This window comes from Amphibalanus amphitrite, unplaced genomic scaffold, assembly GCF_019059575.1.
Source record: "Amphibalanus amphitrite isolate SeventyFive unplaced genomic scaffold, NRLGWU_Aamphi_draft 001319F_arrow, whole genome shotgun sequence".
NCBI classification, from domain to species: Eukaryota; Metazoa; Arthropoda; class Thecostraca; order Balanomorpha; family Balanidae; genus Amphibalanus; species Amphibalanus amphitrite.
This window is the reverse complement of record NW_024882812.1, coordinates 60,001-188,121: the sequence shown is the minus strand read 5'-3', so window position 1 is coordinate 188,121 and position 128,121 is coordinate 60,001. Positions and strand designations below refer to the sequence as shown.

At 52.4% G+C, this 128,121-nt stretch overlaps 7 protein-coding genes and 1 long non-coding RNA gene across 9 annotated transcripts; 2 read left to right on the top strand and 6 right to left on the bottom strand.

Annotated features, from left to right (window-relative positions):
* Positions 1-15,296: 15,296 nt before the first annotated feature.
* Positions 15,297-30,459, bottom strand: LOC122372127 (methyltransferase-like protein 24). Its single transcript, XM_043349008.1, has 2 exons — positions 28,814-30,459; positions 15,297-17,208 (listed from the first exon to the last, which is right to left on the bottom strand). Exons 1-2 carry the CDS (start codon positions 28,888-28,890, stop codon positions 16,419-16,421), a joined length of 867 nt encoding a protein of 288 aa, XP_043204943.1. The 5' UTR covers positions 28,891-30,459; the 3' UTR covers positions 15,297-16,418.
* A 787-nt stretch (positions 30,460-31,246) lies between these two features.
* LOC122372120 lies at positions 31,247-42,912 on the bottom strand. 2 transcript variants are annotated; one of them, XR_006254825.1, is made up of 10 exons: positions 42,761-42,912; positions 40,020-40,077; positions 39,436-39,539; positions 37,844-38,905; positions 37,434-37,569; positions 36,583-36,661; positions 36,208-36,304; positions 35,529-35,759; positions 33,130-33,291; positions 31,247-32,767 (listed from the first exon to the last, which is right to left on the bottom strand). XR_006254825.1 is itself a non-coding variant. In XM_043348999.1 (7 exons), exons 2-5 carry the CDS (start codon positions 37,540-37,542, stop codon positions 35,571-35,573), a joined length of 474 nt encoding a protein of 157 aa, XP_043204934.1. In that variant the 5' UTR covers positions 37,543-37,569; positions 37,844-38,321; the 3' UTR covers positions 31,247-32,767; positions 33,130-33,291; positions 35,529-35,570. The 2 variants fall into 2 exon arrangements, 1 of the variants encoding a protein (XP_043204934.1); XM_043348999.1 differs by lacking the exons at positions 39,436-39,539; positions 40,020-40,077; positions 42,761-42,912 and having other exon boundaries at positions 37,844-38,321.
* A 779-nt stretch (positions 42,913-43,691) lies between these two features.
* Positions 43,692-44,495, bottom strand: LOC122372124 (START domain-containing protein 10-like). Its single transcript, XM_043349004.1, has one exon. The coding sequence runs from the start codon at positions 44,493-44,495 to the stop codon at positions 43,692-43,694; it is 804 nt and encodes a 267-aa protein (XP_043204939.1).
* A 2,654-nt stretch (positions 44,496-47,149) lies between these two features.
* LOC122372119 lies at positions 47,150-50,281 on the top strand. Its single transcript, XM_043348998.1, has 3 exons — positions 47,150-47,477; positions 47,966-48,170; positions 49,272-50,281. The coding sequence occupies exons 1-3, from the start codon at positions 47,411-47,413 to the stop codon at positions 49,963-49,965; spliced, it is 966 nt and encodes a 321-aa protein (XP_043204933.1). The 5' UTR covers positions 47,150-47,410; the 3' UTR covers positions 49,966-50,281.
* Positions 50,282-51,643: 1,362 nt separating this feature from the next.
* LOC122372123 lies at positions 51,644-68,507 on the bottom strand. Its single transcript, XM_043349003.1, has 4 exons — positions 68,503-68,507; positions 59,013-59,155; positions 52,770-52,980; positions 51,644-52,622 (listed from the first exon to the last, which is right to left on the bottom strand). Exons 1-4 carry the CDS (start codon positions 68,505-68,507, stop codon positions 51,920-51,922), a joined length of 1,062 nt encoding a protein of 353 aa, XP_043204938.1. The 3' UTR covers positions 51,644-51,919.
* A 1,927-nt stretch (positions 68,508-70,434) lies between these two features.
* LOC122372116 lies at positions 70,435-75,123 on the bottom strand. The gene is made up of 2 exons (XR_006254824.1): positions 74,662-75,123; positions 70,435-72,395 (listed from the first exon to the last, which is right to left on the bottom strand). It is a non-coding gene; the product is annotated as an uncharacterized LOC122372116 (long non-coding RNA).
* Positions 75,124-98,172: 23,049 nt separating this feature from the next.
* Positions 98,173-101,344, top strand: LOC122372118 (uncharacterized protein K02A2.6-like). Its single transcript, XM_043348997.1, has 2 exons — positions 98,173-101,137; positions 101,325-101,344. The coding sequence occupies exons 1-2, from the start codon at positions 98,173-98,175 to the stop codon at positions 101,342-101,344; spliced, it is 2,985 nt and encodes a 994-aa protein (XP_043204932.1).
* Positions 101,345-104,602: 3,258 nt separating this feature from the next.
* On the bottom strand, positions 104,603-114,157 carry LOC122372126 (serine proteinase stubble-like). The gene is made up of 3 exons (XM_043349007.1): positions 114,093-114,157; positions 106,920-107,330; positions 104,603-105,318 (listed from the first exon to the last, which is right to left on the bottom strand). Exons 1-3 carry the CDS (start codon positions 114,105-114,107, stop codon positions 105,103-105,105), a joined length of 642 nt encoding a protein of 213 aa, XP_043204942.1. The 5' UTR covers positions 114,108-114,157; the 3' UTR covers positions 104,603-105,102.
* Positions 114,158-128,121: the final 13,964 nt, after the last annotated feature.

The following is a 128,121-nucleotide window of genomic DNA, read 5'->3' as shown; positions in this document are numbered from 1 at the left end:
TCACTAAGCGCGTGACATGTCAGCGTTCCCGGGCTTGGCAGCTGGCTGAGGCGGTCGCCGGGCAGCGGCTGTTGGCACCAGGGCGTTCGTATCCGCTCAAACGGCGGCTGTCAACCGCTGCGCCGCCACCCACCCGGTTATTCCTTCACCCTGGGACTCGAGCTGTCCCTTTGTCGTTAATTTTATCCACGGAACGTGCATATTGAATCTTATAAAAAGGGTATGATCCAATGAAAAGTGGTCAAAATTAGGCTGAATTTACGTAAGGTAGGATTAAGTCAGGACATTTTATGTTATTTTTGAACCGTGTCCTTTTCATTCTGATTTCCAATATATATTCGCTTACGGAACATATATGACATCACGATTCCGTGTGCTTGATCATTTACGTTAAAGCATCAGTTCACATTCTGGGTTCTGGCCGCCACACCGAACTTATTTCTAGTTTATGCATTCAATGCTTCTGCAATTAACGTACATAGGTACCTACAGGGTGAGCCATAAAGAATTACCCATCGATAAATTCTCTTTATTCCCAAACGGGTTGGCGTAGGTATGCCATCTTTTGCATATATGTCGCAAATTTGTATCCAATCCTGACAGTGTAGCTCATTTTGTATGTGCTCGTCCACTGTCTCTGTTACGCTCCTGAAATGCGAGGTCGTCTTAACGCACATCCGCCGCTTCTGAAATTCAGGAATCACCACTGGGTGTTGGCTGCTAAACACTCTTTGGTCTAAAGAATCACTCAGAAAACACTTTGAGAACATTTTTGAATAAGGGCTCATATGAGTGCCAAAACAGGGCTCAAATCTGTATGATTTTAAAATCGGGATCAGTTAGGCGCCCTTTTCGGGCTCAAAGTACATTAGCCCCGAAAGCGGCATCAGTTCGTCTTCCTTTTCGGGCTCAATTCGAGCTGCGTTTTAGGGCTCCATACGACATTCCGCCATTCCGTCTTTTGCTGTTTTCAGTGCCGTGTGTTGGTGTACCTACCGCCGTGATTTCAAAATGAATGGTAAGTTATTAGTTATCAGTTATCGCTATCTTTTAGAAAAAATCAAGATGTTGATGCTCATGCCATTTTAATCCCTTATCAATTAAAATTGTGGTGGCATTTGTTCAGAAAAGGTCTGATCTACAATTGTGGCGCCGTTGATACGAATACGCACGGGTTTGATTATTCGTTTTTCTTGTATTTGCGCCACATGAAAGCATCATATCTGGATTCAGGATGTCAAATAGTGTAAGAATGTGCAAAAATTTTGTCTAGTTCTTCGTGATGATGTGATTGAAGCAATGCTTTCAAGGGTAGGTAAGGATTTTGTTACTTGTTCGTAATGGTTATCTTGATGCTCAACTAAAATTAATCCTAACCTTGCCTACTAACCTATTAAGTTAAACTTAGTACCAATACCTACCAACCTACAACCTATTTGGATCTTTCATATACTTATAACATGCTGCTGCTTCTGCTAACATGCTGCGGAATGCTGGTTGACATGATGGAATGCTGGTATGACAGTGTTCCATGTTTCAGAATTTTAGGTGAATAACCACACATGATGGGGAAAATGTTTTCATCCTAAAAATATGACAAGTGGCTTTATTTCATCTTTGCTAAAAAAAATATGTCAAAAGTTTGATTCAACAGCCAGCTGCCAGGTTACGCATGACTTGACAGTTGATGCATCTACTCTACATCATTTCATTTCAGATCCTGTGAAGGTTCTGACAAAATCTGAGGTAAAAATGGCATTATGCAGTTTTGAGGAAAGACTAAATCTATCTCTTTTTGTCTTCAGATTTTTTTTTTATTGGGACACCCAATTGAAATCCAATTTTAGAACACTGTGACACCATGCCTGTGTGCCAAGTAAGAGGAAGGGTCTACAAGTATACATCAAGATAACCAATTATGGACAAGTTGAGACTTGAGTCATGAGCTCTTATTTGTGGTTACAATACCTTCAACTGCATGATTTTGCACAACTTCCATACAGGCATCCAGACTGGAAAAGGTTCAAGTCCATACTTATTCTGGTGCTTGAATATGGCAGTTCAAAGATGGAAGGCATATGATGCTACAAAATGAAAAAAATAATTCAACTTACAAAAAATAGGTATTCATATCTATCCTAAACTAAACTAACCTAAACTTACCTAACCTAATCCAACCCATCCCAACCACCCTGTAGGGATCATCTATGCGATTTGTCATCTATGCGATTTGTCATCTATGCGATTTGTCATTTCATGTTGTCATTTTTATTTATATTGTCACCGCCTTATTAATCAATCTGTTACCTGTTGTCAATTGCGCGTCAAGTTTGTTTGTTATTTGTAAACCGGCCTGCCGCTGGCCTCAGCCTTCCTAGTAACCGCTGTGCCATACGCTATAGAACGTGTCGTGCAAAGGTCACGGCGGCACCCCTGAGGCGGCCGCTGCCCGTACGTTTAGGAGCCCATTGTCGTGACGTCATGACTGTGGACAAAGGTCGCGGTAGGGGCTCTCCCGGCAGCCGGACGGTGACTCATACGTTGAGCTTGTCTCTCGCCGCGCCTGCGGGCATATTGGTAGTACTAGGGACGGCCAGCATGTGACCGCGGCTTTCGGCGACATTGTCAATTCGTTTCTCGACTCTGCTGTTCGCTACAAGACAAATACACATAGAAAACGGCTCGGGCATTTGGAGAAGAGCGGCTACTCTGAGGCGAGGGAAGAACACGGAGATTCACACAAACGACCTGACTAGGTTGCACCGGCCACAGTCGACCGAGGTGGGCTTCTGCGCCCTTAAAGACGCCTCTGACTGGCCATTGCGCTGACACCCTGGTCGGACCACGGTCATTGATCGGACCCTGCCACTGGTTCGTGCTCAGGCTGCCTTAGCGGGTAGACCTGCTCGACCAGACGCCCCACTGGTGGGCGAGTGCTCGGTTCCGACTTTCACCGCCGGTCCAACAGCGTTCTGCTGGTTCCCGCCGATCCGGTTACGACACCGCAAGTGCCGTACCGACTCGGGCGTCCCAGGTGGGCGTAACGGTTACCACACCAGTTCGCGACCCCAGGCTCTGTCAGCCGTCGTACGGCTCTCGGACGGACACTCTAATAGATCAGCCACAGATCAATAGATTGTCACAGACCGTCCGTCCAGCCACGCGCTACCCACAGCGCAGTACGACAATTGGTGACCCCGACGTGATTTCCGTTGTTCGACCTTAGCCTCTCGTCATGCCCGCGGACAGCGCACAGTCCGGCGCCGCAGCTCAAGACCCAGCCAGCGCTCCAGCTTCAGCCTCCGAGTCAACTCATCGGCCCATGGCTAGCTTCCGGCTACCACCATACTCTCCGGAAGAGCCCGACCTGTGGCTACTGCAGGTGCAGTGCGCTTTCGACGTCAGCGGGGTCGACTCCGACGAGCTGAGGTTTAAGCTCCTCGTCGCAAACCTCCCCGCCAACATCGCCGTCCAGGTCAAGGACGTCATCCGGTCATCTCGGTCTTTTGACGTGCTGTGTGCGGCGCTCCAAGCCCGCCTGGCACAGTCACGCGCCGACCGGCTACAAGCCCTGCTCGGCCGCCAGCAGCTCGGCGATCAGAAGCCGACGGCGCTGTTGCGTTCAATGCGCAACGAGCTAGCCGCAGCCGGGGACGCCCCGGTTGATACGGAGCTCTTCCGTACCCTATTTCAACAACGGCTACCGCAGCCCGTCCGTGCTGCCCTCGCCCTCCTGCCAGCCGACAGCACGCTTGACGCACTGGCAGAAGCGGCCGACCGGTACCTGGAAGCTAGCGGACCCGACCCACGGCTATCAGCGATCGCGGCACAGCCGTACACACAGCCGGCACCGCCCATCGCTGCTGCAGTGACAGCCCCAGCGCCAGCTGCAACCCCTGCGCTGGACACCGTCATCGCCTCCCTGGTCGCTAAGATGGAGCGCCTGGAGGCCAGCAACCGACGACTCGAGGACGCCGTGCGACGCGACCGCAGCCGTTCCCGGCCGCGCCAGGCATCTCGCCAGTCACGCCGCCCGTCACCGGCTCGTCCTTCAACGCCGCCGCACGACGACACGCTGTGTTGGTACCACCAGCGATTCGGCGCCCAAGCGCGCCGATGCAAGTTGCCGTGCTCCTGGATCGCCTCGGAAAACTGAGGCGCCCCGTGCTAATGGCGCAAAGCACGGGCGCCCCTCCTGCCGCGCCACTACTCTTCGTGAGGGACACGGAGACGGACCGGCAATTTCTAGTCGACACCGGGGCGCAGGTCAGCGTGCTGCCTCGCCGCTGCCTGCCCAACGGGTCTACGCTGACCCCTGCTCCTGTCGGCCAGCAGCTCGTCGCGGCAAACGGCTCACCGATCGCGGTGCACGGCACCTGCCTGCTGGACGTCACCTTGAGTCAGCAGCACCGCCTGAAACATCGATTCTTCGTCACTGACGTCACCACATCCATCTTGGGCACCGACTTCCTGGCCGCACATCACCTCGTCGTGGACGTTGCCAACCAGCGTCTCCTGCGGGACGGCACCGTCTGCGCCAGCGCCGAGCGGTCAAGGCTGTGCTCCATCGGAGTGCGTCTCGTTCGGGAGCAGGCTGCTGCTCGCTTCGCAGCTGTCCTCGCCCGGTACCCGGATGTGACCTCACCAAAACCTGGACCAACACCGGTGAAGCACAACGTGACGCACCACATCGTCACCAAGGGTCCACCGGTGTACCAGCGGCCACGACGCCTCCCGCCGGAGCGCCTTCAAATCGCACGTGCTGAGTTCAACAAGATGCTCCAGCAAGGCATCATTCGACCGTCGAGCAGCAGCTGGACAACTCCACTCCACATGGTGCCAAAGAAGAGACCCGGCGAGTGGCGTCCTTGCGGCGACTACAGAGCGCTGAACGCCCGCACCGTACCAGACCGCTACCCGCTGCCGTACCTGCGGGACTTTTCAGCCGACCTGCATGGGTGCACCGTCTTCAGCACCATTGACTTGGTGAAGGCTTACCACCAGATCCCGGTGGAACCTGCCGACGTCCCCAAGACAGCCATCACGACACCGTTCGGCCTCTACGAATGCGTTCGGATGCCGTTCGGCCTCAGAAACGCTGGACAGACCTTCCAGCGTTTCATGGATGAGGTCCTCCGCGGCATACCGGGCTGCTTCGTCTACCTGGACGACATTCTGCTGGCCAGCCCGACCGCCGAACACCACCTACAGCTCCTGGACCAAGTGCTTCAGCGCCTCAACACCTACGGCGTCGTCGTCAACAGGCACAAGTGCGTCCTGGGACAGGAGCAGGTGGTGTTCCTCGGCCACTCGGTAGACGCCGACGGCGTCCGCCCGCTGCCTGGACGAGTCGAGGCCATCAAAGACTTCCCGGAACCGACCACTCAGTCCCAGCTACGGAGGTTCCTGGGGATGGTAGCCTACTACCACCGCTTCATCCCCCAGGCAGCCGAGCTCCTGCAGCCTCTGCACGCCTTAATCACCCACAAGGCAAAACGCTCGAGAGCGCCTGTCACGTGGACAGACTCGGCGCGGCAGCGTTTCAAGAACGTCAAGGACGCCCTGGCCACGGCGACACATCTCGCACACCAAGTCCCGGACGCGCCGCTCGCCCTCTTCGTCGACGCCTCGGACTGCGGAGTGGGCGCCGTCCTCCAGCAGCACGTCGCCGGCGAGTGGCAGCCCCTCGCTTTCTTCTCGAAAACGCTCCAACCCGCGGAGAAGAAATACAGCACGTTCGGGCGCGAGCTGCTCGCTATCTACCTGGCCGTCCGGCACTTCAAGCACGCCATCGAAGGACGGTCAGCAATCATTTTCACAGACCACCGACCACTGGTAACGGCCATCGGCTCCTCGTCCGACCGCTACTCGCCACGAGAGGTCCGCCACCTGGACTATATCGGCCAGTTCGTGTCTGACATCCGCCATGTGCCTGGCAAGGACAACGTGGTCGCCGACACGCTGTCACGCACGGTCTCGATGGTGGCCCAGCCGCGACCCCCGCTCGCCGACTTCACTGCCATCGCCAAGGCTCAGTTCGAAGACGGCTCGCTGGAAGACCTCGAGGCCTCAGACACCTCACTGCGCCTGCGCCACATCCCGGTCGGCGATGGGCTCCGTCTGCTCTGCGACGAGTCCACCGGATCGCCTCGGCCGGTCCTCCCAGTGGCTCTGCGCCGGCCCTTCGCCAAGGCTCTGCACGACCTGTCGCACCCTGGCGTCGAGGCCACCGTCAAGCTCATCTCTAAGCGGTTCGTCTGGCCCGGTATGGATCGCGACGTGCGCCGCTGGACCCGAACCTGCCTCGCCTGTCAGCGCTGCAAAATCGGCCGGCACACCAAGTCTGACGTCGGCACCTTCCAGCCACCTCAGCAACGCTTCGACCACGTCCACGTGGACCTCGTCGGCCCGATGCCTCCGTCAAGAGGGCACTCGTACCTCCTGACGTGCGTCGACCGGTTCACTCGGTGGCCAGAAGTCATCCCTCTGCCGGACATCCGCACCACCACGGTCGCCCGCGCCTTCCTCGAGCACTGGATCGCCCGATTCGGCGTTCCGTCCATCATCACGACGGACCGAGGCGCCCAGTTCGAGTCGGCCCTCTGGTCGGAGCTACAGCGATTCCTGGGCTGCCAGCGAACTCGGACGACGTCCTACCACCCGGCCTGCAACGGTATGGTGGAACGCCTGCATCGCCAGCTGAAGGCCAGCCTCCGTGCACACCAGGCTACGTCATGGACGGACGTGCTGCCGCTGGTGCTCCTGGGCATCCGCTCCACCATCAAGGCGGACCTGCAGGCGACGTCAGCCGAGCTGGTGTACGGCTCCTCACTGCGGCTTCCTGGTGAGTTCTTCATCAGCAGCCAAGCCTCAGCAGCATCACCGGCCGGTTTCGTACAAGACCTGAAGCGCGCCATGTCTCAGGTGCGGCCGACACTCCCACGTCCGGTCCAGCGCGCCACGTACGTCCCGACGGCACTCCAGACGGCGACACACGTCTTCGTGCGCAGGGACTGTCACCGCTACCCGCTGGACGCTCCATACGACGGACCGTTCCCGGTTGCCGAAAGGACCACCAAAACCATCACCATCGACCGTCGACAGAAAAAGGAGGTCATCAGCATCGACCGGTGTAAGGCCGCCTTCCTGGAGACGCCAGACGAATCCGGTCATCGACAGTCTGACCTGCCAACTGTGCAGCCGCACGGTACTCAGTCCAGCGGCCCGCCGGCCGCGCCACCGCTCAGCAATGAGCCCAGCGGCCCGGAGCTTCTGATCTACGGTGACGCACCAACTCGCCCTACAGCCGTCGCTCGGGCTGACGCTGCACCATTGCAGCCTCGGCCGATACTACGGACGACCCGCTCCGGCCGCGTCATACGACCTCCGGTAAGATATCGCCATGTCACTTTTGTCCGCGACATGTCTGGCGAGGGGGTACTGTAGGGATCATCTATGCGATTTGTCATCTATGCGATTTGTCATCTATGCGATTTGTCATTTCATGTTGTCATTTTTATTTATATTGTCACCGCCTTATTAATCAATCTGTTACCTGTTGTCAATTGCGCGTCAAGTTTGTTTGTTATTTGTAAACCGGCCTGCCGCTGGCCTCAGCCTTCCTAGTAACCGCTGTGCCATACGCTATAGAACGTGTCGTGCAAAGGTCACGGCGGCACCCCTGAGGCGGCCGCTGCCCGTACGTTTAGGAGCCCATTGTCGTGACGTCATGACTGTGGACAAAGGTCGCGGTAGGGGCTCTCCCGGCAGCCGGACGGTGACTCATACGTTGAGCTTGTCTCTCGCCGCGCCTGCGGGCATATTGGTAGTACTAGGGACGGCCAGCATGTGACCGCGGCTTTCGGCGACATTGTCAATTCGTTTCTCGACTCTGCTGTTCGCTACAAGACAAATACACATAGAAAACGGCTCGGGCATTTGGAGAAGAGCGGCTACTCTGAGGCGAGGGAAGAACACGGAGATTCACACAAACGACCTGACTAGGTTGCACCGGCCACAGTCGACCGAGGTGGGCTTCTGCGCCCTTAAAGACGCCTCTGACTGGCCATTGCGCTGACACCCTGGTCGGACCACGGTCATTGATCGGACCCTGCCACTGGTTCGTGCTCAGGCTGCCTTAGCGGGTAGACCTGCTCGACCAGACGCCCCACTGGTGGGCGAGTGCTCGGTTCCGACTTTCACCGCCGGTCCAACAGCGTTCTGCTGGTTCCCGCCGATCCGGTTACGACACCGCAAGTGCCGTACCGACTCGGGCGTCCCAGGTGGGCGTAACGGTTACCACACCAGTTCGCGACCCCAGGCTCTGTCAGCCGTCGTACGGCTCTCGGACGGACACTCTAATAGATCAGCCACAGATCAATAGATTGTCACAGACCGTCCGTCCAGCCACGCGCTACCCACAGCGCAGTACGACAACCCCAACCAGCCCAGCCCAGCCCAACCCAGCCCAGCCCAGCCCAGCCCAGCCCAGCCCAACCCAACCCAAAACCTACAGTCTAAAACCTAGAGCTAAAACCTGCAGCCCAAACTGGAAAACATCCATATGGTACGCCGGACGCCCGTGAAGCCGTCATGCGCCGAAGTTCGGCGCAAGCTATTTTGCAATTTGCGCTGAAATTTCTGCATTATTTGCGCCGAAGGTTAGTGCCCTTTTGCGTCAAAATTAAGCCACTTATACAAAAAGCACGTTTACATCTGCTGGCCAAGGTTTTATAAACCAGACAGAACGCTCTGGGCCTTAACCACTCCTGACTCCCATGTTTGAGCGTCCAAATTAGTTGATGTTTCCATGGAAGCTGAATACCACAATACGTGTAGCGCACTGTAGCATCGTGCCGTGAAATAAGGCTCGGGACGGAAGTTCCGGGGTCACAAAAATTGGTGTGGCGGTGTTGTCGCGGCTGGCGGGCTCCAGCAAGGGGTTTAAGTTTACGACACCACTCTTGTTTCAGGAGAGGTGTCAGCGATTCGAGACTACTTGGGCATGCGGGCAGCGGGGTCGGCGTGGCTGCCTGCGGCTGCGGCCACACATCTTGGCGTCCTGGAGGCGGAGATGCTGATGGTGGCATGAGTCATCACTGGCTGCCCGATTTCCATGCTCCAAGACTCGCCGTGAGGGCCGAGGCGGGCGTCGTGCCGATGGAGAGATGAGGAGGGATGCGCTGGCATCGCGCCTACTGGCGAAGGCGCTCTCCCTCCCGTCGGAGGACCCGCCGCGTCGTGGCGGAAGCCCCCCCCCCCAACCGTGACTGAAGTCAGTGACCGGCTGGAGAGAGCGCGGGGGAGCGGTGTGGGACCACTGGAGTGGCGCTGCCCGCCGAGGCGCGCTTATCCACGAGACTGCCCCCGTAGACGCCAACAGACGGCGTCACGGTCCACCTGGACCTGCTGCCGATCGGGGCGTCCGCGACAGCGAGGAGGAGTGCTGCGGAGGCGTGACTGGGAGCGCTCCCCCAGCGTGCGACGTGGGCCTGGGTCGACGGGTCTGCGACCGGGGGAGTAATAGGAAGGCGGCGCTGGGGTCCTCACCGAGCACCCAGACAGTACAACATTGGTACTGCGGGAGGCGGCGGGGAGGATTTGCTCCATTTACCGATCTGAGATGGTGGCGCCCAAAACGGCAAAGCAACATCTCCTGAAGCACCCGTCCTTCGAGGAAGACCCCATAATCATTTGCTCCGACTCGCAGGCGTCGCTGGCGACGCCACGAGGTGGACAAGTGGCCCAGACACCCCCCCCCCCCTCATCCCCTAGGTGCCGCCATCTGGGAGTATATGATGGCCCTAGTGGCTGTAGGGGGCCGAAGAATCCACCATAGAAGGAGAGCGGCGATAGCCCGATTAAGCTGAGCGTCCAGTGGAGCCTCGGCTCTATCATGGGCATTGGGCAAGGACTCTGCGAGCACCCCCGTCTCCTCCATCTTCGACGGCACTCCAGTCAGAAAGCTGTCCCCACCCGAGTTTCCCAGCAGCATGGGCCACATGAAACCGAACAGCGCCGAGCCGCTCGACGCTGAGGACCAGGCGAGAGTAACAGTGAAAAGGCGAAACGCTCGAAACGGCGCGCGCCGCCGGCCGAGGGCGCCGAGCCGGCCCAGGCCGGCTGCGGGTCAAACAGAAGCCGTCTCCGCGGCGGCCGCCCAGTGACAGCGACTCGGACTGACGTCGAGGCACCGCTGCCGCCTCCGCCGACCAACCCGCCGCCCAGCAAGGGCAGTTTGAAGGCGGCTGCGCCGGTGAAGGTGGCGCGGCCTGGCAGGGGCCGCGGCCGGCCCACTCCCAGCTACCCGTCCCGCGAGGTGCTCAGTACCACCGACTCGTCCGATTCTGAGGCAGCGCCGTCGGCGGGCCGCCGCCAGCAGTGACGACGACCGGCTGGCGGCGTTCGCGCGGGACTTGTCCGACTCCTGGTACTCGGACTTGCCGCCCAAACTGGACGCCGGCGGCGTGAGCACCAGCAACGCCAATAAAAAGTCCACCTTCATCCGGCTCTTCTCGCACCGTGTCAAAAGGACTACGCCGCGCGGCCGGCCGGCCAACTCGAATGAGCGCAGCGAAGGGCACACGTCCCCGACGGCGGCACTGGCGCCTCCCGCCGCGCCGCTGCCGGCGTTGCTGGCAACGCCGATCCAGGCCCATCGATTTCTACTGTTTTGTTGCCTACGTGCCGCTGCCGCCGCTCAGCCAGCACAATGGCGTGCCGGTGTTGCGCTGTCGGATCGAAAAGCGGCTCGTGCAGCGGACGGACGGGTGCGGCCCGCGCGATGAGCCGCCGCCGCACACCGAGCTGCGCCGCGCGGACGTGAAGGTGGAGCTGGCAGCGGCCTGCTCAGTCCCCTCAACGGCGTCGACCGGCTCTCCGGCGATTTGCGGTCATAAACGCCGCCGCTTCTGGGACCAAGGTGTCAGAGCGCGGCGCTGCCCGTGAGACGTTAAGTTAGCACAGGCAATGTCGTCTGCACTCCTTGCAGTTCATGTTGAATACACAACCATGTTGCGAAGTAATAGGCGCCGGGTTTTTCAGTTCATAGAACTTTTTCCCTGGCTATTACACCCCACAACCGAACACTGACACCTTGCACAAGTATGACTGTGTGTATGAATGTTAATAAATACATGAACCAATGTTGTGTTTTCGGTTCCAGTACCTTCTTTGGGCACCTCGGCAACAAGTAAGTAATCCGTTAGCTTTGCCACACCTAAGATAGGCTCCCACGTTGTTATTTGCTCCCGGGTTAACATAAACCGGTTTAACGTAACTTTTGCATCCCGGTCAAAATTGCCGGTTAACTGTCCCACCGCTCGAGACTGGCGCTAGGCTGGCCGAGCAAAAAAAAAAGTTTGTCCGCGGCTTCGTCTTATTCGCAGCTGCTGGACACGGGGGAGGGGGGGAGGAGGGGCTGCATCGGACGAAAAGCGGGCTCTGGTATTAACTGGATTTTTTGCCAGCTGGCGCCGTATGGTGGCGCTAGCAGAGCTTCTTACATATCAATGCTAGATATAAAAGAATGAATATTTACCAATCAATTTTTCATTTAAAGCCATTTGAAATATTTATGTCCATCCTACTACCGCGCTTAGGTATATCTAAAATTAAATACCTTTCGTGCGTCGCCAGCTGGCCAGCCAGCTGACGCAATCCAGCTTTTACCAAAACCCCGAAAAGCGATGACGTGAGCCCTAATATTGGCTTCACCACACAATTTGAGCCCTCAAACTGGAATCAGGTGAGCTCGAAAATGGGGATCAGGCTGAAAACTGGTATCATAGTGAGACTAGTTTTAGAGCTTGACACCGATAATGGGTACTGACTGAGCTCTGTTTCTGCGATCAATGATACCGATTTAAGGGATCGTATGAGCCCATGTGGCGCTAGCTCAGAAAGTATTCTCGAAATGTGCTGTCTGTTTTGAATATGGTACATTAGCCCGAAAACTGGTCTCTGAGCCCGAAAATCGGGACACTGTTTTCTCAGTGATGCTGGGCACAATTTATCCCCGACTTCAGCCCCACGGGCTTCGCAAACTGAAATATTCTGAAAACCCTACTCTACCGAGTCCCTGAAACACCGCAAATGACATACGGTGCAGCATTGTTACAGCATGGATGATCGAGGAAAATAAGTGAAAAGACGGTGCGGCGGCCGCGTGCCATAGTGCTCTCGCGTCTCAGGCGCGTAACATAAGAAGAATGCGAGCATACAGAAAACAGACTACATTTATTAGTTAGGAGATGACGTTGTTATATGTATGTAAAACATGACATAGCTATGTCAGCGCGCCTTGAAAGAAAGTGAAATTTTCGATGGGTAAATCTTTATGGCTCACCCTGTAAGTACCTTGTGTGTGTTCGAGTCTGCACATTATATGTTTCAGGTCAAAATAAGGTTGGGCTAGTTCACAAAAGGTCACAGAATTATAAAGCTGTAAACGGTTCATCATGTTCTGGTCATGTGACGCATCTTTATTGGCCCATTTAGGCCACCCTCATCCCTCGCCGAACCTGTCGGTTTCTATGCCATACTCCCCGGTCGAGGGATCGGGGTTAGTGGTCCTCCTCCTTTGCCGTTCCACATCTAATTGAGCTAGATCCTTGCGGAAAAAACGAGCGTCTGCGCCGTTACAAGACGCAGCGACCAGTAACCGATTTAAGGGTTTCAGATCAATCGGTGAACTCTGAGGTCAGGTCATGTGCCTCAGGGTCAGGGTTTGGTTTTTGGTGAGTCGCTTCGCCAAAAATGGCCTTAGAGCTGTGATTTGGGAAGCATCGTCTTCGCCATGCTCAGGTGCGACGAATGATATACTTTTTATTTGTGTATGGTCGGCTAAGAGTGTCCAAGTGTTGACCTCAGGTCAAGCGGTCAGATTAGAACCACTCGGGTTCGATTCAACAGGTCTCCTTGAGTTCATTGGTGGCTTTTTCAACTCGCTAGCTAAATTTGATCAGGAGCTTTTGACAAAACAAACTCCGATGACCTCAGTTACGTCATATACGGCCTAAAGCGAGGTCAACAACACAACAGTTATTCAGCTAACATTGCAGGTAATATATAGAAAATTACGTTGTCATGTGCTAGAGACCTTAGATCATTTCTGGCGTAAAAAAAGAACAGCTTCTTCATAGATAGGTATATAATAGCCGTTTTCACGACGGCCATCTGGTTCACATCTGGTGCACATTTGGTGCAGATTAGGTGCAGATTTGGTCAAATCAGGCTCAGTTTGTCTCTTACTAGCTATCAGCTAGGGTTGCACTAATTGCTTATATGCCTGCTTTGTCATATTATCAGAGTATCCGATGAAAACACTGAAATAAATTCCTAAAATACAGATATTTGCTGTAAAAGAGATTAGGTGCAGATTTGGTCAAATTAGGTGCACTCGCTGGATAGCCCGTCGTGAAAACGGCCAATATCGGTCCATCCGCATCCTGGCCTTCGGCTTTTTGAGATGAGTACGAATGAGCCCAGGCCCGGCGAGGGCTAGCGTATGGCCTTTGAAAGCCCATTAGTAAGGGCTCCAAAGTCCAAAATCAATTTGAATATTAGACAGCTATATCATAGACATTCCGCTCATATCGATTTTGTCGCAGGTAAGAAACTAAGGTGGGGCGAGACACCTGCAATCGATTTGCGAGCCATTCGTCACCTGGCCTATGAGTCAAAGGAGTGGCGAGGAGCTCTTTATGTAGGAATGACTCACCTTTATGGACCACTGCTTTTAGCATGGGGTGGTGCTCGTTGTCCAGGTAAACCCTAACTAAGTGGTTCCATGGCCGATCCTTATCGTAAGAAGGAGCTGCTGTTCTTTAATCATTTCAGATGGATGGTCTAAAGTCCGAATGGAATAAGCATTTGTAGTAAGAGAGCGTGCCCAAAGATTTAGCTGAAATCGAAACATTGCTGAATGCGCCACGTTATTTTCACTGGTGCTTCATGGCGAGCGGTGAAGCCATTTACTAGCGGGATCGTATGCAGCTTCCAAAGATGTGCCATGCGGTGCAGCATGCACTCAGGCGTTCGTCACTACTGCCATCTAGTGATAGGTATATAAGTTAGTGTTTAACATGCATTGCAGTTCCAATAACTGGTCAGTTTTGACAAAGCATGAACCGTCGGCTGCGTGCAAATCGAGTGTGTTTTGTGTGAAACTAATTAAGGTCTAGGTACATAGTGCAACCGTGGAGTGGGTCATACATAAGGCTATATCATGCGTACGTATATACCTGGTCTTTTCCACAGTTCCCAGTCCTGTACCATTGTCGGGTAGCGTCCTGTTTCACTTTGCCTCAGTTTGGTCTTTCTGTCGGTCACTGGTTATCCGATGTGCAGGCACTTTTACCATCACCTCCAGTCACCTCCAGTGCACTCTGTGAGCGGCACAGCGCCCCCGCCGGGCGGGGAGGCGGTCTACAGCGCCCTCTGCCACCGCTCGCGCCGCCCCTCTCCGCCCTCTGCTACCGCTCGAAGCGCCCTTCCCTCTCTCCACCGCCGCCCGCACTGTGCACAGGGTACAGGGTGGTCCTAACAGGCGTGTCCGCTGTCCAGCCCGCGCGGCCGGTGCCGCAGCCTGGTCCGGCGCCGGCGGAGAACTGCCCAGACCACGTGCCGGTCAGAAGAGACCCAGGGCGCAGGCCCGGTGTACCACGATCGATCGTCATCCCTCCCGGCTGCGAGAAACGCACGGCACGCTGCAACACGGCCTAAATGGCTGCAACACGGCTCAAAACCGCTGCAGCACGGCCTAAACAGCTGCAGCACGGCCTAAACGGCTGCAACACGGCCTAAACGGCTTCACCACAGGCCAGGCGGCTGCGGAGGGCTACGGGGATGGACGGTGACAAGGGATCGTGTCATCGATCGAATTAATAAAATAATAACGTAATTGATCTTGTATGCTCTCGACAATTTTGCGAAGAGTTTGAATTAATTTGCGGCAGCATTTCATGCTCGTCCATTTCATACCTATCTGTTAGGCACATCAGCAGCAAGCAATAAGATGGGAAGAGAAAAAGCATTTTTTTTTTGTAAATCGGATACAAAATGTGACTAACTCCGCAACCAACTATGTCAAAGTTTATGTGACCGGCTAAAGTTCGTTACAATAACGAAAAGTCCATATCACAGTGTAAATGGCAATTCATGCATGCCTTTAAAAACATTTATATAGTTATTATAGCTAATTCCAATAACAGGCCTTCAAGACAGATGCCCTTTATTCTTCCCCATAGTGTTCCCTATGACCGACGTGGCTTGTATTATTATGACTAAAATCGTAATAGCGTTTCTTTGTATTTAACAAAAACGTTGGCAGAAATTCCTGAATATTCGCCTTTGGACATTTATTTATAAATACGATGTGATGCGAAACATTACAGATTCGCGGCACACACGATGGCTAAACGAACATATTCCGCGTCACACTTTAGCGGTGACACGATATCAAACCTAAAGCTTGAGGAAGTAAATGCAGAAAAGACCTTTCATAAATCGTTACTCTAGAATCGTCATAAAATCGTTAGTTGTAAATAGTTAGCCGTTAAATCGCAACTACGGTAAAATTGATACATAAATTGCCCAATGCTTCGCTTCAGTAGGTATGCAAACATTCAAAAATGAAAATCAAAATGGCTATTTTGGCGGGGCCAAAATGGCTATGTTTGTATACCAGACGTTGAGGAAGCTAATTAAGTGAAATGTCGGGCAATTAGTGTATCTATTTTAATCTACTAACGTATATCGATTTACAATTAACGATTTTATGACGATACGATTCCCGAGTAACGATTCACGACAGGACATTGCTTCCTTTACTTCTCAACCTGTCTAACTGCATTAACCTAAAGCTTACTGACGACATTTGGTACAACATCACAAGCTCTGCATTTGTGGAGGCTGTTACGAGCTCACCTGAACAGATGGCAGTATGAGCCAGCTACTCATCCTCATTATAATCAACACAATACATACATTGCTATGATTGTTTCGTCAGAGCCTGCGTCTGCTCCTGTCAAATTCCAAAGGCTACTTAGCCACAGGCCGCCTCATGCGTTGGCCGCGTCGGTCTCCTATTAATTGCCCTGTAAGGACAGCCTGGACCCAAATCAGTCAACCTCTGTCGTCAGTTCTGCCAACATCTTTCGTCAGTTTGGACGGTGAGGCTTGGGCACTATGCCAGTCGATGCTCCGTATACAGCTGTTCAGTCAATTCCCGCACGTTCGTGCAATATCCGCACGTTTAGTCAATGCCTGAGCGATCGTTCATTCCCGCACGTTCGTTCGACTTCCGCACATTCGGTGTAGTCCCGCAGGTTCGCTCAATTTCCGCACGTTCAGTCACTTTCCGTACGTTCTGTCAGTTTCTGCTCCTAGCTCAGCCAGTACCCTCCTCCTGCTATGGGTCAGGCCCCGCAGCCAAAAGTAGCCCGGCAGCGGCGTCGGTTGATGAACACCAGGTCGTAGACGACGGCCACCTTGCCGTCCACGCCTTCCACGTCCCAGGCGCGGCCGGTGGCGCTGTCTGCAGCCGAGTAGACCAGCCTCAGGCCGAGCGCCTGCAGCTTCCACAGCAGGCTGTGGTGGCGGCGCAGGCTATCCAGACTCAGGTAGACTCGCATCCCCAGCTGGCGGACGTCGGACAGCGCCTCGATGTCCCGCTCCAGCCATCCCCACTCGTCGCCCTGCACGTCCACGCGCAGAAAGTCGATCACTCGGCCGGCGTGACCCACCTTCTCCTTCAACTCAGAGAGTGTGAGGGCCTGGGCGCCGGTCTCGGTCCGACCGCGGCCGGCCAGTCCCAGCCGGTGGAACTGCACCCCGGCCGCGTGCTCGGGCCGCGGCGTGCTGGTCGGCAGCGCCGGGTCGAACACGTGCACCTCGCACTGGTAGTGCGCCGCGTCCCTGGCGAAGCTCCACTCGCCGGCCGAGCTGGCCGAGTACACCAGACACTGACCCGACTCGGGCGCGTACGCGTCGTCCCGGCAGAGCAGCGTGTGTCCCGAGAGAGCGCCGGAGGAGGAGCAGCTGCCGCCGAGCAGCTGCAGCCGCCGGCAGTAAGCCGTCGGCGTCTCCAGGTAGGCGTACAGCTGGCGCGACACCTCGAGTGTGGCGACGGGCGTCGGCCAGCTGAGAAGAACCACCGGCTCCTGGGGAGGCCAGCCGCCCGACGCCAGCTGACTGAGGCTCCAGCTCCTGCGGACACAGCACGGGGAGGTCAGAGAAAGGTCACGGGTCAGAGACAGGTCAGAGGTCAGAGACAGGTCAGAGGTCAGAGACAGGTCAGAGGTCAGAGACACCAGCTGACCCCAGCTCCTGCGGATACGGCATGGTCAGACGTGAGGGGCACGTATGGACACGGTGATAGTCAGGGACACGGTCAGACGCTAGTTACACGGTCAGATGTCAGTTACACGGTCAGATGTCAGTTACATGGTCAAACGTCAGGAACACGGTGATAACGTCAGAGACACGGTGATACGTTAGGGACACGGTGATACGTCAGGGACAGAGACAGATGCCAGCTACACATACAGACGTTAGTTACACGGCCAGACGTCAGGGTCACTGTGATACGTCAGGGGCACGGTGTTACGTCAGGGACCCACAAGCAAATACTATATCAATTCATATGAATAAGCCACTGTGCCCTGGACAAAGCGTCATTATTAGCTCTGGCCTCTGCGTCATACAGCCGGCTTTGGCAGCAGCGGGCGAGTGGCGAGAACGAGAAGCATCGGTGCTCGCCGACCAAAGTTCTCGCGAGTGAGCCGCGATAGTGTGGGCGCGGACGTGGTCTCGGTATCGCTGCGGCCGGTTATCGCTGAGAGTCTTTGGTGACGTCACACTCGCAGTGACGTCACGTGACGTCAGTGGCGCTTGGTAGGGTCGTTATAAAATTGATAATTATTCGGGAGAGGCCATTTGGATTTACAAAAAAATGCCCGAACATTTTTCCATGCACAAGTTCTTGAGATATAACTTTATAAAAGAAGCTAGGAGGGGTCTCAAAAGCAGTTCGGTTTACGTTAGGTAGCCCTCATGGAATTATCGTGATTGGTGCCCTCCCTCATAGTGTAACTGTAGTTACGGTACCGTGCGCACATTAGGCACCCTACACTGCCGGTATTTATCATAATCAGCCCCTCCTACCCTCCCCTTCCCCGGGGCTGCGTGGTTGAATAGCCCAGCGGGACGTGGGTTAAGTTATCAAAATTATCCCGGCACAAGCGCCAAGGAAATATTAACAATGGACGATAGATAAGACAAGCTCCTGTCGACGTCAGACAACGGCTGTAGTTTCGATCGGCCGGTCCCGTCGAATGACCTGTTCATGGAATAAAAGCGTTAGCGACATAATAACTTATAGCCGCCGTAGCGTTCAGTGGCTCCCTGTATGGCTACCTGGTGCCCCACACGCAAGCATAGGGGAGAGTGGGGAAAGATGCCCAGGGTTTGACTATGTCATATATTATTCAAAAATGACGATCGGAAAGCCAAAACTTGGAGTTTCAACGGAAGCCGACATCATTTTTCTCCAAAAATATCACACTTTCGTGCCTGAAATATGATAACATTTTTTGCTATTAAGCATTTTCCTGAAGAAGTGAAAGGGGGCATCTTACCCCACAGGGTGGGAAAGACGCCCCCTGACGTTGGGTAAGAGGCCCCCTGCACTATAAGTGACATAAATAGGCACGTGAATTGCCTGAACGAATCAGTATTCCCTTCGAGCCTGCAATAGACACTAAACGTCATCGTAAGGGCCCTCAAAAGTAGTCGTAAGGGGCTTCAGAGGTCATCGTTAGGGCCATCATAGTCCAGCGTGGCCAAACAAGCCTCCGTGGTGGCGTTCGGAGACCACTGTGGGGCCCTTATAGGTCTTCACGATGCTTGAGGGGCCTCGAGCCCATCGTGGGGACCTCAGATGCCAGCGCGGCCCGTGGAGCCAACGTGGGAGCCCTCAAAGGATGTCGTGAGGGGCCCTGGAACCAATAATGGGGCCCACAGAGGCCGTCTTGATGGCTCTCAGAATCAGATGCCGCCCAAAAAGTCGCTGTGTGGGCCGAGAGACCGGCATGGGGAGCACCCGACCGTACCGGACTCTCATTAGTCTCAGATCGGCTTTTGTCTCTCATCACAAGTATGTAATAAATGATTTGACGGGCTGCTTGAAGGACAGCCTACGAATTTAGGGGGGCGTCTTTCCCCATCAGGACAGGGGGCATCTTACCCCAAGGTACCGAAGTAACATTAAATCAGCACAATTTGTTAGCCATAAAACTACACCCTGAAACAAACTGTTTGGAACACAGTACACGCATGTTAATGTATCACGACTATAGCAAGGGACGCAAAAATTATCTACCTTCTTTGATATTTACAATGTTTTGACGCCAAAATATTTTTTGAAAGCAGCAAATAAAAAACATGCAATCACCAGCCAGTCGTTGCCCAACTGAGCTTCGCAAATTTTTGTGCAGTTAACAAGGCAGGCTTCCGCTTTACGCCAAGAACATTAATTTCCAGGTTCGATTCATTGTTTCCCCGCTAGAGGGGGTGGGGCGTCTTTCCCATCCTGGGCATCTTACCCCACTCTCCCCTACATGAACAACGCTGCCGTGTGTACTGCAGTATGACAGCAAAGGCGGCAAGCGGCACAAACACTACAGAGGTATTTATGTGGAGATAGTTGATGGACGGTGTGCTTCCATGAATCAGCGGGTCGAGACAGTCGAATTTATTAAACCGACAAGTCCCAACCATCGCAGCCCGGGGGAGGGGGGTTGTTTTCGTCCTCCCCCCGTCTAACTCCGCAAATAAAGAAGCTATGGAAACAGGTATTAGGTAACTATTAGGTAAACGAAAAACGGAGCGAAGATATAAAAACAAAGCGAAGAAAAGTAGGTACCAAACGAATGGTCTCAGCGAGACAATCCTGAGGCATTTGAAATTGTTGTCATCAGGTCGTTTTCAAGGTTAGAGGTTAACCCGCGCCCCGCTGGGGGGGGGGGCAGAATCTGCCCCCCTCCCGTTTTTCGCCAATAACTTCCAAACGCGTTACGCCAGCGACGTCAAACTTTCAGTACCTTATCATACATCAATTTGACACGTTCCCTGAAAATTTGAGCGAAATCCGTCGGAAAATTTTTGAGAAATTGACGTTTTAGTGACGTCATGTTCGCCATTTTCGCCTCAAAAACGGCAAAATTTCAAACGCCGCTAACATCTTCATTTTTAAAGGAATCAAGACGTAACAAAAAAGGTTATACGTGATTCTACTTTGTCTATCAAATGGCTATCTCGGTTTTTTGAAAATTTTGGATTTTGGCCAAAATTTTTCCAAAAACTGACTTTTTTGGGAAAATATTTATAAAATCCAAAATTTTGAGTTTATCGAAAAAAACGGAATATATGTCAAAGAACTGGTCTATGTGCACCTACATACCAATTTTTAGAAGAATCGGTTCAAAAATGTGGGAGTTATTCAAAATTTTATGACGTCACGACACACAAAAATTTTGAAAAATGATTTTTTGGAAGTTCTAGACCTCGTACGGAAACAAAAATAGCACCATTCGATTCGCCGTGAAAAACTGCATCGGATAGACACCTTTTTAGGCCTAAACAACCAACTTCAAAATTTGACCTCACTTGACCTGACCTTGACCTGACCTCGACCTGAAATTCATCCAGAGGTGGTCCATATCACTTATTGAGTGTGCCTATTGAATTCCATGAGTAAAATGACCCATAAAACATGTGTCGCACATGCCCTTCTCTATATTTTTTTTTTGGTGACCTGACCTGACCTTACCTGACCTTGACCTTGACCTTTGAATGACATTGTGTGCAACGAATATTGTCTTGGTAGTCTAAGAACACGTTTTGGGCAATCAGTCTCAGTCCATTCTTCGGCAACTACGGTGCAAGGCCGATACTGTAGAAACTTGCATTTTGTACCCTTGACCTGACCTTGACCTGACCTCTGACCTACTTAAGCAAAAAAATTTGGGCTCTTAAGATCCGCCTTGTTGAGAGCTTTCGATTGCCGTTTTCCCCGTCTTTCTACGACCATCGGTTCGGAAGTTAGACAGGGGGGGGGCAGAATCTGCCCCCCCCCCAGCAGGGCGCGTATGGCTGAATAGCCCAGCGGGGCGCGGGTTAAAGGAAAAGGGCCACCTTTAACCCGCGCCCTGCTGGGGGGGGTGTTTGAACACCCCCCCTTGTGGTTTTTCGCGAATATCTCAAAAACGGCGGCGCGGAGCGCCGCCGTTTTTGGTACACCTTACCATACATCAATTCTACACATGTTGTGAAAATTTCAGACCAAGGTCATTCAAGGTCAGGTCACCAGGTCACTTGAAGTGACCTCACCTCATAAAAACTTTCAATGTCTGTCATAGCTACACCGAGTGACCGATCGCTTTGAAACTTTCAGCGATTGCTAAGAGCAATAGCATGTACAAAATGTATATCTCAGAATTTTGATATCGATGACCTAAGGTCAGGTCAATTTTGCGACCTCCCCATTATAAGTCAATGGGAGAAAATTGAAATGCGCCTCTTTTGGATGAAACACATTATAAACACTCCCAAACACCAAATTACAAGTGGTTTAGACACACTGAACTTGAAAATGGTGTCCGTGACCCTTGTTTATGCCCTGAGGTCATCTTAGGTCACGAATGGTATGTAACAGTTTTTCGCAAATAACTTTTGATAGAGGCATGCTAGAGCGATGAAAACGCCTTAGATGTGTTCAGCTCGACGATACGGATCGACTGATATGCAACATGACCCTTTCCGGTCAGGTCATGACCTTGACCTGAGGTCAAATTTTCAAGTTGACCTTTCAAGGTCAAGTCATAGTTCATTCGATGCGTCTTGACGAGAGGAACACGATGCCTGTAAAAGTAAGCTCGTACAAGGCTTGGGTCAAAAGTTATTGCAGAAAAACTGTTTTCGAAAAAATCGGCTATTTTTGCAGTTTTTGCCCCCTGCAGGCAAAACCGTTGACGTTAGGTCAAATCTGAGAGAATTACTCAGAAAGGGCGTTAATAGGGCTATCGAATGCGCTTTTCCGCGGCGCTGTAGCTCTATTGGTTCTCGAGTTATGCGTTGGCTTCTTGGAAATTTTCGACATTCGACCTGGAAATCGGCGAAATTTTGCCTTCAATGACCTCTGGTGACCTGACCTTTGACCGGACCAAAAAATTGACCGAAGTGATTTCGTCATTATTTTTTACGCTCTTTCGAACGCCGCCTTCCGCGTATCGCTACGTGGCCCAGGAGCCGAGTTACAAGGGGGGGTGTTCAAACACCCCCCCCCCAGCAGGGCGTGGAAATCCAGGACCCCCAGCAGGGCGCGGGTTAACATGGGGATTGAAACTGAGATAGCCATCTTGTAGCCCGTGTCCGAAAACCTATCTGTCTACCTCCTTACGGCCGATTTCGGCCTCCATTCGTAGTTATCGGCAATTTTAGAAGAAAATACGCCAGGAATGCGTCCTTATCCCAGGAATGCGTTCTTATCCGACAATACAGCCACCCACGGCGAGGCTTTGGTTTTTTACCAATCAGCTCCAACCAGCTCAGCTTTAACCAATCAGCTTATCTGACACAATCCGACGAGTCTGTCTTCTGAACGCTGATTGGCTTGAGTGTGACGTCATCGCTATGCCATCATACAGTAGGTGCCGTAGAGAGTATCAACATAGTACCAATATGTTAAATAGTTTTAAATACTTTTTAGCGAATTGTGCACTTCTGGCACCAGTTTTAAAAAGAAAATGAAAAATAATAATGTCAAAATGAAAAAAACGATATCTTCATATTTCACGAAGGTGGCCCTTTTCCTTTAAGTTCTACGAAAAAAAGTATGGTGCTCTAAAGCCATGTGTTCAAGAGGATGGCAGGATGCATAAAATTGGGCAAAATTGGTTGAAAACGTAAACTAAAATCCTGAGCAGTCGATGATATGCTCAAAGTTTAATCATCGCCCGTATTGGTGTTTTGCCAGCCGCGAATGTATAGGGAAAGGGGTCCGTTGGACCCCCTTTCGGCCTTTCGGCCTTTCGGCCCCTGATGGAGCTAGAGCTTCGCAGAAAAAAACGAGCGTGTTGCCCGTGACAAGAGGAAGCCGATGATACCCCAATTTAACCCTCGCCGGACCTATTGGTTTTCTACATACACGCCGGCCGAGGGGGGGGGGGGTACGACCCCCCTCGCCGTTTCGCCCCTGGTGGAGCTAGCGCGTCGCGGAAAAAACGAGCGTGTGCGCCGTTACGAGACGCAGAGATTGGTACCCGATTTTAAGGTCCTAGGTCAACCGGTGACCTCTGAGGTCAGGTCGTGCCCTGAGGTACGGTTCAGTTTTTGGTGAATAACTTCGCAAAAAAAAAAAACGATCACAGAGCCGCGATTTTGGCAGCATCGTGTTCGCCTTGTTCAGGCGCGTCAAATGATATACTTTTTGTTTGGGTGAAGTCACCTTAGGGTGTTGACCTCAGGTCACAGTCAGGTCAGCGCCCCCAGGTCACGAAGTTGGTCGAAAGGGGTCATGTCGCATATCTTTCGATTTGGCAGGTCTTTCTGAGTCCATTGGCGGCTTTCCCGACTCGCTAGCTCAATTTGATCGGGAGTTATTGACGAAATACTAATATGACCTTGATGACGTCATAAATGACGTCACGCAAGGTCAACATTGTAAAAGTTACGCATCTAACCTTGCAAAGAGTGCATCAAATCACGATTCTGTGTGCTTGAGATAGTTGGAGATCGTTCCCGGCGCCAGAATAGCAGTTTTCATATTTCCCCATTGACTTATAATGGTGAGGTCACGAAAATGACCTGACCTCATATGACCTTTAGGAAAAATCCGAGATATACATTATACAAGTTGTGAGACTCGTAATGGATACTAGATCCTGTAATGAATACTAGATAAGTTTCATTTCACTGTGAAAGCTCCTCTGGCAGTAAGGGCGTTGCGAAGTTGCGACATCAGAAGGCCGTGCAGAGGTTCACTTATGACGTCATAGGTCAGTGACCTGACCTGACCCGAAAATGCGGTTGGTGTCGAAAGATCCGGCTTGAATCAAAGGTCATGTATGTCAAGTTTCAGCTCTCTATCGCCAGCGTGTTCGGAGCTATCGCGAAAAAAAACCTATGGGGGGGGGGGCGGCACCCGCCCCCCCCCCCTCGGCCGGCGAGGGTTATAACGTCCTAGATCATTGGTTGACCTTCCAGGTCAGGTCAATGACAAAAAGTCGGAAAAATCGGAACTTATCACTTATCAGAACTCCGTAATGTGACCCTATGCCATCAAAGGTCAATGACCTGACCTAACCTCAGGTCACCTTGACACCCACCCTTATGCATGGGACCAACATGAGTTTATTGTATGAGTTTATTGTCATCATATCACATGTTTGAACGCTTGAAACCACAAAGACTGCAAACGCGCGGATAATGCGAGCCGAAATACGCCGAATCGCGATTTCGGCCATACTTGGTCTCAAAAAATAGGTCACAGGTCAAAGGTCATTCAGGTCAGGGTCATGGAATTTTCAGGGTAGGTGTAAAATTGCTTAACGTTCATGAAAGTGTCGTCGCGATCGACCGCTTTTTACGCGAGCTATTGGCGAAGAACCGTAGGGCCGGGGGGTTACATCAATCGGCAATAGGCTGGGGTTATAAAAAGTCACTTTTCACTTTTTACTAACCAAGGTAGTCCAGTCCAGATATGCGATATCATAGATATTAGATACCATGAATCTATGGCAACAAAGACAACATGATTCATGTTATCTATGGCAATATGCATGCTTTTTGGACGCCAGTAAGCAGGGGTACGGAGCCGGAGCCGGAGCCGCCGGAGCCGGCACATTTTTGCCCGGAGCCGGAGCCGGAGACGGAGCCGCCATGACATTTCACCCGGAGCCAGAGCCGGAGCCGGAGCCGATTTTATTTCTCCGAAGCCGGAGCTGGAGCCGAAGCTGTCTGAAATTTCCACGGCTCCGCAGTCCGCATCCCTGCCAGTAAGGCTTTCGGTGCCTCCCGAAACACTATAGTCTGAAGGTTGAGCGTGTTCTCAGTTCTGACTCCTCAGTCAATAATGACGTGCGCCAGGGTGGCGTTTTTCACCCTAATATACTTTTCAATTTGTATATGGATGCTCTGCATAGTTGGTGGTCTTGTGGAAACCATGCCAGGGATGTTTGGACGTTTCCCCTAATCACTTGCTCAAACACGGACCCGTCAGCCCATTGAAAGGTCACTGTTTGTCCAGTGTCCACGGCACCTGTGAAAGGGTCAGAGAACGGAAGAAAGTCGCTATTGTGGCCTGTGACATGTCGCGCTGGTCGGGGAGGGCGGAGGGGGGAGGGGCAGCGCCGTTTTCGCCGTGACGGCCGGCCCGTTGCGCTACGCACCAGCCGGCAAGGCGCTGCGCCTGGCCCGCTCGGCTGAGGATCCAATAATTAGGAAGGGAACGACATGTTCGCGTAAGCACGAACAGTTGGAGCATTTGGGGTGTGGGAGTTACAGAAACCAAGTATACCCGTAGGCACGGTAATACAGTGAAGAGGCAGAGCCGATTTTGCTCTTATTTTGCTTTTCTATGGACCCCCCCCCACGCACTGGGGGATCCAGGGTATACGGCCGGGAGTCATGATAAATGTAGGTAACCATTTCATGCAGGATTTGAATTAGGTACGCCGGCGTTTCTAACAGACTGCTAGCTCCAATTTTCAATATTTGTAGTGGTTAACCTATAGGCTATAGGCACCTACTGTAAGGAAAAATGGTCGTAATTGCGCAGCTTAGCTCAGCAAATCACATATGACCATAAAACACAAAGGATATGTTTTCCAAAAAAATAAAGAACAAAAAATAACGGAGTTCTGTCAACGCATCAGCGTATTGCGCATCAGCGTATTGTATCGCTCCCCCCCCCCCCCCCCCCCCCAGACCATCACCATTCCTCATTTACTCACCGCGTGCACTGAGTGCGTCTGCAGACGGAGGACATTAAATCGCGCTATCCCGCGCCCTGGTGGGGGGGGGGGCTATTTTTTGTCCCCCTCAAGACTTTTCGATATATCTCCAGAACCGCTGCGCCGATCGTCACCAAACTCTCAGTACCCTCCCGGGCATCAATTTTACACATTATGACCAAAATTATCCAAAAATTTCCAAAGGCTATGAAAGGTTAGCTGCAAATGACGTTAGAGTGACGTCATGTTCTGCCGTTTTCGACTCAAAATGGTTTCGTGGGAAGAGCTGTCAGGCCTATAGCTTTGAAGATAGGTAAGAAAAATATCTAAAACGTTAAAGGTGGAGAAATACAGGGCTACAAAACTGCTATCTCTGAATTTTGATTTTTTAGAATTTTGACCCCCAAAATTAATAAATGAATATAATTGCCAAAAATCCAAAGAAGTTTTTCGAATTTTGAAAAACGGAATATATGTAATAAAGCAGGTCTTACCAACTTCTATTCACATACCAAATTTCCGATCGATACCTCCTTTTTTGGTCAAGTTATATCGAAAAAAAACTTCAAAATTGATGACGTCAAATTTTCAAAGTCAATTTTTAGCAATTCTAGACTATCCTAGCGCAAAACAAAGACCACCATTAGAGAGCTCAGGAACACGAAGAGGCTATTTACATTGGTGTACGATGTCAAATACGAACTAAAAAATTGATTTGAAAAAATTATAATTGTATTTTTTGCAATAGAGCGTATAACTTAGGGCAATAAAGCTAAAACTTGCTAGAGCAAGTTATAAGCACGTGTTCTATCACATATATTCCGTTTTTTCGAAAAGTCAAAAAGGTTTTGAAAAAAGATAAAAGTATAAATTTTGAATTCTATTAAATCTAATTTTCAAAATTTTCAAAATTTTGAAAATCAGAGATAGCATTTTGATAGCGCAGTCATTTCTGAGTCCTCTCATGCAAAGAAATTGGATTTGGATTTATTTACAACCACCTAGATTTATGGTAGCTACGAAACTTATATTTTGACTCAAGGTGTCAAATTGATGCAGCCGAAGGTACTGAAAGTTTGGCGTCGATACGTCAAGCGGTTTGGAAGTTATTGCAGAAAAACGGGAGGGGGTATGAATAGCCCCCCCCCCGTGGGGCGCGGGTTAATTATTCAGCGTGCTCATGAACAGATCGATTTTGGCTAGCATCAGAGCTTCGATGTCAAACAACACGCTAGTGACGAACAAATACGTCATACATCTTACGACAGACAATTTGTGGAGAAATACATAAGTTAACTAACCCCATCTGGGATGCTACGTCTATCATGTGCCACCATGAATAGCCGGTTAGCACCGGCTTGAATTTTTGGCGATTAAATCGTGCATTGGACCCATATTGTAGTGACCTTCCCGAAGCTGCTGCGCGTCGACCGCTGAAGGTACCCTCTTGACCGTACCCGGTAAACGGGTCCGCGTATCGACTCAAAACCCGCTCTGCGCCACGCCAAAGCGGAGTGGGCGACCGCCCTAATGACCATGGAGTGTGCATGGTGCAATGTCCATCGATGGATCGACTTTGGTGCTGGAGTAGGGTGCTGGCCTTACTGGCGAGCTCGTCGGTCTTTTCTTTAGGAGGCGACAGCCCCAGTGCACTGACGCCCACTGCAGGTGGAGGGGCCAGACACAGCGCGATAAGGCACACGCCACTCTATTTGTCGGCAGCTGACGGCGGCCTCGGCCTCCTCGCCTCCGGGACGGAATAAAACCCGGATATTTTACATTACGAATCCATGACCTTTTGATGACCTTGGCTTGACCTCATGTCAATGATGTTCGGAATAGTGTCATAAAATTCTGCGAATTAGGTGGAGTGCATCAACCGCCTGCACCGACGAGGGTCAATTTTTATAAGTTGTCACGAAATTTCTACAGGACGAGACGGCCATCTCCACAAATAGAAATACCTACTTACCAACATCAGGCCTACCTGCATTGAGTTCAGAGCAAGGTATTCTTGGGCTCTGAGTATCAAGTGTATCACTGTCTCCCCTCGGGCAGCACCGGACATAACGAACAAAAACCCACTTGGTAGGTACGGGGGACCCAACGTAAAAACCCACGTGGCATGCCTGCCGACTGGGCGGCACGGCCCACATGGCTTGGTGAGTAGACGCAGCCGATACGCCGCAGCCCGCAGACACTCACTTCAAACCAAGATAAGGGCACCATAATTTCGAAACACCCTCATCGAGACGGCGCAGACACGGTCACACGGTGCGTGAACTAAACCCACCATTTGTGGAGCCAACAGCTACTATATACACAACACTCCTAACAAATGCAGCGGAGCACCCGCACCAGCTGTCGCGCCTTTCAATTATATCCAATCTAATCCAATGAGCGGAACTCTGCCTGCAGCGGGCGCTCGCTGCCGGGCGCTGTGTCTGTGGCAACTGTCGCGGGCGTGTCGCCCATCCCCGCTCCCCGAGCTCCAGCGCCATCCCTCCCAGAGCTCCAGCGCCCTCCCTCCCAGAGCTCCGGCGCCCCCTCCCTCCCGAGCTCCAGCGCCCTCCCTCCCAGAGCTCCGGCGCCCCCTCCCTCCTAGAGCTCCGGTTCCCTCCCTCCCAGAGCTCCAGTGTCCCTCCCTTCCAGAGCTCCGGCGCCCCCTCCCTCCCAGAGCTCCAGCGCCCTCCCTCCCAGAGTTCCAGTGCCCCTCCCTCCCAGAGCTGCCGGGCCCTCCCTCCCAGAGCTGCGGGGCTCTCCCTCCCAGAGGGCACCGAGGGCGCCCTCCCAGTCCTTACCGATAGTGGGTGACCGCCGTGATGGCCACCAGAGCAGTCAACACCACTACTGCCACCACCGTGCCCTTGCGCGTCATCGTGCCGACAACGCCGGCCTCAGGTCACCGGTTGCCGTCCTGACCTCAGGTCACCGGTCGCCGTGCTGAACTCAGGCCAAAGGTCGCTGTCCTGACCTCGGGTCACCGGTAACCGTCCTGATCTCAGATCACCGGTCGCTGTCCTGACCTCGGGTCACTGGTCGCCGTGCTGAGCTCAGGTCACCGGTAGCCGTCCTGTCTCCTCCACATCCGCCGCTCTGACGAGCAGTGAGCCGCGTCCTCTCCAGTCCTCGCGGTGTCCTCTGCGGCCTCTGGCGTCCGCTCCAGTCTCGGAGGCGCCCCGCCTCGTCCTGCGCTGTCAGGTTCGGGCTCCAGCCAGCGCCGCGCCGGCGGCTGTTGGGCCGGTGATGGCGGACGGGTGTCGACTGGTGCCGGCCGACCCTCGGCGGCCCATCTACATCGGGTCGACACCGCAGAGCACACAGAGGCGGCGATAACGCGCCGAGGCACGTCACCGGCCGACGAGTCAGCGCGCACCGAACGCCGGCCGTTATCGCGCCAGGTGACGGTCAAAAACACATGGCCGGCCGGCGGCCGACGCACGGGGACCCGCTCACGAGCGACTCGACTCGCCGGCGGCAGCACACGCCGACGACGACGCACGGGCGGCACTCCGCCGCTATCGACACACGACTGTTCGGCTCACGGCCGGCGGCGACCGACGCGACGCGACATCGCCGCTCACTACACACTACACAGCAGTCACGGACTGGGCGTTACGTGACGAGGAAGGTATCGGTGGCAGACGTTGAGGTAGGCTCACTGACGATGACTGACGGCTTATTGATGCGACGGACGTTGAGAGGCCCACTGATGGCACTGAAAGACGGCTAGCGAAACACCAGCTCACTGATGTCGGGTGAGTGTGGACGTCCGACGCCTCTCTCGACACCGACAGAACTGAATACCGCGCACTGGGCGGATGTCTGTCCACGTGAGCTGGGGGGACGGCGGGGGGGGGGGGGTGTTGAGCAGATGGACACAACCGGTTCGAGTCGCACCGCGCACCGGCGCACTCGCTGATACAGTCACCGCATTCTACCGGTTTATTAGCGTGGTGGTACTGCAATCTGATGCACGGCCGTCGCGGAGAGCAGGGTTATCTGTTATCGGAGAGCAAAAACACCGACCCGCCCGCCACGAGCACTCGGACCAGACAGACCATTGTCCGACTGTCACGGACCAGATCGCGACTGTCCACTGTCCACTGTCCACTGTCCAGTGTCCGCTGTCCACTGTCCGCTGTCCGCTGTCCGCTGTCCAGTGTCCCTCCGTCACAGGCACCCTCACCAGACAGTCCAACACGGACCCTCTCACCAGACTGTCCGCCACAGACTATCACACTCTCACCAGACTGTCCGACACGGACCCTCTCACAGCTCACAGTCTCACACTCTGTCCGACATCTCTCACGACTGCCTCTCTGGCCAGTCCAGCGCCCCTCCGTTACGGGCACCGTCTTATCACACTGTGCGCCCAGTGCCCACCAAGACAGAACTGGCACACAAAACCCTCGATCCCGTTCGCCCTCCCGGCCCAGCTGAACTCGTTGGTCCCCCCCCCCCCCTCCCCGGACGACCGCCCCTTCCCCTCCCAGCGGTGACCTTTGCCCTGGAATAGACTCTCTCGACACACACGGCAGTGCATAGCCGCGAATTCGCCGCCACTCAACACAAATAATCAGCAATTGGTATCATGCACATGTCCAAATAGGACTACTCAGTGGCAGCCCGTCGGCCTTTTCCGTCCCGCCTGGACAGGCCTGGTGGTGTGCGAAGGGTCGTTATCGCCGATCTGTCTGCTCGATGGTTTATGGATGACTAACAGATACGGCCTATCCACCCCCCCCCCGTTCGTCACCTACCCCACCAGGCGGACGCCAAAGCAGGTGGGTGTGTTACAAAGTTCCATTGGCATGGCAACCATGCCTAAACAACGAATATTTTGACACATTTTTGACACGCTTTGTGGCACCCGTAACCGAATTCGTGGTTTTCTTTCAATCGTCGAATTAGTCAGACACCAAGTATGTGAATTGTACGGCCCTCCAGGTACCACGCGGTAGGTTGCCAGCATGACAACAATTGTGTGAACATTGAACAGCGTACTTGTTCACAGTGCCCGTCAGTGTCCGCATGATACCTCTTCTATTGAGTGATTTTTCTGGAGTGGCCGTGTCATTCAAAGCTATTATCCCCAAAACTGATCGCCTGATCAACCATTCCTTTGCTGGAGGGCCGGTACGCGGTAATGGCGTATTTCCTTAACCCCTTGTCAATCCTTATAAACGAGCTCTAGTCCATCAGGAGCGGTTGTAAGATCGTCAAAGGCGTATTTCGCTCGTAGTAGATAAATTTGTATTTACGTATTAGGGTAAGAATACATCATCAGTAACGTCGCCCATTCATGTTACTGAACAGACATGACTGCCGCATATGGGTACTTGAAGCTAAGACGTACACACGCGCAACGAATCAGCGTTTTCGCTGCATTAGCACGTTCTATTTACAAATCGTTAGTATCGTGATATGGCCGTGATCGATCGCTTTCATCACGAAAGGGGACGAGTAATGGGCGACACCCAATGTCGTTGGTAGTCTCCCGATCAGCCGACCCGGCACCATTTACAGCCAGCTGGCTCAGTTATTCCAGGCGTCTCCCACAGTCTTCCCGGCGTCTCCCAGTCTCCCGGCGTCTCCCATTTGGCTGCCAGCGTCTCCCAGACCGACTCGGCTCCGGGCTCCGGCCGGCTCCGTCTCTCGGCTCCGCGGCTCCCGTGCGGCGGGCCTGGCCGCGGAGCGTCATAAGGGAGCCGCCCGGGCTCGCAGCTCGAGACGGCGTGGGTGACTGAAGGCCCCCGATGGCTGGGAGGGGGAGAGGGGACGGCGGGACGACCAGTAGTGAAACGGTAAAAATTGAGAAACTGGGGTGCATAAATTATATATCTGAACCAAAGGCCAGCGATCCTTCGGGACCAAGAAGAAGACTATATTATCCCAAAATGGGTTAGAGAATATAGTCTTGGGTTTGTGATAACCAAGAGGTTGTGTAACAATTTGTATGGTCACCGTGGACAGACAGCATGATCCCAGAGCGTTCGGTATATACTGCTGAGCCCACACCTCTTTCTCCGACCCCTTGCTCTAAGTCGTCCTTCGTCTCTTTTACTGGTCCTGCAAATTCATTTACGTTTTTTTTTTCATCTCCACCGGCCCCTTACTGGTCAACGGTGTCGTCCCCCCCCCCCCTACTCATGTTGTCCCCTACTGGTCGTATCGTCCGCTACTGAGTAACGAGGACGCCCCTTCTCCCTACTGGTCACCGGGGGACCCCCCCCCTCTACTAGTCACCGGTGTTGTCCTTTCTGATCGCCGGGAGACGCCCCCCCCTCTACTGATCACCGGGAGACGCCCCCTCTCCCCCTTCTGATCACCGGGAGACGCCCCCTCCCCCCTTCTGATCACCGGGAGACGCCCCCTCCCCCCCCCCTTCTGATCACCGGGAGACGCCCCCTCCCCCCTTCTGATCACCGAAGACGCCCCCCTCTCCCCCTACTGATCGCCGGAAAACGCCCCTCCCCCCCCCCCTACTCATCGCCGGGAGACGCCCCCTCCATCTACTGATCCCCAGCCGCGTGCCGTCCCAGTGTGTCCAGAAGTTGCTGTACGGTCGGCCGGTCGGCCGGGTCGGCGCTCGGGTGGGACAGCATCAGCCGACCGCTGCTGTCCAGCAGAAAGTCGCCACCGAGCTGGTGGGGGTCGGCCGGGCCGCCGCGGTACGGTACCTCCAGTGGAGGAGAGTCGGGAGCCTCCAGACGTCGCTCAGCCTCCTCCAGCAGGGCCGAGTGACTCCATACCTGGCGGCGGAGGGAGGAGCTAATTGACTCACACCTGGCGATGGAGGGACGAACTAACAGATTCACACCTGGCGGTAGAGGGAGGAATTAACAGATTCATCCTGGCGGCATAGGGAGGAATTAACTCGCACCTGGCGGCGGAGGGAGGAACTAACACCTGGCGGCAGAGCGACGAACCAATAGACTCACACCTGGCGGTGAAGGGAGGAACCAATAGACTCATACCTAGCGGCGGAGGGATGAAATAAAACCTGTCTCCACATACGAACCAACCTTTCCTTTTTATCCGCCTTTTCGCCTACCTTGCCCACCCCTGATGGCGGACGGAGGACACACACGCTCACACTAACACGTGACCCCACCTGTTGCAGGTCGGTTGGCAGTCCCAGGGCGGTGTAGAGGCGGCGCCGCGGGTCCAGCAGCACCGGGAACGGGCAGCCCGTCTCAGAGAGCCAGCGGAGCACGGCGCCACGGTCCGAGAACGACACGACCAGCACGGCGTAGCGCAGACGCTCCAACTCGGCCTGGGCGGAGACGGCGGGGAGCTGGGGTCAGCAGGGACATGGGCCCGGTGCGGCAGCGACAGCAGCGACGAGCACCGTCACCTCACAGTACGTGCAGTACTGCAGTACACAGTGCCTTGACCTGGGGTCAAATTTTCAAGTTGACACTTCGAGGTCAACTTACAGTTCATACGATGCGTCTTGACGAGACGCACACGATGTTGCTAAAAGTAAGCTCGTGCAAGTTTTGAGTCAAAGGTTATTGCAAAAAACAAGAACGCAAAAAGTATACTTTGGTAGCTTTTGCCCCATGCAGGATAAACCGTTCTATAGCTATGCGCCAGTTTGTCGAAAATTATCGAAGCTTGACCTGGAAAGTGGCGAAATTTTACCTTCGGTGATGTCTGGTGACCTGACCTTTGCCTGACCTTAAAAGTGACTAATGTAATTTCTTCATTATTTTTTAGCTCTTCCTAACGCCGCCTACGGCGTGTTGCTACGTGTCCCAGGAAGGGGGATGTTCAAACACCCCCAGCAGGGCGTGTAATTCCAGGACCCCCAGCGGGGCGCGAGTTAACGCGTGCACACGAGATACACGTGTTACGCTCCCGCAGTGGCGGATCCAGGGGGGGGGGGGGGCAAAATTGGCATTTGCCCCTCCCAAACGGCATAATTTTAACATTACGCCTTATGGACGAGGCATGGAAAGAATCGATAAATTGTTATGGTTTGCCCCCCCCCCCCCAAAAAAAAAACTCTGTACTGGATCCGCCACTGCGCTCCCGGGAGTCCCCGCGCATCCCCAGCGTCTGCCTCTCGGGTCGTTTGCAAGTGAAATGATGGGAGAGCCTCAGGGGCTCCGCTCCTCATGTGCGCCGTGACTGATGACGTCATCCTGCTCAGCTGGCCTTCCAGGCGAGTCGGTACTGAAACGGTGCCAGGCGGCCGCCACTAGTCAGAAGAAGGGGGTGACGCGAGTGGCATCATCACAGTGGCCAGGGCAGTTGTCAGTGACTGTGGCGTGGCGATAACAGTAGACAGCTATTCACCAGTGCCGTGATCGACTGCACGTCGTCAATAGCGAGCTGTGAGTGTAGGAGAGCGACGAGGGACGACTCATCTGCAAATGCGCCGGTCTAAAGCGAGGGAACTGTCAGCTGATAAGCTCACGTGCAATGACAAACGTTGCGCCCATCGCAGTGTTGCTGATTTTGTCGGTCACTGTCATAATCCTGTGGTTTTTGAATGAAAGACTGTATTGCTGCTGCTGGAGGAAAAGGGCGTTTCCGCGTCTACATAATCGCGAATTAGATGGACAGTTGCAAGAGCATCATCACACAAGGCGGCGGCAGCAGCAGCGACAGCAGCGTTGCCAACTAAATCATCCGCACCATCATTCACAGCAGCAACAACAACAGCCACAACAACAGCAACAGGGACAACGGCAGAATCATGATTACCATCTTGACTTCGGTAGGCCCTACCGAAGTCAACGCTCTACGACTCTCCCGCGAACTCAGCCGCTGAATCACTTGTATGGCACTGGTGAGTGGGAGGACGTCAGAGTAAATATGCCGCCTGTGGCATCAGCACATGCAGATGACCAGGAGCTACTGTACAGTGTTGAGTGGCAGGTACCCCGGGTGAATATACCGCGGATGTGTATACCACCCCTTGCAGAGAATCAGCAGCCGCAGTACAGTCCTGACTTGCAGGAACTCAGGGTAGATATGCATCTGCATCTGCATCTGCCAGAAGCTGCTGCCAATGGCCAGCAGTCACAGCACAGTTCTGACAGGCAGGATCTCTGGATAAGCATGCCGCAGATTGACCTGCCATCAGCGACTGCAGACGACCGGCAGGAATGGCCTGAATGGCGGCAGGGTATAGGACAACTGCTACCTCGCCTTTCCGCTTCGCGGAATTACAACCGTCAGGGACAGAACGTGGCAGAACCTTCGTCTTCAGCAAGTTTGAGCTCAGCGCCAGTGGCGGAACAATCGGACATCAGCCAAAATGACCCACCTCCATCGTACGAGGAGTGCGCGTCCCCTCCCTCTTACGATGCCATCGTGCGGCGACTTCAGCCTCTCATACAATTCCCACCCCGTCCCGCTCCCTAACTGACCCGTCTATCCTACAGCTCCCACCCTGTCCCGTCTCCCACTGACCCGTCTATCCTACAGCTCCCACCCCGTCCCGTCTCCCACTGACCCGTCTGTGCTGCAGCTCCCACCCCGTCCCGTTCTCCCACTAACCCGTCTGTGCTGCAGCTCGGCGACGTGCCGACGTCACGGCTGTCAGGCAAGGTGTCGGAGTAGCACCAGCAGGCGCGGCCCGGCCGGCTCGTAGAGCGGCCGCAGCAGCCCGCTGCGGGCCTCCGCCAGCTGCAGACGGCCGCACGGGAGACCGGTGTGCAGCCGCGGCCCCGGCACAGAGTCGGCGCCCAGCCGCGCGCTGAGGCGAGTGATGAACTGGTCCCACTCTGACTGTGAGCAGGGGATGGGGAGGGGGGGGGGGGTGACAGCAACAATGGGGGCCGACGGGAGGGGGAGGGATAAAATTCCGACTGCAGGCGGGCCGCCGGGCGGGAGATGCCACAGTAAAACCCCGACTGGGACAGACGGACGGGAGAGGGTGACAAGACCCCGACAGTGACGGGACCAGTGAAGCCTAGCCGAGGAGGGGCCTGCTAAATTTGAGTCACCGAAGCAAAGGACATTCTTGTCCATTCCCCAGGTCAATTGGTTCGGTGAATTTCAAATGATAGCAGGCCCTTCCTCGGTCAGGCTTGATGGATCCACCGTTACTTTGCGCGGTACTTTTTAAGACAGACTGTACTAGGCGGTACTGAGTAGCGAGTTGTATTGCCCAGATACCTACCCAGTTATGAAAAGTGCGGTCTAGCTGTTAAACTGCTAATTCTCAAATACCCACCTCCGCATCCATCAGGGCATCAATGGCCGACATGGCTTCCTTGTCATCACTGGCCCGAGCCTTCTCCTCCAAAGCCTTCCGCGATTCGACGCCGCAGCTGTCCACAAAAGAAAGGACGCGTTTTGGTTGCCGTTCGTGGGAAAGGAATCGCGATATATTTTCCATGCCGAAAATCTGGTAAAATAAAAATTGTTTTCACAAGGGGTAGTGCATAATCCGCATATAGATCGCTGATGTTCATGAAGGAAGCCGCTGTAAAAGTGATGTGTCAAATTATTGTCGTGTAATCTAATGCAACGATGGGTGAGACGACAATATAAGGGAAAGCAGAGGAAATATGAAGTGTACAAATCCATGTTAAACATAGGTGGATACCTGTTGAAGAGTCCTTGATACATCTCGATAAGCCCACCGAGCATTTCAATCTTGTTCGACAGAAACTGAGATGCCGGAACTGAAAATAAAATAGCTAAATTAGGACACGCAAAACAAAATGCATCACTGAATAGAAGCAAACTGAACGGAATCAAACGGCCCTCTCACGGGCTAAGCAGCGCCCTGTGTCATAAAAAACAGCGCACAAACGCTAACTTGGCGTCGCGTTCCACCGCACTTCGTCAGCACGCATTCCGACTGACCAATAAAACACCACTTTTATCACTTGCTGGCACCCCACGGCCACGCAGTTGATGGCCCGAGTCTCATCGCCATAACCAGCAAACGGTCCGAGCGGGGCCAGCGGACGATGGGCCTTCCCTCCGTCAGTACCTGACCTCCAACGGTAGACGGACCTCCTCTGTAATCTGACCTCCGTCTGTCATCTGACCTCCTCTGTCATCTGACCTCGTCTGTCATCTGACCTCCCACGGTGGTTTGAACACCCCCTGTCATCCAACCTCCCTCTGTCATCTAAGCTCCCCTCAGTCATCTAACCTCTCTCTCTATCATCTACCTCTCCCTCTGTCATCTAAGCTCCCTCTGTCATCTACCTCTCCCTCTGTTATCTACCTCTCCCTCTGTCATCTACCCTCTCCCTCTGTCATCTAACCTCTCCCTCTGTCATCTAACCTATCCCTCTGTCATCTAAGCTCCCTCTGTCATCTACCTCTCCCTCTGTCATCTACCCTCTCCCTGTCATCTAACCGCCCTCCCTCTGCCTTTTGACCTCCTACGGTAGACGGACCGATCCCCTGTCATCTGACCTCCCACGGTGGGTCGGACCTCACCTCTGTCCAGCTGCTCGCCAGCAGCCTCCGCCAGCTGGCGCGAGCTCTCGACGAACGAGCGGACGGCGGCCGGCAGGTCGGGCGTCGGGGCGGCCGCAGCAGCAGCCATGGTGCCGGTGCCGCAGGGAGGCTCCTGCTGCAGGTGCCACGCACGCGGGAGGTCAGAGCTGATTGCTGAACGACAGGTCAGGCCACCGACGATCACAGACTGAGTCCGAGTTCAGCAAGCAGAAATGTGTTATATGTTGTAGGTACCTACATTGTAAGGATTTTCGGAATAAAGTCAACCACAGATTCAAATATACAAAAATGTGATAAAAAATAAACTTCATCGTTGAAAAGAACAATTAATATAGAAAAAGATGAAATGAAAACAAAAGAGAAAAATGAAGAAACTGAAAACATCTTACCTGAGGGTGTAGCGCTTAGTCTAGTAGATTTCTCACAAGACCCGACCGATGTTACCATCCAATAATCACTACCCTCTTTTCCCTGACACCATGACAAAACATAACGAATACGACCTCGCACCGTACCAACAGAATCACAGGGTTCACGGCTCGACCAGCTCGACCAAAGTTGGACCAAAGTGTCGCTTCAATATCACTTCAGCAAACGACAACCAAGAAACCGTCGCCGTCGGCGCAGTCGGCACGTTCGGAACTGACTGCAGCGTCCTCCGGCGCGGCGCAGAGGCCGAGCTGCTCTGCACCCTTCTCCGTACCCGTCGGCCGGGCTGAGCGGGCCTGGGCACGAAGCATGCCTCGTTTACAAGCGATTTTCATTGGAGCCAGACGGGAGGCGCCGTCCCGGCACGTGCACAGGCACGGCGACGGGCCGACGGAGGTCGGCGGCTGATGTAAGGGGAGCGGCGACTGAGTCCGACCGGGATCAGCGGGCGCAAATCGACAGGCAGCAGCCTGGTAGGTCAAACCAGCAGGAAAGGAATGAATATCCAGGACGAAAGACGAACGAATAGTCAGATAATAGCTAAAAGAATCTATAGAAACCAAATCACATGATTAGATGTGTTCCTTGAATCTTGTGAACAATTTTAGGGGCAAAGAAAGAGCAAGAAAGAGCAAAGAGTATGTGTAGCCATGCATAATCCCGGTGTTAACCTCATGGTCTTCTATGCATCGTCATATCCGGATCGAGAGTTGAATTGCGCATTTAGCCCAAATCGACACAACAACCGTGGTAGTATCGCGTTTATAAACACTCGCCGATACGTGAGCCACCATATATTGCGGCCTCGATGACAAGGTCATGGGGAGTTCAGTACTGCTGATGACTCGTGTCCGTACATAGCCTCACATCTCGGTATATTCACAGGCCGGGTACGGCATACCTGGCCGTATTTAACAATACAAACATACTGCGCATGATGAAAACACAATGAACGACTATCTACTCCTTCTTCCCCAGACTTCGTATCCTTTTCAACTCCTTGTACGGCGCGTCCATTTGAACTGTAATAAGAAAGAAAACAATCACGCTGCTTCATATATGAAAAGGGTAGCTACAACAATAACCGAAAAATCTGAACATTTGATGCTGCAGACTGGGCTTTGCAGGTAGAAATCAACCACGGACAATTAATAACATCCAACAAACTCCATCATGTAGAGGCCAGTTTTGCCAACAGAAAAATAGACGGCTGCCAGTATTTCTATTTCTAAGTCTCCCTCGAGGTCGGCAGTCTCCCTCAATGTCGGTTAATCACGCGAAAGAAATAGCGGCTGATGTCAAAGCATATCATCAGGGTAGGCTGATATCAATACTCACATCAGTTGACTTTTTTCGCCTGGATGGTGAAATTCGGGAACGAGTTTAGGCAAAACATTCCGGCAGCGGGCGACTTTTCGGTTAATAAAACTGGCCTCTGAGGCATAAAAATAGTGACTGTATTGAGCAAACATAACATTAAAGCAGCGGCAAAGGGAATGCTTAATAGCAAGCTGACAATTGAGATGCAGATTGCAGATAACCAAGTACTTACTGAATGGGTCGAATGCTATCTTTTCCACTTTATCATCCAGCCTCTGCCGGATGGCCGTCCTCTTGTGGCCGGTGATCATGCTCTGTAGTAGGACCATCACGTCCCTGAGAAAAACAAACAATGTTACGCACACTGAAGGAAAACCACTATATTCTGAGAAAGGTGAACTCGTTCCAATTAGCTCAGAGAGTAGAACATCGGAGTCTCGGACTGACGGTGATTAGTTAGTGCCCGTTTCAAGTCGCTCCCCGCTCTATAAATGAGATATCTGAGTATGGTTTGGGGTAGGCGAGAGAAGTGGCAGCAGCCAGTAAGTTGGACAGATCCTGTTACCTACAACCTACCAACCTACAGCATTACAACCTAGTACCCACAAACCTACCAACCTACAACCTAAAACCTATAAAACTACAACCTAACCTAACTTACAACCTAAAAACCTACAGCCTACATCCCACAATTTATGCTGTTGCATATTTGTATCAACAGTGCCAAATTGTACATTGGACCTTTTCTGAACAAATACTGTAGCATTATCTATTGTCATCACCAAGGAATATTAGAAAGCTGAACAGTAAACTTACTTTGACTTTGGTTTCTTCAGCAGGGCTCTTGTTAGAAACATGTTGAACTTCAGCAAACCTGAGGAATAATTGTAGCCTGTAAGTATGTCAGCATCAACATCTGGCTTCGATTCCCGGGCAATGCATGTGGCATTGCCGCTGCTTGACCGCTTGGAATAGCATTATAGTTCAGGTTAGCACCTTGGTTCACCGGATATGGTGCTAAGTCCAAACCAACCAACCAACAAACCAACCATCAACATCTGGTAATCAACATAAAATTTCAACAACAAACATCAGTTATTACTGAAAGCAGACTATTCATTAGTAGGTATACAATGGCTATACAGTTGCCAGTTTGACTTTGGGCTAAGTCCACAAACTACTATTAATATTTCAGGCCAATTCATTTTTTTATGACAATGGCAAGGACAAGCTATTTGAGCAGTAAGAAAACTAGCCAGGAAAGGCCTCTAAGACACAATCAGCCCTGAGAATGTGAAAGCCATTTGTAAACACTTGAGTTGAGCACATCAACATGCTGACAGCTGAGGCATTTTTTCTCCATTCAATGTATTTCACTTCACTGTGGAACTCATTGCCATATGATGTTGTGTGTGCACCAGATGTTACCAGCTTCAAACGCTTGCTTGACACATGGGGCGTTCCACGACAAATCGACAAGTGCTCTGCACCCTCATATTTTATTTTTGCTTAAAATTGGTCTAATGGGTTGTGATGGGCGGGGAAGCCATCTGTGGCAAGGATTTTTTTTCTTCGAACAACGGTTTCCGAGATATAGCCTCGGGCTATTCCTGGAGGTCACGCTGCAACCCTATGTTTGGCGGCTTAAAACTAAGAAACTATTGGTTTTCTACGATAAAAACTTTATATGGTTCAAATCACAATCAACCAACAAACATTTTGGCTATCTCGGATTTTCAATTTTTGAAAATTTTGATCACGTGACCTTTTGTTCTATTTTTCGAAGAGTGACCTTGATATTTTCCCCACTGAAAGTTGCAATTTTGTCTGATGACGATTAAAGCCTTATCAATTGTCATTCATATGCGATAATAAAAAAGTGGTTATCGCCCTGCGTTGACCTCAGGTCACGTCATTTTTATGACCTGTCCATTACTACGAGCGGGAGCGTCAGCGAGATCTCGAGAACAAAGCAAGATAGCGACAAGCGGTAAACGGTACAGGGTACACACGGATAAGGTCTATAATTTTTACTGAGGTCATTTGCAGGTCAGGTCAAAGATGACGTCACAGGAGCAAAAAGGAAGTCAAAATAGCGGCACTACATATATGAAGTTTTTCTCGAATAACTTTCAAGGTATCCCAGCTAGGAACAAACTAATAGCACCATCGTGATCCTCTCGTCGATCCGCATCGAAACATATGTATGTTGACCTCGAAAGGTCGAAAGGTCAAAAGTTGACCTTAGGTCACGTGATCTAAGGTCAACTTTTGACCTTTCGACCTTTCGAGGTCAACATATATATATATATATATATATGTTTCGATGCGGATCGACGAGAGGATCACGATGGTGCTATTAGTTTGTTCCTAGCTGGGATACCTTGAAAGTTATTCGAGAAAAACTTCATATATAGGTATGTATAGTGCCGTTATTTTGACTTCCTTTTAGCTCCTGTGACGTCATCTTTGACCTGCCCTGAAAATGACCTTAGTAAAAATTATAGACCTTATCCGTGTGTACCCTTTACCGTTTACCGCTTGTCAATCTTGCTTTATTCTCGAGATCTCGCTGTCGCTCCCGCTCGTAATAATGGACAGGTCATAAAAATGACCTGACCTGAGGTCAACACAGGGCGATAACCACTTTTTTATTATCGCATATGAATGACAATTGATAAGGCTTTAATCGTCATCAGACAAAATTGCAACTTTCAGTGGGGAAAATATCAAGGTCACACTTCGGAAAATAGAACAAAAGGTCACGTGATCAAAATTTTCAAAAATTGAAAATCCGAGATAGCCAAAATGTTTGTTGGTTGATTGTGAGTTGAACCATATTAAGTTTTTATCGTAGAAAACCAATAGTTTCTGAGTTATAGGCCGCCAAACATAGGGCTGCAGCGCGATCTCCAGGAATTGCCCGAGGCTATATCTCGGAAACCGTTGTTCGAAGAAAAAAATCCTTGCCACAGCTGGCTTCCCCGCCCATCACAACCCCTTAACCAGTTTTCAACGAAGAATAAATATGAGGGTGCAAATTTAATTTTTTTATTTGTCGATTTGTCGTGGAACGCCCCACATGTATAACAGACAGCCTTTACAACTTTTTAGATTGATAGGTACCTGCCCGACATTGTGATTATGCTTGCGACAAGTTGCTCATATTGTATGTTTTTTCCGAACATAGGAAAAGCAAAAGGCTTTACCCCGATGAGACGCACAATTTCAGTCAATGTCAAACTGCACGATTAAGGAACCAGCCAATGTAACGTAGGACTGGCATGTCTCTTGTGTTAAGGGTTCTAGTCATTGCTCATTTACCCTGAAGTGAAACAGAAACCCAAGACATGATATGATGATGGAACCCAACGAGGTAAGAATACAAGGTAAGAAACATACTTGAGATACAGGCATGCCTCAGCTGTCAGCATGAAATATGTGCTCTTTCTTCCTGTTAACTATTTGATTTCAAATAAAAAGTTGAAATAAAGAACAAGAATATCATTGCCATAAAGACATTTAAATCTGAATCTGACAATCTTGCCGTTACTTACCCTTCCCAAGGGGCGCGGTGATAATAAATAACTACCAAAGATGACTGTGAAATGTAGTCCTTTTAATCAGCATAGATATCTTCAAAAAATTCGATTAAATATTGAATAAAAGAAACAAGGGCCTGTTCCAGCGCCTCCAGAAACCTCCAGAAAGCTCCAGAAAGCTCTAGAATCCTCCAGAGAGCGTTCCAGCGCCTCCAGAAAGCTCCAGAAAGCTCTCGCCAAAGCTCCAGAAACCTCCAGTAGCCTCCAGAGAGTTGAGAGGTCCAAATTTCTCTGGAGGCTCTGGTCTACAATTATGGCGCACATGTGACAATCACGAATGTAAACAAAGGACATTTGACTGATTATTTTACAACTTGAATGTAAAGAAAATTACATTGCTATAATTTTCTTAATCTTTCTTAATAAAATTGAAAACAAATTTTGCGTTTTAAGAGAGAGCAATCGTCATTCTTTTGGTATATGTGATGCCAATCTCCAGAAATCTCCAGATTGCGTTCCAGCGCCTCCAGTAAAACCTCTGGTAGAGCCTCCAGTCAAGAATTTCTACTGGAGGCGCTGGAACAGGCCCTAAAAATATTCGCACAGCAATATCACGATATCAAGAGCTCGAAGATTCCTTGCGCAGAAGACGTCCCAGCTGCGCAATAAATGATGAGATACAATCAAAGTCATGACCACCAAATAAGTTTACTTGTTACAACATTTAGATAAGTAAATAACAGTGGCATACTTTTAAGTCTCTAAATAATATTATGAGCGCATACTGCCACATATTCCAATTTATTTCGAACCGTATGCAAGAATAACAACTTCATCTTTAAATCATGAGGAAAAATAAAAGCCGTCCCCAAAGGGCGCTGGTGAGCTGGTGCGGCGGCTGAAATCACTATAGCTTCGGTACTTCGCCGCCAGGTAGCGCTGCCTGTCAATCTGCAAGCTTCAGGTAGTTTTCGCCAATGCGACTATCGATCTTCACTTCAGACTCGTCAGGGGCGGGCTCGTTCTCCTCCAGGGGACTGCGGCGGCACAAACTGAGGTCGACCCGAACCGGGCTCATCTGTTCCGGGTTCAGCCAGGGCTTGTGGACGGTGTCGTGTTTCCGTTTCCAGGCAGGGTAGGCGAGGGCGGCTTTGTGGAGCCGGCGCACCAGGCCCGGCGCCAGCGTCTGCGTCACCTTGTTGACCAGCCAGGCGGGCAGCCGTCCACCAGGCTCGGCGTGGGTCACATAGTGCAGCTCGCAGCCGCGCGGGCTCAGGGGACGGATCACGAACCCGGTCAGGTGACTGAAGGCTCGCACAAAGCCCGGCCGCGGCGGGTGCTGCGCGTGAAACACCGAGTGGCTCATGACGTAGTAGGCGCGCTCGTCGGCCAGCCAGGAGCGCAGCAGCACCATGTCGCGGTTGCGCAGCGGCGGCGGACAGCGGGCAGCGTAGTAGCTCAGCTCGTTGGAGGCGTTGAGGCAGCCGATCGGGCTGGAGGCGAGCATAAAACGGTCCCAGGTGCGGCGGTACTCCGAGTCGTGCAGCACGTCGTACAACACCGGCGCAGAAACGTCGCTGAACATCGTCTTCACCTTGATCATGTGGAAGTTGGTGTTGGTAGCGGGCTTCACCCAGACCCGGAGCGGCGCCTGGAAATAGTCCAGTTTCCAGCCGTCCAGGCTGTCCACCACGAAGGCGAGCTCTTCGAAGTCCTGCTCATCGGCCACGCGCACCTCGCCGAGCCTCATTTTGGAGGGGATAGGCGGGGAGCGATCCAGTGGAGAGCTGGAGACAGAGCCCGATGTCGAGCGCGCTCAACTGAGCGACAGAAGCCGAGTACCAATTATCGTGCGGGTTTCGAAAACAAAATAGATTAAATTAAGAAAAAAAAGATTAAGCTGCCAAAGGAATCAATTAAACGGGGCCGTTAAAAAGGAAATGTTGGGATGGACGTTCAGCAAGAAAATAATGAAATAAATGTGGCGCAACCCGCGCAACCCACGGAGAATATCCGTCAACATTTATAGACACGTGTGTCGTTCTTAGTTGTAAACCTCTCATCAAACGAATCCCTTCAATAAATTATCACGGACCAATTTTCCTGTCGTTCCATGCGGGGCAACGGTTCTAGATAGCCCGTTTTATTGGTTTTGGAAGTGCTTTCCACTTTCCAGTTAATAAAACATGTATTCTAATTTCAGTCTCAATTGGAACAAGGAGTCGTAATTCGGTTCTTAGCAAATCGATTCCAGAGAAACGGGTTAGGCAGAGGTTGAAGAGTTTCTTCCGTACCTACTGTTGATAATTTTACCGAAAAGCCAGCAGGAAAAATAAACGGTTTGCTTGTTGCCGCTATACAACGCACAAATATCCCATCGCTCCCCACGGCCATTTCGCCGCCTCTCCATTCGTTCAGTTCGATCCGGTGGGGTGGGGGCCCGGGGCGGCCACGGTGGGAGGGGCGAGGGCACCGCTGGTCGTCTCACGGACTTCCGGACCTCCCTCGTGCCGTGCCGGACCGTGCCCAGTCACGGTTTGGAACAAGGAGCCGTCATCGGGAGCGCCGCTCGTCAGTCTCTGCCACCGCCGGCCGGCGGGCGATCCCATCCCGCAGAGCAGCCTCCGACGCGGATGTGACCATTCCGGGGCGTCCGGAGGGCGTCCGGAGGGCGTCTCCGGGGGCGTGGGCGTCTGATGGGCGCGGCGTAGGGTCTCGGCAACAATGAGAGGGCGATCACGATCAGTGCCGGCGTGGTGACAGCTGGGCTGAACCCGACCCCGGTGCCTGGGAGGACCGGCCAACCGTGAGGGGGCTGTTTCGGCACCGGGGAGGGGGACGGGGCGCGGGGGTGTTGGTACAGTTCACGGCCGTCCCATGGCGCCCGGGAGTAAATCATCGCTGTCGACTTCCCACGCGGCCTTCAAACTGTATCTGCTCGGCACGCCAGGCGCCAGATAAACTGTCCGGCAATTTGTGCATGCACCGGGGGCGCTCGGACCAACAGGCTGATAGTCGGGCTGATTTACTGAGGGACGCGGTAACGTCACCGCCCGGGGGTGGTTGGGGGGGGGGGGGCAGATTGGAACAGAGCCACGCGTTGGCAGAGCTCTGCCGCCGCGGGCGGACCGTCCTCGGCCTCCGGCTTAGAACGGCCGTGAACTGGGCCTTGAGTGCGGTCAGCCCGCCGGCGAGCCTCGGGTTCATGTGCGTCTCGTCCTGAGGTAGGCGGCGGGGTCAAACACCTGAGGTTCTGCAGTCAGCACAATCTGCAGATAACAACGCAATGCAGCGCCTGTGTGCTGCCACCTCAACCGACAACCGGGCACTAAGGTCTGAGGTCGCTAAAACACGGCGGCGAGTGAACTAGGAACTGGAGCTCAGTTGAGACTGAGGTACGAACCCTGGCGATTTTTCTGTATCGGTGCATGCATGTTGACTCAAAAGTGACGGTTCCTTAGGCACCCATAAAAATGTCATTTGTAAGGACGTCGATTGTCGAATGCGTGGTTTATAGGTACGTCAGAATGACACAATGTGCTCATTAACCCTATTAGTGACAGGCTCCTGCTGCCCCCATTAGTGGCAGGGGGACGCTGTTTCATGTTCTTGAGCTGTTTGGATGCCACTGCTGCCGATCGATGCAAAATGAACCAGCAACTGACACGTATCATCAATACCTCCTGATCAAATTGAGCTAGAGAGTCGGGAAAACCACCAATGAACTCGGCAAGACCTGCCGAATCGAATGATATGCGACATGACCTACTTCGACCAAGTTCGTGACCTGGGAGCTCTGAGTGACCTGACCGCGACCCGAGGTCACCACCTAAAGCTAATCTCACCCAAACAAAAGTATACCATTTGACGCGCCTGAGCAAGGCGAACGCGATGTTGTCAAAATCGCGGCTCTGCGCTCATTTTGCGAAGTCATTTGCCAAAATGCGAGACCGTACCATAAACCGCTTGACCTGACCTCAGAGGCCAGCGGCTGATCTGAGACCCTAAAATCAGGTAGCTACCAATCGCTGCATCTCGTAACGGCGCACACGCTAGTTTTTTTCCGCGACGCTCTAGCTCCATTAGGGGCGAAACGGCGAAGGGGTCGTACACTCGGGGGCAGATTGATGTTCCACCACTCCCTACCCATCGGGCGATCCCATGGCTCAGCACTGGCTGCTGTCAATGTTGCCTGCCCTCAGCACTGCCTGCCAGTGCCAGTGCTGCCAGTTCTGCCACTGGCAGCAGCCAGTGCTGAGCCATGGGAGCCCGATGGGTAGGGAGTGGTGGAACATCAATCTGCCCCCGAGTGTACCACCACCACCCCCTCTCGGCCGACGCGTATGCATAGAAAGGCAATGCATAGATCCAGCGAGGGTTAAATTTCTTCGTGATCATGAGAGGAAATGCACCCTCTGGACCACACTTAACAAGCTATATCTAGAAACAATGCTAAGAAATGTCTCCTTGACCTTATCGTATCCTCTTGCTCACCAAGTAACAGTAATTAACAATCTGCGAGTCAGGTGCTAATCCGCACCTGGTAACCGATAGAAGAGAGGAAAAGAAACAACTGGAGAATAAAAGCCGCACGCCTCAGCCACAGCCCAGAACAGTGTCTACTTTCGTCGTTGACACTTGACTGACAGTGGCAGTAGCGGCAGCATGACACCACCGAGCAGACTAGTCCTCGGGGTGTCCCTCGTGGCACTCCTGCTTCATATTGCTTACGGTGAGTTTCGGCTTTGGAAGGTATAATTGTGTGCAAAAGATACGTATAGGCGCCCACTGAGCACGCTGACACTTCAGTAACTCATGCGTGCTGAGCACCCAGTAGCCCCAGCGTGCACTGAACACTCAATAACTCTGACTCACCAAATAGACAGTAGCCGTTTTCACGACGGGCTATCCGGTGAATGCATCTAATTTGACCAAATCTGCACCTATATCTCTTTTACAGTAAATATCTTTATTTTATGAATTTTTTCAGTGTTTTATTCGATGGTACCCTCTGATAATATGGCAAAGCAGGCATAAGCAATTAGTGCAACCCTAGCTGATAGCTATTAAGAGATACACTAAACCTAATTTGACCAAATCTGCGCCTAATCTGCACCAAATGTGCACCAAATGTGTACCAGATGGCCGTCGTGAAAACGGCCAGTAACTCCAGCCCACTGAGCTTTCTGTAACCCCGCGGCGCCCGTGTCCGACCGTCAGGCTCGGGGACGGTGTTCGATGCCAACCTGTTCCAGCAGACGTTCGACGTCCTGGGAGCGCGCTCCTGTCTGCCGGCCGACTTTAACAACTCGACTGTCAGTGAGCTGGCGAGCGCCTGCAAGGCCAGAGCCACCGCTCCGGTCCAGCCGGCCGAGTGTGCCGGTGCCACCTCGCTGGGACGATTCTACAACTGTCTGACCAGAGAGTGAGCGACCTCAGGGACGGAGCAGCGTCCTCAGGTTGTGGAGGGCCTGTCGATTGCTTGGGTAGCGAGGGAACGGGAGTGTTCTGTGTTCTTTATCAGTCAGACCGGACGACATTCATGGGACACTAGGCATTGTGATAGCATTTCCTGCAGCTTTTTGTCATTTTTATTCTTCTTGAGGTGCATTTGACCTATCAGCGATACTTAAAATATTATTCAATTTATATTAGAAATACATAGATTCCTGGTAAATTAGCCGCGCATGACTAGGGGGGGGGGGGCTTTATAGAGCCCCTCCCGGTTTTTATGTAATATCTTGAAACCTCTTAATGTATCAACACGAAACTTGAGTATCTGCCTTTAGCGGCATCAATCTGACATCTTGTGTCTAACTCTAAATTAAAACTTTCTAGCTATTATCGGTCGGCCGAAAATGACGTCATGGTAACGTCATGTCGGCCGATTTCGATTCAAAACATTGAACTACGGAAATCGCTCTCAAGAGCTCAGTTTTAAAGATAAATCTAATTTTTTTTTGCATGAGTAGACTTAGAAGATATATGCTCTCCGGTACCTAGGATGACCTGACCTTGACCTGAAAAAATTGGAGTGCAGGTTTGGTACCCTCACGGTATCTTAGGCATATATAAACCAATGGACAAACCAAGAATGAGCCTGGTCGGGCGTTTGGACCGGTGGCCAGAGCCTAAATTGTGAACAAGTCAAAGTGTTGATAATTTTTTTTTTGACCTGAACTGTGACGTCATCGATGAACTCGAGTCAATGAAATTAGGTTTCGCTCGACAGTTTTTTTCCAGGGCCACCAAACGCCGTTTGAATTTTGTCAGTCAGCCAAGTAGTTTCAGAGATAGGAGGGGGGGGGGCTCTGTAGAGCCCCCTTCCCTCAGTCACTCGCGTTATTGAAAATACCCCAGTCATGCGCGGATTAATATCCATTGCGCGGATACGTTCAAAGGCAAATCTGCATGAACTTATCTTTCCGTCAAAGGAAATTCACGTTCGTAGGTACTGATCATGACACTGGAGTGTATGAAATTATCTATTCGTGAGTCCGTGACCGAGTCTGTGACATTTCCCCAGACGCGGAATTCTGAACGCTGACGCCACTGTGCTCGACACTGCCCGCGTGGTGGCCGGCATCACCCGGTACTCACGGGACCCCGCCTGGATCGCCAAGACCACGCGGACTGTGCACGAGTGCCTGGAGTACGCCTCTGACGGCCTGACGACGCGCCAGCTGACTGTGTACACCTACCTCTGCCTCAAGTGGAGCCTGTTCGCCGACTGCGACATCCAGCAGGAGCGGCGCGGGGCCCTGGACGAGGAAGCCGCGCTGCGCAGGGCCCGCTTCCTCTCTGGATACTGTCCGCTGAGCCCCAACACGCTCAGAGGAGTCCTGGAGCACATCACCGGGCGAACGCTGCAGGAGTGCGGAAAGGGGCTCTACGCGGGCTACGAGCCGCACCAGCTGTACCAAGCCGAGATCGCCCGCCTCGTGTGCCTGTTCCAGAAGTTTATCGGCGCCGACGGCACGATCGACCTGCAGGCCGTGAAGCTGGCCATCACCTACGGAGAGGGCGACAAGTTCCGAGAGGCGGTGGAGGGCTGCATCCGCACCCAGACCAAGGCCGGCTCGGGCGGCTACAACCGGCTCACTGCCGAGGAGTTCGTCCGGTGCTGGGCCGACAGGGGCGTCATCAGCTGCGTCCATCAGGAGGCCAACCAGGTGGGCGCGCAGCACCCCGACAACTGCGACGTCACCCTCAGCTTTTAATGTAACCCCACGCCATTGACGTCACCCTCGGCAATTGACGTCAAACCTCGGCAACGGAGATTAACGTCAACGGCGCCAATTCATCTTGCATTTGACTCAAGCACTTTTTATAGGGCAACGACTGAGTAATGCATCGGAAGATCATAGCAAATTTGAAGCACATTTACAATGCTTATAACCTAGCGAAACATTTTATCATTGCGGCTGTGTGACTTTTGTTATATTTGCCGAAGATCACGTCGTGCAAAAAAAAAGCTTAATACCTGCAGTGTCCAACGGATGCAAATAAAGTCGACTGCTTCCAGTGGTTTGAACATTACCTATTGGTTTTGTAGCGTTCTATGTCGTCAATGGAATATGCTCCTGCTTACCCGAAGTTTGACGAATGGATCCTTATTGATGTGAAAATGATCAATAACATGCCAAAAATTGTATTGGTTCTTTAGTTTACCAAAGAGAAACAAAAGAGACAAGCTTTCGACATCACTGTCATCATCAGGTCTCTTTGGTAAACTAAAGAACCAATACAATTTTTGGCATGTTATTGATCATTTTCACATCAATTTTGACTATAATGTCTTCACTCATGCCAACCATCCAAACGATTAACCCTAGAACGCCTAGGGGGGGTTGTATCAACCCCCCCCCCCCTGAGGTTTTTTCGAAGTGCACGCTAAACGGCTTGTCGTAGCGGGCTGAAATTTTCTATACCCTCTGGGGCAACCTTTGCGCATCTTTTGCCGAAAAAAAAAATTGATCGGGTCATGTCAGGTCACGGAGTTATGACGTCATAAGAGGTACAGCCTCCGGCCGGATTTTCACAAACTGAGTGCCAACGCCCGAGGTTTCCTGCCGGTGGTACGGACATCGGTTGATGGATCGTGATGAAACTTCCCATGCATGTTGGGGCAAGTATTGGCTATCATATGGTATAAGAAATTTGACCGGGTCAGGTCAGGTCACGGAGCTATGACGTCACAAGAGGAACAGCGTCCGGTACTATTTTTGAAAAGCGCCCGAACCACTATTTTGCTAATTCTTGTCACCTCAATGGGAATATGCAGCAATATTAGCTTCTATAGGGAGCAAATGGACCTCCCAAATCCAAAAATACAATCAGATTTCAAAAATTTAAATTTTGATTTTTCGAATTTCTGCCGCCGACTGTGACCTTGCCGACTTCCGGCGCTCCCAACGCGCCATTTTTAGAGCTAGGGAAACGAAATACATACCAAACGATAGATAATTGATCAAGAAACACGATAGTGAAGGTTTCAAGTCGATATCTCCCACCGTTTTGCCGCAATCGCCGCCGAAAGTTGAAAAAGTCTATTTTTTCCGAAAATTTGACCTTTGACCGGTCAAAAGTAGGTCAAATGTTGACCTAGGACCAAAAAATATACCACCAATCGCGAGATCTCGTTGAGAGCAATCCGTTGGTTTTTTCCGCTAAGCTCTACGACCTTCCGTTTCGAAACGCCAGGGGGGGGGGTCGTAACAACCCCCCCCCCCCTGGTCGTTCGTGTTATGAGAAATGGCCTGGTCGTGCGAGGGTTAAAAGAATGGATCCTTATACCTATAGTTACGGGATATAATGTTTCATCAATAAAAAGACTTTCACGAAACTTATTTACAAGCTCTTAGATTTTAACTGATGGTATTTTGTTCAAACAGCACAAAGCATGAATTGATTGTATTCAAACATGCTCAAGAATGCCGAATGAGCTATATCTTGACATTATATCAATAAAACATCACAGGTGCAATATAGGACAAATACGATGAAACACTAACAAATGGGCGATGAAACTGTCACCACGAAATAAGACAACAACGAACAGCCCGTACCTATGCCCACTTTTTCGATATTTGAACCACCTATCCTTCTTTGAACGCTAAATAATGGTACGAGGTGTTGCGTACTATTTTCTCCGAATTCATTGAGACATCCAGGTTACTCAGCCTCCGCCGAGATAACACAGTCGTTGGGGAACTCCTTGGCCAGCTTGTTGGCCTCCTGGAAGGCACAGCTGAAGGTGCCCTTGCTGGCCCAGCACTGAGCGAACTCCTTGACGGTGATGGCCCTGAACTGGCCGGCGCGGGTGGCGCCCTCGCCCTTTCCGCAGGCGTTCATCATCTTGAGCACGTGGACGGCACCCGGGCGGCCCCGCGTGATGGACGCCCGCAGCTGGTCGAAGTCGATGGACCCGTCAGACTTGGTGACGTCCTGCAGCAGGCAGGCCAGCCGGGCCACGCCGGCCTCGTACAGCTGGTACGGGTCACTGCCCTGGTAGAGTCCGGCGCCGCACTCATCCAACGTCCGTCCGGTGACGCGCTCCAGAATGGGCTTCAGCGTGTTGGGGCTCAGCGGGCAGCTGCCGGAGAGGAAGCGGGCCCTGCGCAGCGCTCCCTCCTCGTCCAGGGCGTCTCGCTCGTCCTGCTGGCGGTCGCAGTTGGCGAACAGACTCCACTTGAGGCAGCCGTACGAGTAGACGGCGGTCTGGCGGCCGGTCAGTCCCGGCGCCGCGAACTGCCGGCACCGGTCCATGATCTGGGCCACGGCGTTGTTGTAGGTCCGGTCGCTGCTGTAGCTGGCCATTACAGCCATCAGGCCGTCCACGTCAAAGGAGGAGGCGTCGGCGCTCAGCAGGCCGTTACTGTGGAAACAACATCATTTTGACTGTTATTGGGATTGGAACATGCTGACTACAACTGATGGCAGTAAAACATATGAAACACTCCCTACTACATCAAACAGGCAAAGCCACCAGTCACGAGCTGGTTGCTGGTGACCAGCTGCTGACCTGCCGGCGAAGCTGTTGTAGAAGAGGGCCAGCAGCGGCACGCCGGCGCACTCGGCGGGCAGGCTGCCGGTGGTCACCCTGACAGCGCTGGCCGACGCCAGAGGCACCGTCTCCGACGCGTCGAAGTCGGCGGGCAGGCACTGGCGCGGGCCCAGCGTCTGGAAAGTCGGCTGCAGCTGGTCGGTGACGAACACCGAGCTGTCGGCACAGCCTGCAGAAGGGACGGCCGTCACACGCGCGGGACTCGAAAGTCAACGTGTACCAGGACACAGCGCGAATGGTCACAGCGGATGCATGAATAGCATGCAAATGACGGAGCTCAGCCAAGTGATTGTGATTATTTATTTATTTAATGAGATGGAAGCGATATGCACTGCAAAAGGCATTGATTACGAAAAACACTACATACCTCAGCGTAAAACTGTGTGTGCTTAAAACAGATGTGTGAATTAAAATAAACCTACCTCCGTGGACTGCAAGCAGCCCAACAAAAGCACCAATGGTAAGGCCCATCAGAGGTGTCATGATGCTGCCTTTGCTGCTGCTGCCGCTGCTGCTGCCGCTGCCGCTACCGCTGCCGCTGCTGCAGTGTGTCTGCTACCAAAATCTATGGCCTTTTTATTCCACCGCTCGTCCTTCCCTGCCCTCCACGGATGACTGCACCAGATAAACCGCCCCGAGAGAGCACCTGCACTTACCGTTGTCGGCATTCCTATGATCTATCAGGGTCCATCCCTGCCCTAAAATGTGCATACACCTGACTGGGAAGTTTTTGCAAGCTAGCTTCATTGCAAACTGACTGGCTAACAAGCCGGGTTGCAATTCACCTTGGGACATTCTCATCAGCGTAGCAGTCAATATATTGGTCGTTGGGTTGCCTACACAGATACCTGTCTGATTGATGATGGTTAAGGCATGCCGTTTTCTCTCAGTATGACATGGCAACTATTCACATGCATTACGGGATTTTTTTAGGAGATGATAACTTCTAGAAGCACTTCTAAATTGACGCCTGGGCTAGCTAGCAACACTCCGTGGAGAAGGTGCCGTGTATCCCATAAACAAACTTTGAGGTGCCTATTCAGTTTCAGCATTTGCAAGTCCCGAGCCGAGATCACAGGGTCGTTAGTCATTATACATAGATATACCTACCTGCTCGTGTGTTCAGGCTCTGATATCCCGCGCCCCAGTGTCAGTCTGGATTTTCCACGACCTGGTGTGGGGGGTGTTTGAACACCCCCCCCCCCCTTCTAATTCGGCTCCTGGGCCACGTAGCGACACTCAGTAAGCGGCAATCGAAAGAACGTCAAAATAAGGACGAAAACACTTCGGTCATTTTTTGGGTCAGGTCAAAGGTCAGGTCACCAGAGGTCACCAAAGGTAAAATGTTGACTATTTCAACATTTTGGAAACTGCCAACGGCTGTCTCGGGAACCGATAAAGCTACAGCGCCGCGGAAAAGCGCATTCGATAGCCCTTTTACAGACCTTTCTGATTAATGTTCTCAGATTTGACCTCAGGTCAACGGTTTAGCCTCCAGAGGGCAAAAACTAAAAAAATAGCTGTTTTTACGAAAATCTTTTTTTTTTTGGCGATAACTTTTGACTCAAAAGAGCCATGACATTAATTTTGCCAGCATCGTGTTCCTCTCGTCGAGACGCGTCGAATGAATTATAAGTTGATCTTGAAAAGTCAACTTGAAAAGTTGACCTCAGGTCAAGGTCATGACCTGACCGGAAAAGGTCATGTTGCATATCAGTCGATCCGCAACGTCGAGCCGAACACATCTAAGGCATTTTCAGCGCTCTAGCACGCCTCTATCAAAAGTTATTAGCGAAAAACTTGCGAATTAGCGATTCTGTTCGTGACCTGAGATGACCTCGGGGACATAACGAGGGGTCACAGTTGCCATTTTCCGGTTCAGTGTGTCAATTCTACCTACATCTCGATGTTTGAGAGTGTCTAGAATAGCGTTCGTGCAAAACAGACGCTTTTCAATTTTCTCCCATTGCAATGGGAGTCAATGCATTGACTTATGGAGAGGCCGCAAAATTGACCTGACCGTAGGTCACTGATATCAAAATTCCGAGATATACATTTTATAGATAGGGGAGAGTGGGGCACATTCGTGCAAAAAATGGATAAATCCATATATCTGTTCGTCGGTTAGTGCAATGGCAAAATTGTTGATTGTAGTATGGGAAGGAACTATTGCAGATATTTTTCCTCTTTAAAAGTTATCCTCTAAAGTTATCGCTTCCATTAGAAAAAAATGACTTTTAATAACTCTGAACGTTTGCACGAAACTGCCCCAGGTATGGGGCACATTCGTGCAAGGGGTGGGGCACTTCCGTGCACCCTGCAAAGTTCGAGGAATTACCGGGCATTGCCAGAAATTTACCAAAAGAAATTGGCAGGGGGTCCTTTCACTTGATTCCTTTCGACAAGAATGCATTGCTCAACATATGTAGAAAGAATGGGCTGGCCAACAAGAATGTGCCAACTGCCGGCCATCGACCCGCCTCCGTGACCTCTCCATGAGGTCACGTGAATTACTTGTCACGACGTCGCAAGCAGCCCAGACGTAGTCAGGCGAGCGTCACTACTACAGATAAAGTCATAAATCGCAAAAGCGGAAAAAATATGGAGGAATGTGCCCTAGGCAGTGCGTACACGAACCTGCCCCACGACGTTATTTGTAATATATTTCAAAATTTCTTATTGAAAAAATGACAGTTTTTCAACAAACAAGTTTGAAGCAGTTCCGGGAATAAAGTGAGCTTCTTCGCCCCCAATTTTGAAAAGTTAAACCACATTTCCGAGTCAGGATCACGAAAATGGATGATATGAGAAAAGTTTGGAAAGCGCACGAATATGACAAATTTGCGTTTTTATCAAACATGACAGTAGGTACAGTGTTGTCGTTTACAGTGAACGAAGGGCGGCAATGATAGACGTATTTTCATAATTTACCTTTAGCTCGTGCAGTCACTCGTCTTCCCATAAACTGCTAAAAACGAATGTGCCCCATGCACGAATGTGACAATTTCTCAGCAAAATTAAAACTTGATACCCTTCTCTTTGCAAAAGACTTAAACAAGCATCAAGGCACACAAATCACCCATCACCTTCAGACATTTATTGTAGAGACAAATCGGTTTACCAATACAACATAACTGTTTAGTTAGTGCATTTAAGTACCATTGATATTAATGCAACACACTGCTTACATAACACTACACTACATTACAAAACACAAAACATGACACTATGACGCAAGCTGGCCCGATTGGAGTCGTCCGTCGCCTGGGGCCGGGTACTGTCTGCTTTTTTGGCTCGGCGGGTTTCGGGCGGGGTCGACGCTTTCTGATACTTTGGTTTGGTCATGTGTTCTTTGTTTAACTTAATTGGAGAGGCGCCTTTGATTTAACCCGCGCACCGACGGGGGGGGGCGGATATCCGCCCCCCCCCCTGAGGTTTTTCGCGGATAGCGAGAAAACCGCGGCGCGTAGCGCCGCGAAATTTGGTATGACTATTCTCTCATCAATTTTACACATGGTGTGCAAGTTTGAACCTCCTAACTTTTAAGGTCAGGTCACCAGGTCACTTTGAATGACCCAACCTCAAGTCACTTTTTTGCAACTTTGTCACCGTGCCAGAGCTACAGTAGATGTCGGAGGCCTTTGAAAGTCGCAGGATGTTATTAGGTCATTAGTAGCTACAATTTGTATATCTCGGAATTTTGATGTCGGTGACCTAAGGTCAGGTCAATTTCGCGACCTCCCCATTATAAGTCAATGGGGGAAAAATCAACTCCCTGTTTTTACCACTAAAACGGGTCGGAATGGCCCCATATACCATACGTGACTTCACATACGATCAACCTTCACTACCTTGAGGTCTGTTTTGCTGTTGGGCAGCTGTAAGGTCATGTGACGTCATCAAAGGTCACCAAAGGTTTTTTGCCAATAACTCCTTACAGGAACAAGATACAGCCGTGCGGATGGTTTCATTGTGTTCAGCTCGTCAAGACGCATCGAATGATATACATGATGACCTCGAGGTCACGTGACCTGAGGTCAACCTTTGACCTTGACCTTTCGAGGTCAACATATATATCATTCGATGCGGATTGACGAGAGGATCACGATAATGCCCTTAGTTTGTTCCTATCTTGACTACTTCGAAAGTTATTCGAGAAAAACCCTCTCCATATCTAGCGCCGCCATTTTGACTTTTTCGACCCCTGTGACGTCATCTTTGACCTGACCTGAAAATGACCTTAGTAAAAATTGTAGACCTTGTCCGTGCGTATCCGATGCCGTTTACCGCTTGTCGCTATCTTGCTTCGTTCTCGAGATCTCAGGGGGGGGCGGTCATCCGCCCCCCCCCGTCGGTACTAAGTTGGCGCAGACCCCCGTCGGTGCGCGGGTTAAGCTTTTTGCTTTTGCGCCAATCCTCTATTGTTTTGTTCGTTGTTCTTGTTTACATATGGAAAAAATACAATGAACTGAACTGAACTGAATGTGCCCCACTCTCCCCTACTGTTACCCTCATCAGTCACTGAAAGTTTCAAAGTGATCGGTCACTCGGTGTAGCTATAGCAGACATTGAAACTTTTTATGAGGTTAGGTCACTTCAAGTGACCTGGTGACCTGACCTTGAATGACCTTGGTCTGAAATTTTTACATCATGTGTAGAATTGATGCATGATAAGGTGTACCAAAAACGGCGGCGCGGAGCGCCGCCGATTTTGAGATATCTGCGAAAAACCGCAGGGGGGGTGTTCAAACACCCTCCACACTTGGGCGCGGGATATGGTGAGGAGTTTAGTCCGCAGAATGAACTGGCAACTGGCAAGGTCTTTGTATTGACTGATAGTGTTATAAGGTGGACTGGATAAACCCTTTGAGGCATGGGGGATCGCTTATCATTTCGAGACTGTCTGCTAACATTTCGCTATCTGACACCTATTGAAAATCTCGCTGAGGCTCTGTCAATGTCTACCCTAGTGCCCTCCTTGATCTGAGATGTATGTACCTATGCACCTTTGCCTAATCTAGAAGTGAAATGACGAGACGAAATTAATTAAAAGAACTTACTTGCTGATTGTGATAAGCCGACTACGCCTAGATATTAATTCATTAGGATTAGTTAAAAGAAGAAGGAGTGAAAACTAGGGCTGCTGCACGCTATTACAGAATGTGGAAGATGCACATCCGGGATGTAGGATCGCAAAGAATAGCAACCATGCTTGAAACGTCAATAAGATTATGGCCTTAGGTGGTGCATCATGTTTGCAACAATGTTCTCACGACGGAGCCCATTGTTCGTTTTCGTTGACACCCTGTAATTAGGCGCCGCTGCAGAGACTGCCACAGCCGTGTCGGGTGTGCCGAGAGCGGCGCCTTTGCTGGGGTGACCACGTCGCGACCTCTGACCTCGGGCCGCCGCGGGTGTGGCCGGACGGCGTGATATACCTACCCGGGTGCCGCCTCAGCAGCCATCGTGGTAAGTTTCCAGACCAGTGACCGTCGCTACGAGTCATTGACACCAGCCCTTTGTCCTTCCTTCATGACCGGTGATGGGTACCTAGTATCTAATGAACGTAAATCGGTTTCCTGATGCTGTTATTGGATTCATCGATCTGGAACAATTCAAGGACAATACGCATGGGTGGGTGACACATAAAAACAGTGAATTTAGCTTTTAGGAAGCGCTGAAGGCTGGTGCTCACAACATTCAACAACCGTATCAGCCTCGCGCTTATCTCCCGTAGGTATTACCCGGTAACGATGTTATAAACGATAGGACCAAATTAGGATTATGTTATAAACGTAACGTAAAGACTAAATTAGGACGATGTTATAAACGTAAGGACTAAACTAAGATAAAGTTGTGTGTGAACCAATTATACTTTATGTATTTAAATCACAAAATAATCATGGCAGCGTCAGTTGACGTAGTAAATATTCAGAGGTCATTGAATGCTCATGCAGGTTTATCCAATAGAATTCGGTCGAGTCACGCTGAGTAATCGCCTGAGTACCACAGTAGGATTGCAGGAGTAATTGATCCAACACCAAAGCATCTAGGTTATATTTCCGCCATAGACCACTATATACCACTAACGGTATATAGTGGTCTATGTTTCCGCTTATAAACTTTGCAAGTTAAACCTCAAACATTTTAGGTGAACTGCAGTCAAACCTCTCTGTGAATCGGCAATGTCCGAAGTCTCACCCAAGTAGATCGTCCCGAGTAGGTTCATCACCTCAGCTATGGTAACGGGGAAGGGAAGCGCGTGCGGTGCACCGTTCCTCCGACCGTTGAACGTTCCCGGATCCTGGAGCGCCGGTTCACGGTCGAGGTCACCGCCGCCCTCCCTGCGCAGCGCCGCGGGCGAGGTCAGCCGTCCGCCGGACCGCCAGAGCTCCACCCCGCGGCGGCCGGCCGCGCGCGTCTCCACCCCCGGGCCGCAGACGCCCTCCCCGCCCCTCCCCTCCCCTCCGCGGCTCCCCCACTGCGTCCAGCGTCACGGGAGCTGCCGCGTTACCAGCCGGATCTCACCCCTCCCCACCGGCGACCAACGCCCCCGGCTGCTTACCAACAGCCGGAAAACAAGGCCGGCCTTGGCGGAATCCCGGAGCAGCCGAGATGGGAAGAGCGGCGCCGGGTGTGTGATTCAGTGCACTGCGCACAGGCCGCCCACCCTCCGCCCTGAACGGGCGCAAATGCGACACGACCTCCCGTGAGGCGCCGCGCGGCGGACCGCGTTGGGGTAGGACGGACCGTGGCTTCAGCGGATTAGCGGGCTGCATTCACACAGCTGCAGCTCTCGGGCTGACGGGAACAGAGGATTATGTCGTCTCTGAGCCGCCCGCTGGTGACGGTGTGCATGCCTGTGTGATGAGTCTACCACAGAACAGCTGCACGGATAAAATACAAATACCAATTGAGTCTAGTGTCCATACTTATCTGATGAGTCCACCGTAGAACAGATACAACTAATGATTGTGTTAATTGTAAATGTGTCCACTGCCAAAGAAAGCACTCCCCGGTATAAATACGCATGCTCGCAATCATGATCAGTGGACCGTGCCTTTAATTCGTTTATCGCGGCATAATGTATGCCGGAAGTTTCTATTTTACATCGAAGTTAGTACAATTATAAGTTCTATTCTGCGAAGATTCGGCCTCAGCACACTTGGAAAACAGCCGAAGTTGAGTGTGGTGTGCGCTGGTGCAGTCTCCACTGGTTGGTGCTTCTGACTTGTGTTACATTGAAGTCACCAGGGCACGGAATATATAGTCTACGACATGGAATGGACAGGAGCTTTGATTAGCATTGCCACGTGTGTAACCAAAAATCAAGGATTTTGCCGGATGAATATCCGGAGATCCGGAGGATGCGGATGAATTTCTTTCCACGTGGGTTTACATTTTCATATATTTTCTTAACATTTCATACATTTTTTCTTAACAATCGTCGAATGATTCGTCTTCAAGGGCCGGGGCCAAGTTGTGACTGTGACTTTGAAATGGTAACCGTATATTTTATTGGAAACTCTTAGCACACATTGTTACGGGAGCATTTGTACATATTCATTGCATTAGAGTTTTAACATTGGTCTAAAATTAAATGAAATTCGATGAAATTCGTCTAAAATTTGATGAAGATGAGGAAGTGCGAGCACTCGCGCTCTGCTTTCAGGGTCCCAGGACTATATATGGCCTTGGTCCCAGGGCGTATCGGTTCCTACAAAAACGGTACCTACGTCCTTCCCCATCCTCGAACTCTGCGGAGGAAGATGGAAAAAAATACAGATGCGACCTGGCTTTCGTGACGCTATCTTGGCTCTCATAAAAGAGAAGTTCGCCGGAGCAAGTGCCAAGGACAAGCTGTGCATCATTTCGTTCGACGAAATGCAGCTGAAACCAAGGTTGGCCTACCAGCGGGGTGATGACGTCATCGAGGGCTTCACTGATCATGGCTCTCTCTGCCGCGCCAATGCCTGCGCCGACCACGCCTTGGTCATGATGGTGCGGGGCGTCAGTGTCACCAAACGCTGGAAACAGCCCATCGGTTTCTTTCTGAGTTCCGTAACGACCAAGGCGGTTGTGCAGCAGCAGCTGTTAACACAGTATGTCCAACGTGTAACAACAACAGCGGGATTCACTGTGCTAGCTACAACTTGTGACATGTCAAAGAACAACCAGGCGACCTACAGATTGCTCGGAGCTGCGGAAACCCCTAATTCAATATACCCTGCGGAAACCGGCTTCTTCACCGTGGACGGGCACGAGGTTGCTGCTCTGTATGACGTGCCTCACATCTTCAAATGCATACGAAATGCATTAATGAAATACGATATTGAAGTAGACGGTGAAGTAGCCTCTTGGAGTCATTTAGAAACACTCTACGCACTGGAATGCGCTTCTTTCCCACGGGCTGCTCCAAAACTAAGCCAGAAACACATCAGGCCAAACAGCTTTGAAAAATGAAAGTCAGCTATGCCCTACAGGTGATGAGCCGGACAGTAGCACCAGCAATCACATTGCATGCGACCCACGGCAAGCTCCCGCGCACTGCACTCCCGACTGCTACTCTCCTGCTGCGCCTCAACGACCTGCTCGATGTGCTAAACTCTTCCGCCCGGTTCGACCCCTGCTCAAAGCGACGAGCGATATCCAGCCTCCATCCAGCAACGGCGGGAGAACACATGCACTTTCTTCAGGAGAGCGACGCCTGGCTGCAGCGGTGGACGGTCGGTGGCGGCGCCAGCATCGACTCCATTCGAGGACTGCGACAAACGATAAAAGGCGTGGTGAAAATCTGGGACTTGTGTCAGGCTGCTGGGTGCACGTTCCTGTGCACTCGCCGCTTAAACCAAGATCCAAGCTACTGAAAATGAAAGAGTTTATCTGGGCAAAAATATATATTATAGTCCGTTTTTCTTAAGTTCGACCCTCACTGTAATCATCTCTTTGAACACAGCACGAGAATTGCTAGCTGAATTACTTAGAAAACTGGCTGGCGCACATTGATTTCACAGACGATTAATTTCACTCAAAAATATTTCTTCCCAGGGGTGGATTTTTATATTAAGTTGGGGTTGCACGTGCAACCCCAACTTTGAATTGTGCAACCCCAACATCGGTTTGTGCAACCCCATCTTTACAACTGAAAGAAATCGGCGGGCGACTCGAATGGTGCCGCCCCCATAACCCTGAGCCATCCCAAAACTCTATGCCACCCGTCGACTTGGCACCATCTTTCAAAAGAGCCCTACCCATCATGTAGGCAATAGTCACCCCTCAACTATGTAGTAATGTTGCCGCCTCCTCAGACCTCAAATGTAGGTGCCGCTCCCTCGAATGTAGGTGCCGCCCCCTCGAATGTAAGTGCCGCCCCTCGAATGTAGGTGCCGCCCCCTCGAATGTAGGTGCCGCCCCCTCAAATGTAAGTGCCGCCCCCTCGAATGTAGGCGCCGCCCATTAAATGTAGGCGCCATCCCCTCGAATGGAGGTGCCACCCCCTCGAATGTTGGTGCCGCCCCTCAAATGTACCTAAATGCCGCCCCTCGAATGTAGGTGCCGCCCCCTCGAATGTAAGTGCCGCCCCCTCAAATGTTAGTGCCGCCCCCTCCCTCGAATGTAGATGCCGGCCCTCCTCGAATGTAAGTGCTGCCCCTCGAATGTAGGTACCGCCCCCTCGAATGTTGGTGTCGCCCCCTCGAATGAAGGTGCCGCCCCCTCAAATGTAAATGTCGCCCCTCCAATGTAGGCGCTGTCTCCTCGAATGTAGGTGCCGCCCCCTCAAATGTTAGTGCCGCCCCCTCGAATGTAGGTGCCGGCCCTCCTCGAATGCAGGTGCCGCCCCCTCAAATGTTAGTGCCGCCCCCTCGAATGTAGGTGCCGGCCCTCCTCGAATGCAGGTGCCGCCCCCTCAAATGTTAGTGCCGCCCCCTCGAATGTAGATGCCGGTCCTCCTCGAATGTTGGTGCCGCCCCTCAAATGTACTGTAATGCCGCCCCTCGAATGTAGGTGCCGCCCCCTCGAATGTAAGTGCCGCCCCTCAAATGTTAGTGCCGCCCCCTCGAATGTAGATGCCGACCCTCCTCGAATGTAGGTGCCGCCCCCTCAAATGTTAGTGCCGCCCCTTCGAATGTAGGTGCCGGCCCTCCTCGAATGCAGGTGCCGCCCCCTCAAATGTTAGTGCCGTACCCTCGAATGTAGATGCCGGCCCTCCTCGAATGTTGGTGCCGCCCCCTCAAATGTACCTAAATGCCGCCCCTCGAATGTAGGTGCCGCCCCTTCAAATGTTAGTGCCGCCCCTCGAATGTAGATGCCGGCCCTCCTCGAATGTAGGTGCCGCCCTCTCAAATGTTAGTGCCGCCCCCTCGAATGTAGATGCCGGCCCTCCTCGAATGTAGGTGCCGCCCCCTCAAATGTTAGTGCCGCCCCTCGAATGTAGGTGCTGGCCCTCCTCGAATGCAGGTGCCGCCCCCTCAAATGTTAGTGCCGCCCCCTCGAATGTAGGTGCCGGCCCTCCTCGAATGCAGGTGCCGCCCCCTCAAATGTACCTAAATGCCGCCCCTCGAATGCAGGTGCCTCCCCCTCGAATGAAGGTGCCGCGCCGCCCCCTCAAATGTTGGCCCCGGCCACTTATGCATAGGTGTCATCGGTCATCCCATAAAATGTTGGTGCTGTCCCTTCTAATGTAGATGGCACCTCCTAGGGTGTAGTTGCCGCCCCCTAAGGCCTAGTTGCAGTGCAGCCCCCTCAAATGTAGGTGCCACCCCCTAAGTGTAGGTGCCACCCCTTGAAATGAAGGTGCCTTTCCCTCACGATAGATGCCGCCGCCCCCATGCGTGGGTGCCGCCCCTCAAGTTAGGGTGCTGCCCATTAAATGTAGGTGCCGCCCCCTCTAAGTGTAGGCGCTGCCGCCTCTAGTGCAAATGCCATCGCCGCCCCCTCTAATGTAGGTACTACCCTCCTCTCAAGAGCTTGAGCTGTCACAAGGCCGTATAGAGCTGTCGGACATGCAAAAATGACCAGTTAAAAAAAAAATGTGGATTTCGATTCCTGGTGCGCCGCTCACGGCTCAGTGGGGGGTGGGGGTGGTGCCCAGTGGAGGTCGCAGGGGGGCATCAGGGCCATGCCCCCCAAAGACAAATCAGGGGCCATCATATAATTTGCCCCCTTTAACAACCGATGGGCCCCGATGGGCGTAGGGGCCCTGGCTCTTACCCGATTGTCACGAGGCTCAAGAAACCAACGCCAGGTATTATGTAACAGCCCCCATACCGGTCTTTGAGTATCCTGACTTCTGAGGGCGCTTCAGTGGCCTTCAAGGGCCCACCTTGACCGATGAGGGCCCACATCGACCGATGAGGGTTCACTTCACATCGACCTCTCAGGGCCCTCCACTGGCCCTTGAGGGCCCTAAAGCGGCATCAGGAGTCCCCCAACCGGCCTTTGAGGGCCCCACACTGATCTCTTGATGGCCTCATTTCTGTCTCTGGGGTTCAGGACTGACCTTTGGGTGCCGGTCACTAAGAGCCCGCATCGACCTCTGAGGGCCTCAAACTGGCCTTTGAGGGCCCTGTACTGGTCTCGAGGGCTCCCAAACTGGTCTTTGGGGGTCCACGCCTCTAATGGCCTCATTTCGGGCCCGTACTGACTTCTGAAGGCCCGATGCCGATCTCTAAGGGTCCACATCGGCCTCTGAGGGCCCTATGCTGACCTCTGGGGTCCAACACCGACCCATGCTGGTCTTTTAGGGCCCCACACTGACCTCTGAGGGCTCCACGCTGGCCTGTAAGATACCTGTAAGATAGGTAAGATACTTTGTACTGGTCTCTGAGGGCCTCACACTGCCGGTACGGACCCACGCTGGTCTTTTGAGGGTCCAAACTGGTCTCTGACGGCCCAAACTGGCCTCCTAGGGTCCAACACCGTGGCTCGGATGGCCCAATTTCTGTCTCTGGCGGACAACGACTAACCCTTGGGCACTTCTGAGGGCCCGTACTGGCTTCTGGAGGCCCGATGTCGGTCTCTTAGGACCAACATTGGCCTCTGATGGCCCATCCTGGCTTTTGAGGACACTCTGTCCGGTCTTTTAGGGCCCCATACTGACCTCTGAGGGCTCCACGTTGGCCTGTAGAAATCACACTGGCCCCTGAGGACCCACGTCGGCCTCTGATGGTTCCAAACTGACCTTTGAAGGCCCTGTACTGGTCTCAGAGCCCAGAGGGCCCTAAACTGGCTTCTAAGGGTCCCAATCTGGCCTCTGAGGGCTCCAAACCGGCCTCTAAACGTCTCACACCGGTTGCTGATAACCCCATTTCTGTCACTGACACCCAAGGCTGGCCCTTGTCCCTTGGGTGGCTCTGAGGGCCCTATGCCGGCTCTGAGGACCCATGACAGTCTTTAGGGGCCCTGTGGTAGTGTGCTCCTCGATTGTCTCCCTAGAGCCGCCTCTGCGATGACTTGCCCGCCGGCGCACGGGCCGACGGCTGGGGTCAGCGGGCGCGGTTGGAATGTGGACCAGTCTTGTTCGAGACACAATGAAAGCGGGAGCCCTACTGTCGCTTATAACAGGCCCCACACTGGACTCTGAGGGCCCCAAACTGGCCTCAATGGGCCCCAGCCGGTCTATGGGGTCTCTACACCGCCACTGATGGCCCTATTATGGTCTCTGGGGTGCCAGGTTAGTCTGGTCCCTGAGGGCCCACATCGGCCTCTGAGCCTGGGGGCCCCATACAGGCCTTTGAGGGCCAATACTGGCCTTTGAGGGCCCTACACCGACCTCTGAGGGCCCCGAATCGGGCTCCTCTGAGGGACCCACACTAGCCTCTGATGAACCCACTCCGGTCGCTGGGGGCTCAAGATTGAACTTTGGGTGCCTCGCACTGGGCTCTGAGGGCCCACATTGACCTCCGAGAGCTCCACACTGGCCTGTAAGGGATCATATTGGGCTGGCCTCTGATGACCAACTGGTTTTGGAGGGCCAGTACTGGCCAGTGGCCACTCAGGGTCCCAAACCGGCTTTTGAGGGCCATAACCGGCATCTGATGGACCGAACCGGACCCTGGTGGCCCAAAACAGGCCTCAGAGGGCCCCGCACCAGACTCTGAGAGTCCCATCTTTAGTCGTCTCTGGGGTCCAAGGAAGAACTTTTGGCGTTTCATGCCGTCCTCCAAGGTTCCCTGTCAGTCTCTGTTGGTCCCCATGTCGGAATTTCGGAATTTGAGGGCCGTTATCTCGTCGCAGCGGGCCGGCATTAAGGTCTAATACCATATCGGGGTCACATCGGTTTCTGAGGGCCCATGTCTGTTGCAAAGGGTCCCTGGTCTCTGATAGTTCCATTTAGGTCTTTGAGAGCCCGGGCCTGCCCATCATAGGCGCCTCATGCTATCTTCTTATTCTCTGCCGATCTCGGAGGGCCCCTGTCGATCTGTTTGGCTCGTGCAGGTTTTTAAGGGCCGCTGCTAGTCTCTGAGAGCCCCATGTCGTTAGTTGTGTCTATTTTGGGTCGCATTGGCACCACACATGTCTCTTAGGGTCCATACCAGTCAAGGGGTCCCACATTGACCTCTCAAGGACCAACGCTGGCCTCAAGGGCTCACACCACCTCAGAGGTTCCGAACTGGCCTTTGACGACCCCGCACTGGCCTTTGATGACCCCGGGCCCGCACTGGCCTCTGATGGCTCGGCAGGTCTCGTACGACCCACGTTGGAGTTCAAAGACCCATACTGCTGTGCGAGGTCTCACCCGGTTTATGAGGGTCAGTCTCAATACTGGCGTTAAATGATCTTACGCCGGGCTTATATAAGGGTCTCATACTGGTTTCAGAAGTTTTCCGCTACTTACGAAAAACTTCAGGGGGAGGGGGACGGATATTCGCCCCCCTCCGCGGTACGCGGGTTAAGCTAACACACCGCCCCCCAGCGAGGGTCTACAGGGGCCCCTTTGCCAATTCGCCCCCCCCCCCAACGCCAAGTTTACGACCGTACCTGGTGGCGCCCACTTCCGGACTATTGCGCCCCTCGGAACCGCTTTGGGCGCCCTTTCAGGGCTGTGCAACCCCAATAAAAAACAAAAAAATCCACCCCTGTTTCTTCCTGGCTCTTATTTCCCAGACTCCTAGCTCGTATTTGTCTTTATATACAACCCCACAAGGATAGACATTTGGTCAGAAATTATAACTGAACTGATCATTAGATCGCACGGCGTTTAACAGAACGGTATATCATCGGTGTTTAAAACTTATTTGGAAAATATTATTAATGTCTGCAGTACAATGTGCGCTAACCAGTTTTCTAAGTAATTCAGCTAGCAATTCTCGTGCTATGTTCAAAAAGATGTTTACAGTGAGGGTCGAACTTAGAAAAAACGAACTATAGGCACATACACGGTGCCTGTGTACCAACTTATAATGAAGGAACATTATGACAACGTTTGAAAATTGAAACGTTTAACACAACCCCTCCTCTAAATGCATTTATGAAACGTGAGTGGGCCAATAAAGGCAACTAGTTTTAACTGTAACAAAAAAGCACTTCTGGGCACGTAAATGGGGTAAATGTGGTAAAATTCACCACCCCATATCGCCTCTACCGGAAACCCGTTTTAACCCCCGAAGGACATTGGCAATAGAGCAGGATCGTTCATGTTTATCAAAACAGCCGGCAACTTTCTATCGCAGCGAAAGGTTGGCTAGGACGAGAGTCATTGCTTTCACTGACTATGACAAACCTACTCGAACGGATTTTCACCTAGGAAGTTACCAAACGAATGTTGAAAAATACATCAGCACCATGGAAAAAACCTTACCCACCATCCTCAGCAACGCCGCCTCCCGCCGGCGTCCACCGGAAAAGGGCGGCAAACGAGCGAAGTTTAAATTGTCAGAATTGAGTCCAGACAGCAACACCTGATTATGATTAGAATAAAATGCACCTTCTCATATTGCCCCGGTACCCCGTTATGCCCCACCTTCCCCTATTAGTTATAGGTCTGGCAACTATACTTTCATCCTCGTAAAGGAAGTAACCACAGCGAATCCGCACGACTAAATCATCAGGTCGCCAAAAACTCGGCAGTTACAGGAAATCTCGATCTTGTCCATTCCATGTCGTAGACTATATATTCCGTGACCAGGGCATGGTCGCTAGCTGCTGTGTATGGTGCACTGGCTTGCGTATACGCAAGCCAGTGCACCATCATTCACATAATACTTTAGATTCTTTTCTATGACTGGGCCCTATTAGAGTCATATCGTTCTGCTTCTCATTCGCGTTAGAAATCAGTGTCTCCACTTCATGCTAACATCACTGAGCTCATCAAAGCTGAGTAAAAAAATAAAAACAAAAAACATTGACATTGCACCGCATGACGCGTGGTAAATGATTGCCCGTAAGTGCCTTTCGTCTAAATAGGGGATTAAATTTGTTGGAACATTTTTACATCGTTTATTATATAAAGGCTGTAGGCATTCTAACGACATTTACATACTTGATGTATCTGAAATGATTGCATGCTTGCCTTGATTGCAGTAGGTACTTGGTCTTATCCAACTTTCAATATTAGGCTGCTTTGTTAGTTGGCCGGTAACGACAAGGAGCCAAAATGAGTCGAAGAAAAATTTACATGAAAGTAATAGCCAATACCATTAGCATCCGATGAGATAACACTATTATCATCTCATCCATGCCATTAGCTTACGGCATCTTACGGCTTGTATGTAAACCGCTGCATCAGTGTTGTCCACTCCCCTCCGAAAGTGACAGTTTCGTCATGGCTGGGGTGTGTGAGACCCGGAGCGTCTTGTCGCGCTATTAGCAGTCATTTGGCGGTCGGCTGTGTAACGCACCACCCCTCCGTCCACCGGGAGGTAATTTGAGCAGCCGGTGACATTCCCGGCGCAAGGCCGCCGCAGGTGATGACGTCATAGGATCGCCGTCACCTGTCACCGTATCGTGGCAGCAGTGCTTAGACGTTTCATAACTTGTATATATAGAGTGAAGTGCCACAAGATAAAGGCAGAGAACATCACAGCTTATGTATGCATAATTATTTTTATATGCGTCAATAAAAAATCGCATAACATGGAAATAGAAACAATGCACAGCCATTTGCGGTGTATAGAAATGAATATAGTTTTTTCCGTTGTTAGGCTAGATGCTCTTCAATTCTGCCAACTGTTTACGGCTATTGTTGGTCCAACAATATATGTATGTAACTGTTTGTTGCCCTGATGGCGAGTCAGTACATACCCATTGAGCTCTCACCGACGTTGATAACCACAACACTGAACAGGGGATGCTCGGTATGACTGTGTAATGGGTTCGATATTGACTTGCATCTCCGTAGTAAGATGATTCGATATTGACTTGCATCTCCGTAGTAAGATGCATGTGAGAAAATAGGCCGCGTGATGCTAATGAAAATGAATGTGGCTGGCGATCTCGTGGAAATTGGAGCTTCACATTCTGGAATATATAACGATCGTGTGAAAAGTATTTTACATGACTATGATGATTTAACGAACGATTAAGCATAAATACCGACTCGAGACGAACCCACTTCAACTGCTCCAGCTCGGGACGATGACTAGCTTAGCTGGACAGGGATGCTCGGTATGAACGCTCCAGTTCGGGACACTAGCCGCGTTTACATAGGGCTAGTTGCCAGATAGTGGAATTCCACTAACGAGACATTTTTTCCACTAACGAGACATTTCAGGCACCTTCAGATAATTCTGACGACCTATCCGGCCAGAAGGACCAAACCGATTGACAAAAATAAATACATCGTGGCGGATGAATACTTCAGGCCGAGACATAGTATAGATGTCGCAACTCGCGGCCTTCCCGGCAGTAAGGGCGAGGTATAGATGACGCTTCTGCAGCAAGTCACTGGAACGTGCGAGTCGTGGAATCCTGGAATGGAACGGAAGATACGGAACGGGGGCTTCTTAACGGAAGCTTATTAGTTTTATTTTCATTTAAGAATTGATTTCGTGCGCTAGGGAAAGAACATTGTCTTCTTTTTTCTTACGTCTGCACCCCCCCCCCCGTCCCTTCCATCCTTTGGATCAGCCAGTGTGCAGCAAGAGGTTTCATCGGAGAAAAACAACAAAGAGCAATCCTCCCTGAGCCTGTCAGGTCAGAAATAACCTGAGCATAGGCGGCGGAATGGGGAGGGCACCGGGGCACCGTGCCCCCCTTTGATTTTGGCATTTTAACATTAGCCCTATGGGCGCTGCATGGAAAGAATGGGACCAAAAGTCGGCGGTGCCCCCCCCCCCCAATTGAAGGTGCTCCGCGGCTACTGAACCTGATGACCGTTCGTTATGCCCTACTGCCCACGCTTCTTAAAATTTCAGTAGTAGTCAGTTATCTGGCCAATGTTTCCGTATAGGGGTTGGCAAACACAACTGAGCCTCGTGAGTGGGATGAGTACTGGACACAGAAGTGGACAATCTGTTGGCAAGGAGCCCGCAAGGATAATATCTCGAAACTCAGGACTACGTATACAAACACTTTAAAAGCATCTAAATCTATACTATAATCGAAAGCCGCATTGTTGTGAACTACCGGCACGTGCGTCCAATCACCATCAAGAACGGAAGTCCGACCTACAGCAAGCACGACAGTCCGATCATAGATGTATTGAAAAATAACTAGCAACTTTAAACATCGCCTTCCTCAGCCACGCTCTACACCGCATCACATAAGAAAACCGCCAATATCGATTACAAAACACACATAAAGGAATTTCGTAGGTAGAGATCAGAGGAATACTTCACCTCCTTTATCTGGCGCGTCAATAGGTATAAAGTAATCTTTGGCGTCTACGCACTAGCAACATCTATAATGCAAACAGCAGTTCAGAAACCATCCACTAAAATTGCAACAAGGCAAGGGTTGGTCAAAATAAATTATAGTCACCGTGATAAATAGCAGACGAAATACAGAACAAGCAAGCACAACAAAGCATTCCACACTCATTTAGACTGTACCTACAATATGCCTACATAAGACATTGCAGCAGTGTACAAGGGAAACATTCTTTAAAGATGCTAACGTGAGGAGTTTTAAAAGTTTGGTGAACATAGTTACGAGTCACTGCACAAGAAATTTCGCGGTCGCCAGCCGGCCCAGGCGAAAGAGTCGACGGAGACGGCGTCAAACAAACCCGAGAGGGGGTAGTTTCATCCGCATCAGCGGAGGCGCTCTCTCTGTTAAGGTCGTCAGTTACCAGCCGCAGCACCCTGCTGGCGATTTGATAGCTGCTCTCATTCTCAGCTGGCTGAGCGCCATGTGCCGGGTCATCCGGCTCCATGATTTCCCCTTTCATTAGCAGCTGCTGTTGTAGTTATTGTTGTTGCGTTCCTTTCAGCTGCTGCCGCAGCATAGCCGTACGGTTCTGGATGGTTCTCACGGCGGCAGCCAGGGTCACCAAATCCGTCTCCCCGTAGCCACACCAGACTCGGGAAAATGTACCGAGATGTACCGAGCCAATGTTGCAGCACTCGCGGCATTCATCGATAGGACTCCGCCCAACCCAATGTCGGCACTGGCAGGAGCCCGACCAGTGGTCCAAACGAAACTGATGAAAATCGACAGCTGATGAGCGGTCCTCCACTGACGCCGGACGGGTGGCGACGGCGCGGCCGGTCCTGGAGCTGGAACAGCAGAATGGACCGGTCGGGACACGCGGCTCATCAGTCCATTCGTCCTGCTACTCCCCGTAGACCCCAGCTCCTTCGCTGCAGGTTCTCGCGTCTGCCGACCGGTCCGTCCACACCCACGCGGCTCGATAGGGGAGGGGATGGCAGATATCATTACGTCGCTTGAAGCAGTTCAGCTGCCGAGGCTCTTTGTCGCAACGCCGCCAGCGCCACGCATCGCAGCAGCACATACCGTGGAGTGCCAGCCTCTTCGCGGCAGACGCGGCATCGGGCAGCAGGGCACTACACGTCGTTGAATTGTGGGCATCCGGCCTCGGGAGGCGGCCGATGCAGAGCAGGTACTGGCGGATGTCGATAACGACTGCACGGTCGGCCTCCAGGACGGAGCCAGGACAGCGGTCGACCCATATCGACCGGTACCATCCGTCCGGCCAGCTCCGCTGCCAGGCGCGCGCAGCGTCGCGCGCGCGCCTGCCTTGCAGATAGCGCCCACGTCAATCGGCGCTACCGTTGGGATAGACGGCGGTCGACCCATATCGACCGGTACCATCCGTCCGGCCAGCTCCTCCAACACCGCTCTTAGGGCGAATAGCTCGCCGCGCGTGCTAGAGCAGAGGGCGCCTGCCGCGACACGCACCTCTCGGATGTCGCGGTTCGGGGGGGGGGGGGGGGGGTGGCCCCTCCTCCTCCATCTAGCACACCATCGATGGCGGAGCTGTCTGACCAGATCAAGCTCGCCTCAGACGGGAGCTCCGCCAGACGACTTTCCGCCACCTTGGCTCGCCAGCCGTCGCGCCCAAACTCGCTTCAGGCCGTGAGTCTATAGCCGGCGCGGTGGCGTGGCTTCGCCATGGTAGCCTTGGGCGGGTTGTCCTCAGAGAACGCATTCGCATTGGCGAGGAGGCGAGCAGCGCCACGAGTCCTGAAAAGACCAAACAATATCAATAGACAATCAAAACTGTAAAAATTGGCATTAACTGCGCAACTGATGTTTGCTTGTTTGTTTATTAGGGTTTACGGGCGCTGCGGTGGTCATTTTGCACCCATGAAGCTGTTCTGGTGAACCTGCGCAACTGAGCAGTGATCATGCTATAACTTATGTTTGGCGTAGTACCAGGGTTCCACCTAAAATTTCGGCGCACGTCAGGTGTAACGTCACATGCGACAAATTCAGCGCATGTCAGTTGGGCAAACTAAGGCTGATGGAATAACATAAAACGAGGGCACCAAAAATTGATCCTAAATGACCATACTTGGACATTAATGCAGACCCTCTCTGTATCACCAATTGTCAGAAAACAAGCGGTTTCAAGGAGCGTTAGAGAGTCATGAAGCCAGGATAAAACACAGTGCTATTTTCTAAAAACAGTTTTTACATGATAGAGTTAGGCAACTCTCTCTCTCTCTCTCTCTCTCTCTCTCTCTCTCTCTCTCTCTCCTCTCTCTCTCTCTCTCTCTCTCTCTCTCTCTCTCTCTCTCTCTCTCTCTCTCTCTCTCTCTCTCTCTCTCTCTCTCGTCTCTCTCTCTCTCTCTCTCTCTCTCTCTCTCTCTCTCTCTCTCTCTCTCTCTCTCTCTCCTCTCCTCTCTCTCTCTCTCTCTCTCTCTCTCTCTCTCTCTCTCTCTCTCTCTCTCTCTCTCTCTCTCTCTCTCTCTCTCTCTCTCTCTCTCTCTCTCTCTCTCCTCTCTCTCTCTCTCTCTCTCTCTCTCTCTCTCTCTCTCTCTCTCTCTCTCTCTCTCCTCTCTCTCTCTCTCTCTCTCTCTCTCTCTCTCTCTCTCTCTCTCTCTCTCTCTCTCTCTCTCTCTCTCTCTCTCTCTCTCTCTCTCTCTCTCTCTCTCTCTCTCTCTCTCTCTCTCTCTCTCTCTCTCTCTCTCTCTCTCTCTCTCTCTCTCTCTCTCTCTCTCTCTCTCTCTCTCTCTCTCTCTCTCTCTCTCTCTCTCTCTCTCTCTCTCTCTCTCTCTCTCTCTCTCTCTCTCTCTCTCTCTCTCTCTCTCTCTCTCTCTCTCTCTCTCTCTCTCTCTCTCTCTCTCTCTCTCTCTCTCTCTCTCTCTCTCTCTCTCTCTCTCTCTCTCTCTCTCTCTCTCTCTCTCTCTCTCTCTCTCTCTCTCTCTCTCTCTCTCTCTCTCTCTCTCTCTCTCTCTCTCTCTCTCTCTCTCTCTCTCTCTCTCTCTCTCTCTCTCTCTCTCTCTCTCTCTCTCTCTCTCTCTCTCTCTCTCTCTCTCTCTCTCTCTCTCTCTCTCTCTCTCTCTCTCTCTCTCTCTCCGTTTACCATTCGCAAGGCCAAAAAGGCCAATTGGTTTTGAAAGACATTGGATTACAAGCTGAGCATTTTTTACTTTATCATAAAATGTTAAACCTGCGTGTAGATAAAGTCTGAACGGTGGTTTGTAGGCTGATAGGTTGGAGGTTGAAGGTTAGTAGGGAAGGTAAGGTCAGGATAATTTCTGCTTTTTATTTTCATTGGACTTCAGTCTTCATCAACACACGCATCAAAAATATCATCTATTTGAGCATCTTCAAGCCTCAATATACAAGTTGTACCACAAAAAATTAAAAATTGATGTCATGCCAACATATGGTCATGATTTTTACCACCAGAATTGAATTACATGCCTATTGATGCTTTACCTAATATTTTGAAGCATGAAATCTGATTAACCAAACATTTTTTTCTTGTGTTGGCAGTCTAAAATTTGGCTGGCTTGAGCGCAATGCTATTGCTCTAGCAGAATCTCAAACGGATGTCTACCAAGTGCCACTCCCAAGAAAGTTTTTCAAGATTCTAAAACCACAAACTTTGTTGCTGCCTGATCGTGTGATGGTAAATCAAATGATAGCACTCCGTCTGAGGCCAGTTTTACAAACAGAAAATAGCCACCTGCCGGATTATTTTGCCTAAAGGCTAATTCACATTTGGAGTGTAGGTAAATGGTGTAGCCCTCACTGCTTACATGCCTATCACGTTTACCCTCTGTATGTTGTACCTACGTGGAATGGATATATGAAGAGAAAAATTCCAGGCAGCTATTTTTGTTGGTAAATCGGGTAAAGTAAACCTGGCCTCTGAACAAAAATTTGGACTGAGTGAGATGTCGGCTCTTTGGTGGTTTGGATAGGAGTTGATGATTTTAATTGAAAGATTAAAAGGAAAGGGTTTCAAGACAATTGGCATGACAAACCAACACCTTACCTGCAGTTCAAGTTTGTCGATTTCTTCATCAAAATCTAGTCTTCGTCTAGTCCACAAATCAAGATAAAATTACTGGATAGGTACAACTTCTTCTTCTTCTTCTTCTGCACCTTACCTGCCACCCCCTACACTTCTACCTTATTCTGATAAATATCTTAACATAATTTTCACAAGAATGCCACTCAACGGGGTAGATCTAAAAGAGTGCAGGGCTTAAGTTTTGAGCTACAGATTGGCTACAGAGTTCTCAGTGATTTTGAGACACCCAATATGTCTTTGGCACGCCGTATTTGTCTCTCACCGCTTGCGAATTCGGCGATATGATTGGTCGAAGGCCGAGGCTATGGGTCCAAGAAAAGGCCAAGATTCCTGCCAAGATTCTTACAGATAGCCAAGGCCGATGACTGACGTGACTGACGGCATGTTACTGCCCTTGGCATATTGCCAATGCACTGCTCCGTCATATCGGCAGTGATGTCAACAGTCATATCGGAAGTAATATGGTAGCTATACGCAAAAACCATTTGGTGTATGGCTACCATATTTTTCCGATAACGAGACATTCTAGATCAATCTCTCTACTGTTGGCGACATCTGCTTAGAAATCCCAAGACCGAACGCAAGCACATAAAAGTAATGCACTCTAAGGATGCGTTCGAAATCTGGGAAGTGACGGATTTCATTCCTCAAGGCTCAATGCGTGTCCCAGCGTTCCCCATGCTGTTTGTTCCGCCATCTATTGCCATGTTTCGCATTCGCACTTCATGAATTCACCACCCCGCCAAGTAGGTTGGTATCAAGTTGGTATAGGTGTCGCATTGCTCTGGTCGATTAGGCTGAGCCAGCTGTCTGGAGAGTGGAGCCGATCAAAAAAAAAAAAAACGCAGAAATTCAAAACACCGACTCCAAAGCAATGGCAATTGGCAGCATGCATATCATTAGAGCGTAATTCTGTCGTGATTGCGTCAGAAGCAAACATAATGGCAAGAGTTTCTTGTGTGTCGGTAGGCGCGTGTGGAGTCGCTGGACCGACCGGGGTCGTACCCAAGGGGGGACGGACGGGGACGGGGTGCGCCTCCCCCCTAGGGGTTTTCAGGGCCCATGCTGGCAGAAGGCCAACGTTGGCCAAAATCACGTCGGAGACGAACGAAATTCATGGGAATCCCCCAAAAAATCACGTCAGGACTCAGGACAATCAAGGCTCTCCGACTCGCCTGCCACCTAGGGCCCTTCAATTTACTGCGTGGGGCCTCCTGTGAATAACCGCCAGTGTCTGTGTCTGACCACTAGGACCCTGGACCCCTCTGACTCCTCGGGTAGAGGGCCCTCTGTAGGTAGGAGGCTCTCTCTACGGGATTCCTCCGCTCCCCCCCCCCCTCGGCCAAATTCTAGGTTATACGTGCCTGCGCTAAGCCGGGGTCGGAGAGAGGAGTTGACGACCGAATGACAAGGAGTACTCGTCCTGAAAGTAAACATTTGGAATATAAACAATCCAAAGCTGTTCAGTATTTATATCATTCGAGAGCAGTGCCTTCAATTTGGATACACTTAGCATTCATTTCCCACACCCGTGTACACTCCACGAAGGCTTCTCCGCTGCGGACTCCCGCTTCCGCCGATGCGTCAGTTCTGTTATGGTCGGTAGTGGCGATTAACACGGCGATATCCTTGGAGCGACACAGGACGACCGAAACACGATGGCGGCGACCATGGAACTGTTTATTTTTTATGTGCTTCCATATGACCGGGGGGTGAGACCAAATGAAGGGAAAGGAAAACGTGCCCCATCACAACAACCCCCCCCCCCCTCAAGACGCATGCGTCGGTACAAGATACGCATTGCGTCTAACACATAAACAAAAATGTACACCACACACGGTGTGGACGCACGAACTCAGTCGTACGTCTAGTCCGCCCAGCGCACGGTCAGTCGGGCCGGACGGCGACGGCGGCGCGTCCCACGGCGCACTGAGCTGGGGTCGTCGGCGCTGTTCCGCAGCACCGGTGGTGCCGGCTGTCCGTCCGCCGGCGCAGCGGCGGCGGTCTCCTCCGTGCCGTCGGGTGCCGAGCTCGGAGCGAGCTGCTGCCGGCACCCGGGTGCAGGTGTGGCGGCGCCCTCCGAGATGAGAGATCTCTGGGGTCGCAGATAGCGCTGGTTCCGCCAGTAGACTCGGCCACTGGGCAGCCGGACCAGGTAGTCGCGCCGCTGTCCGACCGCCGTGATGACGCCGACGCGGTCCCACACCCCCGACCGCGGGTCTTGGACGAGCACACGCTGACCCATGGTGAGCGCGCTGTGCTGGCGGGCTGTCGTGTCGTACCGCTCGGCTGTTTCCTGTTGCTGCGCGGCGGCCCTGGCGTCACAGTCGTCCGCCGCCCGCTGCCAGCAGTCGGCGAAGGCCCGGTGGTGCGCCGGCACTGCCGATCTCAGCGGGTGGCCGAACAGGACCTGAGCCGGAGAGCGGCCGTCGGCGCGCGGCATGTTGCGCAGCTCCAGCAGCCCCTGCGCGTAGGCGTCCGTGTCGAGCTCGCCGCTGCTGGTCGCCTTCTGGATGAGCCGTTTGGCGGCCTTGACCGCCGACTCGGCATGCCCATTAGACTGAGGGTAGTGCGGTGTAGAGATCTGGTGCTCCACTCCCCAGCGGCGCAGAAACTCTCGGGTGAGCCGGGCGGTGAACTGGTGTCCACCGTCTGTCCGGAGGGTGGTGGGCACGCCGGTGGCCGCGAATATCTGGCGCAGGCTGCAGACCAGAGGCCAGTTTTACCAACAGAAAAATGGCAGCCCGGCGCAATTTTTCTGTCAAAAACCAGCCGACGAGTTTCACCAACCAGGCGAAAAAATATCCGCCGGCGTGAAAAAATATCAGCCAGAAAAATAGCCAATGAGTTTCACCAACGGCAAATGCGGCATTAATGGAGTGTTATTTTGCGCCATTATTTGTAGAAAAACAGCCCAAAAAATAGACGGGGGACCCCGTCTATTTTTTTTGATGTCGTGTTGGAACAATTGGCCTCATTTGTTACTAATTATCGTGATTTGCGCTTCCCAGTTGATATAATAATTTAGTATCATTCATGGCCAATTTGTAAAGCATCTGGGCTTCAAGATTAGAAGAGGAATACTGATGATATTGCGTAAAGAAAGAGCCTTTGTCACCAGGCAGGACCAAAAGGAACCAACAAGACTGGTGTTTGGTGTTGTGGTGTTAGTTTTTTCGTTTATATTATCTTTTTGCTACAAGCACCCAACAGCAAGATGATAGCACATTATTAACTAGTGCCTAGTGGTCAGCTTACAAGTTCATTGCTTGTGCGAGCCGCACGGAAGTGGAAAATAATGATGGAAGATCATTTTCGAAAATTGAAGGTGCTTGAACAAATGCTGGAAGGAGAGGCAGAGAGGGTAGGCTCATTGGACTCAAGATTTTAAATAAATATGTCACTGTTTTCACATATTCAGCTACATTTGACAATGCAAGGCGCCAACTACTGATACCACTACTACATTTGGGTGGAACTTACTTGAGCTGTGCGGAATAGGGAAGGTGCAATTGACATGGCTAAGACCAAAATGGCAAGATTTTCAAGATCAATGACAGTAAATTTAAAAAAGAAATTGAATAGCATGAAAGAAATGTATAAAGGCTTGTTTTTGAAGCCAAACGTGCAAAGTTTGCATGGTTGCGAACCCGAACAAACTTGCTGTCATAAGATTGTGCCACTGAGCTCAGCAAGTCATGCTGCCAATATTGAAGGAAAAGAAAATAATAGTAATGTTGTAAAATTTAAATGAATCCGTAACTGTTGTGTGTGCACTGTGCTGATATTGAATGCATGTGTATCTTGCATGCATGAGTCATGCAGGGATCATGTTAAAACTGGCTGTAAGTATTGTGAGTTAGTTTTGCAAAATTGTGGAGGCACCAGGCAAATTGCGGCCGAAATGTTATTTGTTCACCTCAGCGCTGAAATTTCTGCTCACAGAGTTTTCAGATCATGCGCCGAAATGTTCATGCAGCCCATCCGTTACACTGGTCATGTTGACAGTGACAAGGATTTTTTCCCAGTCTCATGTTGAAATACAATAATAATTCACTTAGCTTGATTTTAGCTTATGTTTTTCATGCCAGTTCCTAGAATAAAGCAGCCAATATTTTCTGTCATGTGAGAAATATAATAACAATATGCACAATTGCAGGCTGTGGCATGTTGTAAGGTTTTCCTTGTTTATTGCTGAGGTTTTTCCAGTCTCTGCTGCAAAAACGGTGATGAATCCACCATCGTCCGACGGTTTCGATGACGCCAATCATCGGCGAGTGTTGCTGTGATGGCCGACCTGACTGAGCGCACAGCGGCAGCCGCCGTCGCCCAATAACGACAGTGAGGACACCTCCGAGTCGGACGGAGACGCCGCCGCTGACGACTTCACCGTGCTGGACGAGGTGGAGCGCTCGAGCCGACAGACCGTGCACCGCGTGCGCTGCCCGACTGGCTGGCGCACCTGCAGCCGATTGGCGACCGGCGGCCGGCGCCGGCCAATCTGCCGGCGCTCTGCCCCGAGCTGCGCGCCCGGCTGGCCGCCGAGGGCATCGAACAGGTGTTCCTGGTGCAGGTGACCGTGCTGCCCGAGCTGCTGGCGGCCGCAGAGTCGCCACTGCCACCGGCCGACCTCTGAGTCTCGGCGCCGGCCGGCCGCTCGGTGCCCGCCGTGTTCCGCCAGTACGACGCCGACACGCCGCTCTGCGTCCAGCTGCTGGGTGGAGACACAGTGGCACGAGGGGGCGCCAACTGGTGGCGGTGGGGCCGCGCGGTCCGGCCTCCCTGGCTGATCGTGGTGAGCACTCCCGGCTGGCTGATGGATCACATAACCAGCGCCGAGGGCTTCTCGCTACCGCACCTGCGCTACCTGGTGATCGACGAAGCCGACCGGGTGATCGAGATGGCCGAGACGGGCTGGCTGAAAGCGGTGGAGCGGGTGGCGGCGGTCACGGCCCGCCGCCCTGCATCGCCGGCCGGCTGACGGCCGCCGCCGTCTGCGCGCCTCACCTGCCGCTTCAGAAGCTGCCATTCTTGGCCACCCTGTCACAGAACCCGGAGGCCGGAGAAGCTGGAGCGAATGTCGCTGTTCCAGCCGCGACTGCTGGTGGTCGGCACGGCGGCCGCCGCCGTCGCACTGCCCGGTCAGTTCGTCGGCAGGTTCACCACGCCGGCCGAGCTGAGCGAGTCGTTCAACGTGGTGGCGCCGCAGCCGCTGAAGCCGCTGCTGATCCACCATTTGCTCCGACAGCCCGACTGGCGACGCTCGCTCGTGTTGGTCAACTGGAACGAGGTGGCGCACCAGCTGGAGCTACCGCTGTCTGTGCTGGGCGCGCGCGTGACTGAGTTCTGTGGGGTAGTGCCGGCGTGCCGGCGGCGGCGCGCGCTAGCTGAGATGGCCGCGCTGGTGTGCTCGAGGCTATAGCGCGCGGTATTGACGTGGACGCCGTGGACGCGGTCGTGTCGTACGACATCCCGGCGCTGTTGAAGACGTACACTGCGTGCGTCGGACGGCGCGCATCCGCCGGGCCGGCCAGGCGGTCAAGCTAATGTTGGAGCGGCAGCGCAGCAATTTCCAGCGGCTGATGGTGCAGGCGGGCGGCCGGGTGCGGGAGACGCTGGCGCTGCTGGACGAGCTACGAGCTGCGTCAGTACGAGGCGACCTACGTCAGTGGATTTCCACACTAGCTTCTAGTGGATCGCTGTTGTTTTTTATGCTCATTGCTCATGATTTATTTACATTTTAGAAATATTGCAATGAAATAGATGTATGCCTTGTCATCAGCCTAGAAAAGTTAAAGTAAGTAAAGCGTTTTAGTTGCATAATGTATGTTTGTTCATGAACACGGATTTAACATGTCCTAACTCCCAAACGTTTCGATATTAGACCCGAGTTACAAACCAATCGAAAGGCTTAGACGATCATTTGGGGCGTAGCCAGACGGCTCGGCTGGGTGTGAAAGCCGGCGACCAAGGTGGTGACCACCCGATCATAATGCACAGCGGTCTCCGTCGGACGATTGTGTCCGCGCGCAACGAATGATCTGGGCACACGCAGAGGAGTTCGGCAGGACTCTCCACTGAGCGGTACTGGGCGCAGTCGAACGACGGTCGACGACGCTAGCGCAGGTATTGTTAAAGGGACCCTCCCACCTTAACATTAGTTTTGAGTTGAGATAGCCAAGTTTGCGGCCAGGCTCAGAAACCACCATTTATCCTGGTCGCAACCCCCGCAGCTTTATGGTGTTCAAGAAATTTCTTCCCTTTACTTGCAGGGTGGGACCAGCGTGGTCCCTATCTCTTAACCATTACGGGAATCTGATGACGTCATCAGGCTTTCGAACGTCCGTTAAATGTTTGACTAAAACGTTTTGTAGCACGCGGTGGTATATGCTGCTTTGCGCGCAACAAATGCCGCACTTTCAAATAAAGTCGCTAGGAACAGCGGAGATCCCAAAAAGTAAACAAAAGTATAAGTCTAATATCTTGAAAACCGGTGAATATTTTTCGATGAAATTTGGTAGATATGCGTTTTTGCTCTTTCTGAACCGAGCGACATCACTTTCATGCCAATTCATTAACTTTTTTGAAGGTGGGAGGGTCCCTTTAATTTGTTACGACTTACGAGCCGGACCAGTGTAGCGGGCCTGGAGCAAATATTTTTTGCTGTGTGGCGTTCCTTCTGCTCGACCGGGCCCGGCAAACGGGGCCTGCATATCGGCTAAAACCACCTAGCCGGGCAGTCTGACCTCCACCTCGCCGAAGCGGAGCGAACGACGTACCCTCAGCCCTGCAATGACCGCGGTGCAGCAGTTAATCTGGGTAGGTATTTTCCTAAGGTAAGACACTCGCCTTTGTACAATGCTTTACATATATAGGCCTTGGCGAGTTCGTTAGCCCTCTTACTCCCGCTAGAAGGTGCTAATGCAGTGCACGCGAAGCCGCCTCGTAGCACCGCAGTTCAACTTCAATCGCTCGGCAGCGGAACTGTCCGTCGTCCGTCCAGCTTCAGGTGGCGTCTCTGGGAGCAATGCTGACCGCTTATTTGCCGCTCTTTTGAAAGCTAGGAAAGAGGTGCGGCTACCGGATCTGTCGGGAGCGGGACTCATAGGCGGCGGAACGGGTAGGGCACCGGGGCACCGTGCCCCCCTTTGATTTTGACATTTTAATATTAGCCCTATGGGCGTTGCATGGAAAGAATGGGACCAAAAGTCGGCAGTGCCCCTTAATTGAAGGTGTTCCGCTGCCACTGGAGTGGGTCTCATATACATAGTCCCCACCTCATAGCTGGAGGTCCACACATTGCGTTCTCGGTCTACACGATGATTTTCTACAAGGTGAGACTAAAAACAGACAAAAAGGTACATAACAAGTTGAAGGTATTGTAAAAATTAATATAATAGGCTGACAGGAAAAAAGATTCATCTTAAATTTCCCTTAAATGCAAGCTTACTTACGTCACCTTTATGAATGACGTGCCTACGTTTACAATTTGGTAGTTGTGTATTGTATTGGCTTTTGCTGGGCACCAGAATGTTAATATAGATATGAAAGTTTATAATGCTCTACTTTGTTGTTATTACTCTTCAAAATATTGTAATAATTTACGATTATAATATTTCGAAATGTATATAGCATTTGCATTAGAAATCACGCTTCAATTTGATTGAAAACATGCTTTAAATGATTTCTTAATCTCCTTGACATATCGTAATTTGATATCGTAACAGAATATCAGCTGACTACCGGCGACAAATAATTTCCGTCCGAAGTCGGCTGGAATTTTTTGTTGGTGAAACTCGTTGCTGTGTGGCGTCTATTTTTTCGGCTGGATATTTTATTTCGGCGGCCGGCTGGTATTTTTTGGTAAAACTGGCCTCAGGTCTCTGGCAGTCGCCTCGCCGGCCACGTGCGACACAAACGGCCACCCGGACAGCCGGTCCGCGTATACCAGGAACGTGCGGCCGGCCCAGGCGAAGTAGTCAGCGGAGACAGCCTCAAACACTCGTGATGGCGTCTTTTCCGGCATCAGCGGCTCCTTCTGCTGACTGGGCAGGTACTGCTGGCAGGCCGGGCACGCTCCGACATGGTTCGCAATGTCACTGTCCAGGAACGGCCAGTAGACTACCTGCCGCGCGCGGCGTTTGGTGCGCTCGACGCCCTGGTGACTGGCGTGCAGGCGCTCGAGCGTGGCGCGCCGCAGACTGGGCGGTATCACGAGCCGCTGGCCGCACACCACCAGGCCGTCGTCCACGGCCAGCCGGTCCCGAACTCCCCAGTACGGTCGGAGGCGCGGGTCCAGCTGTGACCGGTGCTCTGGAAACCCGTTCAGGATCAGGTCAGTGAGTGCGATGAGCTCCGGATCGGCGGCGGCGGCGGCGCGCACCTCTGTCAGCGCCGCGTCTTTGAACGGGCTGGGACCGTCGTCCGCCCCGTCGGTGGCCAGCCGTGAGAGCACGCTGGCGAGCTGATGGCTGGCGTCCCTCTCGGCTTCCTCGTCCTCAGGCGCCGGGTCATCCACCGGCGCGCGCGACAGCGCGTCCGGGATGGCGTGCAGCTTGCCTTGCCGCCAGATGGCGAGCAGGTTGAACGGCGCCAGCCGTTCTCGTAGCCGCTGGAGCCGCGGATTTTCGATCTCCGCAAGGCTCTTACTGTTGAGGATCGGGATGAGCGGCCGGTGATCGGTCAGGACTTCAAACCGCTGCATCCCGCCGAGATAGATGCTGCATTTCTTGCAGGCCCAGGCCAGGGCCAGCAGCTCCAACTCGATCACGGCGTACCGCGACTCGGCGTCCGATAGGAAGCGTGAGCCGCACTGGATCAGTCGCCACCGGCCTGCGGCGTCTTGCTGCAGCAGGCAGTAGCCCAGGCCGCCGGAGCGAGCGGCGTCAGTCTCAAGGACTGTGCGGCGGCGAGGGTCGAAGAAGTCGAGCACGGGAGGCGACGTGAGTGCCATCTTCACCGCGCTGAACGCCTGCTTGTGCCCTGGCGTCCACAGCCACGCGTTCCGCGGCCGCAGCAGCTGTCTCAGCGGCTAGGCGGCGGCGGCGACCTCTGGGGAGAAGGCGCCGAGCTGGGTCACCAGGCCGAGGAACGACCGTAGGTCGGTGATGTTGCCCGGCCTGGGGAAGGCCTGGATGGCACGGACTTTCTTGCCGTCGGCGGTATAGCCAGCCGAATTGATGCGAAAGCCGCAGAATTCGACCTCGTCTTCCGCGAACTGACATTTGTCCGGGTTGAGTGTGATACCGTGCTGGTCACACCTTAGCAGAATCTGCCGCACGTGCTGCAGGTGGGCGGCGTAGTCAGCGTCATAGGCCAGGACGTCGTCCACGACCTTACACGTGCGCGGGATGTCGCCGAGCGCGGCGTCACCGCGCTGGTTGTACACGTCGCCAGAGCTGACGATTCCCATTGGAGCCCTCAGGTACCGGTAGCGGCCCCACGGCGTGATAAAACACGTCAGGTCTCGTCTCTGTCTTCTGGCCGGATGGGGACCTGGTGGTACCCCGCCTTGCTGTCCAGCTTGGTGAAGTACGCAGCGCCGGGTGAGACGAAGGCGAGTGCGTCTTGAGGCGAGCGGACCGGGTACGTCGGTCGCTTCACGAACCGGTTCAGTTTCGTGAAGTCCACGGTCAGCCGACAGCCGGACACTGTGCCGTCTGACGACCCCTTGGCCACAGGAACGATCGGATGACACCAGTCTGTGGGGTGCTCCACCGGCTCGATGATGTCCTTTTCCATCAGCTCGTCGAGTTGCAGTCGCACGTCCTCTCGCCAACAGAACGGGATATTCCGGGCGGTGGTCACAGCGTGAGGGACGGCGTCGTCCGTCAGCTCGATCTTCATCGGCTCCCCCGTCATCTTCCGCAGGGTCGACTCCGTATCGAAGACCCTCGGGAACTCGGCTTTCAATTTGTCGAAATCTGCCCGCCGCTGCCGTGCGGAGGGGGTGCCACCGGCGGCCGGGCGGCGGCGCGCGCGTAGGGCCGGGCGGCGGCGCCCGCCCGGTCGGGTCGGCGCCGGCCGAGCTGGCGGCCGGCCGGTCGGCGGCAGAGACGCGGCTTATGTCCCGGGTCTCCTCAGGTGCCGCCGTCGTGCCGCTGCAGCGCCGTAGTGCGGGCTGTCTGCCGGCGGCGGGGGCCTCAGGCGGCTCGCCAGGCGGCGGCGGCTCCGGTGCCCCACCGTCCGTCCCAGTCTCGGCTGCCGAGCCGCGCTGGCAAATCTGCCGGGGAAAGCTCGCCGGTAGCATTCCCAGGCCGATACAATCGTGCCACGACAGCAGTGGTGAGTGCAGTGCTCGCAGAACGGACACCTGCACGGTCTGTATGACGTCACCGAGCTGCAGGGTGAGGGCGTACGTGCCCACACAGTCCAGCCGGCGGCTGTCGGCGGCCCACAGCACAGCCGTGGAGGGCGTGAGGTCCGCTCTGCTCACTCCCATGGACTCGGCTTGTTGCAGTGAGAGGGCTGATATCTCGGCGCCTGTGTCGGGCGTCCATACGGTCGTCCGCCTGACTCCGTTTGGCAGGTGCAGCTGTAGCCGGACCTGCGGCGACCGGTGGGCCGTCACACTGTTGAGGCGCGCGCCCGGCGTCCGGGCTGCCGGCGGCGCTGACTGCTGCCGGTTCCCCGTGTCTCTCGTGGTTGCATTCGCTGCCAGCACCGAAACCTGCCGGTGCGACGCGTCGGCAGCCGTGCTGACACGGCGGCGGCTGATTGCGCTACGGTGGCGCCGGCCCCTCCCCTGGCGGCTGCTGCTCGCGCTACGGAAGCACCAGTCCTGTCCCTGGTGGCTGCGCTCGGAACTAGGCGTCTGCCGGCGCCGCTCTTCAGTGCCCGCGGCATGCCGGCAGACCGAGGAAAAGTGGTCCCGTTCGTGGCCATCGGTGGCAGGTGCGACCCAGGGCGGGGCAGGCACGACCGTCCGTGTGCTGCGCGGCACCGCAGCGGTCACACCGCCGGGTCTGGTCGGCCGAGCGCGAGTCCGCGCCGCTCGGCCGACCGCGCTGTCGCCGGTACTCGGAGAGCCGGCGCAGAGACGGCTCGCCCGGGCCACGGATCGCCGAGCTGTTGAGACGGGCGCTCTCGGACGCCCGGCACAGGTCGGCGGCCATCTGGAAGGTCAGATCGGGCAGTTCCAGCATGCGGCGTCTGGCCTCGTCATCACTGGTGCCCACCACCAGATGGTCTCGGAACCTATCATCGGTGCAGTTCGGGCAAAAATCACAGCAGGACGCTATCTCCTTCAGGGCGCAGATAAAATCGTCCACTGACTCGCCTGGCTCCAGCATCCGCATGTTAAACTCGCAGCGGTCGATCACCACGTTCCGCTGCCGCCGAAGGTGGGTGTGCATGGCGGTGATTACATTGGCCATGGACGCCTCGGCCGGGATGGGCAGGCCAAACCGGACCACGCGGGCCCAGTCGTCGTCGAGAACAGCGAGCAGGGCGGCCCGCTGCTCAGCCTCGGTGAGATCGTGGACGCCGGTGAGGAGGCAGTAGCCGGAGAACTTCTCTTTCCAGACCTCAAACTCCTTGAGGGTAGCGGTAGCCGCCAGCCGGGGCGTGGGCGTGCCGGCGGCGGGCATGCGTGCACGCGGCCGGGCGCCGGAATCGGGCCCCGCGGCTGCCTGGGCGGGTGCCGTGGCGTCCTGCACGGCCGTCGGGCCGGGAAGCACCCGCTCCAACAGCGCGGCCATCCGCTCCTCACGTCGCGCTGCCGCTGCAGCCAGCTCCAATTGCTGCTGCAGCATGCCCCGAAGTAGCTCCATCTCAGACGGCTTCTCGGCGGCGGCGGCCGACTGCGCCTCATCGCCGCCCGCCATCTTGGACGCGCGCGCCGCACACAGATGTCACTCGCGACTGGCGACACGAGCATGAATCAGAGATTATCCCAGCCGCTCGCCAGGTTTCGTGCCCCACCCCACGCCAGCCAGTCATCGACTTCAGTCGGCTGGGCGGCCCATCTTCCGCGATAGTCCTGAGGGCTTGCCCTCGGGGAGCGCGTGCGCCTTGGCGAAGAGCTTCGCTACCAGCACGTCTCGCCGGGCGGCCAGCGGGCACTGGCATCAGTCCGACCTCCGCCATCACTGCGTTGGCTGGGGTAAACAAGGGGCAGCCGGTGATATACGGGTCACCGCCCGCATCTCCCTCTGGAGGAGTTCCACGTGGGATTGTGGCGTCACCAGGAGCCAGGTGGCGGCCGCGTGCACCAGCACTCCACGGACGTATCCAGACGCTACAGCGCAGAGCTGTCGTTCCTCTAGTCCCCAGCCCCGCGCTGTCCGCTTGCGAAGCTGCTGGATCCCGGGCGCACTCGGGAGCGGAGACTGCGGTAATGGGCCCCGAAGTGAAGGAGCAGGTTGAGGGGGTGGCTCCGAGTAGTTTGAGACGGTCGGCTGCTGGAGCCGACTTTTCGTCGACTTTGATGGCGCAGTCCACGGCGTCCGCGGCGCTCTAGGAGACGACGAGCAGCTGCGTATTTCACCCGCTACCAGCATCTTGGACTATTTTGCCCAGCGCACCACAGCGTCCGTCGCCTCCTGCATCCGGCCCCAGCTCAGTGTCGTCTGTTTCCATTAACACTCTGAAATGACAAAACAATTAGCAATTAAAATCAAAGTTCAGCACTGACCAAGTTTGACCAAACTTGCCATTTCAACATAACACAGTGAGCTGTCAGAATGCTGTTCTTTTGTGCTTTGACACAGTTGCAAAATAGGTACCTTCATACGTATATCATAGAAGTAATTACTGGTTACTATTATTGGAGGATTTTTTACACCGTTCTCGTCAAGTAAAATACATTATTTTCTTTAACCCTATTCCTGGCGGGGGGGGCTTTAAGGCCCCCCATTCAGGTTTTTCTTGTGCCATTGCCCAACGCCGCAAGACTGAAAGCTCATACTCGGTGACTTTTTAAAACATTCATTGCGCACATTTTGACAAAAAAAGTTGCCGGGTCAGGTCAGGTCAGGTCACCAGAGGCGGTTTGGTGACCCCACCTCAGAAAAGTTTGCAATCACGCCAGAGCTAGAGTTTTTGACCGTCAATTTCTTCTCTTCAGGTTTTAGTTTGAGTACCAGTATGTGCAATTTGTATATCTCAGAATTTTCATATCTGTGACCTGAGGTCAGGCCAGACTCGTGACCTTTACATTGCAAGCCTATGGGAAAATATTGAAACGCCTCCTGCTTCGTGTAAACGAGTCAAAACCACCCAATTCTTTCAGTATTATGGAAGATTATCTCATCGGTGATGATCCTGGTGCCGCTAATTGACAGGAGCACCGGCAAAGGTCATCTGAGGTCATGTGACGTCATAAATCGTTTTTCTGTCAATAAATCACGACATGATGGTGCTAAAGACTTGCAAGTGGTACCAAACTGCTCGCCTGGTCAAGGCGCGTCGTTTGGTATGCAGCATGACCATACCCCGGTGCACCGTGTGCCGGGAGGAGGCCGCCACGCCCCGGCACCTCTTCTTCCGGTGCCCGGCCCTCATGGGCTGGCGTCTCCGGAGGTACGGGACGATTTTCCCGAGCCCGGAAGACGTCCGCGACGACGGAGAGGTGGCGGCCCTGGCGGCCGCCGTGAGGGACCTCCAGAGCCGCACGGCTACACCGCGGTAACGCGGCTGGATGGAACCACAACAACAACAACAACAACAGGTGCGCGGCGCTGAGCTGACGCCGTTGCTCCACTCTGGTCATGTCGAGGTCAGTGGCCAGCAGCTGGTGGTGCGCCGGGTCAGGTCAGGGGACGCGGGCGTATGCCGAGATCGCCGAGCTCGGAGGTGGGCAGCGCGGCGCGGAACACGCGACTGGAGGTGACAGTGACACGCCGCGCTGTCATCGAGCCCGGTCAGCTGCTGGTGACCACCAGACAGCCCGCTCAGCTGACCTGTCACGTGACGCCGCCCCTGGCAGCCAGCGACATCGTCTGGTTCAAGGACGGCCGCCGTCTGCCCGCCGCCGCCAGCCGGCCGGCTCTGCAGCTGACCGGCGGCAACCGCTCCGTGGCCGGCATGTACCAGTGTCACGTGACCGATGACCTCGCCACCACCCAGGTCAGCATCGGAGCGTTGCCGGCTCGGCTGCTGTTGTCGCTGGTTCAGCAGACGGTGCAGCCGGTGGTGGACACTGCGGTCACATTCACCTGTGCGGCCACTTCGTCACCGCCGCCGGCTGTCACCTGGACGAGGGACGGCGTCAGCGCCGACCAGCTGGGCGGCAGGTTCCACGTCCAGGACAGCACCTCTGGAGTTAAGGACGTCACTAGTCAGCTGACGATTCAGCAGGTGTCCCGTTTCAGCAGGTGTCACAGCTAACCTCTCCGACGGATCACCCTCCCGGTTCTGAGCTCCGGGGTCACTGCCTCCCATTGACAGACTTTTCTGGCGGCGGCAGCGGAGATATCATTGCTCCGTCTGCGGCGTGGATGGCCAGCCGGGTGGTAGACTCTGTGGTGCCGGCCGCGCTGTGGGCGCTCACCAACAGCTGGTAGACTGTGACCGGCAGCAGACTGCACAACTCGGCTACGTCCAGGTCGGCCGGGAACGGGCCCTCGCGCCGCCGGCCAGCCACAGGCAGCTGAGACCGATGGAGGAGGGTGACACGACCCGGCAGGTCAGCTGACGCGGCGCCACCTCCGGCACTCCCTCCTCTGTGGTGGCGGTGACGGGCGAGCTGGCAGGACCCTGGCCGGCTCGGTTACAGGCGCTCATCGGGACTGAGTATGCCGTGTTGGGCTGCAGGTGTTTGAGGAGCAGCACCAGCTCCGGTCGGCAGACGGACCTGGTCAGGGTGATCTGGTCGACCAGCCGGACGTAGGTGGCCTGTATCCGTCCGTGGGTCAGCGACTGCGGCGGCGGTGGGCTCCACGTCAGCCGCAGGGTGCGCGGCCCGGCAGGTCGTAGCCGGGCGCCGAGCGGCGGCCCGCCGGGCGGCTCCGGCTCGGTGTGCACCCTCAGCGCGCCGCTGGGCTCGCTGCTGCCGTGCCGATTCACGAAGAACACATGCAGTCGGTACGAGGCGCTGGGCTGGAGGCCGGCCACCAGCGCACTCCGCTGCCGGGCCAACACTGTCTCATTGACTCCCAGCTGCCAGACCCGGCCGGCGGCTCGGCGACGCACTGAACCACGTAGTGCGCCACGACGCTGTTGCCGTCGTACCTGGGCGGCCAGGCCACCAGCACGGATCGCAAGGTGACGGACGCCAGCCGCCGATCGGAGGGCGGCTCCGGCCGCTCCGTCACTATCACGTGCCGCGCGGTGCTGTCCTCGCCGTGACTGTTGCGTACGTGTAGGTGCCGCCGTCGTTCCGTCGCGCCGCCGTCAGTGTCAGCTGGGAGGAGCCGTCCGCAGCCGTTACCTGCACAGTGACGTCTCCGTCCGCCGGGGTCACCGGAGCTCGGTCGGGGTCGCCAGCAGATGGCTGCGCCGGTACCAGCTCAGCTGCAGCGGCCGGTCACCGAACGGCGCCAGACACCACCGAGGCGGCTCTCTGACGCTGCTGGAAACGAGCCGGCACGGTAATGCCGTGCGGCGCGGCGCGCCGCAGCGGCTCGTCCACGCCTTTGTCGGCGCTGTAGCCGTTTTCTCTGCCGCCGATCTCGGCGACCGTCAGCGGCGACAGGCAGCCGTCGGCGCCGCCCGCGGGAGGATGAGCCGCCTGTCGACGGAGGATGAGCCGCCTGTTGGCGGAGCCCCGGAGCGCGGCGGCTGAAGTGAAAGTCCAGTCCATGAGACAATAAACGGTGGCTGATCGGCCGCCGAACAGTTGAAGTCACGACGCTGCCGCCCAGTGCCACTTCCCTGTCCACCATCTGGTGAAGCCAGCGCGGCGGCACTCTGACGCGGAGCTCGGCCGAGTCCGAGTGGCGGCTGCCGGTTACCGCGTTGGCCGCAGCCTGGTCGGCTCGCACGCACTGGAACACCAGGCTACTGTAGAACTCTGCGCCGACCGTCTCCAGGCGGTGGACGGCCAGCGAATGGTTGCCGCGCGGCCAGCTGAAGGTGATGGGCAGGTCGCCGAAGGTCACCAGACACGAGACCTGCGCCCGGTCGCCCACCTCCAGAGACGCCGGTAAGCTAAACGGCGCGATCCGCGGCGGCTCGATAACGCTGACGTCGACGAGTCCAGTGGCGGTGCGCCCGTCGCTGCCGGTGGATCGGCAGCTGTAGAGGCCGCCGGCCTCTACGGCGGTCTGGGCGGCGCGGCCGCCCGGCCTGGCCGGGCGATTGAAGATGAAGCTGAAGGATCTAGACCACCACCAGAGCTACGAGGTGTGGGTGGCGGCCGTCAACGAAGCCGGGCAGGGCGCGCCATCCCGAGCGCTGCTCTATCGGCCCAACACAAACATTGCGGCACGAAAAAATAGCCTCGTTCTCGCGACTGGTACTGGCCGAGCAGGCGCGGCCGCTACTGGTGCAGTGCCTGGCGGTGGGCTGGCCGGCGGCGCGACCCGTCTGGAGCGCCGACCGGCCGCTGGCGCAGCTAGGCACCGCCATCCGCGAGAATGGCAGTCTGTTATCAGCGACGAGCCGGCAAGCCCGAAACTGGACCTGCTCGGTGGCGAGCGACGCGATGACGTTGCGTGAAGCGTCCGGCGCGCGCCGCAACGCCCGCCGTGCTCGGCGTCGGCCGCCACTGGGTGCGGCTCGGCTGGAGTCTGCTGGGCTGGAGTACTTTTCTGCTGCCGCCAGAAAAGTCTGTCAATGGGAGGCAGTGACGCCGGGGCTCAGAACCGGGAGGGTGATCCGTCGGAGGGGTTAGCTGTGACCTCCCACCGGGGAAGGTCAGCTATCACTGGGAAGGGTTCGCTGCCACCAGCCACCGGGCAAGGTCATCCCCCACCAGGGAGTGTCAGCTGTCTTTGGGGAGGATCAGATGGCGAGGATCAGCTGTCACTGGAGAGGATTCAGCTGTCAGGAGAAATACCACTTGTATTATGGGGTTTAGAACAGCTGGAATGGCAGCTCTGTAGCTTGAGCAGACACCATGGGCGGCCGAACGAGGAGGGCACCGGGGCACCGTGACGTGCCCCCCTTTGGCTTTGACATTTTAACATTAGCCCTATGGGCGTTGCATGGAAAGAATGGGACTTGGACCAAAAGTCGGCAGTGTCCCCCCCCCCCTAATTGAAGGTGTTCCGCCGCTACTGGCTGACACCTGACATTAGCGCATATTTTAAGTCTTAGCACCCCAGCAACCACTCTAGCCAAGGATTTATGTTATCAATTTGATCTGAATCTTCTGAATGGAAGGGTTCACAAGGACATAGTCCCCGCTGAGAGGAACATGTTGGCATGCCCTCCACATTCTAAGCACACATACTGGGCTAGGGCAGAATTTGGTCTGAAATCATATGTACGCACAAAACCATGCATAGCCAATCCCTTACTGACAAAGGCTGGCTACAGCCTGCCAGCAGCCATAACCATACCCGTGAGGAGTCTCATAGCAGCACGCGGAGCACGTGCTGCTCCGCTACCGGGCCCTCGCTTGCTCCCGTCGAGGTATTGGGTTTACGTGGAAATAAAAACTAATTCGGACGCTCAAACATGGGATAGTGTACAAAGCCCCGAAACACTCTGCCTGGTTGATATAGCCTTGATCAGTATATGTGTACATGTGCTTTATATGAAAAGGGCTTAATTTTCGCACAAATAGCCACCTAATTTTTGGAGCAAATCACTCAGAAATTTCGGCGCAAAATCGCTTGCGCCGAAATTCGGCGCAAGATGGTCTCACGGGCGTCCGGCGTAGTGTATGGATGTTTTCCAGTCTGGCCCGTGAGGAGTCTCATAAACAAGATATATTAAATATTAATTTTAATTCTGAAATAACTCCCATGCCTGCATGATACAGGAGTGTGGTGAATTGAAAAAAATGCAACTAGGTAATGCAGCCACTCGGACAGAATTCAGCCATTCATCATGCTGTTGGTTTTGTAGGTACTCGGAGCACTCAGCAGTGTACCAAAATCATATTTTTGCTTGGGTGTCAGAGGGGAAAATTGCTGACCAAAAAAAGGATGAGAGTGAAAATTGTCGGTCAGGTAAGGCCCAAAAAGAGTGGGAAAATGATCAAAAACATTAATCTATCTACAATTGTGACAGATGTAAAACAACCATTCCCGCAATTGCTCCTTCTCGGTGGGATTGGGAGTGGAAAATTGGGCTTGAAAACTGGAGGCAAGAGTGGAAAATGATTTGCATTTCGATGTCGTTTCCCACCCACATCTACAAATTTTGGGACACTGCGCATCAGTCAATGTACATTATGGTTCAGTCGCAAGCCTTGCTTTAATCAACGAAAAAAAAAATCTAACATGCATCATGAATTAACAAAATTTTTATTCATATTTTTGTTTTTACCTTTTCTCATTATTTCATGCACACCTTAAAATCATGAAACTGTAGCGAGCAACTGATTTGAAGATAGGAAAGTCCTTGCTACATTTCTCGACATTATCAAAACATCTTTTTCCAAACATACCTATCAACATCCTGGAAATATGACTTAGCAATATATTGAGGTTCCATACCCTTGACAAGGCAAATGCACAAACTTTTAAACCAAAACAACTTTACCAACTTTTAAATAAATTTGTGACTTCCACTCCTACTCCTTTACAAAAAATCATTGTTGTTGCCTGCTGGATCGAAAAGCGAAAGAGCGCCCTCGCCCCTTCCGTGAGACCTGCACAAACTTACCAGGAGTCTGCAGTCAGAACACGACGCCGTATTCATATTGAAAAAGGGCATAGCGTATAGAAGAGTAGCGACTAGCGTCTCACTGACCTTAGGCCAAAATATTTCACTTGATGACATCCACGCAACGCAAGGCCAATGCAGTGTAGATAGGCATATCAATATAGAAATAATATGTCCAAATATGTCTTTGCCGCGTCATAGTTGTAACGCACTGCGGGGAACTCCAGAGATCTGATTGGCTAATATTAGCCAATCAGTAGCATATGTTACTGGAAACTGTCATAGTGGAAGTAAATTGGTAGCTGTTTCAGCTACCAAACTGATGAAGGAAATAGGTAAAATTGCTTATTTTACACGAACACCTGTCATACGCTAATCAAAGTAGAGCTAATGAAAATGGCATTATCCCACAAAGGAAAGCCAATTTGCCACGTAAGCCACCATGAATAGATTTGCTGAGCTTGTTATCACGTGTTTTTAACAAAAACAGTCAATGAAATAATGTAATTTACGAATTTCTAGCACTCACATGCATATTCTCGTCTGCACACCGAATTGCGTCCAGGATATTGGCCATGGCGTATTTCTCGGGAACCCTCTGTTAGTGGAAATTCCACTATCTGGCAACTAGCCCTATGTAAACGCGGCTACTGGCTAGCTACGCGAAAAGGGTCAATTAACATCACTGGCTAGTGGCTGTCACACTTCACTGAGAGTAGCTCGGTCTGAGAACAATGGACTCTTGATGGTGAGAGCCCATGCCGAAATTAAAGTTAATGGGCGGGGCGGACGGTTTCCGGCTATACGTGGAAAGGTTAATTTCCTAGGATTTTGCGGCGCCTCACAGCTTCCCGGTTGAGGGTTAGGTTAGAATAGGTATGGCATTTAATGGCCTAGACACTGGATAGGCATATAATTTATAGACAGAGGAAGTTAGCAATTTATGTAGGCAATCATTAGCAATAACCTAAAAAGGACAGAAATGCTTCAATATACTTCAATATGCCTGAGAGATATGTAATTCATCAAAAGGATAGGTGCGCCCCGGCCCAATAGAAATTAATAACACGTTTGCTTACAGATTGCTATCAGCCGGATGCAGGCATGAAGAGGCGCCATGCAACTCTACTAAATCCTCAGCATGACCAACCGATAGACCACGACGTAAAATAGCCAACAGGTCATCTGCTGGTCAGTCCCTTCAATGGGCTTTTCAGATCGTTTCTGTCACCGGTAAATCAACGTAATCGAAAACAACTCACCCCAAGGAAGTGTGCACTGCGCACTTGCATAGCATTTATGCACCAACCCTACACAACCAGCGCAACGATTGATGAGTTTGTAGCGTAAACGGCACCAGTAGGACGTTGATAAACTACCACACATTCCTTGGCATCTAAAGGGAAAGCACATATTCAGTGTTTAGGTGACGTTCGTAGGTGTGTACGTACATACCCGAACTTGACGATTACCATAAAGCATGACGCAGAGGCCCATAAGTCTACCATCCATCAACAATGACGACCCAAGAAGATCTCTAGCGATACGGGGTTTAGCTGTGCGGGAATTTCGCACCATTCGCCTCTAGATCGAAGAAGCGTTATGAAACATTGTTGAAAACCAGGGTAGTTATCGAAGACGTCATGTCCTGGACTGTCCCAGTCAGCGCCGACTCTTCAGGGGTCCCGGTCATCCGTCCCTCCCCTCCGGCCCTCCCCCCCCCCCCGGCACGTCCATCGCAGATCAGTATCAGTGGTTCCGCCACAAACCGTGCAGCAGCCGGCGGCGCCACAACAAGGGCAGCGGCCAGCGTGAAGAGACACTCAGTGATGTCACTCAAGGCCAGGGCGATTGAGAGGAGCCGTATAAAACAGATGTCGGCCATAGCGGCTAATTTGCAGTGTGCTAAGTGGTGTCATATAAAGATGCTATCGCATACTGCCGTGACTTCCTTGTCATTGGGATTTCAATGCAGCAGTGTGACTGGCATGTGCAAGTGCTATGCCAAGTGTAAATGGTACAGTACAGGTAGAAGCGGCAGAATCACCAAAAGCTAGCAGAAAATCGCCCAATGCTACGGCAACGTATATTATAGAAGTGACCAGCGAAACATCGCGATTGTAAGGCATATACCGACATTTGCTCATGCCTTTTAAAGTAAATTGCAATATGGAATTTTGACGGATGTTCGTGTTATAAGCATCTGCATTAGGGGAGTAAAATAATGAGTTTGCTTGAGTTTCAGAAAACACAATGGATAATGAGCTCTGTCAGTCAATGACAAAGGTGGATCCACGGGATGGTGCCCTCTCGGTACTTTTTGCCTCTCCTGAGCTCAGAAATTGACAAAATATTTTTCCTCGCAAGAAAGTGAAAGAACACTTTAAACAGCTGTTTTTGACAAGCATAGGCCCTATAGAAGCACACAAGGAAGCGAAATTCAAGGAGATTTCAAATGTGCTTTTTTAGATACATGCGCCCGCAGCGCTTCAAACCTTGAGGCTAGTGATATCAGTGTAAGTAACCACATGCCGACTATACCCAGTCTCAAGAATAACACATTACATATATCGTACTGAAATGTTTGTTTGCAAACAAGAAACGGCTAGTTTATTGCAGTCACTTGGATTTATGAGGCTCCAACCTATGCTTACTCTGCAAACATGCATCTTTCCTGGCCGTTGCATGGTTGTCGTTACGAGTTGAAAACACCATTTGAGCTCGCAGCACTGCAAAGATCCGCACACATTTGGATAGTTATGGTCTCAAGAACAACACAATAAATACGTCGGGACTGCACTTCCTATATCTGCACAGAGGTTTCATAATGAATGACATTGGTACATGCAATGCATTATGCATGCATAATTATAGCTAAACATCACATTTCGACAGCCTTTTTGTGATCCTGTTGGTCTACTGAGACAACCGGAGAGCCATGGGACGAGAGAATAGGGATGGAGATGTAAGGCTTAGTCGACTACCGATTGGTGCACCACAGCTGCTCAGCCCGTCCCGTTGGGTCGGGAGAGGGCCACCCAGCCACTCGAACGGTTACTCAAAGGTCAAGGGTTTGATCCCATCGGATCTGCCATCACCAGTTTCTGCAGTGATAACGAACAACCGGGACGGGGATGTGTAGGTATGTAATAAAGGAAACAAAAGCTGGTCCTGAAAGATAACGAGTTTGTTTGTGGTCAAGACCTGAATGACAACTGTGGTGACGTAGCCCTTTGCCCTCTGAACTTTGTGCAGTAGACTAGGTGGCGCTGAGCTCGTTGCGCTTGTGGGTACGGTGCGGCCGTGCAGCAGTCGGGCAGCGGCCCCCGCCGGATACCGATCACCAATACAGGACTACGTTATTCAGAACGCTGTGTGAGATCGCGGACCGAGATCGCGGACCCGGAAGCTGGAACGAACTCAGCCGCGGATACTAGCGGCGCAACAACTTGGCGACGAGGATGAGATTCGCTTAGTGGTGATCTCGGAAGGAAAAGTGGCGTTCTCACGGATTTGGCGTTCTGGTGGTGCGGCACCGGTGGCCGACGCGGATATACGTCACTGGGAAGTGACAGCGTCGGGACTCGGACAAACTCCTTTGGCGTGCTGGATGGTGCAGTGCGCGGCGGTCGGCGCGGATGTACATCACGGTGAAGTGATAGCGTCGTGCCGGGTGATATTGCTTAGTGCTTAGTTCTGCTTAGTGCTTAGTATTTTTTTTTTATACTGCTGCATAATTTTGTGCATTAACGCTGTCTAAACATGGCGGCCGGACTGCCGAGCGTGGCTCCTTTTGCAAAGGGGATGGACTTTAGCCGGTGGCTGAAGGGTCTGGAATTCTACGCCGAGGCGATGGACATAACAGACGACCGGCGGCGGACTGCAGTCCTGCTCCATCTAATGGGGCCGGATATCCAGGACGTGTTCGACACCCTGCCGGAGCCGACCGCGGCTGCAACGGCTGCAACGTCACAATACGACACCGCTGTGGCTAAACTACGCCAATATCTGCAGCCGACGTCTAACCTTATGGCGGAACGTGTAACGTTCCACCGCACGAGCATGTACGCCGGCGAGTCATTCGATACGTACCTGGCTCGTTTGCGGGCGGTGGCTGGGCGGTGCGGGTTCCCGGCGGCTGACCTCGACCGTGAGCTCCGGGACAGGAGCGTGGCCGGCGCGACTCCACAAATTCAGGAGCGACTGTTGCAGACGGTCGGAACCAAAGGAGACAACTTTTCACTGCAAGATCTCCAGGCTACGGCTCGTGCATACGAGCAAACGCAAATGCTAGTGACGCAGTTCCGTAATGCGTCTCTGAGCACGGACGGCGTCGGACGGTCAACCACCGCATTGGACGAGCGGCCAGAGGTCGATGTGGTGACCTCGGGACCGGATCAGCTGAACGCTGTCCGGCCACAGCGCACAGCTGGCGGTAACCGGAACCGCCAGCGGCGCATGGTCCGCTGCTACCGCTGCGGTGCGGCGGGACATTTCCAGCGGGACTGTCAGGAGAGCCGACGCCCGGATGAGTCAGCGCGTGCGGCACCAGCGTCACGGCGGCCGACGGGGCCGGGGCGCCGGGAATCTGACACTCGTGGGTCCGACGGGGTCAGACCGGCACCGGAGACGCGGCGGTGCTACCGCTGCAAGCAGATCGGACATCTGCGCAGTCAATGCCGACAGCAGCCTGCCACGGCGGACATGTGGGGGCTGGGGCAGATAAACGCTGTTAACCTAACGGAGGCGGTTAAAATGACTTTACCGGTGAACGGGGTGGCCATCAAAATGGTGGTGGACACCGGCAGCCCTATCACTGCTGTGGGGCGGGACACGGTCATCCCGCGGCTGCGACTGAAACCTACTCAGCTGCAGCTGTCGTCATTCACTGGTCACCGGATCCCTCTCCGGGGTGAGGCAGACGTCTCTGTAAGGTTTCGCGGTCGGGACCATCGACTGCGACTGGTCGTGGTGGACCTGCCTGGCGATCGCCGTCTGCTAGGCCGCGACTGGCTGCGGGCTCTGGACATCAGTGTGGGCGGCGGAGAGACGGCGGTGATGGACGTCACTCCGGACCGAGGGACGGCGGATCTGGAGGCGGTCTGTAACAGGCACAAGTCGGTGTTTGACGGCACACCGGGGCGCATCAGTGGAGTAAAGGCGCACCTGACACTGAAACCGGATGCACGGCCGGTGTCACGGCCGGTGCGCTCGCCTCCATATGCACTGAAACCGGCCGTCGAGCAGGAGCTCGACCGCTGGGTGCAGGCCGGGATCGCGGAAAAAGTCGGTCCAAACGACGCGCCCGGCTGGGGAACACCACTGGTGACGGTGCCACGGGCTGATGGCGGTGTGCGTCTGTGCGGTGATTATCGACTGACGGTAAACCCGCAGCTGCAAATGGCGACGCATCCTACGCCATCCGCCGAGGACATCTTTGCGAGCGTCCGAGGACGGCGGTTCTGCAAACTGGACCTGAAAGACGCCTTCCTGCAGCTGGAGCTCGCGGAGGAATCGCGGGATATGACAACAGTCGTCACGCACCGAGGACGGTATCGGATGAAATCCCTACCGTTCGGCATATCGGCGTGCAGTTCGGTGTTTCAGGCCGCAATCGATCACATCCTGGATGGCATAGACGGGTGTGTGGCCTATCAAGACGATCTGCTGGTGACGGCGGCGAACATGACGGACCTGTGCGAACGCTTGGATGAAGTGCTAACTCGGCTGGAAGCTCATGGAGTGAAGCTGAAACGGGAGAAGTGTCAACTTGGACTCGACGAGGTGCAGTACCTCGGCTGGCGCATCTCAGCACAGGGGCTGCGTCCAGTACAGGAGAAAGTTGACGCAGTGATCGACATGCCGGACCCTAAGGATGTGAAAAGTCTGCGCAGCATCTTGGGGAGCATCAACTACTACCAGCGCGTGCTTCCCAACCTCTCCACGGAACTAGCGCCGCTGTACGATCTCTTACAGAAGGGCGCCACGTGGAAATGGACTAATGTGCACAAAAACGCACTGGTCAGAGTGCGAAAACTGCTGGCAGGGGACACAGTCCTAAAGCGGTACGATGCAGAGGCGCCGCTCAAGCTCGTCACAGATAGCAGTGAAGTCGGCGTGGGAGCCGTGCTTCTGCAGCCTGACGAGGAAGGACTGGAGCGTCCGGTGATGTACGCCTCTCGGACACTCACAAAAACGGAAAGGAAGTATCCGATGGTAGAGAAGGAGACGCTGGCGGTGTCCTTCGCTGTCAAGCGCTTCGGTCAGTTTCTCTACGGCCGGAGATGGACCCTGGTCACGGACAACAGGGCGCTGTCGCGCATCTTAAGTCCGGAGCGCGAGCTGCCAACGCTGGCTGCGGCCAGGCTCCAGCGGTATGCGCTGCAGCTCGCGGCTTTCACCTACGATGTGGAGCTACGTCCATCAGAAGACATGCACCTGGCGGACAGTCTGTCTCGTATGGCAGTGCCAGGCGGAGAGGTCGAGCCAGCGGACGCTGAGGACGACACCAGCGGCGGCTCGTATCTGCTGTTCATGGACGGAGTAGCTCCGGTTCTGACGGCCAAACAACTCGCGGCGGCGACACGCCGCGATCGGGTACTGTCGCGCGTCCTGACGTACGTGCACAGTGGGTGGCCCGGACAGGTGGAGCAGGAGCTGGCCCCGTTCCGTCAGAGGCGGGATGAGCTCTCCACGGACCTGGGATGTCTGCTCTGGGGTGGCAGGACGGTGGTTCCCCACTGCCTTCGGCAACAGGTGCTGGCAGAGCTGCACCAAGGTCACCTGGGCAGCGCCAAAATGAAAGGTGTGGCGCGCCGATACGTATGGTGGCCGGGCATGGACGCCGAGCTGGAGGCCCTGGCGCGTGACTGCGTGGCTTGCATGGAAAAGCGCGGGGCACCACCGCGTGCTGAACTTCACCCTTGGGAACCGACGGACAGCTGCTGGTTCAGGGTTCACATCGACTTCGCTGGACCCTTCCAGGGCTCTTTCTTTTTGATAGTGTATGACAGCTACTCGCGCTGGGTGGAGGCAGTGCCGATGCGTGAGACCAGCACGGAAAGCACGGTGCGTGTTCTGCGCGAAATGTTCGCCAGGTTTGGATTGCCGGTCCAGGTGGTCAGCGACAATGGACCCCAGCTGACCGCCACTGCGTTCTCCCAGTTCCTGAACGCGAATGGGATTCGGCACATCAGGACAGCGCCGTGGCATCCAAGTAGCAACGGGGCGGCGGAGCGCGCAGTTCAAACCGTAAAGAATGGCTTGAAAGCTGCACTCAAGGACGGAGGAACGCTTTCTCAGCGCCTCCAGCGGTTCTTGCTGGCATACCGGGTGGCGCCACACGCGACCACGGGGAGGTCTCCAGCGGAAATGATGTTGGGACGGAACGTGCGAACCAACCTGGACCTCCTAAAGCCGGATGTGCATGTGCGGCAGCGCGAGGAAAAACTTCGCCAGTGGCAGGCCGGTAGGCCAGGTCACAACAGGCAGTTCTCGATCGGAGACCACGTCTGGACACGGGCCTACGGTGGACCGTCCAAGTGGCGGCGGGGCGTCATCACCGCCCGGACGGGCCCGCTGTCGTTCGAAGTGGACGTGGGGAGCGCGATCTGGTCGCGGCACGCCGACCAGCTGCGTCTGGCGGGCACCCAACAGGCTGCTGCAGCGTCCGATGGCGCGGAGGAAATCAGCCGGCAGCCGACGGTGGCAGCACCGAACCGTACTGGACAGGTTCCGGTGGCACCCACAGGGATTGGCGAACCACCGGTGACCATCAGACCGGGGGTCATCGTCGGGACAGGTGTGACCGGCGGGTCGGAAACGACGGTCAGGTCACCGGCCACAGACGGACCAGAGGCGACGGGCAATGATGCTGTGACAGCACCTGCTACCGCTACCGGTGGCAGCTCCGAGGAAGCGCAGGTAGCTGCAGGCGGCGACGCTGGTGCCGAGGAGGCGCAGGTCAGCAGAGGTGGCGGTGTGACCTCATCGGCGACAGGAACAGGAGCTGGATCAGCAACTGGAAGCATCGCTCAGCGTGTTTCCGCCAGGCAGCGGAAGCAGCCACGTCGCCTCATAGCCGAAATGTGACGGCGACACAAAGTCGTGTTCGAAGCGACTGGCTTTGCTTTGAAATAGTTTTAGACGGATGTTTAGTCTTATTTCGGCCAGTTTTTGTGTTGTCTGCTTCGCCACGACTGTCATTCCTGTTGAGGGGGGTAGTGTGTGGTGACGTAGCCCTTTGCCCTCTGAACTTTGTGCAGTAGACTAGGTGGCGCTGAGCTCGTTGCGCTTGTGGGTACGGTGCGGCCGTGCAGCAGTCGGGCAGCGGCCCCCGCCGGATACCGATCACCAATACAGGACTACGTTATTCAGAACGCTGTGTGAGATCGCGGACCGAGATCGCGGACCCGGAAGCTGGAACGAACTCAGCCGCGGATACTAGCGGCGCAACAACAACCATCGCGCAGCATTCCGATTCAAAACAATAAACATTAAAGGAAACAGTTCACTTTCCTGAAATTAGTATTTTGCTATTGATTTATGATTTTTTATGCTCAAAATGATCATGAAATAAAATAAAACCTTTTTGTAAAAACAATTTTTTTTCTATATTTTAATATAGGACGAACTATATTCTACGTAAAATAATGTTTGACGCGGAAGCTTATTACGTGTTGACCAATCATATCGCGTAGTTCAAACCTACGTATACTGCATTGGCTGTGAGCAGCATGCTGATTGGCTGACGATGACGTGTAGTGGTGTCAATTTCAGAAAACGTATGTCCAAAGTCCGTCCAATGTCCAATGCTATCGTCGATTGTCCGTCCAAAAATGTCCAAGCCAGCCATTTGTCCAAAGATGTCCGACACCTACGCAATAATTTACACTCAACACTGTTATTTCATTTGCTTATCATGTACCGCTACAAGCTCAAAAGTGTTCATCATATCGAAAGCTGAGCTTTCTAATAGCCAATCAATGTTAAACACGACTACTTTTTAAAAATGTTGAGGTGTAGCAAGCGATTGTCCAAAGTTGTCCAAAGCCTGCGGCCATTGTCCAACCGAATTCCGAATTGGACATTGGACAAAATCGGAATTCCGAAGATTCAAGTTCCGATTGACACCACTAATGACGTGGCTGCATTCCTGTGCAAGGCACACATTCCTCTGCAAGGCACTCCTTTCGGAACGAGAAATGGAATACTCGTATCTTCGTCTAGGGTGATCATTGAGCCGTAAAAGCTCCTGATTTGTGCTAGTCTCAGCTCAAGCTACGAAACTGCTATTCCAGTTCAAAACCCCATGTTAAAAGTGAACTATTTCCTTTAATAGTTGAATAAATCTGTTAATGCATATGTATTATGTAGTATATGTAGCACTGCAGCTTGATTCATCTATGCCTGGACACTGGTAGAAATAGGCAAAAAAATTAGGTAGACCGTGTCAAATGTAATAATCTTAAAAGAAAATACCTCTGTGAAAGTGTCCAGTACGCTCTGCGCCACCTCTGTCGTCTGGTTGTCGGATTAGTACCGTACACCGACGACAGATGGCAGGGCGGAGCCTGAGCGCCGTCCGCCCACAGGCTGCATCCTGTGACTGGCCTATACAGGAGCGCTCCTCTGCCTACGCAAAACCGAGCCCAGCTTTCCAGAACCGGACAGTTAACATGAACATAAATACACTATGCATCCATCTTCCCTGCCATCCGGTGGGAGGCAGATCTTAGGAATAGGGAAGCACCTCTTCGAAGTGACCCTTTGAGAGTTTTGTCTGGGTGCCATGTCGCAAGTGGGCACTCCCGTTTCAAACAGATTGACTCAGCTACCGCGGGTAGTGCGCCAGTCTGTGGTCGACGAAGCATAATGTCTTCATCTGATCATCTCATACCATGGCCCTGCAATGGTATCAGTAGACCGAAAAGGGCCTGAACAACCGAAACAAATTATATGATAACAAGATATCTTGCGCTCGCTCCGCGTCGCGTTGGCCATACAATGAATAAGGAGAAAGTTTTGGATCGATTGCTCATTTTCCCGTGAGAGTATATCGAATGTATTAACCTCATTTTTAGGTAAGGTATAGGTAAGTATATCAGGTGACTGATCTAACGCATATCAAGTGAACAGCTGCAGCCTAAACGGTTCAAAATGTCGATTATTTTTACCCATGCGAATGATATCCAGCATGGCTACCTTCGACCAACTTCCTGAGCTGAACTTCCATAGCCTTACGTCGCCTTGAGGTTGAACTCTAATTCAAGCCCTCCAAAAGTACTTCTTTTCGATGAAATTAATGGTGTGAAGTGCTTTAGCGAGGAACATTCTACGCGGAAAATCGAATCACATTGTCTGTCTTTATTTACTCATGTTTGGTTCAACCCACTAACTTCCATTGTCTTTTCCGTTGTCAACATCCTTCCATTTATCACTTTCTTCCTGTTCCCATCTGCCTCCCTTCTTCGCACTTCTTTCACCCCTCTCTCTCTCTCTCTCTCTCTCTCTCTCTCTCTCTATCTATCTCTCTATCTATCTATCTTTCTTTCTTTCTTTCTTTCTCTCTCTCTCTCTCTCTCTCTCTCTCTCTCTCTCTCTCTCTCTCTCTCTCTCTCTCTCTCTCTCTCTCTCTCTCTCTCTCTCTCTCTCTCTCTCTCTCTCTCTCTCTCTCTCTCTATTTCTCTCTCACTCTCTTTGTTTTTTCTCTTTCTGGCAAATGTAGGTACTTACCTCTCTACTTTGTTGCCTCCATTTATTTTGTAAAGTTAGGCCTTGAAATGTAATATTCTTATAACCACACTTAAATCATTGTTCATAGCAGGTTTGCTGTTACTTGTTAGGGTGCTTCCAAGTACAGCCTATATTTTGAATGCACAATTTATGTAACGAATTATAAAGTGATAAATGACGCATCTTGTTTCTCATATGACTCAAAAGGAGGAGATGAAAATGTGCATTTTTCATTCCTACATCCATGTAATTATAATCGGATAACCGGAATAGCCTATTATACCGATAACTGATGAACTGAATCTTCAGTAAACACAAAAATATAACGAATAAGCATTCAGTTTCTCATTTAATAAAATATGCACTGATAACCTGTAGCTTCAAGTTTGAGGACGCAGAAATATCATATTGACTTCTGCTATCGACGGCTGTCCATTTCGGAAGACACAGGTCGGTTTTCACTTTGTATTTCTTAGAAAGTGAAAATACACACACACCATGATGAGGGCTTAGATTTTCACGTTTGCCATCGACGCGACGTCTTCGGTCACTGCCGATGAATACTGATTAAGGCTATAGAAAAATATGCATCTACATTACCGAAATGAAAAGCGCCTATATAAATGAATCTATGCAACACGTAGATGAACTCACATCAACGCACCATTCCAACGCACCGTTCCAACGCACCATACGAATACATCATTCCAGCGCAGCATTCGAATACAACATTCCAACGCACCATTCCAACGCACCATGTCAGCGCAGCTGACCAGCGCCGCAGCACGCGGCTCAACTCTGCACTCTCACAGCGCCGCAGCAACGCACAAACTCATAAACTCACACTCAACAACAAAACATGGGCGCCCGGTCGGCCACCCCGCCTCCGACTCCGACTCCGACTCCGACTCCGACTCCGTGTGGGACTGCGGAGCGCGGCGCGGCGGTCTCTCAGAGTGAGTCAGTGGGCACGTAGCGCACGGTCGGGTAGTAGCCCTTGGCCCAGTCTGCCAGGTAGGTGACGATCTGAGTGCGGCCGTCGGGCATGTCCCAGCGGTACTCTCCCGTGATGATCATGCCGTCGCTGGTCTCCTTCTGGCTGAAGGCGTTGTCGGTCTCGTCGTCAGCGATGTCGTAGCCGAACTCGTAAGGCCGCGACATGTGCATCTGGGGAGAGGGAGGGGTGTCAGCGGTTAGTTGAGACAAAATTGAGCCGTTCGTAGCCGAACTCGTAAGGCCGGGACGACATGTGCATCTGGGTATAATAGTGGTTTGTCAGCGGTCAGTCCGGGCAAAATAAACCGCCAGTTTGTGCAAAAAGAAAGCTAAGATTACTGCTGGATGGAATTGATTATATTGAGCACAAGAATTATGAAAAATACTGGACGGACATAATATCCGGTAATAATGGGAAGCATATAAAAGTATGCAAGGATCAATAAAATAGCATCACCAAAACTCGTGCAATCTGAAAGCGTTGGGCCAAAAACGCCCTAAAGTTAACCCGCGCGGGGCTGGGGGGGGTAAATTTTACCCCCCCCCCCCTCGCGAATTTTTGCAATATCTCAAAAACGGCGGCGCGCAGCGCCGCCAAACTTTCAGTACCTTTTCTTACATCAATTTGACACGTTCCCTGAAAATTTGAGCGAAATCCGTCGGAAATTTTTTGAGAAATTGATGTTTTAGTGACGTCATGTTCGCCATTTTCGCCTCAAAAACGGCAAAAGTTCAAACGCCGCTCACATCTTCATTTTTAAAGGAATCAAGACGTAACAAAAAAGGTTATACGTAATTCTTCTTTGTCTATCAAATGGCTATCTCGGTTTTTGAAAATTTTGGATTTTGGCCCAATTTTTTTCTTCAAAAAACTGACTTTTTTGGGAAAATAATTATAAAATCCAAAATTTTGAATGTATCGAAAAAACCGGAATATATGTCAGAGAAGTGGTCTATGTGCACCTACATACCAATTTTTAGAAGAATCGGTTCAAAAATGTGGGAGTTATTCAAGATTTTATGACGTCACGACACACAAAAATTTTGATAAATGATTTTTTTGGAAGTTCTAGACCTTGTACGGAAACAAAAATAGCACCATTCGATTTGCCGTGAAAAACTGCATCAGATAGACACCTTTTTAGGCCTTAACAACCAACTTCAAAATTTGACCTCACTTGACCTGACCTTGACCTGACCTCGACCTGAAATTCATCCAGAGGTGGTCCATATCACTTATTGAGTGTGCCTATTGAATTCTATGAGTAAAATGACCCATAAAACATGTGTCGAACATGCCCTTTTCCATATTTTGTTTTTTGGTGACCTGACCTGACCTGACCTGACCTTGACCTTGACAACTGAATGATATTGTATGCAACGAATATTGTCTTGGTAGCCTAAGAACACGTTTTGGGCAATCAGTCTCAGTCGATGACTCCATTCTTCGGCAACTACGGTGCAAGGCCGATACTGTAGAAACTTGCAATTTGTACCCTTGACCTGACCTTGACCTTGACCTCAAACTTTAAATTAAGTACATGTTTTTAGTAGTTCGTGATGAGATCTTTCGATTGGCGTTTGATTTTTCCAAATCGGACCATTAGTTCGGGAGATAACAGGGGGGGGTAAAATTTACCCCCCCCCCCAGCCCCGCGCGTTCGGCTGGAGACCCCAGCCCCGCGCGGGTTAACAACCACACCGTTGTCACACTATTTCGCAGCGATCGAGCCTCTGGACAGGCCCCCGTTTCCCGATTTCCCCACTCTTACCATGGCGGCCGCCTTGGGCGCGGCCGTGGAGGGACGCCGGGTAGTGGTGACTCGCCGGGTGGTGGTGACTGGTGCCCGGGTGGTGGTGATGACCCGGCGCGGCGTGGTGACGCGCCGCGTCACCGGCCGCCGCGTGGTGGTGGTGGTAGTGGTGGTGGTGGTGGTGGTGGTGGGGAAGGGCACGCGGCCGCCGGGCGGGCCCGAGCCGTCCGGCACCAGGTTGGGCGGCAGGTAGTCCGGCTGCGGCGGCCGCAGCTTGACCTCCGTGTTGTCCGAGCCACCAGGGCTGACGGGGCCGCCCTTATCCGGCGGCGGCGGCAGGTACAGGCCGTTGTCGGGCACAGGGTAGCTGTAGCCCTTGGTCATGGGCGCGCCGGCCGCCGCCGCGCATACCGCCGCCACACACACAACCTGCCGACACGGGAGGGCGGGTCTAGCGGTCAGTGGGGGAGACAGCTGGAAGAACATCTGGGAGACATTCAGGAACGTAAGACATGGGTGGTGGCCGCTGCATTAGGCGTATTCACCCTGCATACCTCATCTCTAGATGAGGTAAGGAGTCAAAATTCGGTTAAATATTTCTGCATGAATGGTTGTCATATATCCATTTTATCCCACAGCACGGTCCGATGGTATTTCTATACGCTAAAGAGCACCATGTATTTCCGTCATATACCACAGCACAATTCGGTAGTATTTCTTTTCGCTAAACGAGACAGTGCACAAGTGAATCCATTGGTATCTTTGTCAGAGCTCTAATTTGTGCAAGAAACGGTCTGTGACCGTCCATTTTCCGCTGTGCTGTGCTCCGGGTGTTGTCCGGACAGCAGCACTGTCCGGCTGTCCCTGCGCCCCAGTTCCCCGTCCTTGTCCTTTCAGAGCCCTCAGGCGCGGTCCGATGGGCGAAAGGCGTTCGGTGCGTGGCGAAACGCGACCACCAGCCGCCGCTGCCGGGACCTTTTCCCGAGACCGTCTCCAGCGGGGCGACACACTGCCGGGGGACGGCGCTCGTTTACCGTTTACCGTTCACCGCTGGCCGCCCGGCGGCGCCCTACCGTTCTGACGGGGCGGACCGGGTTGATGTCGCCCTTCTGACCGGTCCCGTCTTACGTCACAGCCCTCTCGACCGGTCCTGTCAGAGGAGGGACAGGAAGAGCACGGAGACATGGGAGCAGGGAGGAAGAAAGCTGGAAAGCAGCGGTGGAATGGAAGCCCTCATCTTTTAATATGCTGAGGTAGATAATATTTAAGTCCCAGCATGCTTGTCCCTGAAGTTAGTAAAAGTGTATTTGCTTTCTATTGTAGGTATAAAGATGCACTGCAAACCTTACATTTTATAAACAGCAAGCTAAAGAGCATAAAGCTGAAATTTATCCCTCAACACAGAAGGCACTTTAATTTTCGACAAGTTAATCCCGCCGCTACAATCGATCAACTTTGGAGATGAATGCTGCTCATGTTTAAGTCGTGATGCTGTTTTACATTTGTTTACAATTCCATAGTGCAATAGATGAAGCTTGACATTGTGCAGCTCCCACTGTCTGCAATTTCATTTAAGGCCTCTGTCACAATCTAAGTGATTCTATTGCGGCTCATGCATTTGCTCATGGACCAGCCGAGTCGTCCTTGCAATGCTCCTTGCAGGACAACTGACTGGGAAACTGGGTGACCGTCCTTGACTGGCATCTGGCAGGAAGCCAAGGGTCAGGACATTCAGGTGGTGCGAAGCGGCTCGCAGTAAGCATTGCCATTCCAGATTCAAAGGTCAAACTGGTCGTGAATTGCCCATTTATAACTTGAGGTGCCCTTGTGTTGATTAGCATGCATAGAAGGTAACACATGGGTATATACAGGCTGGCAAATTCGGGTTAACCGTCGGCTCAGTGTACAGATTAAGAGAGGCTTGGCCGAGTAATGTTTTTGACCTTTCGTTACCGTTGCTCTAATTCTTCGGACAGTGTTTTACCACCGCCATCAGGCGGTGCTAAATAATGAAGGCCGCCATGGATTATCCCCGGAGGTCAGTGGTTTGTAGGTGAACTTTAGGTCTATCAGCTATAACCGGGAGCGTCCTGATTGGTTCGGACAGTAACAGCGGCCAGATATTCGCGAGGCCGTAAACAGCACGGTTACCGATGGTTTATCGACGGCTGCGATCGGTAGCGCTGCCAAACTCCAGTGATACGAGCTGCGGTGACCCGTGCAGATGAAGATGTGATTCAAATACCGTCCACTGCACCATGGCCCCTAGCCTTGACACTGACCCGCGGGCGACGTTCCTAGAACTGGGAGGGATTTACCTGCTACTGCTGCACCTATAACGAGCCAGTTGAAGCTCCCGCAGTCATCAATCTCGGCCTGCATCCTTTGGTAGATCCGATTAAAAATGAGCTCGAGGGTTGCGTATTAGCGCCTGTATCTGCCACCGGCACGTCAGCTGCTTAAAAGGTCAAAGCAGTTCGGATTTTGGGCTTTTGAAATTTCAGAGGAACAGAGGCATTTCTCCTTAGCTCATGTTGAAAGAGATGACGTGGCCAGCACTACCGTGGGAAGCGTAACGCTAAGAATATAGAACTGGAGGGAAACAGCCAGGGACTGAGTGGAGCAGTTTTTCAGTTGTAGGTATGCTAAGTGGTCAGCGGACTGACCTCCGGAGGCCTCCGGTAACGAGCCGAGATTGTCCGCTCAGTGGGCACTCCGTCCGGTCGCGGTCAGGGTCACTGCGCCACCTGACCTCTGACGAGGCGCAGCCGTGCTCTCCACTGACAATTGCAGCGCACCGGACGAAATTGGTACGCGAAAATGACCCCAACCAGGTCAGTGGGTGTTGTTTAGAGGACACCGGGTGTCCGGTGTTAGGCGGGGCGCTCTCGATCTCACGAGAGCTGAGGCCGGGCGCCCATAGAAACCACCGCGTCCATTCCCGGTCCAATGCGCACCGGCTGGACTAGCGGCGCTTTCTGGGACGTCAGATGAAGGGTATGATGACGATAGCTTGGTGAACATATGTCTTATTCAGTGTCGGCGATGTCTGCCTGTCATCACCCGCCGCGGCGTGTCTCTCCTGACCTTGCAGCTTCTGTTCACCATGGGGAAGCGCCCGGTGTCGGGTGACCCGATCAGAGCTGAACGCTCGTCACCCGCCGACCGCCGACAGCCGCCGTGTAGATATGCCGGGGCGGGCGAGGAAGAGGCTGCCACCGAGAGCTAAACCCTGAGGGAGGACGCGATTCCGTCCGTCACGCTCCGCCGGCCTTCAGAGGCGCTGTGAGGATCCCGGCCCGCCGGCCGCGCGACGGCGACAGAATGAATCAGCACGTCGCGCCGTCGACCTTGTGCGTCCGATCATCGTCTGCAACGGACCTGGGTCGCGCCGACGACCGACGGGACGGTAGCGGAGTGTGGAGTCCAGCGATGCAAGGTACTGCGCCGTTGGGACGCAGAAAGGCTCGCGAGGGAGAGGGAGTGTTGTCGGGCAGAGCCACCACTGTAACACAAGTCACTGCACCAGTGCGGGTCGACCGCCGTGGCCTGTCAACGCCAAACGCCCAAACACTCTCCCTCTCCGCCCCACAGACCGGATTAGCTGAGGGACAGGTGCGCGGGCTCCGTGACGCCTCCGTTACGCGCGTCACGTAACGACAGCCGCGGCCGAGCCGAACCGTCACGGGAATGGCTCTGTGCGAGGGTCGGCACGCAGCGGAGCCACGCGCTCTGGGTTATAAAAGCAGCAGCGGACCAGAGCCCCCTAGAGTATTTATTACGGGTGAAACTGCTAGCGAGTCGGAGACTGTCGCCTGGCGCACTGGGGCGGCGCCCACATTATAGGGGGAAATTGGACCTCACTGCCGCCAACCGTGTCAGTGTCGGGGTGGATATTCGTGTCGGTGGTCTGTCCGGACGGTGTCGTGGGTCCGAGGCGCACCGGCCGGCCAGCCAACACCCGATAAACAGGTGCCCGCTGAGGTGTTGTAACCGGTGCGGCCTATCTCGACTGGGCCACCGACACTCGCCATTAACCTAGCCGGCCGCCTTTCATCACGAATTCTCCGTTTTGCAATGGGTCTTTACTGAAAGTGTCGGCTCGTTAAAATTGATCGATGCGGCTGATGGACGCGTCGTTTTGTGCACGTGGCCCTCTCGCGCCTGATTGGCCGCGAACTGTCCGTGCGTCGGCCGCATATATTAATCATCGTTATAGAGACGCGCACGAATCATTCCTCAAATGATATTAAACGTGGTCGTTCAAGTGAGCCGGTCCTCATTGAAGGAAATCAAAATTGATGAGCACATGCTCATGAGGCTGCACTGGCGATATGCGAGTAGGCATGCATAGACCGTACCCAACGAGCGTTCAAGTGAATACCTTATTTTAACAACTTATATGGACATTGGAAGATAGATGTGATTCATACCTATATCATAGCTATTCAAGCCTGTATTTGTTTTAGAATTTGGTTACACTGCGAGCTCAGAATGAAATATAAGCGGATAACCATGAAGTTCCCTAATGTGACGCACATATTTGAAATGAGAGCATTTGTAAAGTTGTTTGGGGTTATGAGTTGTAAACCAAACAAATTTAGATCGCACATTATCTGGCTTATAGGGTGCCAGGCCTACATAAAAGCCTATATTAATGAATAATTGATTTTTCAGTCAAAGAAGATTCTACCACAGGATCAGCGAATCACAGCGGACAATACCAAACTAAGAGAGCAAGAACATTTTGGCCATCGTTCATAGGTCCCAAAATTATCAAACTTGATAATGTTTTACAATCGCTGTTGAGAATGCGTGTTATGAACATATCATAGGTGGATTGTGCCATTATGATTTATGGCCTTTCGAAAAAAAAAGAGAAATTAAGTTTCGGGGGCGACTTGAAGACGGAAACAAAGCATACTCGTGCCCACGTGAGAACAAAAAGGTCATGCAATAGGTATTCAGAACAATTAGACATTTAAAATGAGCCTCTTGAGGTGCATTTTTATTGCAGCCTAAGCTTTTTCCTCTACGATTAGCCACCTTTTTCATGGCCCCGACCGTGGGCCGGCAAAACCCGGCGATTTGGGAGCTACGTTGACCCAGATGACAGAAAATTGTGTGTTTCTCAGTCCGTCCGTCAGCTCGCCATACCAAGCCGGTATGTGGCCAGCCATTGAGACGGTCACACTCGGCGAGTCTGGCCGTCAACAAACTGGACACCGATCGAACACAGCGCCTCTTGCGAGCGTCACTCGTGACGCAAACGGCCGGCCATGAAACATCGATTACGGCCGAGTGGGGCGTGGGTCCCATCGGATTGACTCAGCAGGTCCCGTCGCTGGGGTGAGATTGGGCGAGGCTCCACGCAGGTTTCCTGATCTCGGAGGTGTTAATGGGCCGTCCGAGAGCTCATTAGCACCCCAGACGCCACGCGCCACCAGACGGGACCACTTTCAGTTTCAGTTTCCGTCTATCGCTGCCTCGGTCCGCCTCCGTCTCCACAGGGGTGGGTCAGGCAGAGCACGTGACGTGACGGGGGCGGTGACGGGACGGTATAGGGGCAAGTGACGGGACGAGGCCTGGACGGGACCAGGGCAGTGATGGGACGGGACCCCGAAGCTCCGAAGGCTGCTATGAGCGCCAGTCCAGTCGGACTGAAGACGTTTGGCAACGGGCGCCTGAGAACAACCGGCCGCCGACGCCGTGTGTAACGGGCTATTTCCGTTGTGCAAAACCGCGCGAATGCCGGTGGTGGCAGCGCGCGCTGGGAACGTTACGGCAGAGTGGTCAGCGCGCGCGCGCGAAATGGAGCCACCGGGCACGTGCCGGGCGCGCGCCGACGGCCGGTTTCACAATGGGACAGATCGCGGCCAGGAATGTGGCCGGGGGTGGCCGTGATTCGGGGGCGGGCCCACGGCGAACGATGCGGTACAGCGCCCACTGCACGGTGTCAGCTGTGAGGGATATGGTCACCGTGCAGTGTATAAGATACAATTACATGTTTGGCCGTGCTTATGGGCTGACTGAATGGATCGAACATGAGCGAGGCTTTTGTAACCACATTATTTCATAGATTCTACACTTATAAATCTGAGTCGTTCATTCTGCATATTTTGAAGAAAAAAAAACAAATTCTGAAGAGATTCAAACGCAACTTAGTAAGACTGGCAAAAACATCTCTTCTCAAATACCTAAACAAACAGATTTGTACGAAGTGTATGAGCCTGTACCCTGCTGCACGTGCAAAATGGCTATCTATCATGTAATTAAATGCGGGAACACGGCTCCGGCTGTCAGAAATGTTACCCGCTGTGTGGTTTGTGCATAATTCAGCGCTTAGCGATGGAGACGGTGGATAGAAGTAGTGAACAGCACAGAGACATTGCTACTGTGCTTTACTGGCGAACATCCTGGCTTGACGTTAAGGAATGTTGGTGACAGTCGCGAGTCGAGGTAATAGATGACAACTCAGACACCGAGTGAAACGGATCGATGACCAAATGAATGTGATTTGCAGGAAGAAGCCCATTTACCATAGAAGTAATTTATCTGTCGGCAGTTGCTATTGCATGAGCTTACGATATTTACCTTTTTATTTATCATGTCGCTTGCATTATGATTTTGTAATAGCTCAATTTATAGTAGAAATCAAAATCCCTATTTAGAATTGGCTCTTCGGAAAAATTACTCCGAAATTATGAATAGCCAAAAATATCCAGGCTAATTTTTGATGCTCAGTTTACCACAATAGCGCATGTTGTCATTTAATGTCTATGTGCGAACAAACTGCCCTAAATACTCCAGCTAAGTTACGCTTAATAAATACAAACAAAGATAATTTGAGAAACTATGAAAACCAGAAAAGTGAACCAGCCATCTGCATCGCTTTCACAAGATATTGGGTGAATGTAATTGCAATTCTAAACTTCACGGACGCATTAAAGAAAAACAGGCAACAAGACAATAATTAGCACCACCACCAGGCACCAGAGGCGAAAAGGACAACTAATTCCTCCTACATAAATCATATGCCCATCTGCGTAACGGGCCAACTGATATTAGGCTGCCCTTCACAGACGACAGCCAGGGACTCAGTCAGAGCAAGTCGTTGTCCTTTTCACCTCCGGGCCGAGCCCCGAGTCCTTAGCTGGAGCCGCGATCTGTCCTGTCGAGCCGGTCACGCACCTGAAGCCAAGCCATCGCCGTTGCCTGAGCCGCCAGTCCCGAGCGTCACACTGCCGCCATCGACGTCCGACCGCCTCTTATAGAGTGGAGGGGCGCGCCGGCAGCACACGAGGCCGGGGGGCGGCGCGACGGCGCTCTGGGCTACGGGCGCAGCGGCTGGCGGGGAGGCGCCGGAACTGACCTGCGAGGGGACTGAGTGACCTGAGGGAACCGACCGCGCTGGGGGCTGGCAGGGAGGCGCCGGAACTGACCTCAGAGGGGACTGAGTGATCTGAGGGAGCTGACCGCGCTAAGGGCGCAGCGGCTGGCAGGGCGGCGCCGGAACTGACCTGGGAGGGGACTGAGTGACCTGAGGGAACCGACCGCGCCAGCGGCGCAGTGCCCGCCGGGAAAGCGGCGGAACTGACCTCAAAGGAAGCTGACTGACCTGAGAGGGATCTGTCTGATTGACCTGGGGAACTGACTGACTTGAGGGAAAACTGACTAGCCTGAGAGAGGACGGAACTGATCGAGGATGGGAACTTACCGGATGGGAACTTAGGCGCGCAGTGCCCGCCGGGAAAACGGCGGAGCTGACCTCAAAGAGAACTAACTGACCTCTGAATAGGGAACCGAGTGACGGGGAAGGAGAATTGACCTAGTGAGGGAGTCGTAGAGAGCAACACCGAAACTGCCTTGACGGGGATTGTGATTCTGTCATTCCTACATATTATTTCCTAGAATTTTGAAACTCAGTAACTGCATGAATCGCATACCAACCTGCCACCTTGGATGAATTCAGCTCGGCCTCGACGATACAGACCAACTGAAATGCAGCATGACCTTTCCCAGTCAGGTTATGACCTTGATCTGAGGTCAAATTTTGAAGTTGACCTTTTCAGTTCAACTTATAGTTCATTCGACAAAACTTAATGTGAGGAACACCAGGCCGGTAAAGTCAATGTCGTGCAAGTTGTGAGTCATAAGTTATTGCAGATATTTTTCCACACTCCAACGTCAAATTCTTAGTGCCCTCTGCCCAGAGGGCAAATTCTTGCCCTCTGGAGGCTAAACTGTGAACCTTATTAGGTGAAATCTGGGAACGATGCCTAGAAAGAGCTATCAAATGCGCTGCAGCTTTACTCATTCCCGAGCTATGCACCTAGCTGGGTTATTTTTGAGAAAATGTTATTTGGGAAATTGTCAAAATTGGGATAATTGATCGTGATATATTTGGTGTTGGTGACCTTCAGTGACCTCAACGATGACCAGAGGCCTCTTGCACCAAAATCCTCTTGCACCAATGCTTGGATTATTTTGCATCGTATACCCAGTCCAAGTCTCAAATGTAACAATTTGCGTGCAAAATTTAGCAAGCACATGTAGGATTATGTATTGGGCTATTGCAAACAAATTTACCACCTTTAGATTAGCTTATTCTGAAACCGGTTTTTCGATTTTACCTAGCTAGGTAGTTTGGTGCAAGAGGCCTCTGATCGAAAAATATCTGTTTATTTCTAAAACAACTTTTAGTGAGCTATGTATTTCTTCTTCCGCTTCTTTCTGGCTTTCTTGGGGTTTCTGAGGTAGCCTGGTGTGGCCAAATAGGCCCCCTCCACCAAGGAGAGGAGAGGATAAATGTTAAATTTTAACAGTAAAATGTCACTGACATTTATTGTGGGTTCTCCCCGAGCTGGTTGAATTGTTGTCGGTACACTGTTTATTGTGTAATCTGTATGCAGAGGAAATCAGCATAAGCTGGTCACCTGCGGCGGTTTCGGTGAATTAGGGAGCGTTCGTTCAGTGACATCTGACGACTGTTTGACCTGGCCACTGGCCAGGTCGAACTAATGGCTGTGTCGTCAGCTAGCTACGGGTCGCTGCACTAAGGACTTTCCTCCGAGCAGTGAACCTGAAATGACCACTGGCAACTACATATGCACATACTCCTCCGAGCAGTGAACTTAAATGACCACTGGCAACTATGCACATATCTATGCATGCTATAGGTATGTATATTCTGCAGATAAGTGTGTTCATTGGGAAGGCCTGGGTGTCTACCAATAGAGGGGCCTACCCATCAGGTAGTTGAGATTGGGGAAGAGGATGAACGGCACGGAGATTCACTAATTCATTCACTACGTTTCCATGACACGTCTAAATTGATTTGATGAAATTTCACGCGCGTTTTTCTCGGATACTATTCATTTTATGCAAAAAAAAAATGAGCACATATATTGCTTTAGCTTTTAGTTAATCTTATATTTACAATTTTAAATGATGCTGAAATGTTATAATGGAGCAAATCCATTTCGCAAAATCATAAACTTGTGCCATGGGAACGTAGCTGTCGATGTCATGACTTATGATATTGTGTCGTGATGACTTATTTCAGGTAGGTACATGCATTCTAAGTTATTCATAGTCTCTCAAATGCGATGACCTTTCCAAATGAGCTATCCTCTATTTCAATTTCAATTTTTACACACCAATTGTGATTATACTTAGCATTCTGACAGCCAAACAGAAATACAAAGGAAGCAAAACATTGTCAAGAAAAAAAATAAGAAAAGATGTTATCCTTCTGCATTTGAGTATGGGTCCATTTTATACATGTTCTAATCGTACATACATACATCCTTTCAGCGGTTTGAACTTAGGCAGACAGGTAGGCTCCTCATCTCCAAACATAATCTGGCTCTGCAGGTTTTTTTGTTTTTGTTTTTTGATAAACCATTCCTCAGGACTGATGTCCATCAGTGACGGTCGACTGGGCCTACCGGGCCAGGACTCAGGAGCGGGGATTAGTGAGGATCCGATTAAACAGCCTTTTGTTGTTATATCGTCTTTTGTTGAAACTTTGCTCTTTAGCGTCATGATACAGGATCAGGGCCCAATCTTACCAAATGTCGTGAATGCGCATTCACGGCATTTGGTAACATTCAGAACTATTCAGCATTCATTTAACTATTCTTTCGTTCAGGCAACATTCATAATCATGCACGTTATCAAAATCATTGGCCAAAATTAGGTGGATGTAAATAAAAAGGATATATTTGATATCAGTGCCGTAAACACCGGCCAGTGCTGCCAAATCCTATTCACGGCATTGGTAAGATTGGGCCCTGGTGTGTGACCCTGGTTTCGGGATGGCACAGCAGTCCAACCCTGCGGCGGCTGACCCTCCTTTCAGTATTTCTGCTGGAAAAAAGGTGATGTGGATGAGTTTGCCAAAATAAACATATTCTGGTTGAATTTACGCTCGCGACTACCTTACAGAAGCAAACAAAGAGCGGCTTTGACGACTTCCATCGGACGCCAAACACCAAACAGGCATCTTTCTGTATTTCAACCTTGGTGCGGTCGCTTCCCGAATATATTCGCCATTCCTCACAGTGGACTGGCGTTTAGATGAATGCGCTGCGGCCACGCGCGCGGACTGCCGGCTCCATAGAGCGATGACGTCACCTGCGGCGTGACGTCAGCAGTTTGTCTCGGCGGAATTTCCGCGCCGGTGGGTGTATTGTGACCTTCTCCTTCCGCCAGTCCGCCTGCGGCCACCTGGGTTGACCTGGCGGTGACCGACCCGGAGGATCTCGCCCGACCCAACGGAGAGCGTCTGAAGTGGTGACAAGGAGAGACGCCACTCAGTCTGACACTCGGATGGGTGCAACGGATCCGACGCCCCTGTGCGCGCATCTATAGATGACCGGTTCTCGGGTGTGTGGTGTTGATGGGTGTTCGTGCGTGGGTGTTTCACTGGCCGGCTCTATTGCCAAGCTTACACCCCTACCTGACACAGAGATCTGTTTACTCAGCACCATAGAGCCTGAATGCTGAGCGCGCCGACTTCAGTGAAGGTTGATGAGTCGAGATAAAAACGCTTGGCTATGCTGCTTTGAAGGAAGATGATTCGCAAATAAGAGCTCATTTCGTAACTTCGGTGTCAGATCTGTCAAGAGTTTTTCGAAAACAACGTGTTTCAAACACAGAAAAAGACGTTTCGTTGTGAGATAAGTGCCGGAAAGACAGGTCCCCCAATAGTAAATTTAGATGATAGACGGCTTAATTGCTTCCTGCCTCATGGCAAGAATCCTAGAAGTGGGTGTGTTACGTTACATACCGAGTGGAAGATAAACAATTTTAGTTTGGTGGGGTTGTAGGTATCATCGCAGCTACGCTCCACGCTCAGATCTCACAAAACGTGAAATTAACCCTATTAGTGGCAGGCTCCTGGCTACCCCTATCAGTGGCAGGGGGCTGTTAACGACCCCCCCCCCCTGATATCTCGAGATCTAACGGGCCGATCATCAAAATTCAAACGGCATTCGATTTCGCTCAACGTGATCTACATTTCTAAAAAAGAATAAAAATAAAAAATGTCAATAGGGGGTAGAGGGGAGTAAAAACGGGCAAATTGCAGATACATTTTAGACTGTTTATCACGGCCAGGTTTCTGAACCAATCTTAACGCAACTTTTGCAGATCGATAGAGATTAGAGAATGAACCAGGAATTCACATGGATCCTAAAAATATGCATTTTCAAAAATCATAAGCGGATACAGATCATTGAGATTGGGGGTACACAAAAAGGATAGTAAATAAGGTTTTTACTGTTTCTAAAAAGGGTGGTAATGGTCTTGTTATGTTACAATTTTCTTATGAGAGAACGACTACAATTGTATTGGTCATGCATAGGCGGAATCAGGGCACCTATGTTGGGAGGTAAAACATAACCCCCCTTTTTGGACGCCTGGATCCGCCTATTACAGCAAAAACGTGTCAAAAGAGGATGCACAATAACTTTGTATATGTTATCACATTACCTTTCATTCACTGTTCGTAAAACTGCTGCATACAGCTATAATAGGTACATCAGCATCGTGATCTTCGCCCAAATGACTCGCTTCACGAATAGGACCCCCCAATTCCCAGTGCTCTGGAGCCGCCCCTGGTAAAGTTATGAGCTTGAAATTTTCAGGGAATGCGCCCAATTTAGTTTTAGGAAAAGTCAGAAAATTTCAGCATCGTAGCTTCAGCGGTTTCGGAGATATTCCCGAAAAACCTGAGGGGTGGATGAAAACAACCCCCTGCCACTAATAGGGTTAACATCGAAGAATCTGCAAAGAGTTATTTTTACTAACTGCTTCCTTCACATCCATCGAAGCTTTTTCTTATTTTTCATAATTAAAAAGAAAATATTTGAATATAGTTATTTGCAAACACCTAAAAGCGCAGCTATTTTCGCCTCTTCGGCAAGCTAACGCTTGATTCAGACGCGCGTCTCCCCACATGAATAGTCCCGTGTGTCATGAGCAATGTCATCGCCTACCTTTCAGCTCAGACTCTGCCGCGGCGCCGGGGAAGTCTGTGAATAATTATATTTTAAGGGTCAGCTGTTTTTGTGATAAATAGACCAGGCCGCGTGGCACGCTCACGTTCATCGCACTCCCTGCTCAGTCATCACCAACAGCGCGCATCTCCTCAAGGACGCGCACTGCGCCGCGAGCGACGTAATGACACGGCGCCGACTCGAGTCAGGTGCTGGTGCCGACTCAGTCAGGTATGGTGCCGACTCAAGTCAGGTGTGGTGCCGACTCGAGTCGGGTATGGTGCCGACTCTATTCATGTATATTGCCGACTCAAGTGATGTTTGGTACTGACTCGATTAAAAAAAAAAAATATTGCCGTCTCGAGTCATGCATGGTGCCGACTCGAGTCGGCCATGGTAGATGTGCTGTCGATTCGCGTCAGGTATGGTGTCAGTCTAGTCAGGTATGGTGCCGACTCGAGTCACGCATGGTGCCGATCCTGTCAGGTATGTTGCCGACTTGAGTCAGGCATGGTGCTGACTCGAGTCAAGGGTCGTGCCAACTGAAATCGCACATAATACTGACTTTCATCCGCCCGATTTTCCTTAGAGTCAGGTTTGACTTTATGATCCGACCTGGTGTTGTCGCCAGGCGCCCTCCCGACTGGCAGCTACCGGGAAGGACAGACTGTGGCGTCGTGGCCTGGGTCGCACCAGGGTGCCGCCGTCTCTGCCTGACACCCTGTCCGAAGCCAGGGTGACCGGGGCACCGCGCTGAGGAGGTGATCACAGTGTCATTGACCCGCAGTCGTGCACCATGCTGTCCTGATGAGGATCCTGTCAACACGGTATGAAGCAGTCTGTTAAAAGTCAGCTGACCTCAGCCTACTAGGTATGGTTATATAAGTCAGCTGTTCTTATTGTGCTAAATATTCATGGGCTGGTACCACATGCATCTATGAACTGGTGCGCACTTGAACTTCCCATAAAGATGCTTGATGCATGCTAGGCAAATGTATGCTGGGGCCCTTGCCCTTGCCCTTTGATTCAGTCTTGTTCCTCTGGATAAATGATAGCACATAAGCTGCAAATACTGCGGCGCCAATCACTCCCCTGTTGATCTGAAAGTGTCACCCGAAATCCACCCAAGTATCTCTGAGGCTCAGCTCAATCGTGACACACCTTTCTATCCTATCTATCATCATAACTCGCAGTCTCCACAACTCAACCGAACATCATATAACATATACGGCGAGGACCTGAGCTCTGTCATCGTGACGCACGGGGGCTGCTCCCGGCGGAAAAATGAAGCCGACAGGAGTGGCAGCAGTGCGCAGTGGCTCCAAGTGGTCCGAGCAAGGTCAGATATCATTCGATGGCCAGCACATTCTACTGATGAATCTCTGCTGGCATCTAAGGATCATGTCAACTCGAACTCATTCCGAGGCTCTTTCACTGGAAGGAGGAAAGGGAAGGGCACAAAGACTGCTTACTCAGAAAACAATATTTCACGAAAACAATTAACAAAGTTTTAGAAGAATCGGACAGCTTCGCTAAATGTTCAAATACCACATCAGCCATCAGTCTTTTCTTTTTTCCTCCTGACATCGCTGTTCATTCACAGGAAGTGAGCTCTGCACCAATACATCGCTTGCCGCTTTACCGCGATATCTGGCAGTACGTCTGCGTGTTGAACATGCTCCAAACGTGAAGAATCGTGATCACCGCGAGCCCCGGACGTCTCCACGGCAAACCGTTATCTCGCAGGCCGGTGAAGTCCGGGAAACCGCTAAGATCGTGTGTTACTGTTCCATTGATGCACCAGTGGAGCCAGAGAGGCGCTCTTGCCCCTTGAACGCTGTGGGTGCACCGAAAGTAGTATCTAAGAGTAAAGAAAACCTTGAATTTTGATGACTTGTGTTTGTGCAGTTTAGGTAAAACAAACTTTTTCATTAAAATTGTTTAGCTATTCTTTATTTTCGAGTCAAACGGTAAATTTTCATCGATTTCAGGCGCTGCAGGGGAAGGCATTTGTGCAATACATGCACCTTCCCTCTGGATCCGCCATTGCATTGATACAACTCAATAATCTAGAAGTGCCTCAACTATGGTGAAAGTGTTTTTTTTTCAGCACATACAAGCCGGGAAACTGGAAAGTGTGCTTGTGAGATAAAACCGCAAGGCTAATAAGCAAAACTGTACAGATATGCGACTAGAGCATGGCGTTGCTTCAACCGCTATGTCATTGATGCTGGCCGGGGAAGGACTCGTCCTGAATGTCCTGAGCTGAGTCTGAGTGTTTTGCATGAGGTCAAAGTCACGTCAATGTAACGGTGCATCCTACCGTTCGCAGGTGTTCATATCGTTCATTGCCCAGTAATCAGTCGTGCGGTGCCCGTCAACTTCACTCATCATTGGACGGTCACGAATTAGCTATACCATAGACCTCAACATACAGAGGTCTATGGCTGAACATTCCGGCAACAGCTTACAGTGGCATTTCTTCCGTGATCGATGCCTGGAGCTCGAATCGCTTTGTGAAACTCACAGGTTCTAGCCTCAACCACAAATGTAAAGATAGATACCGGAAACTAAGCAAAGTTCATCGAGGTCCCAGCATCGATATGCTTTCAGAAGCAGGATAGGTCGTGTAGACTCATCGAATAATCACAACAGCATAACAAACAAGCTCGTGACTTCGCGTCACATCGCTCTAGGAGTCACGAAGGCCGGGGTTGATACGACCTTTCGCAGATAGGAATTTGTAATTCATGGTGCACCATGAAATGTTAAAGAACTGATAACTTGTCTCCCATGTTGACGTCATGCCGCGATGCCGGTAATTTATTGCCGGTAGTTACTGCGTTTGAACTTGTAGGTATTATAGTTAGCCTTGTGTGCTCGTTTTCTTATCGTGTCGTGAGTTTAAGGTACTTTTTTTAAAGTACTGTGAAGATAGTTTCATTTGATTTTCTATGACGTTTTTTATTCGTAACGTTACGTGTACCTTATCTTTTTGACGCTTATGATTATCACCAAAGGCTACGAAATAATTGGTACGCTGTTTACTCAGCTCAGGAATTTACATGTTGATTGTTGATCAATTTCGTTTAAACAACAAGCTGTGTTTAAAGTGCATCAGCCACTGTGCCAGTGGTGTCACAGCCAGCTTTGTCAGTATTGCCATGTAATCAGCCCGGGCACAGTGACTGATCTGTATGTTAGCAGTGTCAGCTGTGTGTCAGCTGTGTGTCAGCCGTATCAGAGATGTCAGCCGACCTCGTACCCCTCGCCGTGGGCGCCGGACCCCCATGTCATCTGTGCCAGTTGCACCGTGACGCTGTCCGCCTTCCCCGGCCTGGAATGCCGCCTCTGATCCATGTCTCGGGGATCCGCCCCGATGCTGGTCTCGATGCTCCTGATACCGACACTGGCCCGGCTCCAGCGGGCTCCCTTTCGTCACGGAGCAGCTCAGCGGGCACGCCGCTCGGTCCGTAAATGGTGGTGGTGACCCGTATAGGCCGGGCGGGGCCGGTAGATCGGCGCAGATCGCGAGGAGCGGACGGGTGATATGGGACCACAGGGTTCTCGACAGGCGAGAGGAATGCAGAGAGATGCGTCGTAGGCAGCATCTCTCTGCATTCTCAGGCGAGGTGCGGTAACTTACCAAGCGTGGCCTCGGCGAATTACAGTTCACAGTTCACTGATGGACACAGCGCCGGAGGCATGGGCAGCAGACAGGAACTCGCGCGAACGCAAGGGAGAAAAGTTCGCACGGTAATTACAGGTGAGCACAGGGATGGGCTCATTAGCGGTGAGGCTAAGTTGTAACTGTCGTTGGTCATGACCTTAACCTTCACGTCTGGGAGCGGTCAGCCGCATCCCTCGCTGTGTTTTCTCTCGCGCATCAAACGACCGCTCCCAGCCTGTCGATGTTTGATGACGTCAGTACGTGACGTCACCGTGCGGTGGGCGGGGCGCCGGCGCCGTGAGCGGCGGTGACCGCTGTGATTTAACGCGTTCGGGGCTCCCAGCGCCTGTGCTGGGTTGCCCCCAGCGCGGCGGTCCGGGGTTACATTCAAACCTTGACCCCCGTTATGAGATGCACGTGGGGACGACTGAGGGAGCGCTGGCTCCCACCCCCAGCGGCAAGGCGGCCGATGGCGCAGAGAAATAATGCGGAAATCTGTCAGCCGCGTCGCGGAGGAGAGGCGACGGTGATTTGGATGCGGCGTCGGTCAAACAGCTGCCCGCGGTGGACCGTGGGGAGCAGCACAGTGACAAACGAACGAGCACCGCGCTCCAGCTCACCTAATTTATGCACCGTTGACAGATGATGCACGCCCCAGAGCTCTGCCAAAGGCCGCGGCTTCTGTGCAGGGCCAAGGCTGAGTAATTGGCTCCATATTTTAGGAAGTAGAGCGTAGTGCTGTAATCAGACGGCTCTCAGTATCGTAAAGAAACAGATTGTCCCAAAACTGCAGCTTCCTGAGCCCTATGTACTCCATCGCGCCATTGCCGGCAGCTACCGGGAACCTTGACGGGACGGGCTCAGTGGGTGTCACCGAGTGCCACTGAGGGGCTCCTGCTGCCGTCGACTGCAGCGCGGACCGGCCAATTGGGTCAGAGGCGGTGGCCGTGCGCGCATTAGCGTCGGGTACGGCGCCGCCCGGAGGTCGCTGCGGATGACGGCCCGGCGTCATTCGTCAGATGACGGTGGCGGGGCAGCGCCGCCCGCCCTGCCACCGTTCGTCAGCACGCGGTCACGGCGCGTCGCACACGATCGGAACATCTAGAGGCGATGGTCGGGATCGGGTGTCGGCCCCGCGGCGGTCCAGGGGTGCCCCGTCTCCCTGACTTCGTACTGCTCGGAGAGATGAACATCAGAGAATGAGGGCGATCTAGTCAGGGTGGATAGGGGGGACAGCGATGCGAAGACAGCACACGTGGGCAGGTGAGTAGGTAAGCTATACAGCCCGGGACGGACTAGGGATAAATGGTCGCAGTGCGACTTTACAAATAGGAAATAACTGGATTGAGGAACGTGCGCCACAGAATGTTCGGCCAAGTGTGCTACAGAAGAGATAAAATCGACCTGAATTTGTGGCCCATGAGAGGTGGATCAGGCCACTTTTCTTCATATCGATAAAACGATAACTGAGAATATGTCAACAGAAGCTGCAGCTTCATCAAACATTGACACCTCGATAGTATCAATACTTTAGGTGTAACCCATGCTGCGTGTTGGTCCGTGTCGATCAGCCACGACAATAAGAGTCGTTTTCACGGAAACATCCGAGACTCGTGCAGAGTTTGTCTCGCCCGACATGGCAAACCCCGATCAATCGCCGATGGCCGGTGTGAGACCGCTAAAGGCATGCATCTCGAAAAAGTGGTCCGGCGTGCTCTATCTGAGCGATGCTGCTGTTTCTCAGAACGTCACTTTTTGTTTCTGATGGGCGATTTATGAATAGTTCCCAGGAATCTGCCCATGGCCGTGAACCTTGCGAACCTGATTCGTTCCACGCATAAAGATGACTTCCCGCTTCCTCACAGCACTGTGGCTTTGAATAGAGCTGATTCAGCGGTGACGAAGGCTGAGGGAGATGATACGAAAGGCACAGGCGACAATTTCATCAACTATAGCATGCGCATTGCACTGGCTGTCTAAGTCTTGCGAGCAGTGCATGTCACTTCATAAGTTTTATTCTCTCTCTCTCTCTCTCTCTCTCTCTCTCTCTCTCTCTCTCTCTCTCTCTCTCTCTCTCTCTCTCTCTCTCTCTCTCTCTCTCTCTCTCTCTCTCTCTCTCTCTCTCTCTCTCTCTCTCTCTCTCTCTCTCTCTCTCTCTCTCTCTCTCTCTCTCTCTCTCTCTCTCTCTCTCTCTCTCTCTCTCTCTCTCTCTCTCTCTCTCTCTCTCTCTCTCTCTCTCTCTCTCGCTCTCGCTCTCGCTCTCGCTCTCGCTCTCGCTCTCGCTCTCGCATTCTCTCGCTCTCGCATTCTCTCGCTCTCGCATTCTCTCGCTCTCGCATTCTCTCGCTCTCGCATTCTCTCGCTCTCGCATTCTCTCGCTCTCGCATTCTCTCACTCTCGCATTCTCTCACTCTCTCTCCTCTCACTCTCAATCAATCAATCCATTTATATCTATCTTTCCTTAAATTCTCTAATTTGCTAAGCTCTACCTATCACATGCTCGCTTGTTTTATTTGCCCCACATCCTCATTAGTTGTAAAAGTCGCATGCCGATTATAATTGCTTCTGATGGTAATTCACCAGTGTTAGATAATTGCTTCTGCGTGTGAAACCGCTCTTCCCGTGAGCATAAAGTTCGCAGCTGGGTGGTGCGCTGGCCCATCTTTTCCAAAAGTCTACATAACTCAGCGCGCAGGTGCATCTACACGTATCTCTGCCGTTGTTCTGTGGTTGGTGGTCATTACCAGACATTCTTTAGGAGCCACATTCATTTGTTCACATCAGTCCTTTGATAACTCATTGCATTGATACAAAAATTGAGAATGGGATAAGCGGCAGTTATCTATCAAGCGCTGTGCTGAAAATAATTTTGCTTTGAATTGTAGCAAAAATACGTAAATGTGATATTTTGCCATGGTATGATGAGATATTATGTTGTGTTTTGGCACACGTGATACAGCCAAGTAATCGCTATAACGCACAAAACGTCTTAAAAGAAAATGAGTGGATTGCAATACTGCCTGAAGACCGTCTATCCTACATAGTGATTCATACAGACGGCATACACATTACACTCGCTGTGCTGCGGTGACCTCTCGGCGTCCCGAGCGGCTCGTGGCCCGGCCCGGCACGGCTCTGACAAATCACTGCACGTGTCTGCCGACGTGAGGCGCCAGAGCGGTCCGCACGTCGGTCCGCACGTGCCGGAAGGCGGAACCGGCCAGCATCTGCCGGACACGGCGACATGATGTGCGCGGTGCGTGCCGGGTGGTGCGGCGGCCTGACGGGCAGGTGCGTCTGACCTGAGATCGTCTGCCGCTGCCGACAGCCCGACCGGCTGGGATGATGGGTCTGTCAGAACCCGATAGAAGAGGGAGGGGGTGAACGACTGACGAGACGGGCTTAGTGTAGGGGCAATAGGGTAAATTCGGTGTTAAATGGGTGCAAAACTACTCCTTAGTAGGCGGCACGGTGAAAAGTCCCATTTAGCAAACAAAGAGTCAGAAAGGCTCGGGCCAGTATGTATAATATCCGTCTGACTGGCAAACGTATTCAGAGCAGTTCGCAACTAGAACATTAAGATGCATCCGCATATATCTAGCGGGGTGGCAGCTCATCATCACAAATTTATTTTTTCAGCGTTCGCTTTGTAAGAAATGAAGATTGATGGTATTGAAGGATATTCAGGCGAGGCACGCATTATGCGTAGGTACTTGAAATTATGACAATGATGATAGTTTGCAAAAATACGAGCAGAAAATACGCGTCTTATAGGGACATAATGGCTGACAAAACTGACGTCCATATGCCTTGCATTTATCATACAAACGATTTAAGCTTCCGATCAATCAAATCTGACTTTGTTTGTGCGTAAATGGCTGTGTGTGGCCGCAAAATAAAACATTTGTATGCATGCCAGAGTGATGTGTCTCGGCTGAAAGATCCTGTCTTCCTTCTGCGGTTATCTTTGTTACTTTGGTAAGTCAGGCAAGAATAAGCAGCATTTTTATATATCATCTAAAAACTGCCTGAACACACCCATGCCTCGTAACTTTGTGCATCTTACACGAAGTAAACGGTACTTCGGAATTTACTTCTGCTTGTACTTATACATGTTGTTGTTTTCCAAGTAGCTGTTTGCAAGCCTATAGAGCGAAAACATGGCTTGGAATACCGAAGCTATGAAGCATGGCTATATTTATCATGGCTATAGTCACGTATCAAGTACCTTATCATCATGGCTTTGGCTGTATCTTCGCCACACGGATGTCTAAGAAGGCATGGAAATTGGAAAAGGTGTCGCCATGTTAATTAGAACAACACCAATTCGAGTGATCAAGTAGAGTATGTTTTTTTTAGGGTGACTTCAGCGCTGGGTAAACCAGCCCGAGTTATTAAAGGTAGTGTGCCACCTTTGAAAGATTTCCCATTTTATTTTTCCTAGGATAAGAAGCTTCTGTTTTTACCTAATAGGTATCGCAAAAAAATCAAAAATGGGCCTGGAATAGTGCCTTTTTCGCCTAAAAGTTTATCGGTTTTTCGATATGTATAACAACTGTAGTGGGCTGACCTGCAAACAGGCGTCGGCAACAATCGCGAATGCGGCGCACATTTGACAATAAGCAAAGGTCATTATTACGGAGCGAGCGAAGCGAGCGGAGTCTTACGTAGAATAACGGAAATTTCTGAGTATGAGCGGCCGGCCGGCCGGCCGGCCGTGCGGACGCTTTTGCGAGGCTTATATCTCAGCAACCACTTGACCGATTTACACGCGGTAATTTTTATAGGGTAGCTTCATTCCTTCTACCAAGTATTGGACTATTCCCGATGCATGTGAGTGACCCCTTATGCACGTGCCACGTGCAAAACGAAGAGGTGTCAGTTTTGCAATTGTTGCAATATTTCGGTAACTACTTGGCCGATTGCGCTGAAAGTTGGCAAGTAGGTAGGCACCCACTAGGCACTGCATATCCATGTGCCAGAGTTGGGGTGCTGCTGCACGTGCGCACGTGCAGGGGTCGTTTCCAGATCTCGAGAACGGCTGGAC

What these genes read in the sequence shown, in the direction of transcription:
- LOC122372127 (XM_043349008.1), bottom strand. Translation starts at nt 28,890, where the DNA reads ATGACGCGCAAGGGCACGGTGGTGGCAGTAGTGGTGTTGACTGCTCTG. An exon ending in ACGGCGGTCACCCACTATCG is followed by an intron (nt 17,209 to 28,813) that starts GTAAGGACTGGG and finishes CTGTGTCCGCAG; the next exon opens with GAGCTGGAGCCTCAGTCAGC.
- LOC122372120 (XM_043348999.1), bottom strand. Translation starts at nt 37,542, where the DNA reads ATGGCTGCTGCTGCGGCCGCCCCGACGCCCGACCTGCCGGCCGCCGTC. An exon ending in TGGCGAGCAGCTGGACAGAG is followed by an intron (nt 36,662 to 37,433) that starts GTGAGGTCCGAC and finishes TTTTATTTTCAG; the next exon opens with TTCCGGCATCTCAGTTTCTG. An exon ending in TATCAAGGACTCTTCAACAG is followed by an intron (nt 36,305 to 36,582) that starts GTATCCACCTAT and finishes TTTTGTGGACAG; the next exon opens with CTGCGGCGTCGAATCGCGGA.
- LOC122372124 (XM_043349004.1), bottom strand. Translation starts at nt 44,495, where the DNA reads ATGAGGCTCGGCGAGGTGCGCGTGGCCGATGAGCAGGACTTCGAAGAG.
- LOC122372119 (XM_043348998.1), top strand. Translation starts at nt 47,411, where the DNA reads ATGACACCACCGAGCAGACTAGTCCTCGGGGTGTCCCTCGTGGCACTC. An exon ending in CCTGCTTCATATTGCTTACG is followed by an intron (nt 47,478 to 47,965) that starts GTGAGTTTCGGC and finishes TCCGACCGTCAG; the next exon opens with GCTCGGGGACGGTGTTCGAT. An exon ending in TACAACTGTCTGACCAGAGA is followed by an intron (nt 48,171 to 49,271) that starts GTGAGCGACCTC and finishes ACATTTCCCCAG; the next exon opens with ACGCGGAATTCTGAACGCTG.
- LOC122372123 (XM_043349003.1), bottom strand. An exon ending in ACTCGGGACGATCTACTTGG is followed by an intron (nt 52,981 to 59,012) that starts GTGAGACTTCGG and finishes TCCCTTCTGCAG; the next exon opens with GCTGTGCCGACAGCTCGGTG. An exon ending in TACAACAGCTTCGCCGGCAG is followed by an intron (nt 52,623 to 52,769) that starts GTCAGCAGCTGG and finishes TTGTTTCCACAG; the next exon opens with TAACGGCCTGCTGAGCGCCG.
- LOC122372118 (XM_043348997.1), top strand. Translation starts at nt 98,173, where the DNA reads ATGACTTTACCGGTGAACGGGGTGGCCATCAAAATGGTGGTGGACACC. An exon ending in GACGGTGGCAGCACCGAACC is followed by an intron (nt 101,138 to 101,324) that starts GTACTGGACAGG and finishes TACCGGTGGCAG; the next exon opens with CTCCGAGGAAGCGCAGGTAG.
- LOC122372126 (XM_043349007.1), bottom strand. An exon ending in CGCCCAAGGCGGCCGCCATG is followed by an intron (nt 105,319 to 106,919) that starts GTAAGAGTGGGG and finishes CCCTCTCCCCAG; the next exon opens with ATGCACATGTCGCGGCCTTA.